Below are 137351 nucleotides of genomic sequence, written 5' to 3' on the forward strand. Positions count from 1 at the left end.
TGGTTCAATTAATTCTCAGAATTTATGATATTATCAGGCACAGTAACATACGTCATGGCCTTTTCCCGAAAGCCAGATCCAGTTATATTATACACTGGGTTACCTTGACCCAGAGCAGGAGGCAGAGAAAAATATCTGTCTGCTCATCCTGCCCTATTCATTTTTTCCTGTTACTACACACACAGTGCAATTTCACACAAAACATTTCCTTGTCCCTTCTCAAAGATTATTTCTATTCATCCACAAAGCCCTCCCCAAAATGCATTACAGTTCCGAGGAGAGCTGCTCCGCACTCAAAATGATTTTTCATGTAATAAATACTTGACATTTAGAAAAATGGCTTCTAAATTTACACAGCACAGTCCTCACAGTTTGAAATTACCCTAAACACCCTGAAGTGCCAGGCTCATAAATAAATATCCCCCCCCAAACAGATTCACATGTATTAGCTTACTAAGTATATTTTCATTTCCTTGAGCAGGATGATTGCTACAGGAACTAAGAAACAGTGCTCTGGTTTAAATTAAATGCTGAGAAGACAGGCTGATCACAATTATAAAACCCTCTCCTTGCCCTTTGCTTTGTGTTTTCTTTGCTTGTGATTCAGACTGCTAAGTCTGAACTGTTGAGCTGTGTTCTATTTCAGAGTCCAACCAACTGTACATCAGGTTGATAAATATCACAGAAGCAGTGAAGAAACTGGAATTTGTATGGAGGGGGCAAAAATTCGGTGTAAGATACTTAAATGGTCCCTATTGCTGTAGCAACTCACTTAGGGCTGGTCTACATTGGGGGGTGGGTGGGGGTGTTCAATGTAAGATATGCAACTTCAGCGTAGCTGAAGTCGACGTATCTTATTTTGACTTACCTCCCGTCCTCACGGCGCGGGATCGTCTAGATGAGATGTGATAAATCGATCCCCGATAGATCGATTGCTACCTGCCGATCCGGCGGGTAGTGTGGACATACCCTTAGTCTTACAACACCCCTGTGTGTAGGGTGGGACATATGTCTCTAATCCTCATTTTAAAAATGGGAACTGAAGCACAGAGAAACTAAGTGGTAGGCCATGAAGGAGTCAAAGAACAGAAACCAAGGAACATGCCATCACTCAGGTTGATGTTCCTACTTCCAGAAGCGCAAAATCTGACCTTTCCCCCATCTCTGGAATAGTGTGTTTGCAGGTGGGGAAAGGAGAGCGAGGCAGGATTACTGAAACCAAAGAGAGGAGGTCTACCCCTTCACACCATGGAGAATAGCTGTGTGGAGGTTCACTGAGCCCAAACTGCCGTGGGGTTGGAGTATTGGAACAGTGTGGGCATGGACAGGGTGGAGTTAATCACTTAATGGCTGCATGGATCCACTGGCCATGCTCTCATGTGACCTGGATTTCTACATTTGTCTGGCTCAAATACTTCCTACACCTTGCAATTTAACTAGCCTGGCTTTTTACTTGCCCTTCCTGCCTCCTCTCTTGTCTGCTTCCTACATTTTTGATTTCAGGCTGTGTTTGACTAGCCTTTATTTTTAATTCCTCTTTCTGAAGGTTACAGTATCTTTCCTCCCTTATAGATGATGGACTTGTTTATATGGTGGTGACTACTAGTTACTGGCTCACCTATAATTACTTCATGACCAAATTCCTATGTTAAGATTAAATCAACAGTAGCAGCTCTTTGTTCGAAAACAAGCTGTTTTAAAAAGCTATTGAGAAAGAGATGAAGCCATTTTGCACGTTTAGATGCAGGTAGCTGAAGCCCGGCATCACTGGTTTTGTTAGGCTATGGGTTCAGCTACATTTGAGCTGGGAGGTGTGATGCCCAGTGTGCGTAGACGTACCCGCGCTAGCTCTGCTTGAGCTAGCATGCATAAAATAGCAGTGCATCTGGGGTAGCCTGGAAGGCAGCTCGGGTTAGTTGTCTGAGTACGTACCCAGGGAGTCTGGGTGAGTGTGTACATGGGCAGCTAACCCGAGCCACCACCCATGTTACACGGCTATGTTTAGCAGGCTAGCTTGAGTATGGCTAGTGCAGGTACATCTATGCAAGCTGGAAATCACACCTCCCAGCTCAACTGGAGCCGCGCACCCTCAGTTGCCTTCTCATTTTCCTTAGTACGGTGTCCTTGGTATGCGTTCCCTGAGCAGGAGGCTGGTAGTGTAACTCTGTCATTGTGCTAAACATTCCAAAGTGATTCCTTTTGGAACAATGCTAACTGAACTGTCAACAGTAAGGGCCAGATGTACAAAAAGTGCCACTTTAGGTGTCTGCATCCCAGAAGCAGACCCCACGGGATTCACAAACCCCCTGCTCCGCTGCCCCCAAAATCTGTCAGTGCCTAAAATCACTCAGCGCCTATGTTTTTGCAGTAAAAGTTCCCTAGGCACCGATGTTTCTGTTGCTGCCTCTGTCCTAATGCTATGCTGCTATGGCTCAGATCCCTGACACCAGTCGCCAACCCTCAAACATAAAGTCTCACCCGGGCTCTCACCAGCCTAGTCACTCCTTGCAGGGGGACCCCAACAGCCCTTCCGGTTCCAAGTTGCCCCAAATCTGTCTCCCCTGAGTTCTTAACTACCAGCTGCTCAGACTTTTTCCCTCTGGTTCATCACCCCCAAAAGTGTGAAAACAGCCCCCAGTTATCAGTTCACTTTGGCACACACACTCCACACACTCTGCACCCCGGAGGCCTGCTTGGGGCGAACCTCAACAAAAAGTTGAATAGGAAAACCACTGATTCCAAGCTGAACGAGTGAGGGGAAACAAACACCAACAGGGTATACAGAAAATAGAAATGAAGATGCAACCCCCAGCTTTGCACTTCTTTATCAGACACATTCCCTTTTCTAATATGAGTGACCTGGTACCTCAGAACAGTTTCCCAGCATGCCTCCTGTCAGAGCGGGGATCCAGCCTTTCATGGACAACTTCCTGCTTAGAGGCTGCCCCTCAGTTTCTGGATAGACACTTCCATTTCAAGCCTCCTTTTTAAGGGCTTTCACCACCACCACACCACTCCCATATTCACTTTACCCCTCTTTTCTCCTGACATGGTGACTCATGATTATTTAGCTTCAAAAGAAGAGACTGAGGGAGCCCCTCAGTAGAATATCCCAATGACCAGTGGTTAGGGCACTCACCTGAAAGGTGGCAGAGCCCAGTTAAAATTCTGTTTCCCCTCAGGTAGGGAACATAAGAACAGCCATACTGGGTCAGACCAAAAGTCCACCTAGCCCGTTATCCTGTCTTCCAACATTGGCCAATGCCAGATACCACTAGAGGGAACGAACAGAACAGGTAATCATCAAGTGATCCATCCCTGTCACCCATTCCCAGCTTCTGGCAAACAGAGGCTAGGGACATCATCCCTGCCCATCCTGGCTAATAGCCATCGATGGACTTATTCTCCATGAATTTATCTAGTTCTTTTTTGAACCCTGTTATAGTCTTGACCTTCACAACATCCTCTGGCAAGGAGTTCCACAGGTTGACTGTGCATTGTGTGAAAAAATACTTCCTTTTGTTTGTTTTTAACCTTCTGACTATTAGTTTCATTTGGTGACCCCTAGTTCTTGTGTTATGAGAAGGAGTAAATAACACTTCCTTATTTACTTTCTCCTCATGATTTTATAGCCCTCTATCATATCCCCCCTTAGTCATCTCTTTTCCAAGATGAAAAGTCCCAGTTTTATTAATCGCTCCTCATATGGAAGCTGTGGGGTGACCACATATGGAAACTGTAGGGGGACCACATCTGCATTCAATACTCAAGAGGGGGAGTTGAAGTGGGGGTCTTCCACAACCCAGGTGAGTACCCTAAAACCTGGGCTAAAAGATATGAGGGGGTGGCAGCTGCTTTTTCTTCTTCTTGCTAAGACAAGAGAGCACCTACCTCCAAGACAGCAGCTGAGACCCCAAGCAGAAGAAGGAGCCTATCTCCAAGAGAGGGGTAGAGTTTAGCATATCCTGCCCCCTTTGGCTTGGCATCTTCCATTGCCTAGTTTAGATGATAAACCGCTGACCCTGCTGGGTTTTGTGAATCCCATTTGCAGGTGCGTATCTCTCTTCATTCATTGTATGGGGAGCCTAGGCACTGAACTCAGGCTTTGTGAATCCCAGTGATTTTCTGGACATCTAAAAGTTAGGTGTGGCAACGCTCAGCATTACCACACCCACATACCTTTGTGAATGTAGCCATGCATGTATTTCAATTGGTACAGAATAACTGCCTATTTTCCAATGCAAAGAGGTGCTCACCAAGCTGTACTGTATGTACAGAAACAGTAACATCTAGTGGTGTACAAGCTTAATTACAGACTGAATTCTTCAGCTATTGGGATTTGAATCTGGGGAAGGAAGTGCTGCATTCTCAGAACTCCCATTGAAATCTACAAGAATTGCAGGTGCTCAGCATCTGACTGATCAGTAGAGCTCCGTGCGGATACAAAATTTGTATATGCATCCAATCCCAATCCACAAACATGGTCCGCAGATATCTGAACCTGCAGATATAAAGCAGATATCCGCATATTTGCAGGGCTCTACAGATCAGTCCTTTACAGAAATCTACATCACCCATTTGAGCCTTTTATATTTCCAGTACATAACAGTACATAATAGATCTTATTATTTTGGTTCTAATATGTGCCACAGGATCAACAAAGACTTAAATGTTGGGAGTTAAATTTAGAAGGTATCTGAGAAGCTTCTTGCTTTATAAAGCCCCAGACAAATATTGAGAAAAGAAAAAATTGTACAGTGGCACTCACTGGAACGCAAAGGTTGGGATTTTCGAAAGCTTTCTGCATTGATCACTCTGCTCCCATCACAATCAATGAGAAAAGCTCCCGGTGTGGCCAACACTTAAGAGCTTTGCAAAATTCCACCCTCAAATTTACACAATGCCACATTTTAAAAAATCTTAATCTTATTCCATTAATTGAAATGTGTTCAGCATTTTAAACAAAGTGTCAGGCAATGTAGTTTTAAAACATTTCATTATTTCCCTCTTTAAGTATGACAGGGCTGTGCTAGGGCTTCAGGACCATAACTACATTCGCTCTCTGTTTGGAGTCAAGCAGACTAGAGAGGCCACTGTTCACACTCAGCACAGTGAAAAAACAACAGCAAAGAAAAGCATCTGATGTTTCAAATGATTTAATCTTTAATAACCTAAGATTTTATATTTAGGAAGGAATTGTTATATGGAGAGCATCTTGAGAGGATCTTTTGATATTGTTTTATCCTCAGTGTAAAACAATTGACTATATTCCTATAGCAAAAGCTATTGGAAAGGATATTACATATAGATATCAGATACACCAAGATCATAATTTGCCAGGGAAATCTTATAACTCAGACTCCAGTCCATTATGCCTTATAATGATGCTTAATTTTAAGCATGTGCGTAGTCCTGTGTGTTTTGAGTTAAGCACAGGCATAAGTTGCTGCAGGAGCCAGGCCTACATGAGCTTTAGCAGAATGTGTGAGCAGGACTGGCCTCATGTGTTTTGCCACCCAGGGCAGGAAATGTTTTTGGTGGTCCCAAGCCAATTGGTCAATCACAGATGCTAATTTGCTCCTGCTGCTAAGACTGGTCCTCCATGTCAACTTCAGTAAGAGAGAAGAAGGATGATCTCATGATGAAGGTTCTGGATTGGGAGCAGGAGCTCTGGGTTCCTATCACTGACATAAGCTTTCTGTGCTAATCACTTAATTTCCCCTTGCCTCAGCTTGGAATGTATTGGAGACCATTTTTTTTTTTCAGAAGGTGGAGACAGCTACCAGGGGAGAGGCTGTTCTAGATTTAATTTTGACAAATAGGGAGGAACTGGTTGAGAATTTGAAAGTGGAAGGCAGCTTAGGTGAAAGTGATCATGAAATAATAGAATTCATGATTCTAAGCAATGGTAGGTGGGAGAACAACAAAATAGACAATGGATTTCTTATCAAAGAGACATTATTAAGGGCACAAGAGCAAACTATCCCACTGCATAGGAAAGATAGAAAGTATGGCAAGAGACCATCCTGGCTTAACCAGGAGCTCTTCAATTATCTAAAAATCAAAAAGAAGTCCTACAAAAAGTGGAAACTAGGTCAAATTACAAAGGATGAATATAAACAACTAACACAAGTATGTAGGGACAAAATTAGAAAGGCCAAAGCACAAAACGAGATCAAACTAGCTAGAGACATAAAGGGTAACAAGAAAACGTTCTGCAAATACATTAGAAACAAGAGGAAGACTAAGGACAGGGTAGGCCCATTGAGGGATGGGGAGGGAATAATAACAGAGAATTTGGACATGGTAGATATGCTTAATGACTTCTTTGTTCCGGTTTTTATCAAGAAGGTTGGTGGTGATTGGATGTCTAACATAGTGAAGGCCAGTGAAAATGAGGTAGGATCAGAAGAGGCAAAATAGGGAAAGATCCAAAATAGGGAAAGAACAAGTTCAAAATTACTTGGACAAATTAGATGTCTTCAAGTCACCAGGGCCGGATGAAATGCATCCTAAAATACTCAAGGAGCTGACTGAGGAGATCTCCGAGCCATTAGCGATTATCTTTGAGACGTCATGGAAGACAGAAGAGAGTCCAGAACACTGGAAAAGGGCACATATAGTGCCCATCTATAAAGATAATGGAGCAAATAATTAAGCAATCAATTTGCAAACATCTAGAAGATAATAAGGTGATAAGTAACAGTCAGCATGGATTTGTCAAAAACAAATTATGCCAAACCAACCTAATAGCTTTCTTTGACAGGGTAACAAGCCTTGTGGATAGGGGGGAAGCGGTAGATGTGGTATATTTTGATTTTAGTAAAGCTTTTGTTACTGTCCAACATGACCTTCTCATAAATAAATTAGGGAAATGCAACCTAGGTGGAGCTACTACAAGGTGGGTGCAAAACTGGTTGGAAAACCATTCCCAGAGAGTAGTTATCAGTGACTCACAGTCATGATGGAAGGGCATAATGAGTGGGGTCCAACAGGGATCAGTTGGGTTGGAGTCTGTTCAATATCTTCATCAATGATTTAGATAAAGGCAGAGTACACTTATACAGTTTGCGGATGATACCAAGCTGGGAGGGGTTGCAAGTGCTTTGGAGGATAGGATTAAAATGATCTAGACAAACTGGAAAAATGGTCTGAAGTAAATAGGATGAACTTCAATAAGGACAAATGCAAAGTACTTCACTTAGGAAGGAACAATCAGTTGCACACATACAAAATGGGAAATGACTGCCTAGGAAGGAGTACTTCGGAAAGGGATCTGGGGGGTCACAGTTAGTGGACCACAGGCTAAATATGAGTCAACAATGTAACGCGGTTGCAAAAAAAGCGAACATCATTCTGGGATGTATTAGAAGGAGTTTTGTAAGCAAGTCATGAGAAGTAATTCTTCCGCTCTACTCTGCGCTGATTAGGCCTCAACTGGAATATTGGGTCCAGTTCTGGGTGCCACATTTCAGGAAGGATGTGGATAAATTGGAGAGAGTTCAGAGAAGAGCGACAAAAATGATTAAAAGTCTAGAAAACATGACCTATGAGGGAAGATTGAAAAAAATTGGGTTTGTTTAGTCTGGAAAAAACAAGACTGAGAGGGGACATGATAACAGTTTTCAAGTATGTAAAAGTTTGTTACAAGACGGAGGAAGAAAAATTGTTTTTATTAACCGCTGAGGATAGAACAGGAAGCAATGGGCTTAAATTGCAGCAAGGGAGTTTTAGGTTAGACATTAGGAAAAACTTCCTGACTGTCAGGGTGGTTAAGCACTGGAATAAATTGCCTAGGAAGGTGGTGGAATCTCCATGATTGGAGATTTTTAAGAGCAGGTTAGACAAACACCTGTCAGGAATGGTCTAGGTCATTAGTCCTGCCACAAGTGCAGGGGACTGGAATAGATGACTTCTCGGGGTCCCTTCCAGTTCTATGATTCTATGATTCCCATTGACATAGCAGCAACAATAGTACTTCTTTAGCCTCCCAGGGTGTTAGAATAATCCCACGGATGTTTGTGGGATTGTGGTATGCTCACATACCATAGTAATAGGGGCCACATGCCTGCTAGCCAGGGTGGGGCTTTGGTGGGCCAGATGCAGTGGAGACATTCTCTGGGGAGTCAGGGGACATCTTGGCTGGTAGTAGCGGAGGCAGTGTTTCTTGTGCGTCCTCTTTCCCCACCAGCAGATGGAGGCTGCTGCTTCACTCCCCCACTTCCTTGTGCTATGTTTTGTAGGGATCAAGGGAACACCTGCTGCTTCAGGATCCACACTCTGGGGTGTTCGCCACCCATTACTACTGCCACTGGGCAATTGGAGTGGTGTGGGGCTGGACTACTGGCTCCCATCTGATGGAGGAAGGGCATGATACAGCTTTTCTTCCAGATGGGGTGGACATTGCAGGCTCCCTATTTCAGCCCCTCCCTTATACTATCCCTTTGGTGATGCTGGCTGTTGGACTGATCACCTGTGTTAGGGCCTGGAAGGGATTTTCTCTGTATGGTGAAACTGGCAAACCGCTGTGTGGGTTCTTTTGCTTTCAACTTGGCTGGTTGCAGGGAGGGGTAACTATGATTGTTGCAACAAGAGCAGGTACCAGTATCGTTGGTGGGTGAGGAATGTCCCAATGATGGTCCTAAAACCTAGCACGCTGCTTGGGCAATGGCACTGGGTACTGAGATGGGGGATGTCTCTGTCTGGTACAGCTTGCAGCTCATCTCATCTTTTCTTCTTCCTGTGAGGAGAGCTCAAGACCCTGGTATCCGGTACAGAGGGGAGCTGGCCCTTCACACTCACCCTCAGATTTATAATACATGCTCATGATCCACTCCAGACATCGGCCAAAATAAGCCCAAAGAAGGGAGCAAAAAGAGAATGTCAAGACAACCTCGGTGGCAGAAAGCCAAGCAGTTCAGGGTATATATGTGCTGATGTAGGTAGTACATACTCATTCTGTCTTGGAGTACATGCTGTCTACCGCATGGGGGCAGCTGATGTACATCTCTGGAACTAGTACAATAGACATTTGAGTGACGGATGCTTTTGTATATACTTTAAGTTCTTTGACAGTGATTCAGTGACTGTGGGCATTAGTATTTCCCAAAGGAAGGTGCCTGATTGCTGAGCTCCATGATTTAAGCCAGGGTTTCTCAAACAGGGGTCACCGCTTGTGTAGGGAAAACCCCTGATGGACCAGGCCGGTGTGTTTACCTGCCCGTCCAGAGGTCCGGCTGATCGCGGCTCCCACTGGCCGCGGATTGCTGTAGCCTCCATTGGCCCGGAGCAGCGATCCACGGCCAGTGGGAGCCGCGATCAGCCGGACCTCCGGACGGGGCAGGTAAACACACTGGCTTTCCCTACACAAGCGGCGACCCCTGTTTGAGAAACCCTGATTTAGGCCATTATTACTGCATTTATACAAGTAGGACCTTGTGTGTGATTGTGAGAGTATGGATAGGCTTTAAAACCACCTTGGGACCTTGTTGGGTTGAGGAGAAATTGCTGATATGAGTCAGGCATTTGGTGTAATCCTGTTTGTTTACAAAGAATGTACACAAAGTCCTCTTTCCCTGCAGACCCTGGGAACAAACAGACAACAGCAGGCAGTTTCCTTGCTCATAACGTCTAAGCCAGCCCTGTGCCTCAAGAAGCCCCGTCTCTATTCCCTCTCAGGGGCACCCTTACAATTGCTCTCTAGCTTTCCCTGCTCTCTGTTTGCTTTCTCTTTCTTACACACACAGCTCTACCAACCAATGTCCCAGCCCCTGCATTTTCAATCAGTCCTGAGGAAACCCCTCTAATCCTCCTGGTCAGGCTTTTAGAAAAGATGCAACACACACTGCAATGCCACCCCTGACATGACCCTGCCCCCCCTCAGGGCCTCCCTGCCCCATATAAAAGCCCCAGCGAAAATTCCAATCTTCATTGCCAATCTTCCTCCCTGGAAGGTCATGGCGGACCCCAGACTCTCCGAGCATGTCTCCAGCCAACTCCCTGCCAAACCTCTGACCCATAACCTATCACCTATGTATTATTTGTACCATTGTGTGCTTGTACTATTGACCATTGACGTTATCGTTATCCCTTATCTAATCCCATCTTCCCATCCCACCATCCTTATCTTAAACTCATCATCTTCCTCTGTCCTGTCCTTTCACTCCCCTGATGGTCCCATGGTTGCACTCTTTGATGGTTAGACTAATTTCAAGCCTTTTTTTTCTGAATTTCTCTGTTATGTCCTTTTCCTTCTGAGCACTCAGCTGAATCGCTGAGCCAATAGCCTAAATCTCCTCCTTCTAAAGAATTCTCTCTCTCCCTATTATAGTGTATATATATATTTAATATCCTTCTCCTCTCTTTCTTAAAGTCTCCTTTCCTCTCTCTCTCCCTCTTCCTCTCATCTCCCTTTCATCCTTCCTTCTTCCATTTCTTTCCTTCATTCATTCTAGTCTTCTCTCCTTGTTCTTAAACATGGGAGACCAAAACAAAAATTGCAACCAAAACCCAAAATGCACACCATACACCTGAATAATACTCACACCTCTTATACCTCCCCTAGAAGCATAATACTCCAAATTACTAAATACGCATGACCCAGCATGGCATTAGCTTTATTACATTTTTGCATTCACATCATCATACTCGATCACATCATCTCCCTCCTCCTCAACCTCCTCTCGTCCCCTCTCCTCCTCGCTTACTTCCAATAGACATCCCCAAATATATAACCTTACACTTCTAGAACCTTACAACATCATTACTATTGATACACCTGTTACTAATCATCCTGTTATTAATACATCATCGTATTACATCATCTAAATCTTCCGAATCTAAATCTCTCTGTTCCCCTTCCCCAACTTCACAACAAACTCTCACTCCCACTCCTACTTCTCCATCCTGGTATCAGGGTCAAATCCAATAATAAAAATAAAATGAAAAAAACCGATTGAATAGGAACTCCACTGGTAACCCCCTAAAACTCCAGTTCGTTCCCCCCCCTTCCCCCTCTCCTCTCTCTCCCCTTCAGCTCCTTCATATCCACCTCTGGATTTTCATTTGATCCATCTTTTCCAATTTATTCTGTAAATTTCTCAGCAAATTACCGTATCAAATCTACTGAAATCAGATATATTGATATTAGATCCAAATCAGATCTGTCTAAAATGTGAGATCACTCAAAAGAGGAGACAAAGTTGGTTTGATCATCCATGCCGTAATCCAATCCATGCTGTAATCCCCTCATGCCCCCTCCTCATGCTCTCACCACTCTCTCTTTTACTTTTTTTTTTTTACCATGCATACTACAGATGTTAGACTAACAGGCCTATAATTCCCGGGTTTTTTTTTTCCTTTCCTATAGGACTACTAACTTCTTGAATCTCCAGTCAGTCAATTATTACAATTTTTAGGATTTATTAAAGATATTAAGCTATATCCCTAACTAATTCCTAATAATACAATTCTTAATATTCTAGGATGATGATTATTATGAAATATCCGGGTTGTCGTTTAAGTCAAGCAGTTCAAGTTTGGCTCTTCTACTTCTGACCCCATATCTTCATTCCCCATTCCGGTCCTCTATCACCTCTATCCCCTTTCATTAGCCTCATTTAGCCCCGAGGCAAAAGTGAATTCAAAGTATTGTGCCATTCCCCAAGATATTCATAATCCTCCCTCCACTTTTTTTTTTTTAAAGTCTTCTCTTCTTCTTTTCTTCCTATTTCTTCCTATTTATATGGCTAAAAAAACGTTTATTATTTTTAATCCCATTCGCTAGTCCCATCTCCACGTCGCTTTGCCTTTTCCCTCTTTTTCCCCCTTCCCTCTCCTCCCTCATCAGGGAGGTTTCCTCCCATTTTCCCTTCCCTTCCTCCATTCTTTCTTTTTTTTGTTTTTTGACCCCTCTCCCTCTGCATCCTTCGCAGCCAGCTAAAAAAACTACCACACCTCGCCGTCCCCCCTTCTCGGGATACATGCCTCTGACAACTCCTGCAACTTCAACCTGAAGTAACCCCAGGTGTCATCTGCCCTTAGATCCCTAAATATGTTAGCCCAGTCCACTTCCCTAACTAGTCGCCTTAATTTAGTAAAATTAGCCCTTTTGAAATCATGCACCCCATCACCTTTGGAGGTGTCTTCTATTATTTCAGTTTAATTCTTCCAGTTAGCCCGGTGGTGAGCACAACGCTCAGCGTCAGTGAGGTCTGTGACTGCCCTCTGTGCAAAGACAAGAAGCCAGCAGCCAGCAGCACATCACTATTCTTATCCCAGACATATCCGGATTTGGGGGTTTTAAATAGCCGTCTGGGAGGACTTTGTAAAATTCTAAAAAGGTCCTGGATTTCCCTCCCAATGCAGAGCGCGGCGTGGCTGACAGAGCAGGAGGGGGCAGTCAGGGACAAGGAGAAGGGAGGCTTAGATAGGGGGTGGGGTCCTGGTGGGCGGTTAGGGACAGTGGTCCCGGAGGGGGCGATCAGGGGACAAAGAGCAGAGGGGGTTGGATGGGTTGGGGGTTCGGGGCGGGGCAGTCAGGGGGTGGGAAGTGGGAGGGAGTGGATGGGGGCAGGGCTACCACCCCCCCAATGTAGTATCCTCTTTTTGAAAGTTCAAATTTGGTAACCCTACTATTCTACTAACTCTCTTAGGCAAGGTGGTTCTCCTTAGCTTCCAGTCGTGAATAGTAAAAGTCTGAGCAGTCATTTCTGAAGGGAGAACTAGTGGCACAGACAAAAATGTTCTGCAGGCTGTTATGGAGCAAAAATCCCCAACGGCCAGAGACAGGACACTAACTGAGTTACTACAGAGAATTCTTTCCCAGGTACCTGCCTGCTGGGTCTTGCCCACATGCCCAGGGTCTCACTGATCACCATATTTGGGTCAGGAAGGAATTTTCTCCTGGATCAGCTTGACAGAGACCCTGGGGCTTTTTACCTTCATCTGCAGCATGGGGCATAGGTCCCTTGCAGATTTAAACTAGGGCTGTCAAACATCACACTGTTAAACAAGAATAGAATAGCCATTTACATTTATTATAAATATTTTGGCTTGTTTTCTACATTTTCAAATACATTGATTTCAATTACAACACAGAATACAAAGTGTACCATGCTCCCTTTTCACTTGTCTTGTTTCTTTTAGATGTGGCGATGTTCTGTAGCTTTAAACCCACTAATTCTGCCTTGTTGAGTGGAAATAGAGCAGCTTGCTGTGATAGAATGTTAGTTGCACTAACAAACATGCCAGGAATGAACTGATCTTGTGCAAACAGAGAAATAGAGTGCAGTAAAATTGTTTTGTGGACATGATGATTAGCAAGTTAGCAGCCTTTCCCCCTTCTTAGCTGATGTATGTATGGTAGGCCTTTACAAATAAGCTGAAATGAAATGTCACCTTCCCTAGCGAGGCATCTAGCTGACAGCAGTGGAAGGGTTAAGCTAACAGTGCAATTTTTTAGCAGTAATGGTTCTATAGAAACACACTAGAAAATGGCCTCCCAACTCTAGGTGGCTGGGGTTGATAGTCCGACTCCTCCCCGTGGTCAGGTGGTGATGGCTATTACTGATGCTCTGTAGAAAGGAATGTGAAAGGTAGATATTGCTTTGAAAGATGGGCCTTGCTCTTAACATGGTAACAGTACACACAGGTAGCTACCATTCCCTCACAATTTATTTCAGATGTGGCTTTTCCACCTCCAAACATGTTGATTGGTTTCCTTTGTCTTTGATTTCTTTGGCAACAAGATGAAAAGAAGTGGTGTCAGCCACTTAGGCCTGGTCTACACTACGCGTTTATACCGAATTTAGCAGAGTTAAACCGATTTAACCCTGCACCCGTCCACACAAGGAAGCCCTTTATATCGATATAAAGGCCTCTTAAAACCGATTTCTGTACTCCTCCCTGATGAGGGGAGTAGTGCTGAAATCGGTATTGCCATGTCGGATTAGGGTTAGTGTGGCCGCAATTCGACGGTATTGGCCTCCGGGCGGTATCCCACAGTGCACCATTGTGACCGCTCTGGAAAGCCATCTGAACTCGGATGCACTGGCCAGGTAGACTGGAAAAGCCCCGCGAACTTTTGAATTTCATTTCCTGTTTGGCCAGCGTGGAGAGCTCACCAGCACAGGTGACCATGCAGAGCTCATCAGCACAGGTAACAATGCAGTCTCCTGAGAATCGAAAAAGAGCTCCAGCATGGACCGCATGAGAGGTACTGGATCTGATCGCTGTATGGGGAGAGGATTCCGTGCTAACAGAACTCCGTTCCAAAAGATTAAATGAAAAAACATTTGAAAAAATTTCCAAGGCCATGATGCAGAAAGGCCACACCAGGGACTCAGTACAGTGCCGTGTGAAAGTTAAGGAGCTCAGACAAGCCTACCAGAAAACCAAAGAAGCAAACAGAAGGTCCGGAGCAGGGCCGCAGACATGCCGCTTCTACGCTGAGCTGCATGCAATTCTAGGGGGGTCCGCCACCACTACCCCACCCCTGTCCGTGGATTCTGAGGTGGGGGTGGTAATTTCAGCCATGGCTGAGGATTCTGCAGACGGGGAAGATGAGGAGGAAGAGGAGGATGAGCTTGTAGAGAGCACACAGCACTCCGTTCTCCCCAACAGCCAGGAGCTTTTTCTCACCCTGACGGAATTACCCTCCCAGCCCTCCCAAGCCACTATCCCAGACAATGAAGCCATGGAAGGGACCTCTGGTGAGTGTACCTTGTAAATATAAAACATGGTTTAAAAGCAAGCATTTTTTAATGATTAATTCTCCCTGAGGACTTGGGATGCATTCGCGGCCAGTACAGTTACTGGAAAAGTCTGTTAACATGTCTGGGGATGGAGCGGAAATCCTCCAGGGACATCTCCATGAAGCTGTCCTGGAGGTACTTCGAAAGCCTTTGCAGAAGGTTTCTGGGCAGGGCAGCCTTATTCCGTCCTCCATGGTAGGACACTTGACCACGCCGTGCATGTAGCAAGTAATCTGGTATCATTGCATGACAAAGCCTAGCTGCATATGGTCCCGGTGTTTGCTGGCACTGAAGCAACATCCGTTCTTTATCTCGCTGTGTTATCCTCAGGAGAGTGATATCGTTCAAGGTAACCTGGTTGAAATTCCGGAATTTAATTAAGGGGACAGAGATGGCCATTCCTACTGAGCTGTTTGCCTGTTGCTTAAAAGAAATCCTTCCTTGCAGGTAGCCAAGCAGGGGGAAGGGGGATGGGTGATTGGCGCTGAGCTTTTTCGCATTTGGCTAGCAGGGATCTTCCCTGCTACCAGCCACGCGGTGGGGGGGGGGAGGGAGGGGGGTGTTTAGCAGGGATCTTCCATGATACCAGCCACGCGATGGGAGGAGGGGTAAAGCGATCATCCCAGAGAATTGGATGGGGAGGGGGTGGTTTCTGCTGCTGCATGTTAACAGGAAAGAAGCAGCACTGAATGGGCTTTGCTTGCTATTTGGTAAAGGAGGGCCTGGATATATGAAGGCTGCAGAAGACAATGGCTTACCATGGCCACATACAAGCTGAATTCTGCTTCCCGGACCTGCGTCTGTGAGATCTCTAACACCAGAGCCACAGGCACTCAATATTAAGATGCAAAATGCGACCTTATAGTCAAATAACATGTGCTATGTAAGGTGAATAGTGTTGTTCACCGTGAAAGAGTATAAGCATTGTTCTGTAAAATGTATCTTTTTAAATACTTCTCTCCCTTTTTTCCCTCCCTCATGCAGCTGCAAATTTTTCAAGCCTCCCTACTGCATTCCGAAGGCTATCTCAGATAAGGCGGCGGAAAAAAAAGACGCAAGACGAAATGTTCTCGGAAATCATGGAAGTGACCCGCAATGAAAGAGCTCATCTGAATGAGTGGAAGGACGTGGTATCAAATTACAGGAAAGATGCCAGTGAACGTGAGGCCAGGAGGGACGCTCGAGATGAGAGGTGGTGGCAGGAAGATCAGCGGTGGCGGGATGCAACTCTGGGGCTGCTGCATGATCAAACTGACATGCTCCGGCGTCTGGAACAGCAGCAGGGTCACAGAGTGCCACTGCAGCCTCTGTATAACCACCCTCACCATATTCCACATCCTCCTCACCCAGACGTGTAAGAACGTGTGGGGGGAGGCTCCGTGCACCCGCCCACTCCACCCCTGTGGACAGCCCAACGAAAAGGCTGTCATTACTTTGAAATTTTTTTAGTGGCCTTTTCCTTCCCTCCTATCCTCCTCCCAAACCCCACCCGGGCTACCTTGTCAGTTCTCGCCCTCTTTTTATAATTAAGTAATAAAAAATACATGATTTTTAAATGATAGTGACTTTATTTCCTTAAGCAAGCTGTAATCGAAGGGGGAGGGTGGGTTGTTTACAGGGAATGAGTCAATCAAGGGGAGGGGGTTCATCAAGGGGAAACAAACACATCAGTCACACCGTACCCTGGCCCGTGATGAAACTCGTTTTCAAAGCTTCTCTGATGTGCACCGCTTCCTGGTGTGCTCTTCTAATCGCCCTGCTGTGCGTAATCAGCAGCCAGGTGATTTGCCTCAGCCTCCCACCCGGTCATAAAGGTCTCCCCCTTACTCTCACAGAGATTGTGGAGCACACAGCAAGCAGCAATAGCAAAGGGGACATTGGTTTGGCTGAGGTCTGAGCGAGTCAGTAATGTGCGCCAGCGTGCCTTTAAACGGCCAAATGCACATTCTACCACCATTCTGCACTTGCTCAGCCTGTAGTTGAACAACTCCTGACTACTGTCCAGACTGCCTGTGTATGGCTTCATGAGCCATGGCATCAAGGGGCATGCTGGGTCCCCCAGGATAACTACAGGCATTTCAACATCCCCAACTGTTATTTTCTGGTCTGGGAAGTAATTCCCTTGCTGCAGCCATTTAAACAGAGTAGTGTTCCTGAAGACGCGAGCGTCATGAACCCTCCCTGGCCATCCCACGTGGATGTTGGTGAAACGTCCCTTGTGATCCACCAGTGCTTGCAGCACCATCGAAAAGTACTCCTTGCGGTTTACGTACTGGGTGCCCTGGTGCTCCAGTGCCAAGATAGCGATATGGGTTCCATCTATCGCCCCACCACAGTTAGGGAATCCCATTGCAGCAAAGCCATCCACTATGACCTGCACATTTCCCAGAGTCACAACCTTTCGCAGCTTAATGATTGCTTTGGCTACTTGCATCACAGCAGCCCCCACAGTAGATTTTCCCACTCCAAATTGATTCCTGACTGACCAGTAGCTGTCTGGCGTTGCAAGCTTCCAGAGGGCTATTGCCACTCGCTTCTCAACTGTGAGGGCTGCTCTCATCTTGGTATTCTGGCATTTCAGGGCAGGGGAAAGCAAGTCACAAAGTTCTATGAAAGTGCCCTTACGCATGCGAAAGTTTCGCAGCCACTGGGAATCGTCCCAAACCTGCAAAACTATGCGATCCCACCAGTCTGTGCTTGTTTCCCGGGCCCAAAATCAGCGTTCAATGGCTAGAACCTGCCCCATTACCAACAGGATCTCCAAAGCGCAGGGGCCTGCAGTTTGAGAGAATTCTGTGTCCATGTCCTCGTCACTCTCGTCGCCGCGCTGCCGTAGCCGCTTCCTCCTTGCCTGGTTTTGCAGGTCCTGCTTCAGCATAGACTGCACGAGAATGCGCGAGGTGTTTACAACATCCATGATTGCTGTCTTGAGCTCAGCAGGGTCCATGTTTCCCGTGCTACGGCGTTTGCACAGTTCACCCAGGAAAAATGGCGCGAAACGGTTGACTGCTGCTTTCACGGAGGGAGGGGTGAGGCTGTACCCAGAACCACCCGCGACAATGTTTTTTGCCCCATCAGGCACTGGGATCTCAACCCAGAATTCCAAGGGCAGGGGAGACTGCAGGAACTATGGGATAGCTACCCACAGTGCAACGCTCCAGAAATCGACACCAGCCTCGGTACATGGATGCACACCGCCGAATTAACGTGCTTAGTGTGGCTGCGTGCACTCGACTTTATACAATCTGTTTTTAAAAAAACAGTTTCTGTAAAATCGGTATAATCCCCTAGTGTAGACATACCCTTAGGGTGAATCATATGATTTATCCCTACTCTTTTATGGTCAATGTTACTCGAAGCTTAAAGGAGGACAATAGGATAGCGCTTTCAATCCTGCTTTAAAAATAAAACAAAACCAGTTGCCCCGGGAAAGAGCAAGAATACTGCAAATTATTCCACAGCAAAAACTAGCTGAATAGTCTCACCATACAAAGAGAGTGGCCGATGGCTGGGTCACCTTCATGCTGTTTGATCTAGACAGATCAGGAGGATGTTAGTATATAACTGCAGTAAGCTACTTACCGCTGATCCAACAAACAGCCTCATAAGAAAACTATATTTCCCACTGTAATGACCTGAGTGGTGGAGATGCTACTGGAGATTGTGGCTTTGTTCTGCCTTCTGGGAAACTCTAATAGTACCCATGAAGTGGTCTCCATTGGCTGGGTAGTGCCACTGGAGGGTGCAATGTCAACTCTTGCCAAGTGGCTGCCACAACGGAAAGTCATCTCTTCACATGGTCCCTGTGTGGTGACTAGTGTTAAATGCTGGTTGTCTTTGCTAAGTAAAGCCCACTCAAAGACTGGGTCCTGATGAGGGGGCGATTACCATCACATTCTGGGTGGTTAATTAAGCAAAATTCTATATAGAATTTATTTCTGGATCATTGTTGACACATCATTTAATGATTTTTTGAATGGTGACTAACACCACAACTTGTGATCCATGCTCACAGTCAATAATATTAATGCTCAAAGTGAAGAAGCCTATGGTTTCCAGCCATTTGTGTACTTTGGGTCATTTCACCATAAGGCCTCTTTTTGTATAGTGTTGGGGGGAAAAAATGTAAAAATAGCTACCAGGGAACAGTGTGTCCCAACGCCCTAGGAATACATTGTTTGTACAAGATCGATACACTATTTGATTTACCCTAACTCTTGCTGCAGTGACCCAAATGTCTAAAGCAAATAAGTTTTAAATGTATTTGCAAATGTTCTGAGGCTTGTATTACTTATAGGGAAGAAATATTATCGTCTGTCTGAAGTGGAGGGGTGGGATGCAGCAAATCTGGATTCTATTCAAGCTGTGCTCCACGCCTGTTGCCTGACCTTGGCTAACTCACATAACTGCTTTCTGCCTCAGTTTCCCCAGCTGTAAAATTGGGATAGTCCATCCTTCATGGGAATTTTGTGAGGTTTAATATTTGTAAAACACGAAGATCCTTGGATAAAAGTTTCTATATATGTGGAAATTATGTAGGGCATAATACATGGGTCACCAAGGGATAACCTTACATCACCTCTAACCACCGCAAACTGTTTCAGCTATGTCCCTGCATTTTCTTGCCCTTGTGTGATGTAATTTGTTAGACAAAAGTAGCAAAATATGGAAGGCTTAAATACAATTCCTGGTTTACTGAGAGTGGCACCTGTTCTACCCTGATCAAAGGATGTCTCTTTTTTCCCTTTCATTGAACTCTTTCCCTGTTTTTAACCACTGTCCAGTGAGATCATCAGTGCACCAACTGCTGGAATACCGTGTTCAGCTTTAGTGTCCTCGCTTTTAAAAATGTGGTGAAGAGTTGGAAAGGCTTTAGGAATGCACTACAAGAATGATTTGATCTCTGGAAAGCATGCTACAAACTGAGCAATTTAAGGAGCTCAATACTTATGTTAATGAAGGAAAGGTCCAGAGGTGAATTGATCATAGGCTATAATTTCCAACACAGGGAGAAAACAATGGACACTACAAGGTTCTTTAATCTATTACATCAAAAAAAATCCTACATTAAAATAATGTTGAAGTTGCAGTCAAGAACTCAAATGTTAGGAAATGCCAGAATTAAGGTTTCCTCTTCAACCTTAATTCAGCCCCCTAATGTGCAGGTGTGACCCAGGGATGTCTTGGTACAAACTGGCAGAGGGCACAGGGGTGCATAAGGGTTATACAGATCCCCTGGGTCTGATATTTAAATATTAGTTCCCCAAAGAGTGCATGCGAAGTGATTTATGAGAGCCTGTGTCACACTGATCCTCATAATCATAGTGAAATGTATTGTATATATGCTGAAAGTTATGTTCTCAAGATCTGTGATTGAGGCTGGTCACCAAAGAGTGGGAAACAGGTTTCTTTCAGGCATGAGATGTTTAATCTATCTGTCTGGCTACATGTACATTGAGTATTGTGTGGTTCACACTGGACACTCATTTACAGTCTGACCGGAATGCTAATGAAGTGACTCTTGAGATCTTCCAGAGAGGAAATTTATAAACAGAAATAAGGCAGCAGGAGGGAGTTCTGCTTACAGGCGAAGACAGTGGATTTTTGGACAATCCAAGTTACATTCTACATAATTTAGCGAGGGGACAAGTGGCTTGTTGTATCAGCCTACCTGGCTAAAAAATGCTGGGGAGCACTACTACATTCTAGAATGTGTGATGGGGATCGCAGGGTGAAACCAAAACTGTCGCACTACCGAGCCCTTTGTCCCACCAAGCTGGGGTATCCCTCACACCCTGTGATGCTTTTGGCAATTTACAAACCTCTGGCAGGTGCTGCACTTACACAGACATCCACAGGCAGGGATACATCCAACTGGGTTACATGAATACTTCTCCTAGACACTCATAACCCAACATTGTAGAGGCTCCAGCCAATTCCCCCCAGACCCAGGGCCTCCAGTCAACCAACCAGAAAACAAGAACCACACTAGTCACCATCTCTGGAAAGTTTGACTTCAGTGACTTGCTTAGCATGACCCAGGCAGAGGTAGGGATAAAATCCACTTCTTCAGGCTAGCATTCAACTGCCTAAATCATGAGACCATCCTTTCTCTTTCTGCAATACCCTGTCTCTAACTATACACTTCCCAAATTCTGCAACAAATGAGGCAGGGACCCTACAGCCAACTTCACCCCCAGCAGACAATCTGCCTGTGCACTACATATCTGGAAGTAAATACTGTGTTAAGCTCACCTCTGTCTTCAGAAACACCCCATTAAGTATTATTGAGCTTGTTGTGATTGCTGGTATGTGGTTGTGTAACTGTGGGTCCACATGGGGAGTACACAGAATCTTATACAACTAAGCTACTCTTAGTTGTAGGGTAAGACATCGTTGTTGACAGGGATGATAAACAGTTTCAAATGTAACTACTGCCAGTCCATCAGTATAAGCTCCCAAGCACTTGTTCATTTAACCTGTACAAAATTTGAACCTTTGAGGTACAGATGCAAAATACTTGGAAAGTTGTGTTACTACTACTTTAGGTAAGGCAATAAAGACACAGCTAAGTCAGGTGACTTACTGAACATCTTAAATCTGGGGCAGAGTCACACACAAACTGTTTCATGCCACCTAAGCCTAGGCTCACCTGCCATTAAAAGCACAGAGCTTCACTTCTCCCCTCCCTCAGGAAGTGGTTTGATTGTGGGACATGGGCTATTTTTACCAATATCTGACCTATTTTAGTATTCTCATTTTCTACCATAGCTTAGTGATTTTATCTAGCATCAATAGGCAATGAGCCCACAATTGTTGGGTTAGGGCAGACAGCTGGCTTGTTCCCTACTTTTGAGAGTAGATTTGTTCCCTACTTCTAGGCTTATAGTGGATGGTGATTACCACTTGTAGGAGGGCATGAGAGTTTCAGTAGTTTTTATAGTTAAGGCCATTGCTCTAGGTGCCACTTTAAGTGTGAAAAAGCAGGAGCCTACATAAGAAATACTCCCAAATTGGGACCATCCCTATAAAATCAGGGCATCTGGTCACCCTACTTACAAGGAGTTATGTACATCTAAACACCCACGCAGAGGCACTGGTGCAACTTTTCACTTTTTAAAAACAGTGAATTTCTATAGAGAGAAGAGTCATCATTGGATATGATTCCACAGTCTGGTTTTGAATCCAAGCACCTGCAGCTCATGAATGTGGATGCTCACCTGTGAAAGCAAGGCTAACACTATGTTCACTAATACCTAGTTAGTAATTTGATATAAATATCAGTTCAACTTGCATCTAGTTTCTTAATCATGGAAGAAATGAATTGGACTCTTTTTTTGGAGTTGGATGCTGGGATTGGAGAAAATTTAAAAATACAGCCATTTTGGGTAGAAAGCTGGCATGTGCTCCACTGTGAGAACACTGGGCCAAATTCTCCCCTCATTTAGGTCCAGATTTTGCAAAACACTTAAGCAAATGTATATCTTGAAACACTTTAGTGGTTTGAGCATTAGCCTGCTAAACCCAGGGTTGTGAGTTCAGTCCTTGAGGGGGCCATTTGGGGATTGGTCCTGCTTTGAGTAGGGGGTTGGACTAGATCTCCTGAGGTCCCTTGCAACCCTCATAATCTATGATTCTACTCATCTGCCAGTTTGTATAGACCAGGGGTTCTCAAACTTGGGCTTGTGACCCCTCAGGGGGTCATGAGGTTATTACAGGGGGGTTGAGCTGTCAACCTCCACCCCAAACCCTACTTTGCCTCCAGCATTTTTAAAATATATATTTAACACCATAAGAGTTTAATGTGAAAGTACACCAGTACAAGAGTTTGAGAACCACTTGTGTAGTCCATTTAATTCAAGATGGAGTGGTCCAGTGCCCATGTATCATAATTTGAAGCCAGCCAAAGTTAAGGAAGTGAGTACAAATGTAAGTTTCTTCCAAGTGTTTTTGCTGATTCTAATGAAGTTCCATGCAACTGTCATTAATGGAGTTGTGCAGGCTGTTAGGTACTTTAAGCACAGAGTTGCTATTCCAGTGCTTTCTGGGGGAAGCAATCAATGTTTAACAAATTACAACACATTAAAAAGCCATTTTCCAAATATTTATTGAAGCAGTGAAATTGCTCATACTGTGCTGGAAAAAGCAGTTTTATTGAATTCAGAAACTTAAACAGTATTGCAGCACAAGATATTGCTATCTGTAAACTAGACTCCATTGTAAACTCTAAACCTTCAGGGGAGAGTCAGTTTGCAAGATCTAATACCTATTCTCTAGCATAATAATCTTGCGCTTTTGGAAAAACTGCAGAAAGGCACTTAAGCTGTTTCTTCCTTTAAGACAGGGACTTTTTAAATTTTGCTGGTAAGAATCTTTTCACTGCACAAGTGAGAAATGTGCAGTTTCTCTAGGGTTTTCACTCCAGATCATCATGATGCTGGGAAGTTTCATTGATAACCTGTTGAAGAATAAGACAGCTTACATTAATTCTGAGCAATTTCAATACTCAAAACATCTGATAGAAAATTAGTTTTACTAGAATAAATCTGTACACTATTAACCCAGCTAATAGAACTTCCACTATGGCATAAGTGGAAGTTGATGACAACCACTCACTTACAGAGTAGTTGCAATTGGTTGATTAAATTCCTAGTTGAAAGTGAGCAAAAAGGCATGGGGGAAATATCTTGTTTACAAGCACCTTATTTGCCTGCCATATTGTAGAACTAAGTCACTTTTAGGAATGTGATTTCAGAACCAGCTAACCCATCTCCTTAGGTCTAATATCTGAGAAAAACAGAAGTAGCAGCCTTGGACAGATGTCTTTACAGCATGGTTATGAATGTTGTGCCATCCCTGCATAGAGAGGTCCCTAGTTTGAAGGTTGAAGTTAGCACATTCTGATCTGTACAAAATATTCAGCCCAAATGCATGTTACTATACTGTGTTAGCACTACTGTAGCTTGGGTAAGGTACTTAAGCATGCACTGTTCGGTAAATGAAGTTAGAATGGTACTAGATAATAGCTTGTTGTGATGTACAGTGTTATATCTATATTTGTCATTTGTTTTACTTCCTCCTCCACTAAAAAGAAACTAAAATTGGCACCAACCTGTCCATCTCTGGTTTCAACAGTCTTAATTAAGAGTGTCCTCTTTGAGTGGGTGTCAACCATAGGGTGAGACTCAATGTTGGTTTCTGCAGATGTAAAATTATTGGTCTGTTATGATTCTTCAGTGATCTAGTTTAAGTTACTCATTTGCTATTGCACATACATGATAGAATAGACAGATTCTTTACAGGAAAGACTGATGCACTTCATAGCATGACAAGTGCCAGGCAACAACAATTAAGATCCTAAAATTGCTAGATGTTTTGTAATTTTAGCCATCACTTAATTCTGATCACCCATTGTTAAAGTAAGATTTCAAACACTGTTTAAGAGGTCTCTATCCAGATCACTTACAGAAATTACTCAATATAGAGGGCTCCAGTCTGACGTTATTTTAATGACAAGTAACTGGCTACAACCAACTCTAATTCCAGAACTCTTGCCTACATCTAAGCAAGATATCTGAAGTGGCTAATGATCCTGGTGTTGATTTTCAGGTGCTCCTTTTGACACCTCAAAAGGGCCTGATTTTCATGGAGCATTGAGTTCCTGCCTTCGGAAAAAACCTTTTAAATTGTCTTCAGTTGCATATCCAAGATCACCAGCCACAAAATACTGGCTGTAGAGTTTTGTTACAAAGTTACTACAAGGAATCTCTTCCTGAACTTAAGTGTCCCAGCCACTCAAAACAAGTAGTTAAAAATACCAACATTTGAATTAGTGGTCTCTGGTGTTAAAATGAACATCTGGGTTTGGCCATCAAAACCTGAATCAATTACACCAGGCTAAAAGGAAGCTGTCTTTAGAGTATTAGTTTACCACAGCAAAAGAATACACATTGTCAAAGAAGCTTCCCAACACTATTCATGAGGAATTACATACTACTTACCCCTCAGATTCAGGGAAGCAAAAGTTGGAATAGGCATGGTAATTCTGCAAAAGAGAATTCGAGTTTAGTGAAGCTAGTCTCTGGAATTTGGTAATTCTTATAGCAGCTACTCTTCAGAGTTGCTGGTCATATTTGCATTAGTTTTATCTACCTGCTCTCCTCTCCCTCCAACAGTTTTCTATATGTAGCAATCTCAATATCAAGAGCCATCTTGACATTCAGCAGTTCTTGGTACTCATGAAGATGGCGAGCCATTTCTTCCTTCATGTTTTGGATTTCCTCCTGCAGACGGGCAATAGTGTCTTGGTAGTTAGCAGCTTCAACAGCAAAGTTGTCCTCCATCTCACGCATCTGGCGCTCCAGGGATTCATTCTGCAAGAGAATTTTCAAGTCAAGTGTTGGCTGCAGTTTAGTAGCTGTCAGCCTTCATCTATTGGGTGTTTAACCCCACATACCCACCGAACATGTTCTATTCTATTAGAAAAGAATAATACACTCACCACTAATTAATGCACTAGTGGAAAGTGCTAAAAAAGGTGATGTGACTAGCATCTGCCATTTGTTAGCTCTTTCATCCTCTCATGGGGAAATTATGGGAGCAATGTAGTGTTTAACTACAAACCAATAGCAACATTTACATATCAGAAGAGGCAAGGTCAGCGCACTTTGCATTTGGAGTGGAAGTTGGTGGTATTGTCCCCAAGTTCTTTGTTTCACAATCCAAGAGCAGCCCCTGAGAAACCTCACCTGCAAGTTTCATCTAGTACAAATCAGATCAGTGGTTTATTTTTAGAGACCTAGATTTGTAGCACTGACAGTGTGCCTAGTTATTGAAGTTTCCACATTAAGTAGAATTTGACTATCTTAAAGATTTACTTAGTTATACAGGGAAAAAACTTGTGTCCATTCTTTAAATCTTGCTTTGTTTCATAGAGGTACTAATATACAAATATTAAAATTAGATATGAAGCCTTTTGTTTTTCAAAAGGGAAATATAATTAATAAGGAGTAAACATGGTGTGAAATGCAAGATTAGTTAACAGTGGATTCATCTTTCAGTTACTCAGCTTGTAAGCTTATATACACTGCTCAATATCTCAGCTTTAAAAACAAGGTGTCAAAGCTGAACAGTCACCTCTTTCATCCCAAGTTTCCAATCCATAATAGCCAGCCAGCACACAGCTGAAAGATGCAAGTTCATCAAAAAGGACCTTTAGCTTATATTTTAGAAGTCTATTTTAGACTGTCTTCTTGTTTGATAGGTCACTTCCATTTACATCCATCTTAGCATTTATTTATATTGTAATGTGACAAGATAACAGCACAAGTAGTAACAGCTTCAGTGGTATCTTTCACTTACAGTTCCTTTAAGTGCATCAACTTCGCAGGTGAGGGACTGTATTTGTCTGCGGTACTCATTAGCTTCCTGTTTGGCCTGACGTAGGGCATCATTGTTCCTAGTAGCAGCTTCAGATAGATCTGCAAACTGTTGAAAAAGCCAGATTTACAGTTAGTATAATACTTCAACAAAAATTTATCCTACTCCAGTGTCCCAGATAAGGGTAAGAGGATTGGTGAGTAAGACTGCACGCACATATTCTCAGAATGGAGAGGGGTAACTAGTGGTGTTCCCCAAGGGTCAGTCCTAGGACCAATCCTATTCAATTTATTCATAAATGATCTGGAGAAAGGGGTAAACAGTGAGGTGGCAAAGTTTGCGGATGATACTAAACTGCTCAAGATAGTTAAGACCAAAGCAGATTGTGAAGAACTTCAAAAAGATCTCACAAAACTAAGTGATTGGGCAACAAAATGGCAAATGAAATTTAATGTGGATAAATGTAAAGTAATGCACATTGGAAAAAATAACCCCAACTATACATACATGATGGGGGCTAATTTTGCTACAACGAGTCAGGAAAAAGATCTTGGAGTTATCGTGGATAGTTCTCTGAAGATGTCCACGCAGTGTGCAGAGGCGGTCAAAAAAGCAAACAGGATGTTAGGAATATTTAAAAAGGGAATAGAGAATAAGACTGAATATATTATTGCCCTTATATAAATCCATGGTACGCCCACATCTCGAATACTGTGTACAGATGTGGTCTCCTCACCTCAAAAGAGATATTCTAGCACTAGAAAAGGTTCAGAAAAGAGCAACTAAAATGATTAGGGGTTTAGAGAGGGTCCCATATGAGGAAAGATTAAAGAGGCTAGGACTCTTCAGTTTGGAAAAGAGAAGACTAAGGGGGGACATGATAGAGGTATATAAAATCATGAGTGATGTTGAGAAAGTGGATAAGGAAAAGTTATTTACTTATTCCCATAATACAAGAACTAGGGGTCACCAAATGAAACTAATAGGCAGCAGGTTTAAAACAAATAAAAGGAAGTTCTTCTTCACGCAGCGCACAGTCAACTTGTGGAACTCCTTACCTGAGGAGGTTGTGAAGGCTAGGACTATAACAATGTTTAAAAGGGGACTGGATAAATTCATGGTGGCTAAGTCCATAAATGGCTATTAGCCAGGATGGGTAAGAATGGTGTCCCTAGCCTCTGTTCGTCAGAGGATGGAGATGGATGGCAGGAGAGAGATCACTTGATCATTGCCTGTTAGGTTCACTCCCTCAGGGGCACCTGGCATTGGCCACTGTCGGCCGACAGATACTGGGCTAGATGGACCTTTGGTCTGACCCAGTACGGCCTTTCTTATGTTCTTATGTTATGTACATAGAAAGATCTTAATATTTGAAAGAATGGCTCCAAACTAGTGTCATGCTGTTACAGCTCTTCATTCTCCAATTTGATGGTTAAAAATGAAATCAACACATTTTCTGAAGTTAGCATTCATCATTCTTTATCTACAATGTATGTTGTGCTATATCTACACCCATCCATTCCTTCCTCTACCAGCTCATCAGTAGAGAAGCCACCCTTTAATACATGGGATGCTTCTAGCTATGCAAAGAATAGGAAAGATGACAAAAATGGACATTGAACTACTGTAGTATCTAGGTTCTTGCCAGTATTATGGATCAAGGCCTAGTGTAGATTTGTGACAGGCTGTACCTGTTTTGGGACAGTTAGATAAAGCCTTGCCTCCTGGATGTAAGTAGTTATGCATTATGGCAAAGCTATCATGGATATCTAAAAAGTAAAGTTAAGCCAAATATTCTTATTGCCACAAGAGCCATTCACTTACCTTGGACTTGTACCATTCTTCAGCTTCCTGAAGATTCTTAGCAGCAACACTTTCATACTGCTGACGGACATCACGCAGGGCAGCAGTGAGATCTGGTTTAGCAACATCCACATCAATTTGGATGTGTTGTTCCTGAATCTGGGCCTGCAGTTCCCGGATTTCCTTAAGAAAACAGTGGATATTCAAGTACTGTTCTATGGTAGAAGGTACAGTTTATTAATCTAATGAAGATGCATCTTACCTCATCATGAAGCTTCTTCAAGAAGACAATCTCTTCTTGCAAGGACTCAACTTTGCGCTCAAGATCAAGACGTGCCAGAGAGGCATTGTCAACATCCTAATTAAAGGGAAAGATCATTTAGCAAGGTCAATATACTAATAGTAAGAGGGAGGGAAAATGAATTAATGTAACAAGCAAGTTTACTGCTCATTTGATCCAAAGTCAAGCAGCACAGAGTGACCTACCTGAAAGTCTACAGCCAGAAATCTGAAATCTATTTGCAAATTGGGCACTTGCATGCCCAGAGTTGCATTGTCAATTGTATAGGTGTATGCATGCATTATATATTATACATAAACATTAAATCAATCAGCACATGTTTCAATCTAACTCAAAACCATTTGGATTTTTCTGAAGTATTTGTTATGCGTCCTTCATCAGAAGATAATAAATGAGAGTCAAGATAAAGTTAAGCAATTTCTTGCCAAATTCTCTGGCAACATTAATCTAACCTCCAGCAAAAATCCTATCCCTAGAAAAAAATTGGTATATTTTATTCATCAGAACACCTCCCTACTTTCTATTTGATGTTACTGCATACTGTCCTCCTTACACAATTAGATAGCACTACTAGTACTCGGCTTGGCACCATGCTTTATCTCAGAGGGGAATAATTCATTGGTGGGTTAATTGTGTACGATCTAAAGCGCTTTTAAAGGTCAAGGCATTCTGGGAGGAGGTTGTTACACAAATCTAATTACCTTGTGCACATTGTCAAAGATTCATAGAATTTAAGGGGATCATTTACATATTAAATCTTAAATTGATGGCACATCTGGCATACCAGAAGTAATGGTTAGTATTCCCCCCCACCCATTTTAACCAGTGGTTCCTGATAAGTCTTGAACTACAAGCATGCCCTAAACTTCAAATTGACCCAACCGGTATATTAGAATTGTAACAGCCTACAGTAGAGGGACTAACTTTATAAAAGTTAGTTGGAGATGTTCCAGCTTACCTACACATGCTTCCATTACATGAGCACAACGCAATATAGTTTAATGAACAGAATGAAGTTAATTTAAGCACAACTTCTAATCAAAATCTTTTCCCCAGTTTTGGAGGGCCATATTAGAGTGGTTAAGAAGCCCTGTAGTCCTTGCATCAGGGCTAAGTTTTCAAAGCAGTGTATTGGAGCCAGATATGCAATTAGATCATGTGCAGATTTGAATATTTACTTGGACTTATGTTTAAGCATATCTATAGTGATGGACAAAATTTTAGAGCACTGGATAAGCCTGTATTTTTCTAGATGCATCTCTGAATTTGAGCCAAGAAGTCAGTCTTGCCATGGGCTCTCAGATATATTCCTAGTAGCAGACTAGCTGGGTGTACATTGCAGTAACTCATTCTTTGTACTGATGCACTCACTACCTGGTTGTGCCTCAAAGCAAGCAACTCATTGAAGCTTTACCAAAGGATGATGGATAAACTCAGATGCATCAAATAGCTTTTCATTCTGAAGCAGTTACCTGTTGAACTATGTAATGCAAGTGAACTTATTTGCTTACTTTAGGAACAGCTCTTACCACATAAGTGTTATTTTGCTGTTCCGATGTGGAATTTTAAGTGCCACAAAAATAGTGTCCTACAGTTCTCTGAAACTATACTTAAAGGCTGAAACAGCATGAAGCTTCTGTGCTCTGGTAGGAAGACTAAGGCTGTTCCTTCTTGAGAAGGAAAGTCCAGAGCAATCTATATATTTAGTTTTGCATGTCAAACTTTTGCAATCCATTTACCAAGGGAAAGATATTGGTCATGCCAATGCTTGATTGTTTAGGCTTTTTTATTCCTCAGATGCATGCATCTTTAAAACTTCTTGCTGTTTTCCTACCTTAAAGTGTGTAAGTCATTTGTAGTCAGACCCAAGACAGTGGCACTCATACTGAATGCGAGTTAAATCTTAACAGGTCTTCAGTGAAATTTATGCTTAGTGCCTGTATTTCTGCTGACCAGTATTAAATACTGAATTCTATGCATCTAGTATTACTGACACCTTACATCTTAAAGGATCAGTACATGTATCCCATTCTCTAATATTAGTGGTGGTACTGGGCATCTAGGTACAGCAAGGATTAAGATCGCAGAGACAAAAAAAATCATTTCTGAGTAACCTGCTTATTAGAATACAAACATTTATGCTATTAGCATATATGGCAACTAAGTATAATCCAGTCTATGGAATATGCTAAAATGTTTAACACCAAGGAATATGACAGAGTGCATGCTGAGAGCACCCCCTTCTTCCCCCCAATTCTAGACAGTTGGATCAGTTTGAAAGAGAACTGTGTCCCTTTGAAGACACAGCTAAGTGCAAGACCCTTTGCACACCTTTAATAAATTACGCCAGACTTAAACCAGTTTAACTAGATTCCTTGCTGAGTTCAGCTCAGCAGAACTAGATCAAGGTTAAGTGCATTTAAGAATGCCTATGCAGGACTTTACACTAATTTAAGTCAATTACATTAGGTAAGCCAGTGCAACAAGTGTTAGACAAGCCTGATGTTGTGAAACATCAATATCAGTATTCTTTAAATACAGAAGAAATTGAAGTTCATTAAGGTGATGCCTGGTATCTTCCACATTTCAGGCAAGCAACTCCATTTTTCAACATGCCTTCATTCTTACATAAAGAGCTCATGCTATTTGTCTTGAGCAAGGCTTGGGACTACATTGGCACAATTCAGCTTGATTGGCAAAATTCTGGTTGTCATTTAGACAGACATCCACTAGGGACTCTAGAATACCAGACTCTATGCAACTTTGTGACCCAAGCCACATCTGAGCCCAGCTGGCTGGAAATAAAAGGAATTCTAGTAATGCCTTTCCACAGTGATAGTCTCTTTTGAAAAAAGTCTTGAGAGGCAAGATCTTTAAAATAATCAAGAAGTCCAAACTCAAGTTAGAAATCTTGGGTTTGTTTTTAACTAATAAAAAGAAAGGCTGAGGTTGCGATACCACCTATAGTTGCTTTTAATATAGTGCTTTTCATCAGTAGATCTCAAAACACTTTACAAAGGAGGTATTCCCTTCCTCCCCCACCTGTAAAATGGGGAAACTGAGGCACATGGGTGATGTGAGTGGTCCAACATTACCAGCAGGCTACTAGCAGAGCTGGTCTTCCAAGTCACAGTCCAACACTGTAAAATGCTCTGACAAGCTCAAAACCTATATACCAACTGAAGCCTAGTTTTTTACTAAAAGTAAGTTATCTAGACAGCTTACAATTCACATTAACATTTAAATGACTCAATGTTCAGTGTTTCTCCTTTAAGAATTTCTTTTAAAGAAATCCAGTACACAATCTTATGACGTGATTGCTGTTAATTTTTGATATCATGACCAGGGATCCTAGAAATCTGTTTGCAATGGGAAAAACACAAGCCTCCTCCTCCTTCTACCCCCCCCCCACCCCCACAAAAGCCCACCACAATTTCTGTTTTTACAGAGAATATTTAGTTTTTCTATTTTGTGAAAAAAAAATTAAGTCATACATTGGAGGACGGGGGAGGGATAGCTCAGTGGTTTGAGCATTGGCCTGCTAAACCCAGGGTTGTGAGTTCAATCCTTGAGGAGGCCACTTAGGGATCTGGGGCAAAAATTGGTCCTGCTAGTGAAGGCAGGGGGCTGGACTCAATGACCTTTCAAGGTCCCTTCCAGTTCTAGGAGATTGTTTATAGGTAATAAAGGTAATAATTGGAGATATGCCAGAGTTTCAATCTAATTGTGACTGAGGCCAGATCAGATAATCAAAAATTCAGATGATCTGGAGAACTGGCAAAGAGCTTTCTACTCCTTATTTTAAGATGGGGGAGCACAGGCAGTGAGCCACAGGTGGCTTGGTTAATACGGAGAGCCCAATAATGGAGGCTTGGATAAATGGGGTTCTACTGTATAAAGCAGACATAAGTGTTTGGTACATGTAAGAAATACAAATGGCAATTCTATTACAATTTTTAAGGAAGTTTGAAGCCTACCAGTGCCATCGATCATGATTAATAAAATTATCAGTAAAAACCTGTGTTCAACTGATACCTAAATGTATTGTGACTAGGGAATTAAAGTTCAGTATTTCATTTTAATCACAGAAAAACAAATTTAAAAAAATCAGAATTCTGATTTTTTTTTTTTTAAGTCACAGAAAACTAGGATCCCTGGTCATAACCCCCCCTAAAATCTGAAGGCGGCCAGAAAGAGAAGCTGTCTGACCTATCAGTAGATAGCCCCAACAGGAAAATCCTCATGTGTTAGAGCAGTTCTTATTTTGCAAGAATTTCAGAGCAGGAGTCCTGTACTAGGACTAAGACGGGCCATATCTAAAATAACTGATGTTATAAAACATTTCTCTAATACACACTTACATCATTACACATTCAGTAAGAATGCAGCCTGCAGCAAGCCGCTCTTCTATACAAAGAGTTCTATTATTTCAATCTGCTGCCACCACGCTTGCCATAATGCCTGTATCTGCATTCCATAGTGAATCCCATAGAAACCATTAATACCCTTCAGCCAAGCGAACAGATGGCTCCCTTTCACCCTTATTGGATCAGAAAGTGATTCCACATTAGAGCAAGTTCATAGAATAGCCTAGTCTTGGATAAAGCAAAACAATAGCTGTTCCCCTCCCCACTTAGACTATATCATCCTAAAGAAAACAAGTAGTTACTGCATGAGGACTGGTGGATTCTTGTTAAAAACAGTCCCCCACAAAAAAATCTAGAGTATTATTTCTACACTTGTCCATTCTCTGCTTTAAGAGTTCACCTCTGGTGTTGGCTTGCATGACTAGGTACAATGTCTAACATTTCTATTTCAATTTACTTATTGCAAATACATTGAGAAGTGTCAGAACTGCTGTTTTAGTAGACTCTCCAGATAATACTTTAAAAGTTAACTGTTTCCAGTTTTATCAGTGTCTAGACTAAAGGAATTGCTGTGCCCTTGATAAGAGTAGCTTCCTGGAGGTACTGAGAGAAGTCTTGCACCTTTACAAGTTGCTTTTTACCACTAGGTGGCTCTACATCCGACTTGCACATTATGCCAACTTTACACATTTGCTCCTTATTACATATTTTAATATGCAGAGATTATTACAAACCTGTCTGAATGATTGCAGGGTGCTCTCAGCTTCTTCTCGCTGAATCATCTCTTCTTGCAACCTGAAAATAGTAGCATATTGATTAAACAAATAAACTAAGGGGGGGGGGGGGAGGAAATCAGTACTAGTGTCTGTTCAAATCCAGCTGGTAGCCACACCCAGCCAACATCCCAGTCAGAGGGGGAAGATGGGGCCTCTGACAAAAGGCATCTCATTCCCACATTTTTCTGGTCTGTGCCCTCTTTATTAAGTTTGCATGACTGGGCTTTGAGGCTTTCTGCTGTTACAGCAGTCTGAAATCCACAGATAGCCTAACACAAGCAGTGCCAAAACCGTTACTGCTTATTCAGCTAATGAGCAACAAGAGGTTGACCTAGATTTGGGCTAGTTTTAAATAATCTTTTGCTACATTCAGATTCTGTTAGGCTGCAATATTTAAGTGGATTAATTTGCCAAACCAAAGTTTTCAAACCCACCAAAAACCTCAAGATCCATGGTACAACACAGTAAGTACTAAGAACCCAGATGAGAGAGTGGCAAAGTTAACTTTTGACTTGGTCTTTTCACTACACTGTCTGAACAGAATACTAGAGATCCAAGTTGGAGATTCCCCTAGAAGATGGTAGGCACCCATGATGGTTTTCCACAACAGCCTGCTTCTTCAACTTTAATCTGGACTAGAAACGCCTTGAATATACAACAGCCTTATTTTGGCTGCAGACCAACTAGTTTATGGATGCACACCAGTTAGTTATGCATGTGGGTTGGATCTGTGCACTCTCTCCACCTCCCTGATGCTGTGCTCAGCTTCAATGGCTATCTAGTTGGGGCTGACCCATCAGAACAACTTTAAGCGGTTTTTTAGGCACAGGAGGGGCGGGGGGGGCTTCTCGCACTTCGGGGCTGTAGATTGTTCCCTTCGCTCCCCACTTTGCCCTTGGGTGGAAGCCTGGGCGCCCCCTCCCCACCCATCCGGCCCCGGAGCACTCACTTCTCCCTGAGCCTCAGGATGTCATCGGCCAGGTTGTCCCTCTCCACCTCCACCCTGGCTTTGTCGTTGGTGAGCTGGTCCACCTGCCGGCGGAGCTCCCGCATCTCCTCCTCGTAGAGGTCCCCCAGGCGGGAGGTGCCCTTGCCCTTGAGCTGCTCCAGCTCGGCCAGCAGGATCTTGTTCTGCTGCTCCAGGAAGCGCACCTTGTCGATGTAGTTGGCGAAGCGGTCGTTCAGCTCCTGCAGCTCCACCTTCTCGTTGGTGCGGTTGGCCTTGAACTCCGTGTTGATGGCATCGGCCAGCGAGAAGTCCACGGTGTCGTGCATGAGCCGCGTGGGGGGCAGGCTGCTCCGCAGCCGCAGGGCCGAGGACTTGGTGGCATAGATGCCGCCGGGCGAGGAGGAGACCAGGCGGGCGCTGCCGGGGCGGATGGCGCTGCCCAGCGAGTAGCGGCTGGAGGAGGTGATGTAGCGGCTGCCCGAGGTGCTGGGGCGGCTGCCGCCACCGAACATCCTGCGGTACGAGCTCTTGCTGCTCATGGTGGTGCTCATGGCGGCGGCCGCGCTTTGTAATCCGGGGGCGCTAGGTCCGGCGACTGCTGCTGGAGCAAGAGAGGCGAAGGAGAGCGACGGCGGCTGCCCGCGGCGGTACTTATACCCCCGCCACGCCCTCGGCTCGGCCCGGCCGCGCGGCCCGCCCCGAGCCAGCCAACCAGGCCCGCCGGGCGGCCCCGCCTCTCGCCCTGAGCTGGGCGGGGCCGGGCCGGGCCGGGGTCTCTCCACTCCCAGCCCGGGCCCGCCCTGCCGTGCGCACAAAGGCTGCGGGCGGGGGGAGGATTCCCGGGCCCAGGGAGGGACGGAGCAGTTTGCGGGGGCTCAGGATGAGGGGACAGGGCGTGGGGATCCAGGGGAGGGGGGTCAGTAGGCGGCAGGGTGGGGAGAGCAGGAGGGGGTCAGTAGGCAGGGTGCAGGATCGTGGGGGTCATTAGGAGTCAGGATGGGGGAGCAGAAGAGGGTCAGTAGGAGGCAGTAGGAGGTGGGGGGAATCGGGGTCAGTAGGAGGCAGGATGGGGGTCGGGGGGTCAGTAGGAGGCAGGGTGGGGGAATCAAGATGGGGTCAGAAGGAGATGGGGAATCGGGGTCAGTAGGAGGCAGGGTGAGGGATCAAGAGGGGGCAGTAGGAGGTGGGGGGAATCAGGGTCAGTAGGAGGCAGGATGGAGGTCGGGGGGTCGGTAGGAGGCAGGGTAGGGGGAGCAGGAGAGGGTCAGGAAGCAGGGAGAATTGGGGTCAGTAGGAGGCAGGGTTGGGGACTGGGAGGGGACAGTAGGAAGTGGGGGAATCAGGGGATCAATAGGAGGCAGGGTGGGGAGAGCAGGAGGAGGGTAAGCAAGAAGCAGGGTGGGAGGATCAAGGAGAGGAGGGGATGAGGAGAGTGGAAGAAGGAGGAATCAGCCATGGAAGGGAGTGACTGAGGAGGGGGCTAGAGAAGGGAGGGGTGGGGTGGGGTGGGGTGGGGAGGGAAAGGGCCAGAGTGCTTTGCAAGCCTTTTCCCTGCCTTATTGGGTAGCAGCTGGGCACTCTACGTGGGTTCTCATGCCGTGGGAAAGGGTGTCCCTGTGCTTTACGGAGCTGGGGGTCAGGACTCTCCATGCTCCCCTGGTGCCCTGGCATGCAGGCTGGGTTCGGGGCGGGTGCAGGATGGGGTGATGGAGCAGGGCTCGGGGTTAAGCAGGGAGGCGGACAAACTCACTTTCTCTAGGAGTCACTGATGCCTGCTCTGCCATGCCAGCACTGTGTGCAGAGGGGGTTGAACTAAGCGCATGCTCAAGGCTGAGTGCTGATGTCTGATACATGCCCCATACCGGTCTCACTCATCCTTGGTACATTCCCAGGTAGCTTGTGGTGTACACAGGCCACTCTGCTCTCACCAAGTCTGTGCATAAGCTGGGCTGCTGCTCGTGGAGGGGCAATTTAGGGGGAGGCAGTGGCTAGTCTGAAGCTTGTTGTCTGGCATGGTGTGCTCAGAGGCTCTGGTGGCCGCCCCTAAGCAAGGAAGGGAATCCCTAAGCTGATTCCTGTGCACTGACTAAATCAAAATAACCCAAACTTCCCCCCACATCACCTTGTTCCCAAACCCGGCTTCTGCTCGGCATATTTTAAACCCTTTATAAAAAGGGCTGTAGCAGAAAAACACACATTGCAACCCTGACACAGCACGGAACAGGCATGTTAGTAACAACATCTGGGGCTAAATAAAAACAGTCACTGACTGTGTGAAACAACTCAAGGCTAGACACTATAGACATCTATTTTAAAGGGACAGTGACAATTCGAGTGTTTTGATATTGATAAGAAAAAAATCCAGGTTCTGATAACCATTAAATAGTATGTGCTGATTATTTTATAAAATAAAAATTGCATACGAGATTTTTCTTCTTCCCTATAGCTGTTCGGGGGAAACTGAATATCAGGAAAACAGTGAAATTAATTATATGCAAAGGGCTGTCAAACATATGAAATAAACACTGACAAATGGAGAAAACCTTTTTTGTTAACTTCTTTCAATTATTGTAATCTCAGGTATTACTTACTAGGTACAAAATTGTCAGGCGCAAACGAGATTTTTGGAATTCCCTTTGGCTGGGTGAGCTAATGGACTAGATTATTTGGGGTCAGTGAAGGTGCAGATTTCTTTCATTGTTCTGTTTTGTTGTTAACGTTTTAACAAGAGACACTTCCATTAGTTAAAATTTGAAAGTAGATAGACTAGAATGTTACCAGAATAGTCGAATGACACCGGATTAAGATCTTGCTTTTGCTTCTTGGCACAGCCCTCTATGATTTGGATGAGAGAGCAGACTCCAGTTTAATAACTGAACCATTTAAGTTAATGGGAGCATTGCCATTGACTTCAACGGGCATAGGATCAGGCCTGAAGAGAGCAATTGGCTAAACGACAACTATAGTGAGACATAATAACTGGCAGCAATTATCTGAAGGGTATAAATATCAAGGATCAGATGCTGCACGTTATACTGCGGCAAAACTCCCATTTGTAGTCAATGGGAATTTTGCCTTAGAAGGATGGGGCTCTCAGCAGGGAAGAGAAATTATGTAGGTGGTACAGGAGTTAAAACTAGGAGTTATGGAATGAAACTAAGAAAAGGAAAAAATAGTGGAACATCAGGGAAAAACTCTCTCTCTCTCTACTGGGGAAAAGACCTGTCACCGACAGGGCAACTAAATTACTTTCTAGGTCTTTTTTATCTTTAATTGCTATGAAAAACTATTTGATCTAGTGTAACTTTTTTGTTTTTATTTTTTAAATCTCTCACCATCTAGCTCACAACCCCCTCAAAACTAATATTTATATTGGATATGCAGATAGACATGAACATACAGATGGACGATGAAGAAGTTGCAAAGTAGAGGGTCTGATTCTCCTATCACGGCACAATCAAGTGAGTGGGAGTTACTCATACCCCATGGGGAAGAATCAGGCCCAGAATATTTTGTGAAGAAATGTTTTATAAAGGAATTTGTACTGTGTTTTTATTCTGGATAGGATCTGGAAGCAAAAGAATGTAGTTTGGATCTAAATGAAGGGATTTATTTTGGACCTCTCTGCCACCCTCCTTCAGGCCTTACTTTGTTGTTTTTATTGCAGCTTAGTCAAGCAAGTGAAGCTGACATGGTTGAGCTACAGAAGTGTTTGCAACACAAGTCCTGCACTATAGCTCACTTCATTCTCTCATTCAATAGGAGGCAGGGGTCACACACACACAGAGCATTCCTGGAGCTAACTCTACTGGCATCCTGGACTGTCCTGAGATGTGCCATCCCTGCTCTGTGAGAGCTCTTTATTTCAGCCGTCTAGTTTCAGCTATAAATATATGTGAGTCTTCTTAAAGTCCTGGCACAAGAATACACCCTCCCTCCATGAGAAAGCAAAAGTATGGCAGCACATAACAAGCAGCCTCATAGATTAAAAATGTTCTACTTGGTAAGTACTGATAGTTTAGCAGTACTTTTAAAAAAAAGATGCACCACACCCAGTCAGCACTGTACTATTACTAATAGAACACTAATTGTTTATGCTTCACATGTTGATAATGAGTGTCATGTTTTCAGCATTTATTTTCCCCAAAATTCAGGGGTTTTTGCTTTAGCAAATAAAATTGAAAACCCTAATATTTAAATATGATTTGCCATATGTTTGTTCCCCTCTGACCTGTGCATTTCTTGACCAGGAGCCTTACTGTTGCTTTTTGCTGTGAAATTTACTAGAAGTGTTAAGAAGTTGGTAGCCAGAATGTGATAATCAGAATGGCATTAAACCTTTAACATCATTTGTTGGGTGGCCCTTACACAGGTCATAAGTGGGAGAAGGTGCAATGAGTCTCTCCCCTATTGCAGAGTCCATAAGGTCTGCCACGCTCAGTCCATGCTGTCAAAGGAGTACATGGACTGACCTCTCCGTGCACCTCCTGGGATGCAAGAAAATCCAGTGGGAGTGGGAAAATATTGTATCCAGTTAAAACTTCACAGGAAATTTTAGGCAGGCCCAGACTTGGAATTTGGACATAATACCATGGGCTAACACCCTTACTTTTGGATAAGTGCTGTGGAGTCCTTAATGGCCATAACTGGTCAGGACCTTCATTTCCTGACTCATCAGAAAGATGGCATTTCTAGGACCACTGTGGCCACTAACTGTCATGAGTAAGGCCCTGCACTTGCACCTGTTCAGTACTCCTGACACCTTAACAAGTCAAGTATCAGGGGGTAGCCGGGTTAGTCTGTATCCACAAAAACAGCAAGGAGTCCGGTGTTTTTCTTGACGAGTCAGGTAGGCTGTCTGATGGTCCACCCTGTCTGATTGTCTGAGGAAACTAGCAGGCTGGTTCTTAAGCTAGAGTGACCAGATGTCCCGATTTTATAGGGACAGTCCCGATTTTTGGGTCTTTTTCTTATATAGGCTCCTATTAGCCCCTCATCCCCATCCTGATTTTTCACACTCGCTGTCTGGTCACTCTATCTTATGCCCAGCAGCAGTAGTAGCTTGCTGACTGCTCAATACACACGCCTATGAACTCTCTGCCTCCCTATGTTTGTCTCTCTCCAATCCCTACTCCTGCTTTGCTTTTCCATGGCTCCAGCCCAGATCCTGCTCTGCACCCAGCCTTGCTCCAGTCCTGTGTCCCAGCCTTGCTCCTGCCTCAGAACCAGCCCTGCTCCATCCTTCCCTGACTCCTGGTAATCCAGTCCTGGCCTTCAGCTCTGATTCCTGACCATTGGCTCTGGTGTTCAGACTGTGACTGCAGTTCTGACCTTTGGCCCTGGTTCCAACACTCTCTTGACCCTTGGCTCTGGCATTTGGACTCTGACCACTTGTATCATGGAACCACAGTTTTGGAGTTCTGGAACAGTCCCTAAGAGGGAGGACCACTTTAGTGTGCCAGAGCTACTTAGGGTCACATTCTTTTACTAGGGTAAGCCACTTGGCTTCACCGTTCCTTAGACTGAAGCTCGGAGCCTTCAGCACTCTTACTTCACACCGTGAGCTCCCTTCAGGGAGTTCACCTGAGTTGGAGACTTAAGAGAGACGTGTACGTGCAAAGTGACCAGTACACCCCCACCCTGAGCTTCTGCAGTGACTCTCAGCTAGCATTGTAAAAACAGTTGGGTGTATTAGGTGTCTGGAACACAGCGTAGAAAGTCCTTACTTAGTGTGGAGAACAGAAAGTTACAGCATAGTCCATCTTGGTCAGCCCAGAGCCTTCTGACCTCTCTTCTTTTCCATTTCACAAGAGGCTCCCCCTTCTAGCCGCCCACACTTAACAACAACCCAAATGGCCCCTCCTCAGTCCTTCGTTCTTGGGCGAACATAAGTCACCTGGCACTCCTCAGCCCTTTGTTCTTGAGCTGGTCAAACATGTCTGGCTTCCTGCAGAGAGGTGGCCCATCCATGATCATTAATTGCTAGGTACCAAATGTCCAGGCAATTGGAGTGGCCAGTGTCTTCTTGGACTCTCCATGGACATGAGGCCCAGACCCCAGGTAGCTAGTGTCAGTTAAACCTGTATCTCTGGTTCTCTGCGGAGAGTAAACAACCTTTTCTTGCCACCTAGTTAACAATGCAGCATATAGGAGAAACTAAGGCACACACACTATTCGTACAAAATATTACAGGAAAATTCCCACTTCGTCACAGTCTGACTGCCTACGACCTGGTCTGCTGACACTAACACCATACTAGGATATATTCAGTAATGCCCAGAAGCAAAATGCCATTAAAGAATTTCCAGCATTGTTTATTACAATCCCCTGGCTTCTCTTCCTAATACTGAGCTGGCCAAGCCTTCCTTAACACATTAGACTCATGGCTCTAGCTTGAGTTTGTACAGAGCAGAGCTAAATTAATGGCATGATTTTTTAAATTGCATTTTTAATGTGAGTCGTTAGCTATGAACTATTAATTACATATAAAATATCAGTGATTCCTGAATTTTCTCCAGGAGTTAGTTGTACATAAACTTATGGCCCCTTTTCTCCAGTGGTGCAGCAAAAAAAGCCCTGAATGGAATGAAGAATCATGCTCTGCAAGTGCAACAAAAAATCCACGTTCTGTTTCCCTTGATATTCTCTCAATTTACATATAATTTTTATTGATATTAGTCAATGTTGGGTGTGCTGTTTTTACCGATATTGTATATTCTATACTTGTATAAGGACTATTTGCACAAGAAAAAAATCGCAGGATCAGGCCCTGTATCTGTATGTCTAAAAACATCTGTATACATAATGAAACTCATGCTTCTTGATTTGCAACTTCATTTCAGTGAGGTAGCGACTAGAGTAGTTCAAGCCAAATATTAAACAAGCTTTCCATTGAGTATCTTAGTTTACTTGTGTATTTTTACTTGTGTATTTTTACTAGGCAGGTTAGCACGACTGGGGCATTTTCTGTTTTCAAATTCAGTACATATTCACTTACCAATATTAAATATCCAGAAAAAAATCCTAACTTATGACGCTGTGGAAATGCAAATGCCAATGTTATAAAAAAAATCAAAGCAATCCAGGACTTTATACTCTCGTTCTACCTTATTGAGATTTTTAATCGATTTTTCCCGTACTCATTTTGTCATGCGAAAATTATCCTCTTAAAGTCATATTCACTGTTATAATTACATGTCCATTGTAAGAACCAAGGCCAAATGGTCTGCTACAAGTAAATTGAGAGTTTTCTCATTGACTTCAAAAGGAATAAGTTTGGGCCCCAAAACCTGAAATTGCACAACTTCCATTGAAGCCAATGGTTCAAATCATGAAGTTCTTATCCAGCTTTTACTCAGCAATTTGGTGTTTAGCCTAAGGAAGGACCACAGAACTGAGCTTCACATTAATAATTTATTCCAACAGTTCTCAAACTGTGGGTTGAGACCACAAAGTGGGTTGTGACCCTGTTTTAATGGGGTCACCAGGGTTGGCTTAGACTTGCTGGGGCCTGGGGCCAAAGCCTAAGCCCCACCGCCTGAGGCCCAAGCCTGAAGGCTTCAGCCCTGGGTGAAGGGCGGGGCTCAGGCTTTGGCTTCAGCACTGGGTGACAGGGCTCAGGTTACAGGCCCTTTGCCTGGGGCTGAAACCCTCGGGCTTCGGCTCTGTGCCCCCTGCCTAGGGTGGTGGGGTTTGGGCTTTGGCCTCTCGACCTGGGGCAGTGATGCTCAGGCAGGCTCAGGCTTCAGTCCCCCCTTCTGGGGTCATGTAGTAATTTTTGTTGTCAGAAGGAGGTCGCAGTGCAATGAAGTTTGAGAACCCCTGGTTTATTCTATAACATGTATCAGAAATATATATATAAGTCTATGCTAGTTGCCATGTTACCAAACCAATATACACAGCTTGGATGAATAGCTAGTTATCTAGTCAAGGAAATGACTAGCAGTTTTTCAAAATCAACCCACTGTGTCTGTAACATTATATTTTACTGTAGTATGAAATATATAAAACTAAGGGTGTTTTATTGCTAAGGAAGTGCTCTGAACATGACTCATACCACCAGACCATATGACTTATATTTCCAAAATTAATGTAGTTGAGAATCTTACATTCTGTTGCTCTATAGTTTTGGCTTTACTAGTTGTCATAGAGTCATAGACTTTAAGAGTCATAGACTTTAAGGTCAGAAGGGACCAATATGATCATCTAGTCTGGCCTCCTGCACAGCGCAGGCCACAGAATATCACCCACCCACTTCTGCAACAAACCCCTGACCTTTCTCTGAGCCCCTGAAGTCCTCAAATCATGATTTAAAGACTTCAAGGTGCAGAGAATCCTCCAGCAAGTGACCTGTGCCCCATACTGCAGAGGAAGGTGAAAAACCCCTAGGGCCTCTGCCAATCTGCCCTGGAGGAAAATTCCTTCCCAGCCCCAAATATGGTGATCAGCTAAACCCTGAGCATGTGGGCAAGACTCACCAGCCGGACACCCAGGAAAGAATTCTCTGTAGTAACTTAGATCCCACCCTATCTAACATCCCATCACAGGCATAGACCCCACCATTTCTGGCTGATTTCCTCTCTCCCTGACCCCAGTTGAGTTAATCATTTTAAAAGCTAAGTGGGATATTGTGTAAGAGGTCTGAGATTGCCTCAAAGAATATGCAGCGGTTCCAGGGTTGGGAAAGAGGGAAGAAAAAGTTCCTCAGCCTGGACTGTAACTATAGTGTGAATAGTATTCAATCCCTTTATAAAAATATTGTATGCTCTTCTATGATTCACTTTATTTATTATTAACATATCACTAGACATTAAGTGCCAACAATATACTCAGTGCTGGACAAGACACAGCTAAAGACACAGACCAAAATTTTCCAGAGTGATTAATGGTTTGGGCGGGGGCTCTATTTTTCGTTGTTCAGCTTGAAGTATCGTAAGAGGGCTTATTTCCACAGAATGCCAAGCACCTATGTCTCAAATTGAGCATATATAGATTGAGGCATTTCAAATCTTGACTATGGACTCTGCTCCATGAAGCTTACATTCTACAAGCATGACAAAGTCAGTTAAAACTCTCATGTGGAAAGTCAGAGAACAGTGAAGATCTAGGACATTTTGAAATGGAGATGGAAGTGGTGATAGTGTTACATTTATGTGGCCTAGCATTTGTAGGGCTTGCGGGAGAAGCAGGAGAGATTTACATGGAAAGTGGGTGAGAGGCTGCACTTTTAGATAGGCAGATTATTCCCGGAAGAGAAGATGGCACAAGAGACAACCAGGAAAAGGGATGGAAAAGTTGGCATTGGTGGTAGACCATAGAGGAGTGAGGAGGAGATGAGCTGAGATGTAGGCCAGGGCAATGTTATGCTGAGTCTTGAGGATGAGAACAAGAACCATAAACTTGATTCAATAGAGGAGGGACAGCTAATGAAGGAATCTGAATAACAGAGTCATATGGTCTGAGTTGAGGATGAGGAGGAGGATTTTAGACCCTGAAATCTAGATGGGTTGGAATGCAATGATATGGGGGAAAGGGAGGACATAGAGGAAGAGCTTGCCAGAGTCTTAGCAGGAGATGACCAAGGCACAAACAAGGGTTTTATCTGTAGGGACATTGAGGAAGGGATGGGTTTTTGATATTCTGTAAAGAAATAAATAGTAGGATTTGATGATAGCTTGGACGCATGGGTAAAAGTTGAGAGCAGAGTCAAAAATGACCCAAGGTAATATAGGTGGCAGAAAAGAAGAAAAAACATTAAAGGTTTAGGGAGGAAAGATGAGCTTGGTTTTACCCATGTGTAACTTGAGGAAACAGCAAGATGTCCAGGAGAAAATATTGGGAAAACAGGAGATGATTGCTACTCTTATTTATTGATTCACCCTTGGAGATTGATGGAACAAGTGAAATTTCAGACCTCTCAGAAGGAAAGTATTGTTCAGCTGATGAACCACTCTATCAATGGCCATGCTCGAGAGAGGGCCCTCTACCCTCAGTTCCACTTCCTCCTTCCTTAGTTGTTTCAGTAGAACTTAAGTCTAATGGACATTTGAACGTGTTGCAAAGTCTGCCTCTTTACTCTGGCTTTTCCTGAGGGGGGAGTTAAGTAAGGAGTGGGAAGTGGGGAGAGAATTTTTTAGAACTGTTTACATTTAATCCATCATAATGATTCTTGAAACAAATTTTCAAACCTGTTTTTGTAAGTGTTCCTAAAGATTTATGATGGATAGGTGACATAATTGGTCTACCTGTTACTTGGTACCCCAATCTTCAGCATATCAGTAACAGCCTTCAGTTGCTATGCCTGTATTATGCTGCTAGGGCAGATAGAAGCCATTCAGTAGTTGGGTGCAAATGCATTTGTCATTTTACATAGCCAGGCTATAAGCCTCATTTCCTGAATTGTGATTGTTTCTCTCCATCTTCCTGATCTGGCCCTTTCCTGTTTTAAAATTTGAGGTTGGCAAGCCCTTACAAAGACAGGTTATGCTATTCATCCCTTATTTTCTGTGGGCAAAATTTTCTGAAAAAGCCAAATACAGTGAGTTTAGTAGGGTATGCACCACTGGTGAGCACTGACATCTGAACTCTTATTAGTTCACATTGGACAAGCTCCTGCAAAAGCAAACTATGTAAAGGGGTCATCTAACCAGCAAACAGATTTGGCGGAGGTGATTTAGACCCCGCCCAGTGCTCCACCAGTTCCATCACCTATGCTGATACACCAGGAAACGCTGATGTTGTGTCTGAGGGTGAGGCAGGACACACCTGTGGAATTAATAATTATCTGCAACAACTGCCTCTTCCTTTGAGATGCCCAGGACAGGCAGAGCAGCATTAACTGAGGGCCAGATGCCAAATCCTTGCTTCCAATGGGATGTGTAAATGAATATACTAGGATCCTGAGGTTTGTTGGCCTGGTGCACACAAGGAGAAGGATACCGACACATGCCCCAGAGCTGAGAAACCTGGAACCACCCAGAGGGTGGGCAGCTCATGTAGTTCAACTTCTTGCCTACCCTCCATATCTGACCAACTCTCCCTCATTGGTGGGACTGAAAGGAGACGATCTAGATGCAGAGTGGTAAATCCCATGCATCTGTAGTTGGGGAATGGGGACAGAGAGGTGTGTGTGGGGGGACTGGAAATGAGGACTAATCTTCCCCTCCTTTTTTTAATGACAAAAATGTCCATTCTCCAGATGGTGTATATCTGCTGGGGAAGTGAGACAGCAGATACATCTCAGCTCAGGAACAGAGAGAAATTCTTTGGCACATGGTCTGGCTCAGCTCAGTGGCAGTCTGTGTTCACCAGCTGGAAAGGAGTCCCTCGTCCATTCACCAGGACAAGCTCACTTGCTAGCTGGCATCTTCTTCAAAGATCAGATTCTTGTATACTGTAACTGAGTGGGAGAGAGTCAATGTCTATAGATAATAAAATTGAAGAGAGGCCAGAAAGGGCAAGGATTTGGTCATGACTGGGATATGGCACCTTTCGCTCAAATTCTGGCATTTCTGAGTGCGGTAGTGATAAAGTTAAGGCTGCAGTAGAGCTCCCCATATGGCAAACAGGGAACACTGTAGCTAGAGGTATTTTCCTGTTAATCCAGTTCTTTTCAGGATATGATGCTACTACCTATAATACCATATTGCACATAATGCCTGGGCTAGTGGCATATGCACTGGGAATGAGATTTATGTACATTTCAGGTTGAAATGAATCAGCTGGGTTTATTTTGCTTTGTTTCCTGAGTTTTGAATTCTTGTGTTTGTCAGTTCTGCCATTTGCCACTTGGAGATCAGTACCTCAATCATCACTGCAATGAAGTAACCCCCACTGACCTTAACAGCTGTCGCACAGGATCCTCAGTTGACAAATCCAGCATTTCACCTTTGTATTTCAGCTAGGGCTTATGCGCCTGGTATTAGAAAACACTTCTTTTGCAAAATATGTAATTCATTACTTGACATCTACAAGACTTCATTCAACCCAGCTCTTGTGCGGATGGGTGTTGGCACTGCCAACACATATTCACTCATTCTCTAATTCTGCAAGAAGATTTCTCCTCTTTAGGCAGAGGTATTTAGTGCACTCCTCTCTCCAATTAAATTATACTAATTGGGGCTGCATGTGAATTCTCTCCTTCCTGTCTATCTCAGAAAACTAGCATTAAAATTGATAGCCTTTAAAAAAAAAAAAACCTCTGGAAAATCCCAAGCTTTTTATTCTCATTGGATGCAAACTTAATATGGAAAAAAATAATGGCAGCAGAAGGGACAGCTTGGACTAATTTTATTTCACCTGGATCTTTCACAAACTATCTTGGAATACTGATATTTACTCCTATGCAATCTCGTCTCACAATTTCACCCGCTCCAGGCTTCTTTAGCAAGTGTTCCCCTAGGCCTTTCCTAGCCCCTGATTTTCTATTGGAAGCTCCATCCCCTGCTCCCCTCATGCCATGTGATGCCTGGTCACCTGATCTAACCAAAGTGGGCAGGGGAGGGGAGGCCCAAGCCCAAACCCATCACCTGGGACTAAATTACAAGGCAAAGGTTGGGGAAAGCCAAAATCCCTTAAAGGGCTAGTCCACACAGTGAAAGAAGTAGACAAATCACCTCTTTGAGCAACACAATGTAGGCATGTTAGCAAAAGACACAGTCAGTACTGAAATATAATTGCAAAGCCTTTCTCAGTCTGTTGCTTGTGTGCTTGTGAACCAAAAGCAACTGGGGCTTGATTGAAAGCCCACTGAAGTCAATGGGAGTCTTTTGATTGACTTGAGTGGGCTCTGGAGCAGGGCCCTAGAACTCAGAGTCCAGATTGTCCTGTGGAAGATTTGTATTTATTTATTTATTTTACTGTTCAGTAGGTTTTTTTTTTTAATCCCTTTCTTTTTGATCTGGAATGTGCAGCTACAACAAAAAAGTCAATAATGTAGTGTAAACACATGATCTGGATCTGGCCTGGGTTTCCACTGCAGGCCGAATGTAACCAATAGGCTGGAATTGCTTAAAGAGCAACAGAAGTTCAAAGACAATTAAAGAAGCAACATCATTTTGACATGAATTCTTATTGTCTAGAGAATACATTCATGGTCCATAATCAGAAGGTGAAATTTAGTACTGTACTGGGAAGTTAAAAACATTTTAAAAGTATGAAACAGGGAATCTCTAAAAAATTGTATTTGGCACTTTCTCCGAACACACTCTATTTTGTCTCATCAATTATTTGTAACTTCAGTCACAAAACTTCCCCTTTGCAGAGTTCTTAGAAAAGGAGTGGGTTAGACTAAAAAACGAAGTCTGATGCTGGTTTCATTTTTGACGTGACAGATTCAAGGTATAGTGTATGAACCACCTTGAGTGCAGTAGCTATAAAGCGGTGGCACGGTTGGTTTCCCAGAAATACCACATTAGTGGCTAGAAAGCTTAACTTACTTTATATTTTTTGTCAGAAGTCAAGTGTGAAACATTCTCTCCTGAAATATTAAACAAAGTTCAATTCTGATAAGCTGCAGAAGGTTTTCATTTTTAAAAATTAAAATATTTGGGCAAGGTTTGTGAAAACATTATTTTATGCTCAATTCTGTCCATAGTGGATGTTAGTATTTTTTTAACTCAAATGATTACATAGCAAGGATATGACATGTAGATACCTAAAATTCTTTCCTAGCTAGAGTGATTTCTGACCCAGAATATAGGATTAATTTCCAACCTGCTGAGCAGTCTGCATGCTTTTGCAGATCTACATTTTGGTATACCGCTACTTTAGAGCAGATCCTTCTTTTCAGTCTCCTATATTAACATTTACTTATCTCCAAGTTTCAGGTGGTCACTGAATCTATCTACCATTTTATACCATTCTACAAGTCTTATGGCCTGATATATAGTATCTGAATCTCTCATTTTCTCTGACTTTCTATATACCAGCCCCAGGCAAGTCATAGTTAAGAGTCTACTAGGGCTTCCATTATAAACCCTAATTTTCTGAGTTTGTGAATAATTCAGTTGTAGGCATTTACTCCAGAATAAAGCCTGGCAATGAAGCCTGAAGTTAGATCTGTCAGCACAGAAGTATGATTCCAGTAAACCTCTGTTACACATTGGAACTTATGTGACCTGGAGAATGTTAACATTCCATGCTCATAAATATGATGGGAATCAGAACAGGTGCAAACAGAGGGGTCTTCTGGCCCAGTGGAGATAGTCTGGATTCATGTGGTAGGAAATGCAGGGATCACATGGAGTGAGGCAAAGTTAATGTAACCCCAGGGGACATGAGGCCCCAGTAAAAATGTAATGTGTGTGTGGTGGTGGTTGTTATATATACATAATAGCTTGCAGTGAAAGGAGGTATTTGGTGCAGTCACAGTCTGTAATCCTTCCTTTCACAGTGAAATGCAGTGTCCTCCTGTCATCATTTTTGCTTATTGCTGTAGTGACAAAATTTTCCTGCCTTGGTATCTGTAACATTTAACAATTTTAAAGTATTCTAAAAAGTGGAAATGGTGTAGTGGTTTTGTTTGCATGTTTCCTTTCAGCACATACATCTGTTTCACTGGATGTGTGTGTTGGTTACCAGGGAAACATCTTTCAGATTCACGGTGTATTATCAGACTGATTATCGAAGTTGTGGGCAAACTTCTGAAACAGTAGCTGAAAGAGGAAATACCCTTACGTTGCTAGGAGGAAGGAGTTTTAAAAGGCTATTTGGATGGAAATGCTGGTCTAATGTGTTTATGCCAACAATTCTTTATTGTGCTATAAATATATATATGTAGAAGGGGATGCAGAAAAATAGCAGACAGTTCATGAATAAATCATAGTATTTTGGAGATGCACTGATTTAGAATACACTAACATTTTTAGAGCAACTCTATCAATTTATATTGAAAGCCTCACGTACTGTTAAGGCATAGCTGATTTACAACCCCTCACCCCAAATGTTACGTGTTCATTCTTGCAAGGTCCTGAGCACCCTCACCTCCTAGTGTCCCAATACTTCTTCCCTTTAAATCAATGGGAGCTCGATCAGCATCTTCACTGGCAGTAGCATAGAACACATCAGGTGCAGTTTGAGCCTAAAATTTACAGTTACACTTCTACCCCGATATAACGCGACCCGATATAACATGAATTTGGATATAACGCGGTAAAGCAGCGCTCCAGGGGGCGGGGCTGCACACTCTGGTGGATCAAAGCAAGTTCAATATAATGCGGTTTCACCTATAACGCAATAAGATTTTTTGGCTCCTGAGGACAGTGTTATATCGGGGTAGAGGTGTATTAGTCTAATCAGTGTTACCCTTTATACAAAACTTTAGTTGTGACTTTTGAAACCGCCAGTCTAGGGATAGAGCGGAGAATGAAAATCGATTGCTATAGATTCTGATAGGGTGGGAGAGTCTCCCTCCTTTGTCAAATGTTAAAGGTTACAGGTGGATGATCACTTTCCCTGAGGGCATTCCCTACGTGGAATGACATATTCTTCTTGGAAGGAGTGGAAGAAATTTGGAAGTGAAGGTAGAAATGACATTTCTTGACCATGGTTCTGGCCTGTTAAATAAACAGTCCACCAGAAATACTGCCACATAGGGCCTGATCTAAAGCCTGTTGAAATCAGAGCAAAGACTTTCATTGACACCAAGGCCATAAATGGCCCATCTGGAAAGACCCATAAAGAAGAATTGTTTCCAGATTCCTCACTTGCATTTGCTCCTTTTTTCTACTATAAGTAGCTAAAACCTCTAAGGCTAGTTCCAGTGCTGTGAACTACAGAACTGATTACTAAGAAGTTACTCAGACATGAGTGCTTGGGGAACTTTTGGTGTTTTCCATTCATTTCCACAGGAGACCAGTAATATCTCTCTTTGGCTCATGAGTTCCTGCTGCTTGTTTTTTATTGCTATAGCATATAAATATTATGGGCCAGATTCTCCAGTCCACTTAGTGTAGAGTGGCCTTGAAGTAGCAAGAAAAGAGCAGTGGAGATTTCTCAACAGGCATAATCTGGCAGTGGTAGAGCTGTCATCTCCTATGCCAGACTCTTACCCTGGTGTGAGGGAAAGGAGAGGATCTTCTGGGGTTAAGGATGATCAGATAGCAAGGATGAAAAATCGGGACGGGGTAGGGGGCAATAGGCACCTATATAAGACAAAGTCCCACGTATCGGGACTGTCCCTATAAAACCGGGACATCTGGTCACCCTATCTGGGGTCGGGGGTGGACAGAAAAGGAGGGGAGGGAGCAGAATGTATCTCTGCTATGTCCATGCAGCCTTAACCTGCTTGATGTCTGAGTGGTTTTGGATGAGTGAGCTCTTGACAGCCTGCACTGTGCGCTATGTCCAGCTCTGTGCAGTATTGCTAGAATATAAACATAAGGGGCTAACCTGAGCTCTAATATAATTTCACCAACGTCAACAGAAATACAACAAAGATGAATTTGCTCCAAGAACTCATGACTGAAATATGGAAATATTAGAGAGATTTGTTTGAAAATAGGATTTATGTATGTATGTATGTATGTATGTGTGTTCCCTGAAACTTTCTTGGGGCCCAGTCTTGCAAACATATATGCCCGTGAGTGACTATACTCACACAAGTTGAGTAGTCCTGTTGAACTATCGTGCATATGTGTTTGCAGGATCAAGAACTTTAGTGTATGCACAGTACAGTTTGAAAGTCTGTGCTGAAAACTTGTTCTTCTGAGTGGTAACTGAATATCTTTGAATCATCTCTTCATTTCGAGTGTTTGGCAAAGTAGTTTAATTGTACTAGAAAAAAATTAGAACAGTTTTATCAGTGACTTCCTTCCTTCCTGCTCTGCCAGTGGTCTATGATCAAAATTGACCTTTTTAGAAACATCACTTCCCAGTAAATTCACTTCTGCAAACATGAAATCCTAAGGATCAATAATGCCACAATGTCACTGGCCTGGATTGCCTCCGTCCCCTCGCCCTCCCAAGATGGACCAGCGTGTCACCTGCTTTGATGGCCCCATCTCTACCTCCCCTCTTCCTGGCTCCACAGAGGCTGTAGCATCTTTTCTCATGTACCTCCCATCAGGGTTTCACAAACCGCTGTGGGTAGGGAGTACTAATTGTACAAACATCACACTATTATATTAATGACCAGCATGTCACCAGTTTTTATGATATCTTACAAGACACTGTTTGGCTAAATATTCTGACAACAGTGTGTTGGGAGCACTCTTTGCCAGTTGGCATAAAGGGGCTCTTAGGGTCACAGGGGTTAAGGGAAAATGCGGGGAGTAAAGTGGAAAAAAGTAGAGAAACATGTGATATGGTTATGGTACATAGCTATGGGTCATTCCACTTTATAGAGAGGTGAGCACTTTATAGAGAGATACTGAGGGATATGCAGTTCTTTCCAGTGGATCTTGTACCAGCTACCTGGGTCCAAGGAAACTGATTTGTGCTTTTGGTCAACTGAGTTAATGGAAACCTTCTGGAAGGCATATGCAAGTATGCAAGGTAAGGGGTACTGGATATTAAGAAGGTTATCATCACGTTCCTCAGTAATCTAGTACCCAATGAGCTGATTGTGGATTGGCTAAGCAGATAGGCGGCTGTGTTGGCTAAGGTGAGAAAATCCTGAGTTGACTTGGGATTTGGATGTGGGAATGCATGCTCATGGTGCTCTTGTCAAGATCCTTGTACAACCATCAGATTTTGCAGTTGCTCAGCTGTTTCATGATAGCGGAAGTTAGTTATGTTGGACAGCCCTATACCTATCATGTGTGGGACTTCTGTGTCCTGCCTTCTGGTACAATGCTGCCCCTGTGGGCAATTTGGTCACTTAGCAGGCCTGTGTCTACAGGAGGCATATGCCAAGAGAGCACATGTAGGTAGGTAGGGTGCTGGTAGAGGGGTAATGGAGAGGTGGGGATGGCAAGATGTGGTATCTGAGAATGAGGGACAGGGGAACAGTGATAGCACAATCCCCTGTTGCTCTTAGAGGAATTGGGAAAGAACATGCGGAAGATGCTCCCTTTCCAGAGATGGGCAATAGTAGCACATGGAGAAAGGTGTTAGAGGTTAGGTGCAGGAAGATGCAGAGAACATCACAACTGCAGTATCCACAACAGCAGAGAGAGGAAGCTACCCTTAGGGCATAAGGGTGACTTTAGAATAGGAGTGGAGAGGTCTCAGGGGATACCACAGTTGGCAAAGGATAAGGGAGAAGGGAAAAAGGTTGGCAGCCTCTGAGGTGGCTGTTGCATTTGAGGGCAAGGTTCTTAAAGACTCATATCCTTTCATAGGAGAGGTGAGGAGCGAGGGGAGAGGAATAGCGCTCTCTCTATGTCTCATGCCTGCTGATAGTAGGCCAGTGTAGGTGAGATGGCTTCTGTCTCACAGGACTTTGACCTGGCTCAGATAGCCCTTCCTTCCCTTGTAGCCTCTGTCCTTCCTTATGCTCCCTCTTCTCATCTAACTTTGAGCAATAGGTTTCTCCATTCAGCTGGGCAAAGGAAATGGAGGCCCAGGAGGTAGCTAAAGTGACTATGGATAACGTAAGATGGTTTGGCCCTGTTCTAAATGACTTAATATGTGTGTTTTGCCTGATGCTGTGATGATGTAAAGAGTATGAAGATGTATGAAGAGTTTTAATAAAAGAACTCAGCATAGAGGCAGCTGATTAGTCACAGCAGGTGCTGGGCCCATCTCCCTTTGAAGGGGCCAGTCAGCCGGAGACAAGAACGTTCCATGTAGTGGACATGTGATAAAGTACACCTAAATGATTTATTAAAATAAATATATACACATTATGGCTGAAAGCACCCCTGTATACACACTATTGTAATAATCTTTGTAGAAAATATGCCTTGTGAGGTATCATCTGAAAACTAGTAAATTGCTGGTCAATAATATGGTGAAATGTACATAGCAGCATTATTTGTAAAGTTATGAAATCCCCTGTATGCAGTCGTTAGCATGTGTTCAAACCCACATAGCCCCTGCTTGAGCCAAATTTGTTTAACAGGCCTATTATAAACAAAGGAATGTGTATTTACCTCAATTTACATATAAATAGTAAACAGCATCCTTGAGACAACAAGAGAAGGAAATGGCAGGAGACAAGGCAAATATGCATTTCAGCATACATAGGGGAGAAGAAAGAGCATGGAGCCACCACCACCACTACGCTCCATGCCACCGTCTTTACTTTTTGCATAAACTTTGCTTTGAGGAGTAATCCTCAGAAGAATCCACTTCAGGGGGTGACTGGACTATAAAAGTGAGGGGCAAAAACACCCCAAAATATTTCTCTACCTCTCCCTTTCACCTAAGAAGACAAAGGAACTAGCCCTTTGACTGTGAGGGGAGATCCTGACCTGAGAATTTGGTCAGCAATGTTGGGAACTTGTGGTAAGGATTTTACCTTAACAAGTCTAGCTTGTTAAATTCTTGGTACTAGGAAGTGTTTTATCTTTACTTCTCTTGTAACTATTTCTGACTTTAATGGCTTCTACTTGTACTCATTTAAAATCTCTTTGTAGTTAAGCAAACTTCTTTTATTTTTTAATCAAAACTAATCCAGTGCTGTGTTTAAACTGAACTGTTTGGTAACTCCAGTTAAAGTAGCAAACTGTTGAATATTGACCCCTTACAGAGGCAACAGACCTCAAATATCTGAACTGTCCAGGAGAAGGCTGGACAGTGCAGAACACACGTTTTGGGGAAAATTTGGGACTGGGAGTGTGTTGGTGTCACCCTGCAAGTAGTAACCAAGGCTGATGGAAGCCAGAGTGTGACTGATGTGTTGCTGACAGGCTGCTGGACCAGGGCTGTAGCTAGACACAGACACTCAGGGTGTGACCTGCATGCTGGTAGGCTGTTTGTGAGTGGCCCAGGTTGGGAGCTACATCAGCAAAACATTGCAAGGCACCCAGGGTTACGAGACAGGCAGTGACCCAAACCCTCCCTGGTCTGAATTGCACACTGGAATGTGAGACACATGGTTTTAAATACTGTCATGCAGTAATAGAAATAGGTTTGTGAGACCAGCTCAAAGAAATAACTAAATATTTTAGGTTAAAAAAGCTTTAGTGATTTTGGCAGAACAAACAGTAAACTTGTCAGAATGAAACCAACATTGAAGTGAATCATATCGTAACTTTCTGGCGCATGACATGATTGTTTTTAATTCTTGGCTTTGTGAATAATTTATATCTATGATCATGAAAATTACAGTAGAAGTTTTGCCTTTGGAGGGATTTCATATAAGATAGTTCAATGCCCTTAGCGAATATTTGGGAAGTAAGTTCTATGCACAAGTGATTACATGAAAAAACATAGGCCAAAATAACAGTTGAGAAAGGCAATCTGCACTGGAGGACAAAGGAATCTTAAAAAAAGAGTAAACTTGTGGTACAAGAGGAAAAAATTAAAACTGTAGAAATAAAAATTATGAATTACAAAAATGAAGTGCTATTACTTCAAAACACTGAGTTGTGATTGCTTAAACTACTAGCCTCAATTAGTATTGTAAATGTTTGCTTGCTAGTAAAAACATAAATTAAATAGCACAATGACATGAATATGCACAATACTAACCAAGATAAATGACAGAGTGCTAAAAACTATGCAAGATAAAAATAACATTTAATAAAATAAAAATAAATAACTGAAAGGAAGGAAGCTACAGTTATAGCGGATCACAGAAACGGAAGTTCAGTTCAGGAAATCGGATGAGAAGACAATTTTGTGCAATGTTATAAAGCTGCATCCAGACAGGTTACAGCTGGGAACACTGGAAAGGGATTCTTTGAAAGGTTACAAACATGGATGAAACAGTCAAATACTAAAAACACGTGTGAACATTTTGCTTTGGGGGTGGGTGGGATGTGTAAGTCACACACACATTACACAGAATCCAGTCTCCTAGAGTCCAGAGCCTCAGAAGTTCGCGAGGATCTGGAGCCCAGGAAGTGGGCAGCACTGGGCCGTGGGGAGAGGGGGCTGGCCTGGACCAGCCAGCCGGGAACACATGCAGCCAGGCTGCCAGCCACCGCCCATATCGCTCCCCCCGAGCCAGCTTGCCCGCCTGGCAGCGCCTCTGCTCCTGTCTCCGCTCGCGCCCTGGCCCCGCTCCCACCCCTGTCACCCCGCGAGCGGAGTGACCCAGCTCCGACTCTGCCCCTCCCCCGCTTCCCGCAGGGAGCAGAGTCTGGGGGGGGGCAAGTGAGGGCAGAGGGAGAGAGGGGCCGGGCACTGGCTTCAGCTGATGTCACTGAGCATGCGCAGAGCAACCGCGCACGCTCAGTGAGAGCCAGGTGCTGCGCGTGGGGCGGGAGGATGGGGCCGGTGCGCGTGCTGGAGCTGTACAGTGGCATCGGGGGGATGCACCAGGCGCTGACAGGTACCAGCACCGCTCGCGGCCTCCCCCCGCCCGCCGGGATTCCGCCCCCCCTCTCGGCGCGGCCTGGCCTGTGCCGCCCCAGGCGGAGCGCTGGCGGGGCCCGCCGTGCGCTGGCGCAGGCACCTGGGCAGGTTGCGCGGTGCGCGGTGCGCAGGAGCCCAGCTCTGGTAGCGTGGGGGGCCGACAGCAGCTGTCAGGAGCATCTGAGCTGCTTGTCTGCAGAGCTGTGCTTGCGGAAAACAGCTCTGTGAACTTGGGGGAACAGGGTGGGGAAATTGCTCTGCAGACTGTCCGGCCGAAGCCCAGATCTGCTCGTCTGCCTGCTGCCACAGTGGGTGGTAGGTTCATTACTGTGAATATGGGGTAGATATTACTTGTCTGGTCAAAAAAAACCATCAGAGCAAAAATTCGTACTCCAGGGCTGCAGACAAGTAGAATTCTGCAAGGATGCCCTAAAACTAATCCCAAATTAAGAGTGTATTTAACATGCATGAGTGAGACCTGTTGGGTTTTTACCTGTGTGCATATTTGCTTTCACTTAATTGAAAAAAACCCACTGGGTTTTGGTTTTGGATGGCCTGTGTTGTGGTGTATAGTTATAAAAGAAGTATTTTTAGTAGAGCTGTCAAACAATTCAATAAATTAATTGTGTGATTTAAAAAAATTAATAGAATAATATTTATTTAAATATTTTTGGATGCTTTCTACATTTTCAAATATATTTATTTCAATTACAACACAGAATACAAAGTATATAGTGCTCACTTTATATTTTTTTATTACAAATGTTTGCACTGTAAAAAAATGAAAGAAGTAATATTTTTCAATTTACCTCATACAAGTAGTATAGTGCAATCTCTTTATCATGAAAATTGAACTTATCAATGTAAAATTATACAAAATTATACAAAAAATAAGTGCATTCAAAAATAAAACAATGTAAAAGTTTAGAGCCTGCAAGTCCACTCAGTCCTACTTCTTGTTCAGCCAGTCGCTCAGACAAACAAGTTTGTTTACATTTACAGGAGATAATGCTGCCTGCTTCTTGTTTACAATGTCACCTGAAAGTGAGAACAGGCGTTCTCATGGCGCTGGTGTTGCAAGTTATTTAGCGCCAGATGCGCTAAAGATTTATATGTCCCTTCATGCTTCAACCACCATTCCAGAGGACATGTGTCCATACTGATGATGGATTCTGCTTGATAACAGTCCAAAGCACTGTGGACCGACATGTGTTCATTTTCATTATCTGAGTCAGCTGCCACCAGCAGAAGGTTGATTTTCTTTTTTGATGGTTCGGGTTATGTAGTTCATGCACTGGAGCGATGCTCTTTTAAGATTTCTGAAAGCATGCTCCACACCTTGTCCCGCTCAGATCTTGGAAGGCACTTCAGACTCTTAAACCTTCGGTGGAGTGCTGTAACTGTCTCTAGAAATCTCACATTGGTACCTTCATTACGTTTTGTCAAATCTGCAGTGAAAGTGTTCTTAAAACGAACATGTTCTGAGTCATCATTTGAGACTGCTAGAATATGAAATACGTGGCAGAATGCGGTTAAAACAGAGCAAGGGACTCCCCAATGGAGTTCAGTCACAAATTCAGTTAACACATTCTTTTTTTAAGGAGCATCATCAACATGGAAACATGTCCTCTGGAATGGTGGCTGAAGCATGAAAGGGCATACGAATGTTTAGCATATCTGACACGTAGATACCTTGCAATGCTGGCTACATAAGTGCCATGAAAATGCCTGGTCTCACTTTCTGGTGACATTGTAAATAAGAAGAGGGCAGCATTATCTCCTGTTAATGTAAACCACCTTGTTTGTCTTAGCACAGGGGTTATCAAACTGGGGGTTGGGGCCCCTCAGTAGGTCACAAGGTTATTACATGGGGGGTCACGAGCTGTCAGCCTTCACCCCAAACCCTGCTTTGCCTCCAGCATTTATAATTGTGTTAATATGTAAAAATATATATATATAGTGTTTTTAATTTATAAGGAGGAGTCGCATGCAGAGGGTTGCTATGTGAAAGGGGTCACCAGTACAAAAGTTTGAGAACCACTGTCTTAGCAATTGGCTGAATAAGAAGTAGGACAGAGTGGACTTGCAGGCTCTAAAATCTTACATTGTTTTGTTTTTGAGTGCAGTTATGTAACAACAACAAAAATCTACATTTGTAAGTTGCACTTTCTTGATCAAGAGATTGCATTATGGTACTTGTATGAGGTGAAATGAAAAATACTGTTTCTTTTATCATTTTTACAGGGCAAATATCAAAAATAATATGTGCTTTGATTTCAATTACAACACAGAATACAATATATGAAAATGTAGAAAGACATCCAAAATATTTAATAAATTTCAGTTGGTCATCTATTTAACAGTGCAATTAAAACTGCGATTAATCACAATTAATTTTTTTGAGTTAATCGTGTGAGTTAACTGTGATCAATTGACAGCCTAATTTTTGGCCTTTATTAGGGCTGAAGTATTTGTAATGATTTTAGTTAATATTGGAACGATTCTTGCCAAATCATAAATTCAGTTGGATTATGCTGAAACCTGAATTTATGAACAAGAATTTCAGGGAGGACACTAGTTGGCTTGAAGGAAAGTATTGTAATTAAATACATTTCCTAGACGCCCCCCTTTTTCTCCCAACCAGCATTTTAATTACTAAAGGTCTAATAAGGGGGAACAACTTAAATACTCTGGCCAGGTATTACCAAGGTCTCTTCAAGTGGTTTATAAAAACATTTAAAACCTGTATTAGGCACACCCAACATAGGTGCTCTGCAGACTAATAAGGTGATATCCTACACTGCTGCTTAAGTCAATGTAATTTACATCGCTCAGGGTGTGAAAAAGACACCCTCCCCGAGCGATGCAATTTAATCAGCTTAAGTGCTGTTCACATTGTGCTATGTCAGTGAGAGACACTCTCCCGTCAACATAGCTTCTGCCTCTTGCAGAGGTGGAGTAATTATGCTGAAGGGAGAGTGCTTTCTGATTGGCATAGCACGTTTTCACCAGATGCACTAAGTGGCACAGCTGCACCGCTGTAGCGTGTTAGTGTAGACTGCCCTTAGACTTGCTGTCACTTCTCTCTCCTATGCCAAACTAAGAGATCTTCCTTTTGACTGAACCCCACCCTTATCTTCAGTTCCATTTTCTTTGGTTATTATGAATAACTGTGCTTATCTTGGGCATAAAGGGATTCATTTTTTTCTATGCCAGTAACATCTGCTTTCTTCATTTCTTTGTTAAGTTATTTGGAAAGTCAGGCAGCTTCATGTCATCTTTTGCCAGGTGCCTGCCTATTAAAGTTCCCAAAACAGTAGGAGGTGGAAAATGAAGGAACATAGTTTTAAACAAGAGCTTTTTGGACGTGGTTTGTGGTTTATAGATACAGTTAACTGTAGTGCAAATTGAAAGCTTTAAATAAGGATTTAGAACACAACTAGAGGAGCTTGCCAGCAGAATAAAATGCAAGAGAAACACAAAGTATTTAAAATATCTTGCCCAACACACACAAAAAGTAGGTTATTGTTTTATTTTAATATTTTTGTGTGTATAAGTGTTACAGTAACTATAAGGCAAGACAATAAAATATGTACACATGCAAAACAAGTAGGAATATTTAAAGAGACAACCAAGCCTTAACTGTCTTAGAGACCAAACACCTCTCTCATTCTTTAAAGGTGTCTTTGAAAGAGAGTATGGGCCACAGGTATTTTTGTTGAGAGTTCTAGAGATTCTGGAATCTTAACTGAAAGAAAAAGAGACAGATACTTTGTTTCTTGTATTCCTGTCTAACATAGTCTTAATTCTAAAAGAAAATCTGAATGTTTTATCTTGCTTTCCATAAGATTCCATGAAAAATAGACTGAATCCACACCATTATCCAGTTGTCACATATTGGTATCTATATGTATGGGAAAAATCATCCCCAGATGCTATCTGGTTCTGTTGTTAACATAATAATAGACACTCTGTGAACACCCAGTAACATCCTCCAGTGATTAACAAATACTGATACCAATGTCTTAAAAGTTGTTGGAGAATCTCAGGGGATCCTACAGATGCCAATGGTCCAATTGAAATGTAATACTACAGCATAAAACAACAAATTAGCTATGAGAGATGAGCCTTTCTGAGATGTAACCTCGGAGAAATATGAGAGTATTGCAAATAGGTGTGCAAAAAGTATGATGATTGTATAACACCATACTGCTTGTGCTTGAGAATGTTGGGAGTGTGACCAAATCATCACCATTGCATCTAGGACATGTGGTGGGTTTTTTTTTTTTAAATTTTATGTTTTTGTGAGTGAGGGAGGGAACTAAATCACTGCTGTTGGTCCCAGAAATGTTCTGTTTATTTCCAAAACTTTCAGTTACAGCTTAGAATTACAGATGGAGTTTCTGAACAATTGCAGCAGTATCATTGTCGATAGTAATTTACATTTCTGTTCTTTTGGGTTTACTTTCAAATGAAGAAATTACAATAAATACAAATAGTATGGCTAGGATTCTTTGTAGAGGTACCATCCAGAGCAGATGAAGCGATTCATGTCTTTAGTGGGAGGTTTGAATTCTTATTTGTTTGAATGACCCTGGATAGTGTTGAAGGGTTAAGTACCAATTGAAATTTGCATATCAAATGGATACAATACCATTTGCATCACAGTTGACATTACTTTTTTCAGATCCGACCATTTTTCTTTATGGGAAGTGTGTGATAAGTACAAACTGCCCCTTGGTGCTCTATTAATATGTCTCTTTAAAATCTGCAAATTTTACACTTTCAGACATGTCTTGTTTTGAGTCCAGTTATGACTAATAACTGCACAGCATGAATAAAAGGGGTTCCATTGCTTTATCCACATTTTTAATGTGTCTTCTAGCCATTTGGGTTTAGTTTATTCATGATGTTTATCCTTATAAAGGCACAAAGTAAAGGCAAAGTGGGACTCAAATGTTTGTTTTCATGTGGAGATTAGATGAAGAAAGTAAAAATTCCTTGCAATTACTTTTTCATGTATAATAGCAAGAATTCATGTGTGCTTCAAACTTGTGCATATGCAGCTATAAACAGAGTGGCACCATGGCATAAATTTCTGTAATGGAATTCTTCTGCAGTCATGTGACAGGAGACAATAGAATTCTCAGCACCATCTGGTAGTGGGGCAGTATGGGAGTTTCCTCTAAATGTTTGGGAAGAAAAGAGATCCTTCATTCATCAGTGCTGTGGTAGTCAGCAGGATTCATGAGAAATCAAGAGTAAGTTGCTCATTGGCATCTTTTAGTAATGATTCCAGTAAATGTGTATGTCCAAGAAAAATGAGAGGAAAAGAAGCTGTTGGTTGTTTTAAAAAGAACAGATTGTATATAAAACCTTAGTGACAGTCTGCCCCAAGAGAGACTAGTTCTGCAAAAGGATTTCTACAATGTTGCCAAGATGAGTATCAGTGTTGGTTCCCTACCCTGTAAAATGATTACTGCTTATAATTGGTGAATAGATATTTTCCATAATTAAGCTAAGGTTACCTTCCCTCACACTCCCTGGCATCTTTTTAGTCTCTGATCTGGCGAACATCTTACACATGTATTAAACTTCAGTATAATTACTCACTCATCTTGAAGTGCATGTGTAAGAGTTTGCAAGATAATGGCAACCACCATACCAAATAAAGCCCTAAAAAATCAACATTTAGCAACAGTGCTTCTATATAGTGGTTTCTGAGATAACCATAGTAGGAGACACATGGTATGGTGGTGAGTTATTTATACAGACTAGGCTTGTTCCTCAATATTTTCACGTCAGTAGTACACAGAGAGCATTAGTATATTGTTGTCAATGGAGACATGAGAGTTGGGTTCAATCCTTTATTACCAAATTTAGGCATCAGTCCTGAAGCTCATGGTGAAAAATCTGCAGCTTTTTGCTTATACTGTACATACAGATACTTCAGTATACACAGTGAAGTTTGTAGTATGTTGTTTTAGAGCTTTTAAAACTTTGTAAGGAGATTTTTAATATTTAGTAACATAAGAAATGCAAACAGCATAATTTTGATAAGTGCTTTAACTAAGGTCACAAAGGGAGTCAGTGACAGAGCAAGGATTAGAATGCAGGAGTCTCTGCTCTCAGACATGTCCAATTAGTCTGTTGAAGCCAATGAAGTAGTCCCTCATTTAGGCCCTGTTCTGCAGACCTTTATGTGTGTGAATAGTTCTGCTAAAGTTAAGGGGATTGCACACATGGTTGAGGCTTTCAGGATTGGGCCCTTACTTTGGGGTATCTGAAAGCAGAATTTAATCCTATTTATTCCCATTAGAAGGTAATGTGATTGCTGCTCCAGGCCACACTCTCCACTGTTAAGAAATAGGAGACTTTGACCGTTAGATGTCAGACACCAAAAACTGCCATATATATTTGTTTAACCACAGAATATCTGCAATGAAAATTATGTTTTGTTTTTAGAAAAGTCATCTTTCCTTCTAGTTCTCTTCCATAGCAACCCTTCTCCAAACAAACAAGCAAAAATCAAAAACCAACCAAACAAAAAACCCCAACAAAATAAAACAAACTTTTCATGGCTTATTAATTTAGGCAGCTTTCCCATATACAATTAACTCTAAGTCTGTTCCATGCAAACTTCTAGTTAGCTGGATCACCCATGTTTAAAATTTGTGTTTGCATGAAATATGAGAGAAGAACTTTAAAAGGTACCACTTCTGGGTTACAAGTTCAGTTGTATTTTTTCTTCCCAGTGATTAAGTTTCATAAAGGAAGGATTTAAATCTATGTGCACTCTGTCATTTCTGTTTTTTTTTATGGGTACCATTTTATCTGACTATCTCAATAATTGTAAAGGGTCTTGGCCAAAAACATTCTAGAAAGTAAACTTCAGCATCAAACATCTGATTGCTGTTCACTCCTGTAAAATATAAATGATCTGTGTTCTATCACTGAGAACAGTTACATTTAAATAAAAGAAAAATTGGCAGGCAGAAATATAGTCCAGTAAAACCCTAAATTAAAACCATATTGTCAATCTGGGCAGAGTCTTCCTCAATTTCTAAAATATTGCTTTTTTTCACAGAAGAATAGTGCTGGTTAAAAATTATAAAAATCAACATTCGGTGGTTCTATTGTGCAGGCATAGGTACTGAGTGTGTGGTGATGGGAAGGAAGAAACTGATTATCTTGCAGGAAGCAAGCATCATGTTGACTGATGGTCCAGGCTAATATCTATACCTAGAAGTCAATAATAGACCAAAAATGAAATCTTTAATGTTTATTCTAAAGGGAAACTGAACTGGCATAAAATGTGACCTTTCTTTGTTACATCTGTTTTCATAATCTTCTACAGTAAATAGTTTGGTTCTGAATTCCCTTTGTTTTCAGATCTGCCAGACTTTGCCCTTGGCAGTATGCTATATATTCCATGTGCTGTGCTGACATTGATGATTCTGGTGCAGGAGTGCAGCAATAAATATAAACAGATCTATGCTAATTTTAAGGTCTGTTAGAAACACATGGCAGGGGAATCGGTTTGTCAAGTGTAAAAGGACATATTTGGTAGCAGCTGAAATTTATTTTTAAGCTTTTACGGAGATCTATAAATGGTGGATTGCCTTTTCCAAATCTAAAACTTCCATCTGTTTGAATTTCTGCATGTTTAGGTCACTACCTCCCCCTCCCACCATAGCAGTAAGTGGACAAGAGTGCTCTATAATTTGGATTTTAAGGCCAGATTTAGGTTCTCTTCTGACCTCCTGCATAACTGGGAGCCAGTATCAAGCAGAATGTCCCAGGGATCGATCCTGGGGCCGGTTTTGTTCAACATCTACATTAATGATCTGGATGATGGGATGGATTGCACCCTCAGCAAGTTCGCCGATGACACTAAACTGGGGGGAGAGGTAAATATGCTGGAAGGTAGGGATAGGGTCCAGAGTGACCTAGACAAATTGGAGGATTGGACCAAATGAAATCTAATGAGGTTCAACAAGGACAAGTGCAGAGTCCTGCACTTAGGATGGAAGAATTCCATGCACTGCAACAGGCTGGGGACTGATTGGCTAAGTGGCAGTTCTGCAGAAAAGGACCTGGGGATTACAGTGGATGAGAAGCTGGATATGAGTCAATAGTGTGCCCTTGTTGCCAAGAATGCTAAAGGCATATTGGGCTGCATTAGTAAGAGCATTGCCAGCAGATTGAGGGAAGTGATTATTACCCTCTATTCGGCACTGGTGAGGCCACATTGGGAATATTGCGTCCAGTTTTGGGCCCCCCACTACAGAAAGGATGTGAACAAATTGGAGAGAGTCCAACGGAGGGCAACGAAAATGATTAGGAGGCTGGGGCATATGACTTACGAGGCGAGACTGAAGGAACTGGGCTTATTTAGTCTACAGAAAAGAAGAGTGAGGGGGGGATTTGATAGCAGCTTTCAACTACCTAAAAGGGCGTTCCCAGAGGATGGAGCTAGGCTGTTCTCAGTGGTGGCAGATGACAGACCAAGGAGCAATGGTCTCAAGTTGCAGTGGGGGAGGTCTAGATTGGATATTAGGAAAAACTTTTTCAGTAGGAGGGTGGTGAAGCACTGGAATGGGTTACCTAGGGAGGTGGTGGAATCTCCATCCTCAGAGGTTTTTAAGGCCCGCCTTGACAAAGCCCTGGCTGGGGTGATTTAGTTGGGGTTGGTCCTGCTTTGAGCAGGGGATTGGACTAGATGACCTCCTGAGGTCTCGTCAAACCCTAGTCTTCTATGATGTTATGATAACACAGACTATATGACCTCACACAGTAATTTCTGCATAAACCCATAACTGCAGTTTGAGGTATAGCATATCTTTTGGAAAGCTATCTAGTCTGAATCTGAAGACTTCAAATGATGGAAAATCCACCATGTTGTTCAGTGGTTAATTACCCTTACTGTTAAAAATGTATGCTTTATTCCTAGCCTTCCTAACATTAAGTTGTTTTCTACAAAGCTTCAGTTTAATTACTTTGCCAGCCCTTGAAAACTGTCTTTTAAGAGACATCTTGAGGGCAATGCTTATTTCTTTATTAGTGCTGTGCTGTGTTTTTTCTTGGGAGTTCAGTTAACTGGTTGTAACCTAGTCAGAAATGCTTAAATATTGCATAAACAGTTAGGAAATATTGCATGTTTCTAGACAGGTAAATAGATTTTGTGGTCATTGCTGGATAATTAAATAAAATGTATAATTAAAAATAAAGCGCAAGTCTGTTCTTTTGGTTTCAGAAAAAAGCCCTGAATGATGGAAAAAGACAGTTATACAGAAATGTGGTGGCCATTGAGTTATTCACATAAAAATTTAGCATCCAGATTAAATATTAAAATGATTTTAATAAAATCTCTCAAAAGGTGATTTTATTTTATTTTTTATTGTGAGATATTGAGTACACAGATTTTCCTTTGGTAGATACAGTGGTCCAGATTAATTTGTCCATTCCAGCTGATTTGTTCAGTTCTGGTGGTATAAAGCTACCCAAAAGCCTCCTTCTGACGAATCCACTTGTGTCAGAGGAATTCCCAAGGAACGCAGATCTGGCATAGTGGCTTTGTGCAACACTCTTCCCTGGTACCCCATTGTGGGACATTCTTGATAGAGAGGGATAGTGGCTGGGGTTATCCTGTGTCCTTGCAATTCTGAGCTGCTAGAACAGTTCCTTGGGGCCATGAACAGCTGGAAGTAAGTCAAAGCAGCCCAGAAGCTCCTCTGATTTACACCAGGGATTGAATGGGGCCCCAGGAAATGTGAATGTAAAGGTGACCCTGCCCTTCCTATTGTTCATGTGCTGACCTCAGTTTGATTGCACCATGAAGTTTCTTGCCCAGTATGTATTGATTAATTACTATTCCTATAACGCAGAGTCTGCAATTCATATAAAGCAGCAGGGCTCTTAGTCTGCCAAGAGGTTTTGTAAACTGAAACTCTTGTATATTCTTTTATTGTGTAACAGAGCCATAGAAGAAAAGCTATTGGTACTTGACGTTGTTCGTAAGGTGTTTAGAACTACGCTGAAGTATCTCTGTAGAAGAACCTAAGACTGATAAGAGATGCTTCCTGTTTCTCCAAACCCAGAGAAAAACCTGACCTTGGTAACAGTGTTTTTGTAAAGACAAAATTCTATACTTGGCTCTATAGATGTAGTGGGAAGTAGGCTAACGTAACTTACTATGCTAACAAATTTGATTCTGCTGGGCAATGGCACCACTCTGCCTATGCTACTCTCTCAGGAGAATTATTGTAGTCATACCGTGTGCATTGTTTTTCCCACTTCTCTTGAAAAAGATAATAGCCATGTTTTCCATTACTCACTTCCGAATGTTGGAATCTGAACACAGAAGAAAAGTCTTATTAGTAAATTTTGTTGAGTTTAATGCTATTTCAGCTCAATAGGAGGAAAGTGAAGTCTGTCCTTTGCACTGAAACGAGATCCTATAAGATCCCAGCATTGTGGAGTTGGAGAAATAGGTATTGGATGAGGAGAATTGGAACAAAGTTTCTATAACTCTCCCTCCAGAATTAGCCTTTATGGTTTGGGTTAAAAGTGTGTCACAAGTGCGTTCCTAAAAATCATTGGTTACTCTCTTCCAGTATGCGTGGTGACCACCATGGGCCAGCCTTTAGGGCCTACAAAGCCCTTGATTGAAGTCCTTGATTTAAAAAAAAAAAAAAATTATTAAGGGGATGGAAATAATGGTGGTGGACATCTGACCTAAGAATGGCTATCAGAGCCTCCAGCTTCTTCCACTTTTATTATTTGTTTGATGGGATAATGATTTGAGATGGTTAATTTTCATTCCTGTCAGGGCACCCACAGGGCAGGCACCTGTTAATTAGAGACAATATATCTTCAAAAGGAATCTACTTTGCTGTATTGGAAATCTCCATCCATTACCTAGGCATTACTGTTGTGCTGTAGGAAGCCATGGTATTGGATTTTTAAATACACTTCTAAATTTAGATAGTTGATCTGCTAAACTAACTTTTTTCACAGTAGATGTCAGTGTTAACATACCTGATCCATAGTCCCAGATGTAGTCATCACAGTGCTCTGCTATGAGCATACCTGTGCGTAATACATCTGTAACAATGTGAGTTCACAATGTCAAGAGCGACAATAAGAGATGCTATAAAATGGGCCTTTAATTGATGGCCACATAGTTCACCTATTCATCTTTTTCCCATGAGGCTTAGATTGTCTTTGTCATTGGTTAAATTAAGTGAGCAAACCAGAAAATGCTAGTGTTTCCTGAATGAAAATTCCTATATATTGTTTCATATTGTGACCTTTCAAATGTTTCTGAACAGTAGAGAAATTTGAGTAAGATGGCAGAGGCGTGAAAGCTCTAGCAATCAGGTATAGTAGATAAGGCTTTACTTTTCAGTGTTCTAGTTGTCACTATTGGAGTTCTGTACTTGGCTTTCCTGCTCCAAAATTGCTGGGCATGGAAAGTATTTTACTCTGTTTTGTAAAGTACCATGAACATTTACAGCACTCAGCAGATAATTAGCAATCGTTCATATGATATACTCAGGTCGACAATTAACATATCATTTTGAAAAGTGATGTTATTACAGGAGTCTATCTTGTCTCTTGTCTTACAAAAACATTAAAATTGTTAATGCTGAAGTTGGAATAACATGGCAAGCAGATCATGGAGTTGCTGCTGTTTGTTAGAATAGATCTAGTTTACAGTAGAAAGTGTTTGCATGGTATGTAAAATGGCTCAGTGTAGAGCAGGGGTTCTCAAACTGGGGGTCGGGACCCCTTAGGGGGGTCACGAGGCTATTACATGGGGGGATCGCAAGCTGTCAGCCTTTACTCCAAAACCCGCTTTGCCTCCAGTATTATAATGGCGTTAAATATATAAAAACATGTTTTTAATGTATAAGGGGGGGTTGCACTCAGAGGCTTGCTATATGAAAGGGGTCACCAGTACAAAAGTCTGAGAACCGCTGGTGTAGAGGATAAGCAATGTGCTATGATCAGTGGTAGATTGAACAGCATCTTTTGTGATGTGAGTTTCTGTCGAATTGGCTTATTCTGTTGCTCTATAAACTAATTGTTTATTCTGTGTCTGTTTTCTGCATTTTTCCTTTAGGATAATTATTATTAGATTTATACTGCAGTCTCCTGCTTTCTCATTAATATATTTAAAGAAGTCAGTCATATCTCTTTTCATCTAAGAAACGATTGTGTTACACTAAGAGCTGCCTAATGCCTTTCTCCTTCCAGCAGCTCCATGCCAGAGGACCCTAGCACTCATACAAAACATTTGCAGGGTCAGGGCCCAAGGTGAAATACAAGCAATAATGTGTTTCAGTGATCTTAAAAATCCTCCTTCTGGATGTTTCAGGGCAGGAACATAGATGACACAAGTTCAAGAACAACTTTACTGACCCGGTTTCCCAAACTGACAAACAATATGCTTCAAGAGTGGCAAGCCTGGTTTCCAGGGTGTAAGATCTGTCATTAGTAGCTAGAGTATTTCTGTGAATTGCTGCATGGTGCAGCATGTTGATCTGCAAATCCTTATGTCTCCTGTGTTTTTACCTAGAAGAAATGTAGCTACAATAATGACCAAGAAGAGAGTGGATGGAGTTTCTGTGTGTGTGTGTGTGTGTGTGACAGTTATTACAAATCACTTTTTGGAGTGCAGTGGGTGGAGAAAAGCAGCTTTGGCTATAAAATGAAGTGATTGCTGTACATTTTGTATAAAGTCTGAGGCAGCACAGTTGTTCTGAGCACATTACTTCTCTTTTCCTTTACCTTTAAAACTGTGTGTGCATTAGCTCTGGTAACATAATGAGAAAATGTCGTGTATTTTAAAGCACAGCTATGGTTTTGAAAATTCCTTTCTTAATTCCAGAAAGCTGTATATCAGCAGAAGTTGTTGCTGCTGTTGATGTGAACACTGTTGCTAATGAAGTGTACAAACACAACTTTCCCAGCACACCATTGTGGGCAAAGACAATTGAGGTGAGTAATGGACACGTGTCTCTTTGTGTTCTAGCCATCTCAGTTGAGTATTCACTGCCCACGTTTAGTAGGGAATGTGGAATCAAAACACTTGAAACTGGGAGGCAGTAATGTAAAAGGATTGCTTTGTTGGATTATGTGTCATGATGACTTTGGTCGATTCCTGGAGGTGTAACTGCTACTTGAGGGAGATGCACACATGCACAGTGTAGACTGATTTCAGATGCCTTCTAGGTTAGCTGAGAGGAATTTTGTTTTTCCTGAAAACCTGCTGTGTAAGGGTGCTTGATTACTGTGTCCATAAAGGCTATGTGGCCAAGCAGGGTGCATCAACCCCCAAAATAAAAAGAAATGTAAAATAATTTTATCAAATTAGTAAGAGACATTCATTTATTCTGCATTTAAAACTGGATTGGAAAAAGCAATTTAAAATACATTGTAGGGAACAATCCTGCATTGTTAGAGGGCTGGATCGACCAGGTGACCTAGTAAGTCTCTTCCCTCTCTAATTTCCTTGAAAAAGAGCTTTGTAAATTAACTTCAGTGTTTATAAAAAGGCTTGATTCTTTTGTTGATTTATGCCACAAATTTTAATTACACATTTTTGTTTCGGTATGTTTAATATGGCAGGAGACTTATAAATTAGCCACATGGATTTGTATAATTTTCTGTCCAGTTCAGAATGGTTCGAAATTAGTGAACACCTTGTAATCTGTCACAGTTTTTAGCTTGATGGCAGAAGTTTCTGAGCTTGTTTTAACGCACCAGTTTAAGTAAAACCAGAGTGGATGGCTATAGATTGCCTGCTTATTCAGCACTTGGTACTTGCTGACTAATGTCAGCTCAGAGTTTCTTAAATGGGGGAAAGAAAGAAGAGGAATTAAATTTTATGTCCTTGATGGATTTTAGGAGCAGATTCAAGTCAGTAGAATCTTCCTTAAGCTTTGTGAGAAAACAGTAAAATCTCTCTTGCGTTGCTGTTTTTATATGGTATTTTAGCAACTTTTCTTTTATAAAGCTAACCCCTGAAATACATAAAAAGCGCCAATTCTTTTTCATGACCATAATCACTCACTTTCTTGCTTCTGTTTCTCTAGGTGTGATGTTACAGCTTGGCTGATTATTAAGCTATTTTAACCCCCCCCACACACATACTATTAGCTAAACCTTCTGGGGGGAGGGATAGCTCAGTGGCTTGAGCATTGACCTGCTAAACCCAGGGTTGTGAGTTCAATCCTTGAGGGGGCCACTTAGTGATCTGGGGCAAAAATCAGTACTTGGTTCTGCGAGTGAAGGCAGGGGGCTGGACTCAATGACCTTTCAAGGTCCTTTCCAGTTCTAGGAGATAGGTACATCTCCAATTATTAATGAACTTGTAGCTCTGGTAGTAATTCTGCAACACAGATCTAATTTTTTCCTTTGAACAAAAATCTTTTTGTATTGTATGATCGGTAAGCCATAAAACTAGCTTTGTGGGATTGTACACAAAAAGGACCAGAATAAACCTTTCACAGTGTACCTGTAAAGAAAAAACATCTTCACCACTAATAAGAACTAAGTTAAAACCCTTCCTATTAGGGTTACCCAGGAGTTAAGCTATAACATATGCCATATTAAACAACAGCGCATGACATGGTATAAAATATTCTGTTTATAATGGTATTTCTGGATGAAATGTGAGTCATGGATTACAGCCTAACGCTTCTGGAACCTTAGGCCTGGTCTACACTAAGCGTTTAAACCGGTTTTAGGAGCGTAAAACCGATTTAACGCCACACCCATCCACACTGAGAGGCCCTTTATATCGATATAAAGGGCTCTTTAAACCGGTTTCTGTACTCCTCCCTAACGAGAGGAATAGCGCTAGTATCGGTATTACCATATCGGATTAGGGTTAGTGTGGCCGCAAATCGACAGTATTGGCCTCCGGGCGGTATCCCACAGTGCACCACTGACCGCTCTGGACAGCAATCTGAACTCGGATGCAGTGGCCAGGTAGACAGGAAAAGCCCCGCGAACTTTTGAATATTTCCTGTTTGCCCAGCGTGGAGCTCTGATCAGCACGGGTGGCGATGCAGTCCGAAATCAAAATAAAAAAGAGCTCCAGCATGGACCATGCGGATGTGATTGCAGTAAGGGCAGGCAAATCTGTTCTATCAGCGCTCCGTTACAGAAGACGAAATTCAAAATAATTTAAAAAAAAATCTCCAGACAGACGCCATAGCAGGGACTCAGCGCACTGCTGCGTGACAAGCGTAACGGAAAGCCAAAGAATCAAATGGACGCTCATGGACTGGAGGACTCAAGCTATCCCACAGTTCCTGCAGTATCCGAAAAGCATTTGCATTCTTGGCTGAGCTCCAGATGCTTCTAGGGTCAAAAACAGTGTCCGCGGTGGGTCAGGGCATAGCTCGGCAGTTTACGCACCCCCCGACCCACCCCCAGAAGTGAAAGGGAAAACAATCCTCTCTTGACTCTTTTACATGTCACCCTATCTTTACTGAATGCTGCAGATAGACGCGATGCTGCAGCACTCAACACCAACATCCTTGCTCCCCCCCCGCCATGGGTGGCTGATGGTGCAGTAAGACTGATACCCATTGTCATCATCAGCCTATTGGCACATGGGGCAGTGCAAAAGGACTGGTAACCATGCCGACTAGCATCCGTGAGGTCGATCAAGGGCGCCTGGCCCTAATTTTTCCTGGTAGATGGTGCAGTATGGCTGGTAACCATCCTCATCATAGCAACGGGGCTGAGCTCCATCAGCCCCCACCCTTCATGTGTAAAGAAAAGATTCAATTGCCCCTGGACTAGCAGCGGGATGCTGGGCTCCTCTCCTCCACACTGCTTAATGTCCTGTCTGGACTATCATAGCAGCTGGAGGCTGCCTTCCACTCATTTCTCACTAACAAGTCACTGTGTCTTATTCCTGCATTCTTTATTACTTCATCACACAAGTGGGGGGACAATGCTACGGTAGCCCAGGAAGGCTGGGGGAAGAATGGAATCAACAGGTGGGGTTGTTGCAGGAGCACCCCCTGTGAATAGCATACAGCTCATAATTTCTGCTGGATCTGACACAGAGCAGCTGTGCTCTCTGGTTCTATGATACAGTGGTTCTCTAGTACACTTGCCCATATTCTAGGCAGGACTGATTCTATTTTTAGATACCAAAAAGGAGGGATTGACTCAGGGAGTCATTCCCAATTTTGGCTTTTGCGCCCCTGGCTGATCTCAGCCAGGGGCACTTATGACAGCAGCAAATGGTGCAGTGCAAAAGGACTGGTAACCATGATCATCTTATTACCGATTTATGGTATGGTAGATGGTACAGTATGGCTGGTAACCATCTCTGCTGTCATGCAAAAGCAAAAGCATGCTGCTGTGTAGCGCTGCTGAATCGCCTCTGTGAGCGGCATCTAGTACACATACGGTGACAGTCACAAAAGGCAAAACAGGCTCCATGATTGCCATGCTATGGCATCTGCCAGGGCAATCCAGGGAAAAAAGGCGCGAAATGCTTGTCTGCCGTTGCTTTCCCAGAGGAAGGAGTGACTGATGACATTTACCCAGAACCACCCGCGACAATGATTTTTGCCCCATCAGGCACTGGGATCTCAACCCGGAAATTCCAAGGGGTGGGGGAGGCTGCGGGAACTATGGGATAGCTACGGAATAGCTACCCACAGTGCAACGCTCCAGAAATCAACGCTAGCCTCGGACCGTGGACGCACACCACCGATTTAATGTGTTTAGTGTGGCCGCGCGCACTCGATTTTATACAATCTGTTTTGCTAAACCGGTTTATGTAAATTCGGAATAATCCCGTAGTGTAGACGTACCCTTAGACATGCCAGTTAAATATACACCTTTCAGTCTATTAGTTTAAAAAAACTCTTTGTCCTAACTAAAGATAAACCTAAGACCCCCACACATTTAATTTGACAATATCAGTCCATGTAAGAATTTGTCCACATTATTTAGCACACTATGATGCAGCAAGTCCTGCCTGACATCCAAAGCTAAAAGTACTAGCAGGCCGGCCGGCCATGGAAAAACAGCACATGGCAACAGTGCACACTTTGCCTGCTGCAAAGCAGTCACCCTTGTCAGTATGGAGAGGAGATTTGATAGGGGGAGACAGGGTTGGGAGTTTCCCAGGAAAAACTAGTTTAGGATGGGGCATTGGTAAATACCGGTTTAAACTGGGAAAAATAATTTTATTATGAGAATAAACTAATGAATGTTACTGAAAAATATTTAGGAATTCGACAATAGTTTTTCAGTAATATGGTTTGTTTAATTTTAAACAAAGCTAATAACATTACACAAAATATAGCCTCAGTGTAGTGCTCTATGTTATTGCCTTGGCTATTTGAAACAGAAACTACTGAATCTGAGAGTTCCCCTTCTTTGTTTAGCAATGAAAATTAGATGTTTGTTTAGCAAAGAAGGGGAATCCCTAGATTCAGAAGTTTCAGTATTTGAGATAAACTTCTGAACTAACCATCCAGGCCAGTACTTCGCCTCTTGCTCTGGAGTGGCTGGCTGGAGAGCAACTGCTGTAGCTGAACTCTTGAGTACAGTGACTTAAGTAAAAATATTTCAAGATGCGCAAAGGTGGAAGACCACTTGACCCGATTCATGGTTATTTTGAGAAAGTTCATTAAGATGGCAAAGAGTCTTTTGAAGCAGAAATTGTGAAGCAGAAGGGAGTGGGAAGGCAGACCCTACGAGGAAACATTTTTCAAAATGCAGTGGAAAGAACAGAGAGACACTGGAATCACTGGCTTTGGCTAAACGTGTGAAGATTTGAATCAGATTCTGAGGTTGAAGGGACTGGTAAAACTGCATTGCCATAGCCAAATACACCTCAACAAAGCCCGATCCAGGTCGGCATTCCAAAGGGACACATTAACAATTGCTGTTGCATGCAAAGTATGGTTGGAGCTAATGATAAAAGAGACAATTACTCCAGTGCACATTTGGCCAACTGCCTTCATCCGAAATATGCAGGAAAGAAATTGTTAGCTGAATAAGAAGAAATTGCTGGGCACTGGATGCTCAGCAAAAATCTCAACTTATTTTCTTGCATTTAAAGTAGAAGAAGCTCTGTATCCAAAAATCAGCATTTTTCATCTGCTTTCAAGGAAAAACTTTCCCCTGAAACATGGTAGAAAAATCTGAAGAATGCTGATATTCCATCTGACTGAATGGAATTGGTGGTGCAATTGCAGTGTCCAGCAAGCACTGAATGAATCTTTTCAAACTTTGGATATGCACATTCAGAACTGAGGAATAGGCTCCGTCTCTCCACTACCTCAGAGTTGGTCTTCTGCTACAAAATGCTGCATGGCCAAATGGATGTGGACCAGTTGTCTGTGTGCTTCTGATTGCGTTGCTTAATGCTTCAAGTCTACAACTCTGCATTATTGTTGTTTTAACGCCATTGAATATTTTCAACTTTTACTTATGTAATATAGAAAACTGAAATAAGTCAACATGTATAACCTTCCCCGAGAAGGTACTTAACCAAAATGTATACAGACATTCTGATGTTCAGCATTAATTACCAATATCAGAATTACACCCACTGCAGTTTTACTTTTTATTTGCACAGCCCTATATTAATCACTGAATTTACTGCCTCATGTAACCACAGTTTGAATATGTAACTAAAACTAAGTGTAATGTGATATGCATTGATGAAACCATTTTTAAAATAGAAAATGCCTAGCTAGTTATTCCCAGGGAGGTAAAAACCAGGATTTTATCTGGTAAAACCCAGCTCTGGTAAGTACCATGCTATCCCCGTCGGGAGAGTACCAGGGCAGCACCTGCTGCTGTAGCCCATGCATTACAATTATTGCTGCAGAACATCTGCACTTTTTGTTCGGCGTTTGTACACCACCTAGCACTGGTGACCCTGGTCCATGATTAGGGCTCCTAAGTGCTATGGTAATACTACCTCTACTAATGCTTTGTGGCCTAGGTGGAAAAATCGATTTCCCCAAGTTTTCATGAACATTCTCTGCAAAGTCTCTGGGCATTTGATTCTGCATGAGGAATTTGCTATCTTTTCAGAAAGATGTAATGTTTTGAGAGGTTGTTATGGAAAAGTGACTGTTGTTTGAGAGATTGTTATGGACAGGTGACTACAGAGAGGAAAATGCTTTTTTAAAATCTAATTCTGTTCTCCTGTTGAGTTTTAATGCTTTTTAAAAATATTTTTTTCTGACCAACAAATGGTTAAATACTTGAATAAAGGTGCTTTGTCGGTTTGGGGGAGAAAAATATAGCTAACATTTTTGATGTGACTCACTGAAAGAAATGTGAGCTATCCCTGCCGCTCTAAAAGCGTGATTGACAAACGCAGGATCAAGCATATGTTCTGACCTCACCAGTTTTGCTAGTGCACTGTCGAAGTAAATACAAATCTGCACTTTACAGTGTTTGCCAAGCATTGGAGGAGGACGCAGTTATTAGGCCAAAGAGCCAGGTTAGAAAGTTTTTACTAGGGGACTGCTAACAGTGGAAGTAACCAGAATGTTTGGTAGCTATAAAGCAGTAATTGGCAGAAAAGAAAAAACTCACAATCCCAAAAGCATGTGTTTATGTTTCTTCCTTATTCAGGGCATAACACTGGCGGAGTTAAATAGATTATCTTTTGATATGATTTTGATGAGTCCTCCATGTCAGCCATTTACAAGGTATGTATAACAAATATTCCACTTCTGGAGAAAAATGTAGTGACTATGAATGTTTATTCAGTTAAAAAAAATTTCAAGATCCATACACTTCGTGGTTCATATCTGTCTATATTTTCCCATGTATCTTCTGCTATACCTATTTCTGTGTGGGTACTGGAGATGACAGCTCTTTACTGGTTAAGAAGTAGGCCTGCTAGGATGTAAGTTTGATTAATTCCAAATAACAGTCAGGTTTCAATAGATGAACCATAATTACTTCAACTCTGTAACAAATGACATTGCCAGGTTCTAATACTTTTACACCTATTGAGTAGTCCCTTACTGCTACAATAAAAGTGGTGATGGGCCAGTCATACTTTCATAGTTCAGTCAAAATCCCTGAAGCTTGATGTGCTACTTATTTTGCATCCTGTACATGACCTGTAAAGTGAAAGTTTGTGATTTTTTTTTTTTGCCTACGGTACCTCCCTTTGCTTGTTAATGGTTAGAATCTGATCTTTCTCAAGCCAGAGTAACTCCAGACAAACTACTGGAATTACTCCAGGGTTATACTGGAGTGGCCAAGAGTACAATCTTCCCTTGTATATGCATTGACTTTGCAGACATACTTTAAATGGTAATGGCTTATTCTGCAATAAATACTATGATTTAACAGGGAATAAGGGGATCAGAATCAGGGTCTAGATAGAGTTTATATAAAGTTACAAGATTTTTGAAACCTATTTCTGTGTGGGTGTTCGAGATGACAGATCTTTACTGGATAAGAAGTAGACCTGCTAGGACATATGTTTATTTGATTAATTCCAAGTAACAGTCAGGTTTCAATAGATGAACAATAATTGCTAGGGCTGTCGATTAATAGCAGTTAACTCATGTGATTAACTCAAAAAATTAATCGTGATTAATCACAGTTTTAATCGCATTGTTAATAAATTTCAATTGGTATTCTATTGTTTAACTATTTTTGGATGTTTTTCTACGTTTTCAAATATATTGATTTTAGTTACAACACAGAATACAAAGTATATAGTGCTCACTTTATATTATATTGCCCTGTAAAAAATTATAAACAAAAGAAATAGTATTTTTCAGTTCACCTCAAGTACCATAATGCTATCTCTTGAACTCTAGAGCCTAGAAGTCCACTCAGTCCTACTTTTTATTTAGTCAATTGCTAAGACAAACAAGTTTGTTTACATTTATAGGAGCTAATGCTACCCGCTTCCTATTTACAATGTCACCTGAAAGTGAGAACAGGCGTTCGCATGGCACTTTTATAGCCAGCATTGCAAGGTATTTACGTGCCAGATATGCTAAACATTTACATGTCCCTTAATGCTTTGGCCACCATTCCAGAGGACATGCTTCCATACTGATGATGCTCATTTAAAAAAAAAAAAGTGTTAATTGAATTTTGACTGAACTTCTTGGGGGAGAATAGTATGACTCCTGTTCTGATTTACCCACATTCTGCCATGTATTTCATGTTATAGCAGCCTCAGATGATGACCCAGTTCATGTTCGTTTTAAGAACACTTTCACTGCAGATTTGCAAAACGCAAAGAAGGTACCAATGTGAGATTTCTAAAGATAGCTACAGCACTCAACCGAAGGTTTAAGAGTCTGAAGTGCCTTCCAAAATCTGTGAGGGATGAGGTATGGAACGTGCTTTCAGACATCTTAAAAGACCAACACTCAGATGCAAAAGTTACAGAACACGAACCCCAAAAAAGAAAATCAACCTTCTGCTGGTGGCTGCTGACTCAGATGATAGAAGTGAACATGCATTGGTCTACACTGCTTTGGATCATTATTGAGCAAAACTCATCATCAGAATGGACTCATGTCCTCTGGAATGGTGGTTGAAGATGAACAGACATATGAATCTTTAGCGCATCTGGCATGTAAATATCTTGCAATGCCGGCTACGACAGTGCCATGCGAACGTCTGTTCTCACTTTTAGGTAACATTATAAACAATAAGCAGGCAGCATTATCTCCTGCAAATGTAAACAAACTCATTTGTTTGAGCGATTGGCTGAACAAGAAGTAGGACTGAGTGGACTTGTAGGCTCTAAAGTTTTACATTGTTTTATTTTTGAATGCAATTATTTTTTTTTGTACATAATTCTACATTTGTAAGTTTGACTTTCATAATAAAGTGATTGCACTACACTACTTGTATGAGGTGAATTGAAATATACTATTCAGAGCCGTCTCCAGGCACCAGCCCAGCAAGCAGCTGCTTGGGGTGGCCAACGGTGAGGGGTGGCACGTTGGGCTCTTCAGTGACAATTCGGCAGCAGATCCCTCACTCCCTCTCGGAGTGAAGGACCAGCCGCTGAATTGCTGCCAAAGACTGAAGTGGCAGCGGTAGAGATGCAGATTGCGATCGCGGCTTATTTTTTTTTTTTTTTTTTTGTTCTTTTTGCTGCTTGGGGTGGCAAAAACCCTGGAGCTGGCCCTGATACTATTTCTTGTTTTTTACAACATAAATATTGTAATAAAAATAACTATAATGTGAACACTGTATACTTTGTATTCTGCATTGTAATTGAAATCAATACATTTGCAAATGTAGAAAAACATCTCAAAATATTTAAATAACTGGTATTCTATTATTGTTTAACAGTGTGATTAATTGCAATTAATTTTTTTAATTGCAATTTTTTTTAATTGCTTGACCACCTTAATAATTACTTTAAGTCTGTAACAAATCACATGGCCAGGTTATAATAATCTTACTCTTGTTGATAGTCCCTTACTCCATGAACAGTCCCATTGATGTTGTTGGAACTACTCGTGAAGTAAGGTGCTACTCAACATGATTAAGGGTATCAGAATTTGGCCCTCTGCTCACACCAATAATTTCAATTTAAAAAAAGATGAGGCTCTTTAAGAATGTGTTTTTGATTCAAAACAATGCATGGAGAGGGTTGGTGGGTTGTTTTTTTTTCTTCAAATCTACTGTTTTGATTACATACTGATAAAACAGTGCTATGTAAAATTAATTTGGAAAAGAAAAATACCAAAATGCTTGCACCTACATGTTGTTGTTTTCCTTTTTAAATAAGTCAATAAAAATACATGCTCTGGGCCCAGAATCACTTAGCCAAGTGAGTAGTCCCATTTTAGTGTATGGATTTACTCACATAAGTAAAATTATGCACGTGGGGCTGGATTCTGGAAATTGCTGAGAATTCTGGGCCCATTCTAGCAGAGCACTTAAGCATGTGATTAACATTAAGCATGCGAGTAGTCCTATTGAGTTCAGCGGGTCTTCTCATGTGCTTAGAGTTAAGCACATTCAGGTGCTTTGATGGATTGAGCCAGAGAGCTTAGCATTTTACAGGATTCAGCCCAAGGTTAGATATTTACAGGATTGGGTCCTCTGTGATTCTTAATCCCTAACCTCTTTGTGATTGAGTCTGGGAGTCAATATTCAGTCCTTAGAGTGCTGAAAAAGGCCCTGATCCTGCAAGTGGATCCATGTGTGGAGACACTGGTGCCTGTGCAGAATCCCTTGTGTGAGCAGGACCTAAGTGAAGAGTTTTAAATGTTCTGTTTTAAAAACAAATATCTAAGATGACAAGCTGATAATTGTGTTCTATTTTTTTATCCTCCTTTAGAATTGGCCTGCAAGGTGATGTATCTGATCCAAGGACAAACAGTTTTCTTTACATCCTTGATATTCTCCCAAGGTATAAACTGATCTTCTAGCTCAGCCATTTAAACTTTTGAAGTTACTAGGTCGATATAATATTGTACCAAGGGAAGCCATCCATACTGATTTCAAAGTATGATAGTATAATGCCACTGTGTTCATCCACTTGTTTTCATATCGTCTTTTGTTGCTTGTAAATTCTAGTTTCTTGCTAACACTAATAACTGACAGCTTTATTGTTTTGATTTCCACGTTTGGTTTTCATGTCTTGCACAGGTCCGTTAAAACTCTAGATGCACCATAAAGAGTAGAAGCAGAATATTCTTTTGAATCCAGTGGCAAAATTGACTTGACTTAGAAGCAGGGTTGGGTCCTATAGTCCTTGTTGGTGGGTGTTGTATAAATATCAAGACCAGTACATCTGAAATGGCCAGGTGAAAAAAATTTCTGGTTCCACCTTTTGAACTGATTATGGTTTAAACACTATTTCTGATATTATTAGCACCACTGTTTGTATATCTTAGGGCAGAGATTGTGCCTTCTTCTCTGTTTGGGATTCAACCAGCTTATTGTGGTTTGTAACATTAATAAATCATCATAATACTATGGAGTTAGCTGAGCCCTGCTTCTTTGTTAGTGTTCCTCTACCATCTCTACACAGTACTTGGTTTAAAACCAATTAATGATAGCAACAATTACGACTACTATTCGTATGTGGCACATACTAACAAAAATGTTTGCTGCTCGCATAAATGCAGATCAATTCAAAATCTTGCTCAGAGTCTGTTTTGGGCAACTGTGACTATTTCTGCAAGAGCCTTCTCATGCAGTGGGAGAAGAGAGCTGGTCTAGGTGTTGCCACTGGAGAAATCCCTGCTCCTGGATTGGGCTCTGGTTGGCATCAATCTGAGCATTTGGGTTTGCTGCTGTGAGAAATTAGCTAATCATCAATCATTCCTTGGAGATTCTATTTACACTGGAGGTTGAGATCAGGCTGCCAGCTTCCTGCTCTTCAATTCTTTCCCTCAGGGGATCAGGCCACCTTTTGCTTTTCTTCCAATTTTTGCTATATGAACAGGGAACTTGGGCCATCAGCAGCCTTCCTCTAAAATACCTTGTTGTCTTTGGAAGATCTTTTCTTCATCTTTCTTCCTGAGCTATTGCTGGCAAGGGGAAGGAGGTGGTGCCAAGAATCCTGGCTCCAGCCAAGCTATCTCTTGTATCCAAGCTGTTATCGCTACGTGTTATCTGCACATGTGACTGGGTGCATAACAGCAGTAGTGTCAGTTTTATTTTTGTTTTTGCACATGATGACACTGTGTCACTTTGCCTAGGGCTGAGATTCACGTGTCCTGTCGTGTATATGCCATGGTGCATCGGCTTTGATGGAATCTAGCACAACGTGCTATCGTCAGTTTAAACCCCAAGCAAGGCTTATGTAAACTGATCTATCTAACTTCTATGGTCTCCAGAATTTTATTTTCTGAGCACCTCACAATCTTTAGTGTATTTCTCCTCACAACACCCTTGTTTGGCGGTGTAGTGCTATTGTCCCCATTTTACAGATGTGGAACGTAGGCTCAGAGACTATGTGACTTTCCCAGGGTCATACAGGAAGTCTGTGGTAGAGCAGGAAATAGAACCTAGGTTGCCCAAGGCCTAGGCTAGAAACTTAACCACTGGATCATCCTTCTTCTCTATAAGAAGGATGATAGAAGATGTATTATCATAATTCTGGGTAACAAGCAACAAGCCTGGACTCCCCACCCTTGCCTTTCAGTGAAGGCATAAATCTAGCATGAAACTCACATCCACTGAATAACTGAGCACTTTGATTCACTAGCTATTTGAATTATAGTGGGAAGAACAGCACCAAGATACTAAATGTTCTTGGAGCCCAATAGTGTAACGTTAATGTAATTCTCAAATAAATTGATGATCTTCTGAGTCTCGCCTTCACAAGTCTCGCATGCTACGTATGCTAAAAATAGATTTATTACCGTTGTACTACAGTAGAAATGAAAGGCCCCACATGAGTGGGGTAAGTACTGTAGAGACATAGTAAAAGAGTTCCTGCCCCAAAGAGCTTATGATCAAAATAGCTAACGCAGACAAATGACAAGTAAAAGGAAGTTTGATTATTTCACCCATTTTATGAATAAGGAACTGAAGAACTGGGAGATTAAGTGACTGGCCCAAAGTCACGAAGAAAACGAGTGGCTGAGCCAGGATCCTAACCCACATCTCTTGAAGCCCAGTCCTGCGCCTTAATTGCAGTTAATTGTATCCTTCCTCTGTGTTGAATTTGTTTTAAAAAACAGGTCTGTGAGTTAATAGTTTATTAGACTCCTTCTAAGCTCATCCCTAGATCGCAACACATTTCAGAAGGGAATGTCAGTACCATTATCCCTATTTTACAGATGGGGAACGAGACACAAGAAGTGGGGGCAGCTCTTCTTCAGAGACAGTTTTTTGCTTTCAAAGTGGAAATGGCGCATTCTGATTGCTGCATGGTTAGACGGAGAAGATAGAAACTTTCTTTTTCTCAGATACAAAACATAAGACTGTTGCACATGTGACCCTTATCATGACAGGGCAAAGAAGTTGGGCGTGGCTGGGAGAATTTATCTCTGTGTCCCAGTAGATGCTGCTAATCTCCCTTGGACGATTGTCAAAGTGAAACTGGAATTACTGCAGACAGATCATAAAAAGGCCGGGTAGCCGTTGCGGCAGAGTTCCCCAGCTCTGGGGGATTGTGTTTTGCTGAGATAGTGTGCATGTGTTTTTTGGAAATGACATCTTTGCCAGAGACCAGACATGAAAAATTCCAGCCCAAATGGGAAAATGTTCAGTAAAGTTTTTAGTGAGTATAGTGTAGGAGTTACTGTTCTGTATCCTCAATTGTAATATCCCGCCCAAATTTCATGCACAGTATTGTAAAGTAATTGCAACTTCCTTTCCCATTTTTACCTTTTTTCCAATTTTGTATAGAGGAATACAGGTGAAGTGGGGCTGGAAGGGACTCGGGGGGTGGCTAACACATGAAGGTATGGAAAGAGAGAACTGGGAGGCCCTGGAGTCTTCAGCTGGTGGATGTGGAGTCTGAACACAGAGGGCACGTCTACACTGCAGTGAAAGACCCATAACCAGTCAGCCTGGGTTAGCTGGCTCAGGCTGAGGGGCTATAAAATTGCAGTGTAGATATTCTGGCTCCTTTTGTATTCATCAAGGGTGGAGCACAGTTATGTTGGCTGGAGACGCTGGGAGATAGTATCTCACCTGAAGCAACTTTAGATGAGGGTTTTAGCCTGTTAAAGTTTAGGCTCTAAGAAAGGGGTTATACTTTTTGCTTTCTTGAGTATTTTTACTATAACTGTATCTCAGTGCCGGGGTTTTTATAAGACCTGATCCTAAGTTATACCAGTCAAGCTGGTGCATTCTGTTCCATTGGGGATCACAAACCTGATCATTTCTATGAGTGACCAGTGATGGGCTGGATACTACAGGGGGATACTTTCAGAGAGGCTTGTGGGCTGGGGCGCACCTTTTGTTAACCTGCAAGGCAAACTAAGAGCTGAGAGAAGATTCTTAGGTGGCTACCAGACTGATGGTTTCAGGGTGCTGACATCCAGTTAAGCACCGGTAAGTTGCTCTCTTGCTGAGGCAGGAGGGTAACAAGGTGACTTGAGTCCTGGGCACCTGAAGAAAATGTCACACCTCCTCTATCATTATTGCATTTGCCATCAGAGTTTAGGAGTATATTATGATACAGTTGTTTTGTGTGTTGGGGCTCCCTTTTTAACCTTCCTGATCATGTTTGGAACAATCCATATTACTGGCAGAAGCTCTGTGGAGCTCATGTGTGTGACTCACGAATCAGCCAAAGAAGAATGCTCCAGAATAAAATGAGGAGCTCCTTCCTCCAGAGACGAAGCCTGCTGCCTATGCAATGAGCTTGGTTCCAGAGTCTGAGCACCTGCATGGCATTGATGCCACTGGACTTCAGACTAGCCCCACTGACACCATATTTAAAGTCAATTTCCACAAAAGCTAATTAGACACAACAGAAAATGTCAGAAAGCGAAACCCTCTGAAAACATAGTGTCTACTAAAACGAAGCACTGGGTCTAATCCTGATTTCACTAAAATTAACAGGAGTTTTGACACTCACTTGATTGAAGCAGTACCAGGCCCATTTTGTTACAAGTTTTCCACACACTGGATGAGTGGTGGGTTTTTTTTGTTTGTTTGTTCTTCTCATCATATACCATACAGACCGCTAACTTATAACCTTATGAATGAGAATGATGCTTTGGCAAATGAATAAAGGTCAGCGTTTTCAATGGTAGGCACCTAAATCCTTAACTAGCACCTAAGCAAAAGTGGCCTGATTTTCAGAAGCACAGAGGCGCTGCAATTTTTATTAACTTGATTGAGAATTACGTGTGCTCAGCACCTCTGAAAGTCAGACCATTTTTGTTTAGCTGGCTAAAGTTAGCCACCTAAATTTGGCAACTTTCATCTAAATCTTTCTTATTGCTAAACAAGTCTGTGCTGTTCTCATAGACCCGAAGACTTTAAGGTCAGAAGGGACCATTATGATCATTTAGTCCAGGGGTAGGCAACCTTTGGCATGCCTGCCGATTTTCAGTGGCACTCACACTGCCTCCGTCCCGGCCACCGGTCCGGGGGCTCTGCATTTTAATTTAGTTTTAAAAGAAGCTTCTTAAACATTTTAAAAACCTTATTTACTTTGCATACAACAATAGTTTAGTTATATATTATAGACTTACAGAAAGAGACCTTCTAAAAATGTTAAAATGTATTACTGGCACCTTAAATAAGAGTGAATAAATGAAGACTCGGCACACCACTTCTGAAAGGTTGCCGACCCCTGATCTAGTCTGACCTCCTGCACAATGCAGGCCACAGAATCTCACCCACCCACTCCTGTAACAAACCCCTAACCTATGTCTGAGTTATTGAAGTCCTCAAATCTTGGTTTAATGTAACATGGTTTTGATGTAATATGGTTTACATCTTACTAAACTACATTGACTTTTCTTGTAGGCTCCAGAGGCTACCAAAATATATACTTTTAGAAAATGTGAAAGGATTTGAAACGTCTTCTGCCAGGTATGGTATGATCATTTTTAATTCGGAACAGTATTAGGTAAAGGGGAGGGGCACGTAATTTATTTTTTTTGGAAGTTAGATTAAAAGAGGAGTGGAGTAAAATGGTGCATTTATCAGTTTCAGGTTAAAAATAGTATTTTAATTTTACAATGAAATTTTTAGGGCTTGGGGGACTTTATTGAAAAGTTATTGATTTCTCCAAACCAACAAAATAATTTAAAATATGTTGCTAGCTGGTAGAAGTTGATGTGAATCTTCATCTATATTTTCAAAGAACAATATTCTCGTACAACACAGGGTGTGAGAGTAGGTCTAACAGCTTTTACTGGGGTTCCTTTCTAGTGGTTATAGTAGAGGGGCAAGGGCTAGCCGAAAGCCTTGTATTCATACCCTGCTTGACTGAGTGCTGGCACTGAGAATTTGGTGTGACCTCATCAGCAAACTGTGCAGGCAATTAGTAGGCTGCTAACCTGGAGAAGTTTTGGAAATCTTCATTCACCTTTCATTTCGAAGTTTAGGCTACGGCTACACTACAGCTTAAGTCAACGTAAGGTATGTCACTTGGGATGTGAATTAGCCACCCTCCTGAGCAACATAACTTAGCCAACTTAAGTGCCAGTGTGGATAGCACTATGTCAGCGGGAGAGGTTCTCCTGCCGACATAGCTACCACCACTCGTGGGGGCTTGAGTAATTAAGCCCATAGGAAAGCTCTCTCTTGTCAACATAGAGCAGTGATTCTCAAACTTTGTACTGGTGACCCCTTTCACACAGCAAGCCTCTGAGTGTGACCCTCCCCCCCTTATCAATTGAAAACACTTTAAAATATATTTAACACTATTATAAATGCTGGAGGTGAAGTGGGGTTTCAGGTGGAGGCTGACAGCTCACGACCCCCCCATGTAAGAACCTTGTGACCCCCTGAGGGGTCCTGACCCCCAGTTTAAGAACCTCTGGCATAGAGTGACTACACAGAGAGCTGACAGCAGCGCAGCTGCACCACTGTATGCTTTCTAGTGTAGCCATAGCCTTAGCAATTGGGAGGTAGAGACTGGGGTTTAACCCAAAAATGGAAAACTAAATCCTACCCACTGCTGTGCCAGGTAGGGGAGAGGCTGTAGGGATCCTCTTTTGCCTAATCCCTCCTCCCCCCATGCAAACAATAGGGCAGGATCTTTCCATAGATAAAAGCAGTAGGAGAGAGAGGAAGCCGCTTTATGTGCCAGCCTGCACATCACCAAACCCCTTTATGAACACTGTTTGCCAATTAGGGGGCATTTCCAGCTCCCTGTTGGCTACTAGATGCACTGCTTCTGCTTGCAAGAGCTGTGAACTGGGCCCATGCATGTCCCTGGCCTACCTTGTGGGATCCTGTCCTGTAAATGCAATGATCTATATGTCAGAAAACACACCAGACAACATTCCTCTTTTCCCTTGTGGCCCCTGCCAGGCCATGATTTAGATCATAGTCCTTACTTTCAGTGCGGATCCAGCCTGCTGTTAGGCTGCAGAATATAGTATACCCTATATCAGACACTATCCTTAGTAAGCAACCTTCCATTTTAATAGTCCCCTCAAAATATATGGAGTACACTTTATTAGAAATCCCCTGCGCTAAGCAACCAATTGTTGTGAATCCTCTACTTCAAACAGTCTTTCCTTTATTGTACTGGGGTAGTACTTAACTAAATAAGCTCAGTCATAAACATAGGCAGATACTGAGATATAAATTTAAGAATAGTTAAGTGGGAGTTTTAATATCCTCCTTCTAATCCAGTGCTTGTAAATAATTGTGTAATCCACATCTAATGAGAATGTGTCTCCTACTGACTGTACAACATGTTGGAAGTACTTTTGAAAGACCAGATACTTTCTTTGGAGGATATTTGCTCCAAAGTAGTTGTGGTGTTTCCGTGAAAGTCTCTTTTGTAATTGCCTCTTGCTCAGCTAGTGCAACGCTCTACTTTGTGTTCTCTCCTGAAACATAAATGTATGACCATAGTTGAATGTCTAAAAAGCTGTGTTTGAGTATTCTAGTGTGTCTGCTGACTGTCCTAGTGACTACAGTACTGCCTTTAATGGATCTTTATTTAAGAAAAGAAGAGGTGAACAGAGAGTATATTGCACTCTGTGTCTAATTGCATGGGAGAAGTTAATTGGCTCTATTTTTTTTCATTATTAGAGACAAACTTGTAGAAACACTAAAGAAGTGTGGATTTAAATACCAAGAATTTCTCTTGTCTCCAACATGTGTGAGTAGTAAGATTATTATAACTCATCCAACTGTACCGAAGAGTAAATGGGATATTTGGAAAGAATTTCACATATTGGAAGAAAGGGTGATGTCCAATTTTGTGGACATTCGTATGGATTGGTGGTGCCATCTTACTTAGCTTTGAGTTAGGTCAGGATATTTACATATTCGTTCTACTTATCACTGCTTGATCGGCCAATGGATACTGTTTAAATCAGTAAGTTTGGCTTGTCCAAGACGTACAGGATCAGGCCATTACTGTGTTACATGTAAATCTCTGTATCTTTGAAATACAGGGTCATCCTTCATTGTGACATGTCTTATCTAATTTCCTTGTTCATGTGATTGAACATCTTCTTTTGCTTCTTCATTGTGACAGATAATGGTCACGATGTTTGCCCTAAAAATTGTAGTTAAAGACATTTCAGTTCGTCTCTGACTTCCCACCTTACATAAAACCTTTGTTTAACTTTTCTATTGATTTGCAGACAACAGTCAGAAACCTGAGAAAAATGATGTATTTTTCTTTCTTGAGAAAAATTAGGTAGGGAAGGTGTGATCAGAGGCACAGTAAATCTGTGGGAAGTAAGGGCACTCACCATACTGCAAATAGATGGAAAGATCTGAGTTGTACAGTGCATGAAAATTGCCTGTACTGCAGATCCTTAACTACAAACTAATGATGTAGAGATTTCTTCATGGGCACATTTTAAAACACTATTTTATGCCCGTTGAAAATAGCCTTAGTCTAGGGTAAGGTTGGTTAATGTTAACCACTTTGAAGTGGTAAACATTTTAAGTGCTAAATATTGTATTAATACAAAAAGTGGTAACTTGATCTTTTTGTGACAGTGCAGATTGCTTTGATTCTCTGTACCATGTGGTCTGATTGTTTTATGGGGTTTTGTTTACAGCTTGGCATTCCCAATTCCAGGCTGCGATATTTTCTGATCGCAAAGCTTCAGTCAGAGTTATTTTCCTTTCAAGCTCTTGGTCAGGTGAGATTCATTGCTATTCCTTGACTGCTCTTTGTTTCAAGGAGACTGAGGGCTAGATCTTCATCTGTGCAAAGCTTATGCTCAGCTGCAGTGTGTGTGTGTAAGTAAAATGGCTGTAAGCCACCTTTCTTTTTTTCCTGATTCTGGTCTCATTGGGGACTGAAATGGCTCCCACTGGGTAAGATAGATTAAAGTAGTTCTTGGGAACAATTTTGCTGACTCAGAAGAGACCAACATGCTAGGCACTCTGGCGCTACCCTCCCTGCCCACCAGAACCTTTTCTTGGAAGGGTGGAGGGTGCAGCAATGCCCACGAGGACCCTTAGAGATAGAAAATGGGGGACCACTCAGTGCCTCTTGAAGATCTCCATAGAGGAGGAAGTGGCCAACAAAGCCCCAGACTTCCCGAAAAGAGTGAAGAAGATGGACTGCTAGCCAGTGCCCAGAAGACATTGGAAGGTAATGGTGAATTCCAAGTCTATTGAGATGGACATAGGCATGTGTGGGAGGAGGTGTGAAACTCCCCAGAGGTTCACAAACATTTCAGCAAATCTGGTCTGAGTCTCAGGTTACTAGCCAAGCCCCTAACCAAGCAACTTTCACCTGGTCCTAGCTTTCTTTATGACAGTTTCACACAACCCTTTCTTCCCCTGTTTATGGAAGTGAAATGGCAAGATCCATATTCCTTACATCTACGAAGCACGTACAAGTTAGCACTTCCTAATGCCAGAATCCTTTAAAAATCTTGATAGACGAAAAGGAAGAATCAAGTCTTATTTTATACTGGACAGCTCTGAATGGCTTCCCAAACATTGCTACATGGACTTCTCTTGGCAGTTGACTATTACAGTACTAAGTACAGTATTTCAATCATTTGCATATTTTGTTCCATGGTAGATATTGGAAAATTTCCCAGACCAGGAGCCAAAAGCTTCAGTGAAGCACAGAGTCGCTGCAGGCTTGGAAAAAGAGAGCTGCTTCATGCCACCCAAAGAGGAGTACATTGATCCAAACTCTGGTTCTGATGGTGGCAGTGGACAGTGTTCGCAGAAGGAAGCGTTTGTTTTTAAACTTGAAACAGCGAAAGAAATGGAAAAAAAGCAGAACCAGGACAGTGATCTCTCTATTCAAATGCTAAAAGACTTCCTTGAAGAGGATGGAGAAGAAATGAGTCAGTACTTCTTGCCGCCAAAGGCCTTACTGCGCTATGCTTTTCTGTTAGACATCGTGACACCCAGCTGCAGGAGATCCACATGCTTCACAAAAGGGTAAGTTTCCAGTCCACTGTGGGACCTTATCCAGACATGTTAAATGCAAACTTTGCAGTCATCTTAAAAACCAAAAGCAGCGTTCCATCAAAAAGCAAGACATTACTGCAACACATTTCTCTTTATTGCATGCTTCCTGATTCAACAGAATATGAGCATGAAAATCGCTCTGGCAGGACATCGTATGCCCTGCACACAAAAGCACTCACAAAGACGATGACATTTCTTTGGTGACCTTCAGAGAAGCTTAATTACCCCTGGCAGAAACATTCTTTCAGTAGACTGGTGGAAAACTAATGCACTAATTAATTTCTTTATATTACTTGCACATAATGCTTTGTAACTTCAGTAACAGCTCCTTTCCTCATTAAAACTGTCACTAATGTACATTTAATTGATGTTGTAAACCGTGGGGCAAAATCCTTAGCTGGTGCAAGTGGCTGCACTGAAGGCAATGGAGTTATGTCTATTCACACCACATAGGGATCTGGCCATACATTCCTTATTTACAACAATTAGTTACATTTTTAATGAAGAAATACACAAATGAAAGCTCATTCAGTTAAATATCTGTTATTCACTGGTCTAGTAGCTTCCTAATTTGTACTCTACATTTCTGAGGCACGATCTTGCAAAGTGCTGAGTGTTCTCAATTCCCATTGACATTAGAACTAGTTGGGAATTTTTTGATGAAAAGTTGTTGGGGTTTTTTGCTCAGAAAACACTGATTCATTGAAACTAAGACTTTTCACAGAAAAGGGGTCAGTTTTAAGTAATTTAGCAACTCAGATATTTTTAAGACTTTTTGAAATTGTCAAAAATATTTTGACTTCTAAAGTAAACATGCCTGGTTCTCTAGTTCAACACAATGTTTCATAAACTAACCATTTTTTATTTTCAAAATGTTTTTACTCTATAAATTAATCAAAATGAAATGTTTTGAAATTATCACAACAAAATGTTTCAGTTCACCCAAACCACTTTTTCCCCCTAGACTTTTAGTTTGTGAACATTTTTTAAGATTGACTCTTTTCCATTCAGGACAGGAAACTTTTTTGAAACCTTGAAATTTTTTACAGAATGGGAAGTTCATTTTTCTTCCAGCTCTGATTGACATCAGCACCAATACAAGTTGAGGGGAATACTGGAGACACTCAGCATCTCACCAGGCTGGGCCCATAACTAGCACACTTAGTTAAAAACCCTGGGCCAAACTGATTCCTGGTGTAACTCCAGATATTTCACTGCAGTAGCAACAAGGATAAATTTGGCTCATTATGTTTTGGTTTTAAAATATACTTTTACGTTACAGGAAGGCCCAAAATAGGAACCGTGTCTGGCTTGCTGAAGTTCTTTAATGTAGTTGTGGAACAGCTGGTTTTGGGAATAACCAGAGCACTCTAACACCCCTCGTTGTTGAACTGGATTGAGGATGGGGGAAGAACATGTTGACTGAGTGTGCAAGTCCACAGCATTTCACAGCAGTGTAGGCTGTGATGCAGGCAATGAGAGGGAGGTATGGGACATTTTGAATGACAGGGCAAGTTAAACCCACTCCTTATAAATCCATATAGTCTTGACAAGGATATGCTATTGCCAATGGAATCAGTGACCTGAAAACTCATGTAAAGCAAGTTACTGAAAGTCCTAAGTGTAGAGGAAACTGACTTTTTAGTAGAGTCACAAGGGAATACACTATACCCAGACAAAGAATAGGTTGCCTGAGTCAAACTAAGACATTTTAAGTAGCTTACGTACATAAAGAGAAGAACAACAAAATAATCAAACTTCAGTAAAGTAAAAAGTTAGAACATGTTTTTCTAATCCAGCGTCTGCTTTCCATATAAGTACTGAAAAGTAACCAACTGCCCAAGTGCTAATGTGCTTTTTTTTTTCCTATGCCAAAACTTCCTAAATTTCATTAGGTACTTAATCTAGGTTAGGGTTGTTGATTTATCTCTACTCAGCAACAATAAAAAGAAATATGAACAGCTAATAAAAAAAGATGTAATTCTGCCCAAATTTATTAAAACTATTATTCAGTTGTAAGAGCAGGTGATCTTTCAGAGTGTTCACTTAGAATTATATTACATTATCTCTCTACAGAAACCAAAATCATGTAATTTTTGGGCAGTTCCACCATACATAGTGTATATCATACTACCATATTGTCCACAATTCCTTCAGCATAAATCATTTAGAATAGTGTCTTTTTATGATAATATGGATGTATGAAAAAGATCACTTGCCAAAATAAGGATTTGAAGTACCAGTTTAGGAGCTACTTGCAATTATTTTAGTTGTTTTGCCTCAGAAGTTTTTTTTATTATTATTTATAAATGCAGGTACTTCATGTATATATAATACATTAGAATTCCTCTCATGTGGATTATCTTGTGAAAACAAATATTTGTCAAAAATGTATTTTAAAAAAATTAATCAAAGGCCATGTATTTAGAAGCTGGTTTAATTACTTATCATAATCCATAACTGGTTTTGGGGCCCGGATCCAGCACAGCATTTACATACAAGCTTAATTTTAATCACACGAGTAGTCCTGTTGGCTTCAGTAAAGCTACTCGTATGCAGAAGTGCTTTGCTGGATCAGTGCAGGAGTGCTCAGCTTCATGCAGGATTGAGCCCTAACAAGACTGTTGCCCCTGTGGGGGGTGGGGGAAGGACTTTTCCCACTGCTTTTTCCCTTTGTGGGGTATGTAAAGCCCAAAACAAAAGGCAGCCACCACAGTGTCTCAGTGCCTCTGGAAGGGGTGAGTTAAGCTCCCAGAAGCTGTGCAGAGGACTCCCCAACAGCAGTCTATCCAGTGGTGAGGAGCGAAGAGGGAGTAGCATAAGATGAGGGCATGGCTCGTGGTTGTGTGGAATAAGTGCATCCAGAGTCGTGATGCAGATGGGGGGCTGTTCCTTAGATGTTCACTGCGCAAAGCCCATTTATCTTGTTTTCTAAATCCCTGTCTGTTCAGGACTTTCTTGCACAGTAGTTATCATGCAAGCAGTGTATGGCTCTGACTGTCTGGCAACCCTATAATTACATTGAAATGATAGTCTGTGAGAGACTGTTGAGTAAACATGTATTTACAGTATAAACCACAAACGCTCCAAAAGAGCCAAAATATAGCTTAGAATCTCAACTCTTACTATTATATGCTGGATATTTTTTGACTGCTGTAAACAAAAAAGCAAGTAAAAATATGTTCAACTAATGCCAAAATCTGACTGAATTTCTCTGTTCTTCATGAGTGAAAATGAAAATTTTAGGCTCTCACTAATGGTCCTGTCCTCCTTTTTTGGTACAAAGAGCCAAATTTTCAAAAGTGGCCATCTTCATTTTGCATGCAAATGGATGCTAAATTGGAGAAGTGCTCGAGTTGTGTACCCAAAAGCCCATTTGCACTTACAAATGCATAATTTGTGCATGAAACTTAGGTGGCCGTTTCTGAAGACATTATGCCTGAAATCCTGGACTGGTTGCTCTATAGATTGTTACTATGGATAAATCTCCTGAGAATAATCCCCAAAGATTATTTTCGGAGGCTGGTTTTGTAGTCCCAGGGTTAGTTATGTTAATAAGAAGGCCTTTGTGTAACCTTTCCAAAAGACTATTTGTTAATGCCAGCAAATTAACCTCCATGCTTTTCTACACTCATCAATATTGTAAAGCCTAATAGAACTTTTCATATATAATTTTTTTTTGTTGTTTTTAAGGTATGGTCACTATGTAGAAGGAACAGGCTCAGTGCTGCAGACTGCAGAGGATGTGCAGGTACAGGATGCATTGTGAATCATATCAGAATGATTTATTGTTAATTTTTTGTCTTACTACTTTGGCTTAACTGTTCTGGATTTATTATAACCAAAAATGTCTTCAGGACTAAATCTTACAGCACAGACCAACTATCTCTCCAGACCAATCTCAGGTATTTCCAGTTAATTTACCATGAGTACCCAGATGGAGTATATTAAAGTCATGGTTATGTGGGAAGAATGTGGGTATGCTACTATTTTATCATTCCTATTGCTATGCAGAATATTCACAATGAAACCTGAAAACCTTGATATGGGCTGGGTCTGTGGATAGTTTACAGTACAACAGATTTTTGCCTCTACGGCCATTTATGGGCCAGTTTTTGCACACAGATGACCCTATTCTACAGTAAAAATGTCAAACAATTAAAACTCAATTTTTTTTTACATTTCAAAAGTATTATATTTTGCATTGAAACACACAACATTTTTGAAATAGTCCACTTTTAATGTGAAGTTCATCAAAAAGTGACATTGTAGGAAAATTTTAAAAATGAAATGGCAGGCTTTTTTGATGAAACATCACAGAAAAAAAATTAGGTTATCTGAAAACAGTTATCATACATATATGGAAAAACTTCACTTTTTAATCCTTGGCCAGGATTTAAATAGCGTTTTTGGGTGTACAAGGAATGCAGTGTTGGAACATAGAGGAATATCAAAGCTGTCATGTTTAACAAAGTATATATAGCATAATTTTAGTACAGGATGTTAGTTCCTGCTTATTGAGTCATCTCTGTTCTCCAGTATTTGACTGCAGGGTATTATCCTGTGGTTGCATATTTGAATATTTGTATCGCCTCTGACTTGAGAAAAAAATGATTACTCGTTCTTGACAGCATGATGGTTTTCCTTGTAAACTGTAATTGGTGACACATTTGAGTACAAAATATAGCACCGACTATACTTTCAAACAGAATGCACAGCCATACTATTGTCTTCAGCAATGCAATCACCTTAAATTATTTCATGAAGATACGTTTTGCTGTAATTTTATGTTGTCATTGTCCATCATCCATATCTGTTATTTTGTACTTTCCCCACAGCTACAATCAGTGTTTAAATCCATTGAGATGCTATCAGAAGAAGAGAAGCTTATGAAATTGTCAACACTAAAACTGCGATATTTTACTCCTAGAGAAATAGCAAATCTCCATGGATTCCCTCCAGAATTTGGTACGTGGCTCTGAATTTCCCCCGTCTCTTGTCTACTCTTCAGAACTACAACCAGAATTGCCAAGCTGGCATTCTGAAGAAGAATGCTTCACTTTTTGTGTGTGTTACTACAATATGACTTTTATGATGGATTATGATTATTTGGTGACCATTTCTCTAAACTTTTATCAGTTTTTCCCAGTTTATAAGAACAAACTTATGTGTTGTATAGCCAAGTAGGCTTGTTAATGTGAGCTGGGAAAAACAATGAGTTTGGAATGAAAAGTTGCTGTATTATTAAAAGGCAGTGAAGAGAGGCACTCGATTGACTTAGTTTTTGTTTCCTCTAATTTAGGGTTTGTTTGTTTTTTGTTTCCAACACGTGAGATGCAGAAAGCTGTCCATTATCATAATTCACATTCTCTTTTGACTTTAAAAATAGATTTCTTGGTGCTTTTAGCGTTCAACTGTTGGAAAAAGTAATTACAATATGGAACAATAAAAGACTAATTGTTTTGTTGCAGTCAATATTATAGGTCCCATAAGGTTAACACAGCAACATTATGAAAACTGCCCCCTTCTTTCTGGCACCTGTGACTTGCTTTCAGGAGGATGACATCATGCTCTTCTCTTTCCTGTTCTCTCCTGTGGTTGATATAGAATGATAGAGAGGTAGGAGAATGACCCAAAACAAGGCAATACTTGGGGCCTAATTCTCATATATGATGTTACAGCTCTGCCAGTGCAACGTAAAGGGGCCGTGGTGTAATGAGAATCGGGCCCTTAATGTTTCGTGGAAAAACAAACTGAAGGAAAGTAGAGTCTGCATTCTCTGCCAGCGTGTGTCACCAGCAGAGCAGCATCCTTAAAAAGCAAACGTGATCTAAATTATGTGAGACAAGGGCCAAAATTGTGCACCGAGCCCTGCAAACTGTATTAGGCACTAACTCACTCCCTCTGGTGATGTTCGCTGTACTTAGGCCAAGGAAGTACAAAGTCTGAGATAATTTCTCCAGGCAGGTGAGGGAGCAGGGTCTTAGAAAACGTGTCTAGTGTGGTCTGTCCAGTCCAAGATAAAGGAAGCCCAAGAGCCATTACTGGTCTAGCTGGCTTATAGGTATCTCTCTCTCTCTCTCTATATATATATATATATAGGGAATGCATATATAGATATATATTTTAAACCTGTGTAAATCCTGAGCCTAAGACAGTGGATTGCATGGGGAATGTGGCTGGGGATCCCGAGGGAGGAATTCAGGCACAAATGAGCCTTTGGAGGGGAGTGACTGCCCAAGTCTAGATGCCAGGGAGCTGGGCAGAACGGCTGGAGCTGGCAGGAGATGCTTTCACTACAATAGTTTGCATTCAGGGACTTAATAACTGGCAGAGAAAGCTGGAACAACTCCTCCTAGCCACCTCCTCCTGGGCATCCTCCCTTGGCTTAGCCTCTCCCCAGCAAGGAAACTTGGAAACTTTCTGAATCAGCACTTTCTGGCTGCTATGACCACACCCCCCTTCCAGCCAGAATTACCATCTCTGGGGGCTCTACTGCTAGACTGCTTCCCGCCCCCACCATCTGTGGCTATGCCAGTGAAGCTGAATTAGCATAGATTGCCGGGAAAGCTGTGCTGCATGGCCGTTTGTAAAATCTTAACAATGTCTGTGTTGCTCCCCGTAGGCTTGATCCAAAATCCATTGAGCTCAGTGGGAATTATTCCAGTGGGGTGTGGCTGAGATACAGTGTGGTGGACACTTGTGTGTATTGCAGCTCTCAGTAACTGCATCAGGAAATGTTTGTGCAAGTTCCAATAGATCAGAAGAGCAGGGACAGACCAGACTAACTTTGTCTTCGTATTGTATGTTGTCTTTGTTTTAGGCTTTCCTGACAAGATAACAATGAAGCAACGCTACCGCCTCCTGGGAAACAGTCTCAATGTACATGTAGTGGCTAAACTGATCTCACTTCTGACTGGATGATTTTGAACCCAAACTTGATGAGTACTGTCTGACATAGATCCTGCTAACTCAGAATATACTTTCCTTCTTTGAGAGACTTAGTAAAAGTTGTAGCAGCTTTACAAAAATCATCACTAACATTTTAAATGTCCATGCAAAGTATCTATCAGGTATAGATTTATTCTGCTGAACAACTGGTATATCTTGAGTACCTTTGTTTATGGAGGATCTGAACTGTTGTAGCAGTTACACTATTAAAATGGAAGTTGCCAATACTTGTCCTATTTAAATTTTATTTATATCTTGTAAAATACGAACTGCAGCACTTGCCAATGAAAACAGGTAAAACTGTCACTTTATCTTAAAACAAGTCTGTCTAGAAGCTGTCGTTTAGAATAAAATATATGTGACAGTTATTTTAATAAAGTTCAGATAATGTGTTCTACATGTAGGATATCTTTAGCTGTAAATATTAGCTTGTTCTATTCTTAAAAAAAAAGCTACTGTGAATATCTTCTGACAATTTATTGTAATTTTGATAAGTTTTTACAACAAATGTAACTTTTGTAAAACGGAGAAGTTCAGTATTTATATATAATATTTTTTAAATAGATATGATGCCAAATCTAACATAATTATCCATCTCATCTTTCTAGGTACTTATGACCCCAGCTCACAATCATGGCTGAGCCTGGTGTGAATTGTTTAATGGTAACCTAAGAAAATTTACAACCCTGACCTCACTGATCATGTGCTACCTTTTCATAGAACATAGAATATCAGGGTTGGAAGGGTTCTCAGGAAGTCATCTAGTCCAACCCCCTGTTCAAAGCAGTACCAATCCCCAACTAAATCATCCCAGCCAGGGCTTTGACAAGCCTGACCTTAAAAATGTCTAAGGAAGGAGATTCCACCACCTCCCTAGGTAACCCATTCCAGGGCTTCCCCACCCTGCTAGTGAAAAAGTTTTTCCTACTATCCAACCTAAACCTTCTCCACTGCAACTTGAGACAATTACTCCTTGTTCTGTCATCTGCTACCACTGAGAACAGTCTAGATCCATCCTCTTTGGAACCCCCTTTCAGGTAGTTGAAAGCAGCTATCAAATCCCCCCTCATTCTTCTCTTCTGCAGACTAAACAATCCCAGTTCCCTCAGCCTCTCCTCATAAGTCATGTGCTCCAGCCCCCTAATCATTTTTGTTGCCCTCTGCTGGACTTTTTCCAATTTTTCCACATCCTTCTTGTAGTGTGGGGCCCAAAACTGGACACAGTACTCCAGATGAAGCCTCACCAATGTTGAATAGAGGGGAATGATCACGTCCCTCGATCTGCTGGCAATGCCCCTACTTATACAGTATGCTGTTAGCCTTTTTGGCAACAAGGGCACACTGTCAACTCATATCCAGCTTCTTGTCCACTATAACCCCTAGCCAGGGCCGGTGCAAACACTAGGCAAACTAGGCAGCCGCCTAGCGCCCCAAGATTTGAGGGCGCCAAAAAGCAGTGCCCAAAATGTCTGGGATGCTCACCCAGCGCCAGCTAAATGTGTAACCCTCTTCCCGTCTCTGTGCGAGGGGGCGCTGCAGCTTTGATCAGTTCCAGCCGGCCGGGAAGTGATGTCATTCCTCCTCTGGCTCCCGGGGGTGCTGCGCTGCTCCGGCTCTGCCCCAGTGCCCCTGCCCCGACTCCCCTGAACTCTGCAGCAGAGCTGGGCCTGCACTCACCGGCGGTAGGGAGTAGAGAGACCCGGCCCCAGCCGCGTTGCTGGTGAGTGCTGGGGGGTATTCCCCCTGCCCCCCAAGCCAGCCCTGCCCCCCCACTCTCCCCCTCCAGAGGCCTGGGCACCACCACTCCTCTGCAGGAGGGCTGCGTAGGGCCCCAGAATATCTAGGGACGGCCCTGGTACCCGCCACCCTGCCCACAGCCAGACCCTGCTGCACTCCCTGCCCTGCCCGCAGCCAGCCCCATACCCACTTGTCTCCAGCCAGCCCCTGCCACACACCCCTGCCCAAAGCCAGCCAGCCCCACACCCCCTGTCTTTAGCCAACCCCTGCTGCACCCCCCTGCCCGAAGCCAGCCAGCCCCAAACCCTGTCAGGTTATTCATTTATTTTCATTAAATATGTAGACTAAATAATGAAATTAATAAATTTTCAAGCCGAATTGTGTATTAATTCTAATGAACAATGCCACATTATGCAGTATTCATTTTTGAAAGTTTATAAAGTGGGGGTGGGGGGTGCAAGGTGGAAGTTTCACCTAGGACACAAAATATCCTTGCACCAGCCCTGCCCCTAGGTCCTTTTCTGCAGAACTGCTGCCTAGCCATTTAATCCCTAGTCTGTAGCAGTGCATGGGATTCTTCCGTTCTAAGTGCAGGACTCTGCACTTGTCCTTGTTGAACCTCATCAGGGTTTTTTTGGCCCAATCCTCTAATTTATCTAGGCCCCTCTGTATCCTATCCCTACCCTCCAGCGTATCTACCACTCCTCCCAGTTCAGTGTCATCTGCAAACTTTCTCAGAGTGCAGTCCACGCCATCTTCCAGATCATTAATGAAGTTATTGAACAAAACCAGCCCGAGGACCGACCACTGGGGCACTTCGCTTGATACCCGCTGTCAACTAGACATGGAGCCATTGATCACTACCTGTTGAGCCCGACAATCTAGCCAGCTTTCTATCCACCTTATAGTCCATTCATCCAGCCCATACTACTTTAACTTGCTGGCAAGAATACTGTGGGAGACCATATCAAAAGCTTTGTTAAAGTCAAGGAATAACACGTCCACTGCTTTCCCCTGAGCTACAGAGCCAGTTATCTCATCATATTTCTCCCTCCTGCCTCTACCACACTGTGGCCTGAGTCTCCTGCAATGTATTCTCAGTGCAGAAACAGCTTGGAAAAATCCATGGCTATGGGGTCCATGAAGTCGGGCCCCATGAGCAGCTGGACAGGGCAGTTTAGCCGCATGCAGTCCTCTGTCTTGACCCTCTCCCTTGTGGATGCATCCTCCCTCACCCCCACCCCCCCGTGCCAACTGCATGGAAAAAGGGGAAAGAAGGGAAAGGGAGTGGGGGGCAGGGGACATGCCATTGCAGGTAGGGAGTTTGTCGTATGCTTGGTTTCGCTGTTTGCACTTGTTCATGCACTTTTTGTTTTGGAAAGGTTCTGTCGTAACTGGTGCTTTGGTGTGGTAATGGAAGCAGGCCTGCCTGGCAGTGAGTGAACGTTGTATTGTTTTAATACAAGCTATAAATAAAGCTTTTTATGTCATCAGGAAAGTTCATTGCTATCACTGCATCTCATCTTACAATCAGTATTTAAAATAATAAAGGTAAACACATGATGAAGACCAATTAGGCATTAGTAATCAAACTCTATTCCTCTATACAGGTCTGTCTCATCTTACGCGGGGGTTCCGTTCCGCGGTTAGCGCGTAAAGCGAAAATCCCGTATAGTCAAAATTACATTGAGTTGAATGGTGGGCAGAATTGCCCGCACTACAGAAACAGTATTTAAATTGTTCTTTTTCTCTTTTTTGTTTTGTTTTTGCCAACTGCGTAAAGCTGAAATCGCGCATGTTAAATGCGCATAAGATGCGACAGACCCGTACACTTAGGTACAGCAATCCACATTTCATCACTTCCTTGACGGACTCCATACAATCATCCCCCAATCCCCTATTGCATAAGTTGCCATGCAACATACTTGGTGAATATGACAGTCAAGCCCCCTTGTGATGGAGTGTTCATACCACACTTGCCCTGAAAGGGTTAATGCAGTCTGAGAAGGGGGCTAATTAACCTGGCAGATCACAGCTGAGGGGAATCAGTTGGCTAAGTAACCCACTGAGTGAGGGAGCCCAGCTGACAAGCAACAAGCTGGGCTGGTCTTACAAAAACAGGAACTTAGCAACAGAGGGGGCTGCTGGGAAGTAGGCTGTAGTCACTCCTACATATAGTCTGCAGTTGCTCCTGGGAGGAGGGAGTGGTGAGGCAGGCAAACCCAGAGGGGTTGGGGGGTGCCACATGGTAAGGAAAGGGCTAAGGGAAAGGCAGTGAAATCCAGGAGGGAACACCTTGACTGCTGACTACATGCTGCCTGAGCCGGAGCCTGGAAGAGAGGGCAGGCCTGGGCTCTCCTGCCAGCCCTGAGGGAGTGGCACTATGTGGTGGCAAATACCCAGGGTTGCCAAAGGAGGACTTTAGTACTCAGGGAGAGGAAAATGCAGATAGTGACCTGGTTGGAGAGTTGAGGCACAGAGACAGCAGCAGCTCGAGGAGCAAGAGAGGGACTGCAGACGGACAGAGAGGTGGAGGGACAGCGGGCAACCGTGGGAAGGGATGTCAACCTGGAAGCTAATCCCCAGAATGACCAGGAGGAGGCACCAGTCGAGCACCCATCTCATTCTCCCCAAACATTGAAGCTCCCCAATTGATTAGCCCCTTCCATCCCACCAGCACATTCATAGATGTACTATTCCCCGTCTTCCTTTGGGCCATGCAAGTCCACAGTGTGAGAACACAAAGCACCCCAGAGTTCTGTTGTCCAGGTGCATCCACCCGTGGTAGCTGCACTTGTTTGGCTGAAGGTACCAGTTCAGTGGCCTCTTGCTGTCATAGGTCTATTCAGAGGGAAATATCTCACCTGTGGTTTCACAAAGATTGTGACAAGCACAGCAACCTACAGTCAGGCTGACAGCATTGATGACACTGGCATCCAAATGGGTCTGTAAAGCTCTCTAACAGGATTTCAATCTGCCAAAAGCACATTCAACAACCATTCTCCACCTGAGTGTAATTAAACCTTTTGCCAAGGCCTCTGCCATCAGGGAATGGTTTCATAAGCCAAGACAAAAGGGAGTATGCAGGGTCCCCTGAATAGTTGTGTTGAAAGTAATTCCATTTGTGACATTGTCATTTGGTGGGAATAGTGTCCCAGCCTGTCAATTAATGTAGACTCCCAATCAGTGAAAATCTGTAGCATCGTGAACTCTCCCCGTGCAGCCCATGTCAACATTCATGAACCACCTCTGGTCTATGAGGGCCTGCATAATAATGGAATAGTACCCTTTGCAGTTTAGGTACTTATGTGCTCCTTGAGGAGGACAAACTGTGGCCACATAAGTCCCATCAATGGCCCCGGCCCAGTAAGGAAACTCCATTCTACAGTAGTTAACTCAGGAATATCTTTTATGTCTGCCACCTCGGGGTAAACACATGCCTCAGAAATATCTGCAACCACTTTACCCACAGTTGACTTTCCTACGGCAAACTGGTGGCAGTGGACCTGTAGAAGTCTAGGGTAGCCAACTTCCAGACGGCTCTAGCAACCCACTTCTGGACTGGCTAAGGTGGCCTCATGCGTGTGTCTTTATGCTGGAGGGTCAGGGCAAGCTGCTCATAAAGCTCCAGAGATGTACCTTTCTTCATGCTTAAGTTCTGGACATACTGCTAGTCATCCCTGGTCTGCATGGCCATGTGAGCCCACCAGTCTGTGCTTATGGCCCTGCACCAGAAGCACCAGTCTGTGTACTGGTGTAAAGATTTCATCAGCCAGCGTGAGTCTGCCATGCCTGGGTGTTGGTGGTGGTACTCCTCTTGCTCCATCCTATGCTCTGTCAGGTGCCTGTGGTAGTCCAGAAAAGGCTGCTGAAATTTCCAACACCCCATGGAAGTTCTGTCCATTTCCTGACCCAGGAGTGAAAGCGCAAGCAAGAGAAATCCTTGAAAAGGGGCCTTCACCATGTTGCTTGGCAGGCTGTGTGGGCCGGCTGTTCAAACTTCCTGTCGTGCAAAGTGGGCAGTAAAGTTTTCTCACAGTGCACCACAGTCAAAGGGCTACAACAGCCACATTTCAGGTGGGTGCTAGGGTGTCCGAGATGTGTTTGGTTTGACTCAGGTCTGCATGCTGTTGTGATGTGGATGACAGAGGTCCAGGTTTGAGTCTGGGTTAGAAAATTCTCGAGGCAGCTGACCCAGGTTCTCCAACATGGGTCAGCTGCCTCGAGTCTCACTAACCTTGGGCTTACATTGCAGTGTATCTGACGGCAGGGGCAGGACATTCTTGTGAAAAGCCATGGGCTGCTGAGCTCTCCTCTTAGGTGAGGATGAAACCTAGATCCATTTCTTTACTTGGTCTCTTGCACTAATAGAGTAGCATAGGAGTCACCAAACTTACTGGACCTCTGAGCCACATACAACAATCTTCAGAAGTTCAAGAGCCAGGGCACACCTGCCAGGAGCCGAAGGTCAGAGGGCTTCAGCCCTGCTTCTGCTGAAGCCCTGAGCCCTGGTAGGTGTGCCCTGCAGGGCTGCAGCCCCAAGATGCCTCTCCCCGCAGGGCAGAAGCCCCAAGACCCCCACTCCCCACTAGGCAGGAGTCTCTAGCACACCACCAAGGCAGAGATCCCTAGCTGCCCCCAGTCTGGTAGGTGGAGAATAAGGAGTGGGGTGGGGGGGGGGGGGCTCCGCGAGCCACACTTTAATGGTAAAAGAGCTGCATGTGGCTTGCGAGAGACAGTTTGGCCACCCCTGGAGTGGCAGAAGGACCCTACAACATTCTCCTGAATAATCTACTATAAACCAAGGATACGGCAAGGAGTTTAAGTCCTATTTTGAACAGAATTTGTTTTGACCCATAGTTTTATCATCAGCCCTACATACTGTGTTGATGGGGTGCGTTAGAAATGTATCTGACAACAGGATCAGTAACTGCCCTGTAATTGTACAGTGAAGACAAAGTTAATCAGCAATAGGTTTTTACTGCTAGTGGACTCAAAGTAAAGGGAATCTTTGTTCCTCTTTGGAGCGAGCTACACGAGTACAAGCAAATACAGATGTATTTATGATTTATTTTTTAAAATGGTGTAATTTAATAATGCAAAGTGAAATGGCTTATGGCAAGCTGCTAAAGTGACCATTCATGTTGCAAAGTTTAGGCTCTGTGAGACTGATATTTAGGAATAAATGGTGCTATCTTAGCTATGAGAGCTATAAGTGTGGATCAGCTGGAGAATGTAAAGCTCAAAAGCAACATGCAGTTAAAGTGAAATTTGAGTAAGCAGTTCAGAAAGAGAATTTCAGTTATTGCAGAGTTTTTAAAAAATGTGTTTTAATGTCTCAGATCAACTGTGCATACACAGCAGCTATTTATACACTTGTACACATAATGAAACTCTATTTTAAGTTATCTTAATGCCATGTTACATGGCCACACAATCTGTGCCTAGTAGAATTCATCTTTAAAATGCAGTTTTACTCTGAAAAGTGATTATGTAAAAATGGTGGCTCTTTACCCAACAGATCTGTTCTTTTACCACATATTACTTTGACTACACAGATTTCAGTGTCAAAAACATATTTTTACTGTTTTACTCCTGTTAGACATGCAGAATCAATGCAACTAGATTGAGTGAACTGGATTTCCTGTTCCATTTAGTACATTATTATTGAGCTCCATTGAGCTGCAGCTGTATAATCCCATGAATGGTAGTGCTAATTCCTTTATTTTTCCCCAGCATTCCCAGTAATAAACGGTGTATAGGCTAGATTAGGCTCACATCTTCTCCACTAATTTGCAGCCCTGTTATCTCCACATGACGTCCTCTGATACCTATACAATTCCATTGCCTCCCAAGGGATGGTATAAGGGTAAGTGATTAGAACTTGCAAGACAACTTTTATGGATGATGCACAAGAAGAATAGATTCCAGTTCTCACTGTCTCAGCATTTTTGCTATGCAGTGATAAAATGAGTAAAACACAGTCTGTGGTGCTGGAACAATTTTTATAATGGGGGTGCTGAGAGCCATTGAACCAACCCTGTATATAATGGAAACCACTTCAACCCAGGGGGTCCTGCAGAACCCCCCCCCTTCCCCCCAGTTCTAGCACCTATGAACACAGTTCACGTTACTTAAGTCAGAAGATATGACTGAATATGCACAGGGAGCAAATAAAGAGGAAGGTGGTGTAATCTTTACTGAGTCACTTTTCAGTGTAGAACCACACTTGAAAAACTTGCCAGTTGTCTTAATTAATATATTAGTTATCTAAACAATTTTATGTAATTTGTAGTAGTCAAGAAATTTTCTATACTGATTATAAAGAAAAGTAGGTAATACTGCAGATAAACTATTTATCTAGCACATATTTAAAAGTGACTAATGAATGTAACCAATGTCTTCTCTAAAGAGAATTTTGAATCCTGATGCGGACTTTTCCAAAACTTGGCGATATTTGGATCTGGGGTTGGTTCAGGATCATATCAAGTCCTGTAGTTTCAGTGACAACAACAAATGACTAAAACAAATAAACACATCATAAATTGTTACAATATCTCAGTAGTGAGCTATTCATCCCCTATTCATCCTCTGATTTCTCTATAGCTCACAATATTGTTAGATGTGCAAACTGCTGTTAACTATTTGGGTAAATTGGCCACCTTTATAAATATTAGATTCCCTTCCATTTCCTTTCTTAATTTGTTTAAAGTCAAAACCCATTACAAGTCTAATATAGCTTGCTTCATGTATACTTGAAACCACTTACGTGCTTTGTGGGTTTTGTGCACAGTTTTGAAAGAATATGCTTAAATCAATAGAGATTCCATTTTCTGCATTTGTGAAGGTGCATCCAGCACTACTGGGCAGTCTCAGACAAACCGTCTCTCAAGTAAAACCGCACAAGAAAGGAATCTAGGGGAAATAGTAGTGGATTACAAACGGGTAGGAATAAAGCTTAAAATGAGCTGCAGTTTCTGCACCAAATTCAGCCATCATTTCCACCCTTGCAAACATGGATTTAGCAGTGTTAACATTTTCACTTTAAAAAAAAAAAGGGGCGAGGGGATAAACTGTGTTTCCCTAGTTAATATCTAGTTTGAATAGGTAACTGATATATCCAGAGTACATGAGTAACTAAATAGCAAATTGTGAAACTTTAGCAGTCTAAAATACTTGAATTCTTTTGATAAATATTATATGTACCCCTGTTTATTTGATTGTCATGGGGAAGGGTCTGTCATGGTGTAATGGACTTATTTGCATGTCTCAGGAAAAGAAATACAGAGACTTCAGATAGCCAGCCATCTATCAACACTTACGAGACAATGCCTGGACTGTTCTCTTTGATAGTCTACCTCCGCCCCCGGCATGCCCACCAGATGAATTTGGCAAAGAGTGGGAGGAGGGGGCAGTATATGGACACCGAGAACCTGCCTGGTTTAAACAAGACTGTCCCTGAAGCTGAAGGGAGGCAGCCACATAGAGATTGGAGAGGTATTGATTGTCTCTCCACCCCACCCCAGACTGAGGACTGGGGTGTCTACTAAGTCTTGGGTAAGATGCATGTAGGTCTTCTGTTGTTTTAACCCTTTTCTCTGTTATGTCCCTGTGGATTAACAAATACTTTGTTGGAAGAAGCTGTTCTGATTCTTTGTATTACCTCGCAGTCATCGCTCCAAAGGGAATCCGGGAAGGTGACAGCAGAGCCTGCTGAGTGATGGCAGTTGAGGTGCTGTAGTAGCCTGGAGACTCAGTATAAAACAGGTGTCAGTGGCAGGGTTCCACTCTGAGAGAAGTGAAAGCACAAGGCCTCACTTGGAAGGGTGCCCACAGAGACTGAGTGAGGGGTCAAAGGGACAGCTAACCTTGAACCATAACAATTATCTTAATGAAATATGTAAATAACAGAAATAATAGGAATGAGCATACTATTCACTGCATCTCGAGCAATGACTCATCTTTCTCCAGTAATATATCAATAACTCCTTGTAATACACACAAAATGTGTAGAGGAAAGTGTGACGGGTTGGATCACAGAACCCCCCTTGGAAGCTGCTACCCGATGTGCCAAGACTACCTCTGCTCCTGCTTTCCCTGCCAGCTTGGGACCCCAGCACCCTGTCTTGCTGAGCCAGACACGCCCATCTGCTCCAACAAAGACCCAGGGTCTGACTTACTTGCCCCAAAGCTGCAGGCTTCACTGAAAGCAGCTCACAGAAGTGTTCCTGTCTTTAACACTCAGATGCCCAACTCCCAATGGGGTCTAAACCCAAATAAATCAATTTTACCCTGTATAAAGCTTAGACAGGGTAAACTCATAAATTGTTTGCCCTCTATAACACTGATAGAGAGATATGCACAGTTGTTTGCTCCCCCAGGTATTAATACATACTCTGAGTTAATAAGTAAAAAGTGATTTTATTAAATACAGAAAGTAGGATTTAAGTGGTTCCAAGTAGTAACAGACAGAACAAAGTAAGTCACCAAGCAAAATAAAATAAAACACGCAAATCTATCTCTAATCAAACTGAATACAGATAAGATCCTTACTAGTTCCAGAATGCTCCTTTTTACAGACTAATCTCCTTTTAGCCTGGGTCAAGCAATCACTCACACCCCTTGCACACTGTCCTTTGTTCCAGTTTTTTTCAAGTATCCTGGGGGTTGAGAGGCTGTCTGTTTAGCCAGCTGAAGATAAAATGGAGGGGTCTCCCAGGGATTTAAATAGACTTTCTCTTGTGGGTGGAGATCCCCTCCTCACTCCTATGCAAAGTCCAGCTTCAAGATGGAGTTTAGGAGTCACCTGGGCAAGTCACATGTCCATGCATGACTCACAGTTTTTACAGGTAGCAGCCATGGTTTACATGCTACCTTGAACTTCCTCAAGTAGACTTCTTATGTGGATTGGAGCATTCCAGGATCCATTGTTCTTTAAGTGTTTCTTGATTAGGTACTTAATTTCAACATTCCTTTCTCCAGGAACTGACCAAATGCTCTATTAAGGTTATTTAGAAATCAAGTCAGTACACAGCCTACATTCATAACTTTGAATACAAAAATGATACATGCACACAAATAGGATTAATACATCCCTAATGTTTTCCCACACTTAGGACTTGATCCATTTTTAAACAGAAAAATGCACCTTCTATCACATTCTTGAGTGAGAGCCTGTTCACCAAAAATGAAGTGAAAATATTTTCTTTGTTTCATATTTTGGTCTATGCATACCTGGCGACGCGACCTTCAGGTTGATAGCAAAAAAATGGGCTATACCTGGAACCAGCTAGAGCGAATGGCCCAGGATAGAAGACTCTGGAGATCTGTGGTTGGCGGCCCATACCCCGGTTGGGGTGACGGGCATGAATGAATGAATGATGATGGAATTGATGCAATTGCAAGATATTCTTAACCTAAGTATGGAGTTTGGAAGTAAAACACAAAAATGATTAGTGTGTAAGAATCTCAAAAAACTGAGTGTGCTCATTATATTTGAGTATTTCAAGTATTTGTACTGTATACATTTAAAAAATATATTAAGTCCTATTTAATTTATAATAAACTTCAGTAAATAAATATGAATATACCTATAGTAAAACATGTGGGGCATTTAAGCTATGTACTTATCATGCTTATACACTTCAGCATACACTACTATTTATTAGTTGTGATAGCACCTAGGAGTCCGAGACATGTGTTAGTCATTTTACAAACACATAATACAAAGATGGCCCCTGTCCCAAAGGTCTTACAGTCTACTGATCAGACTGAATCATTTCAATAAACAAGCTGGGAAATTAAGAAAGAGATGGGAGGATGGATCCATTAGGAACTTCAGGGGTGTTATCCCAGAAGATTGAATATGAAAAATGGAAGTTTGTAAGACCAACTGAGGCCCATGAGAAAATAATGCCAATGTGTTAGAAATAGGGATTAACTATAGCAGGGCAGGTGTGGGAAGGCCTGTGTGACTGTGACTAAAAAGAAGACAAATCATAAACCTGATTTGAAGAAAGGAATTAAAGAGGAAGTGGAAATAGGAATCAACCATAGAGGTTCATAAAGGGTAGTTAGAGGAGTGGAGCCAGCCAGCCACCCTGCAGGCCACAGGGGAATCCTTCCAAAGAGACATCTAAAGGTAAGGAAGGAGACGGTCATGGGTCTCTTCTGGGTGACAGATGGGCAGGGGAACAATTAGAAGGCAAAACTCACCTGTTCCACAAACAAAAAAAATCCATATTTTGCATAGGGTGCATTACAGGTTTGCTGGTAATTCTTGGGTTCCAGACTAACTTCTGAGTAGTGTGTTCTCAATCTTGGGGTCATGACCACCCTCCCTTTCTTTATGGCTATATCAGGAGAGGGGTCTGTAAACCTTTTTCTTTTGTAACATGAGGCCACAGTATGAAAAACCTGAGAGCAACAGGTCTAGGTATTTCAGGGGGTGTATAAACCACTGAAAGATGTGATTTGTATAATTCTATCATATTAATAGTAATACCGCTCCATATGACCTTGGTATGGCCATTTTTGAATATTGGAATATAGTTTCAGCACCATGTTATAAAAAGGAGATTGTTAGAGAGAATCCAGGGCAGAGAAGATAAAAGGATTAGAAGGCATGACCCTTGTTGAGAGGTTAAAGGAAATGAATATGTACTACTTGGAGAAAAGTCAACAGAGTGGAGCTGTAACTGTTTGCAAATATTTGGGAAGCAACATCAAGGAGAGTAAGGGATTTTCCCCCAGATGTTAAACTGCAAAACAACAAATAATGGCTTGAAAAAAGAAAAAATATAGGTGAAACACTAGGGGCATATATAACTTTTCATTAAAAATTAACTGAATGTAGTGTTGAGGAAAGGCCCCAGACTAACAGGTTTGTGAAGAGAAATCCTCCATTTACTCACTGAATGAGTACAGCAGTGCTACTCACTCACCTTCCATGCTTCCATTCTGACCTAGATGGGTTGTCTTTCAAGATGACTGGATAATTCAATCTTAATGTAGATTGAATCCTTGAATCTTTCTGAGTCCAAACAAGTGCTGGCTATGATGGCAGGTTTGTGCTGCGGACGTATCCATGAGTAGATGGAGCCCACCATTTCATTTCATGTAAGCCACTAGTAGAATCATAAGATGGTGGTAACTTTCAGAATTTCAACAGAATCCTAGAGACAAAATGCTCCATGTCCTATTGCCAAGTCCTGGAACAATCTTCTCTTTAGAAATATTTTCTCAACTATGATGTCAGTGAGGTAATTGAATGATCTGCCAATTTGTCTCTATTTATAATGAACTGTCCGTATTCTTTAGCCAGAGATTTACTGTTTTTCCACTCGGTCCCTCCAAAAAGTATCCCCTTGTCCAATGTAATTCAATAAAATTAAGAGGTGTGGGACCTATTTTTCCTTTCCCAAATGTCCCTATTTGTCATTTTCCAAATTTGGCAGGCAAGAGGCACATTCACTAGAGGTACTTGAGGAGTCTAGATAAAATCTTGAAGGTCTAATGAAGAGGAAAATCCTGCTCTATGAAGAGGTTTGGACTAGATGACCAGGAGGCCCTTTCCAGTCTGTAGTCACTATAGAGTCAAATTCACTCTTCCTTCTGTCCAGCCACCTTCTAAGTCATGGGACGTATGCATGAGAGGGTGAGAAAGAAAAGGGGGCTCACTTCTCCCTCTTTGGACAAGCAACACCTTCCCTCACCTTCTCTGCCACCCTCTGGATTTCAGTATGTTAGTGGGAGAGGGCTGGTTCAATGACTTGTATTCTTAAACCAGCAGCAATAGATGATGTGCATCCAGTATTCTAAAGGAATGAGCGGAGGACAGCTAGGATTTTGTGGAAGGTCTGGACTGTAAGTAGTGTGTCAGCATGTGACAGACCTGGTGAAGAAAAGCCCTTGCCGCACACATGCATTCAACCAGCCTGCTCTGAATTTCACTGGCTCAGATGACCAGTACCTCCCAGTCTACAGGGGCTAAAACACCTTCGTTAGTAGAAGTGAGACAGACACCAGGACAGGTATTCAGGGTGGGTGCAAGGATGTTTCGTGCCCTTGGTGAAACTTCCACCTTGCGACCCCCCCCCTCTGAGCCCTGTGGCAGCTCTCCGCCCCCCCTCCGCCCTAAGGTGGGCCCCCATGGCAGTTCCCCACTCCCCCACCCTGAGGGGCCCTACCTGCAGCAGCTCCCCCCCTCCACCCTGTGGCGCCCCCCCCCTCGCGGCAGCTTCCCCTGGCCCGGGGAGCCGTGCGGCAGCTCCCCGCCTCAGCTCAACTCTGCTCTGCCTCCTCCCCAAGCACGCCATCACTGCTCCACTTCTCCCGCCTCCCAGGCTTGCAGCGCCAATCAGCTGTTTGGGGCCGCAATCCTGGGAGGGAGAGAATCAGAGTGGGGCGGCGTGCTCAGGGGAGGAGGCGGAGCAGAGGTGAGCTGGGGCGGGGAGTTCCCCTGTGTGCCGCCCACCCCCAGACTTGCTGCAGGCGGCCCTCCCCACGCTCCCCTGCCCCAGCTCCCTCCGCCTAAATGCTGATGATGACTGGGGCAGCTGAAGATCCAGCCGCCGCGGTCGCCGCCGAAGGACCCGAAATGCCGCCCACCAAATGCTAGTGCCCCAGGTGACTGCCTAGGTTGCCTAATGGGTTGCACCAGCCCTGCAGGTACTCCCCTAGTTTCAGAGACACATGATAACTCCTCCTGCCCTGTTGTCTCCCAAAGAGCTGTGCAGGGCTAACTGAATGAAGAATTTGGCCTGCAGAATCTTTATTACTGGTGAATACTCAGAGGCAGCAGGAACCCATTTTCACTCTTCTATTCCAGGGTGTGGTTTCAGAGCCAAAAGGAAGCAAAAAAAATTTAAAAATATTAATGAGGGCAGATCTTCAGCTGATGTTAGCTATCATAACTCCTTTGAGGTGAATGACAATTGACACCAGCTGGGACACCACCCCTGGCATTTATACTTGTAAACCAGGTCCATTTGTTCTGCAAAAGACAATGACCATGGTGCCTCCTCATGCCATTTTTTACAGAGTCACTTCTGTGAGTAGAACCTCCCTTTGAATTCTGTAGTTGATTTTGATGCAGTATCATCCTTGGATAAAACTACAGACGTACTCCAACTGTTTTTAGATTTGTTGTAGTTTGTGCCCTATGGATTTTATACTATGGGTTTTTAAAAACTATTTTTTAATGTTTGTAGGTACATAAGCAAAATTAATAGTTACACATTCAACCACAAGAAAAGATGGGGGGAAAAACCATAGAATTTTTTTTTGAAAAGTGTTAGGCACTATATAAATTCATTCTAAGGATCTGTTTCTTTAATGTTGCATCATAAATGTTAGTTGGCTGAGCAAAGTGAAGTGCTACACCTAATGTAGCAGCATTTACCTAACTGTCTGTAATGCAATGACATTAGAACACCACATATGATCAGTTCCAAAATTTCAAGGAATGTTCCAGTCATCAGTGAGCAGAACCCTTTTGCTTTTGGTGAAAACTGGAAAACTAGAAGGGAGAAAATGGAGAGCAGAGGGAGCCCCTTGTATCTGATTCTGCAGACGGACAGAAAAGAAATAAGAATTGTGGGGGGAAGGGACTCACACAGAGACCCTGGCATGGGAGTGGGGGGAAATGGGAGTGCCTACAGAACCCCTGGCAGCTGGGAGAATGGGCTTATAGGAGGAATAGAGGGCAATGAGGGGCATATATGACCCCTTGATGGAGGGAAAATGGGGGGAAATAATATGGGGAAAGGGGCAAGGGAACCCAAAGCTCTTGGTGTGTCAGAGAGAGGAGGGGAGGAACACACAGAGCTTCTGGCATCAGGGTGAGAATGTGGGATCCTGATCTGGGGGAAGAGGGAGGAATTGGGGACTCACATTCCCTGGCATGAAGGGGAGGGTTTCTGGGAATCTCTGAAGCAGAGGGGACCAGGAAGGTGGCCAGGTGGCTGGTGAGGGTAGGAAGGAGAGAGATTGGAAGAAAGCAAGGAGCCTCTGGTGTGTGCAAAAACAGCAAGTGCAACCTTCTAGTTAGTATCTGTTCATTCAGTCACATGTCAATTTAAAACAACCATATTTGGTTAAAAGACATATTTTGTTGTTGATGTTCAGTTTGATTCTGTGTATTGCTGTCAGGTCACTCCTGTCATTTGTCCAATTAATTATTTTAAGAAGAGCTGGAAACCTCTCCTTTTATGCAAATAGTCATTTGGTGACCAATATGACTTTTACATTCCATAAAGACAATCACCTGGGATTTTTATTGATGCCCAGAATCCTGAAACTTGCAGTGAAACATGCAGTAGTGCTGTGGTGTTTCTTTTGCCTCGTCAGCTACATATTTCATTAGACTTCAGTAGTGCTTCATTGTTGCAAAGGTCAAAGAGATAATGATTAAATCTAGGGAGATTGTTTTTATCACTTGAGTTTTTCTTTTTTTAAAAAAAAAGAAAAGGAAAATGTCAAAGTTTTTTAAAAGGGAAAAAGTCCATTTCATTTTTAGGTCATTTATATAATTTCAGTACTTAGGTATATTAATTCAGTTATGGCTCACCCACTCTGGGGCAAATAAGCAGAATGGGCACTACTACGAGTGTACTGAGGATCTTGCAAGAGCAAAGTGCACCTGTTAAGCTCTCAAAACTAACATTCAACACTGGAAGTTTCAGTCTAACTTGCCACACATCCCAGGAAGGTTGGCAGCAAGCAATGCTTTGGTCAGCTTCTGTCCCTTGGCTTCTGGCTGCCTTCTTAATACTTTCTGGATTAAGCTGTGAATCCAAATATTATGAAAAAAAGAGGCAGAAAAGGAGCATTTCTGATGAACAGTAAGTACCATCGTTGGTGTCACTTACAGATAGATCTGTTCACATGGTGGGGTTTTAAATACCAGGAATGGGAATAGAATGGCTCAAATAAATTTCTTTGCAAAATCTTTGGCAGATATGTAGCTAAATGCCATCTTCTCTTCTTTGATACAACAGGCCTCGCATGACCTCAGAAAGGGGGAATTTAGTATTTCATACAGGCTCCACCAAAAATATTGAGTTTAGAACCGGATCACAGGGAAAAATAAAAATTAATGAAGATGACCTCGCAGAGCTTTTTAGTCAGGTGGTATACTTACTTATTCTTATTAAATGTTCACCTTTTTGCTTGCACAATTATAGTTTAATTTAAATTTATATGCTCGCAAACTTTACCACAGGAACTGTTTCAGGTATGACAATGGTTTTATTACTATTATCATTGCTGTCATCATTATGAGATGATCATGAATTATTACAGACCCATAAAGAAATTATGTAGCTATATAAAAAAATTAAGAGTCAATTATGTATACTATGTAACTTTGTTATCTCACTGAACTTTATCATAAAATACTGTGACGATCAAACTTTCTTCAGCAATTGAGAAGACAACGATTGTTTCACATAGGTTTCTAATACATTAGAACTAACATTTTTTTAAAAATTTAGATCAGGAAAAATAAAGATGAGATTCTAGAAGTGAAAAGAAGCATTGGTGTCCTTCAGAATCTTTCAAACCAAATCACTCTGATTAATTCCAAGGTAAGTCTCACCTCATGTCACATTTTATTCCTGATTTTCAGTGCCTCGCGTCAGCATGATTTATCTGATTGTTACCAGTTATAGGCACCAATCCTTCACTGAGAATTGGATGTGTTTAGGAAAAAAATTAGAATAATTTGTATTGGCCTGATCCAGTACCCGTGAATCAAGAACTCCCACTGATTTCAGTGAGTTGTGAATAAAAACCTGACTCTATGGCTCTTCTTTTTGTCTCATCAGCATCTATGCGTACCTAATCCTGAAGGTCCTACTCAGGCAGAGACCCCAGTGAACTCAAAGACTGTAGGAATGGGCCATATATATCTAATACAGCAAGTGTTGCACAGAGACAGTGTTCCATATGTAGAATCATGTGACTAGCGAAACTAGAGATGGAAAAGGCCTCATAGGTCATTTTTCCCATTTCCTGCTAATGCAGATGTTTTCCCTACAGTGCATTCTGGAATCCTTTATTCAGTTCAGTTGTAAATCACTCCAGTTATGGAGTTTCCACAATTTACCTTGGGGAAAATATTCTGGAGTCTAAAAGACCTCATTTTAGGGAAATTATCCTGATATGTATCCTTCACTTGACTGTGTTCAGTTTCAGTCTGTTGCGTCTAGTCATATCCCCTTGGCTGATAGCCAACAATTCCTTTTCCTCCTTTGTGTTCATACACTTCAAATAGCTGTAGACAGTTGCATCCTCTCTGAGGCCCCTAATCCTGCAAAGATTTCTGAACAGCAAAATCCTATTGAACTACTCACATGCTTAAAGTTAAACACATGCATAAATCTTTGCAGGACTGCAAAGTTTAATCAAATTTATACATATTTAGGTTGTGATTTTCAAAAGAATATAAATAGTTTATATAATGAAATCCCATGAATGAGTGTTGGGTACCTTATGCCTCTCTGAAAATTCCCTTTCTGTTTTTCCATATATGAAAATCCCTCCATGTTTCCTTAGTCTACCAGTGTGTACTTGACTGAAAGATGCAACCAGTCAGTACCAGGACTCACACATATCAGCGCCACTTTAATCCCAGACACATTTGTCTTTGTATATCTGTTGCAGATTGTGAGTCTTGAGGGCAGACTTCAAAACGTTGAGCAGGTGAGTAATTATGGAACAAACCTAGCAGGTTTTATTAAAAGCAGAAAATGAAGGATGACTGCAAGAATAAAAATAACTAGATGGATTCTGTCCTCCCATGCATCACTCAGGGCTGCTTTTTTCATTAAGAGCACACAGACATGAAGTCACGATTTATAGATGAGATGAAATACCTTCTTTTCAAAATAAACTCTGTCAGATTCCCCATTCTTTAACAAAAATATCTTTGAAGAGTTAGAAAAATGGCAACTAGATACTAGGGGGGGGGAAATCTCCTCCTTTTATGATCTGCCAAGACTAAGCCATGATATGGGGACTCAATCTGGATGCTTGGTTGTATTAAAAAAAATCAATTTTAGTTATTAATTGCAGCACAAGTAATGCAGTTGCCATATAAACCATACACGAGGCATCAAGAATGAAAGTGAGGCCTTTAGTTCCTGAAACGTGGATCCTCTGCTAGTAGGATTAATAAAGACTCTCTATTAACTGTCACTTGTTGTCGAGCTGTTACCCTCTCAGTGAGCAGCAGCCAGCTTCTACAGGGAAACAATCACAGACATGCAATTCCATTATTAGTTGTTATATTTTTGTAGTGCCAATTGTGTGCTAAGCCTTTCACAGACAAGTCTGACAAAAAATCAGACTCTTTTTAAAGACCATGCTAGCAAGTAAACTGATTTTTCATTCATTGTTTCAGACTGTCCTGAGGAAAGCTTGTAGTAGCAACCCCTGTCAGAATTCTGGAACCTGCCTAAGCCTGCTGGATGCCTTCTTTTGTCTCTGTCCCAGTAACTGGCAGGTGAGTCTATTTGAACACATCCAATACAAATGATTGTCATTATTGTCATCATATGTTAGGGTCGAATTATGCCTCTTTCACTCTCACTGAGTAGCACCCATGAAAATAACGTGACTATTCATGGAGATAAGGTAACTCTTTATGCAGAAGGATGGGAGAATCTGGATCTTACATAACTCTGCTGTAACTCCACAGGCACTCTAAGGTCCCTCTACCAACCTAGCTACTGTATATTCCTGTGTCAATGTTAGTCTGTAGTAAAGCACATCTTTTTAAGACAGAGGGTGATATATCAGTTGCCCAAAGCAATGCAGCTCCTTTAATAGCCAACTCATCATTTGGTATGTTTATATAAGGCTCTCACACATCTGCCTCTCACACAACAATGCCAATAAAAAAAACACAGGACAAATTCTTTGCTAGTATAAATTGGTGTAAAGGGAGCTGTGGAAATTTGCACTCGAGAGAAGGAGGGTCCACCCTGGACCTGAGAAACCATCCTGTCGATATTTTTGTCAAAACTGATCCTTTATTTCGCAAGATGTTTCAGAAAACAGTATTTTTTCAATGAAAAAATATGTTGTTGAAAAGTTTCCAACCAGCTCCATTAGTAACCTAAAGGACGATGATGAACTCCAGTTTATGTTATCCATATGCTTTCTATACATTTCTAAAAAGGTTTTATACCCTGGTGTCGCTGGTAAGTAGGGTAATGGAAACAAGACAGAACAATAGCAGTTTGTTACAGTGTTTTATAAGGGAAGTTGTGGTGATAGCAACCTATGCTTTGTATATCCTCTGAAACACTTCTATTAAATATTGGCTGCATGAACCACTTTGATTCTCTGTTATTTGGAAAATAACATGGATTTCTATGTCATCTCAGGGCCCGTTCTGTTCAGTTGATGTTAATGAATGCCAGATTTATGCTGGAACAGCATTCGGCTGCCAGAATGGAGCAACATGTGTGAACACACCTGGAAGTTACAGGTAACTTTTCATGCTCTTACACAGAAGTTCACTATTAGGATCCTCTAACATTTTTATGTCACTGATTGCCACTACTTATTACCACTCCTGGAAATAACAGTGCAGCACTTTTCACTCAGAGCATAAAACACTTCATAAATTATGTATCCAATCCTAATGCATGCAAAACTCACTGGAGTCACTGGGACCTTTGCCTGTTTTGAGTCAAGAGGATAAGGCCTATATAAAGATTGTGTGAGACTGTCTTTCATACTGGTCCCGGCTACCTAGTCCAGGTGAGGAGGCATAACTTGGTGGTGCATGCTACAATAATGGGTGGAGGCTGGGCTCCACTCACCAGACTTCCCTGTCCTAGGCCTGGTCTACAGTACATAGTTAAGTCAAGGTAAGGCAGCTTATGTCAACCTAATTATGTCAGTGTACACATATACATTGCAGCCTTGCTTCTGCCAATGTCCTAGGGCACTTACACCAACAAAATAATTCCACCTCCACAAGAGGCATAGGGCTTATGTTGGTGTAGTTAGGGTGACACAGTTTCTGTATAGACACTATGTTTTACTTACATCGGCTGTTGGCTATCTTGTCAATGTCACGGTTTCATGCTGGAGCTGGCTTTCAGTTCCCCCACACTGCCCCTCTTCAGTCGGTGGAAGTGCTCCCAGTGAGGACATGTACCACCGACAGGAGGGTAGTGTGGACATCAACCACCACAGTAATTACTGAGGTGGCTGTAAGTTGACCTAACATAGATCATCTTAAGTCTGTAGTGTAGCCATGCTCCTAGTGTGCCAGCTGAACCAGCATGGGTTCAGCTAGATAGAAAACATGCACAGTACAGACTACCCACACCAAATTCAATTATTTGGAAGCTCCTGAATTATTAAATAACATTTCTCCATTCCCCAGATTTATCTTCCCCATTAGGCCCATATCGCAGATGGAAGCAAGTTTTTCAATTAAACTAAGTGGGGAAAAATTCAATGACCCCTTCCCTGCCATTACGCATACTGAAATATCTTTGCACTAAAATGAAAATTAAACACTTATCCCAAAGCTAATAAAGTTGTAGAACTTCTCAAATATTTTAGATATCCATTTAAAGTAAGCTATTGACATTCTGCTTGTTCAGTGGCAATCATTGTTATGTAGATTAATGAAAAATACTATGTAATACGAGGGGACTTTTTTTGCTTTACACACTTGTTATAATTACACAATTGCAGAATCTTTACAGGAATGGCTGGGATGCATTTGATTTGGCTCGGTGGTGCTCACTGATGAACTATTAACAGCCCTGGATAAATGTCACATGTTCAATTGGCAAGTTTGCTCGAAAAGCTCATTGCAGGTTACTGAACACTGTCTTTAATGAACTGACACTGATTAACTTAGGGTTGACAGGATGAAATAATTTAATGCTTGACTATGTTTCATCAGTTAAGGATCTTCAGATATACCAACAACGTGTTCCATCTTCCACCCATCCACCCCTAACTAAATATGGGCACATCAAATGACAGATAAAAAGATTCACAAGACTCTAATCAGCTAATGAGGTGCATTTCAGAACTTCAGGTCCTGCCCCAAAGGACTGATCAAAATCAAGGCAGTCAGCTATGCAGAGGACATTCCAAAGAGGAAGAGATCACCACTCAATTCCTGCTATTTTAGTAAGAGATTAAAGTTATTACCCATTTGAAGCTGCTCTGAGCAGGACTTCATAAAGCTAGTGGCCATGCTCTGGCAGCTTCTGCTGAGTAATAAAACATGGTTGTGTTTTACTGCCTTTAAAAACTGCGCTGATCTTTCCCCTTCCTTGAAGGTACTTCTCACTGAATTCCTGCTTGTTTTGAATATGAAACAAGACTCTGATAGGCATATGGACTCCTTCACCATTTCACCAAAATCATCAGTATGCAGCTTCGAGCATTAAGGCCCTGATTCGGGAAAGCATTCCTATTATCTTTCAGCCCATGCTTTCCTGAACTGGTGCTTAAAAAAGACACGTAAGTCAAGCATTTGAACAGGAAAAGTACTGTATAAACTTCCAGTGTAGTCAGCTCTTTGAGGGCGGGGCTGTGTGCCTCATTCACTCTTGTCCCACACAGTGTGTAGTCAGTGACATCTGCAAAATACCATCATTCTGATTTACAGACACGTCACTGGTGTGTGTAAAAGTGGCCTTACTGTGAGTAGGGGAGAGGACTGGCAACCTTGTTGGGGAAGGGAGCAAGAATGGATAGAAAGCCTCAAGGCACGGAGTGGAAGAGCTTTGTTTGACAAGAACATTGAGATACAAGTCTTCTCATCAGGTGGGAAACAGGCACATTTCATTATGTCCAGTACTGACTTAACACATGTAAGAGGACAGAGAAGCAATGAAGTGCTCTCCTGGAAGCTGACTGCCAGGAAATACCTACTTTAAAACAGCCACTGTAAGTGAGAGATGGGAAGCAGAGTTCTCTCTTTCAGATGGGTAGTAGTGGACATCTTAATTTTGTAGTGCACCAACATGCTGTGCTGCTGAGCACAGGAGGAAGGTAGCAACTATAAGCCACTTTGTGCATAGCCTATTTTACAGACTGCCTGACGTGGCAGAGAGACCTGCAGGAATGAAATTTGTCATTAAAATCAAATTAATGCTGCTGAGGAATAGCATGCCCAGAGAAAAGTACCATCAGACCATATTATAACCACTTCACATAGATATTCCTTCTAAAATCTTCTTGCAAGCAATGGCAAAGTATTACAAAGCTTTTGGCATACCAAGTAAATATTTGAGGGGGCTAAGATTTTTATGCTGATGCTGAGAACAAACTGCTTTGCAGGGAGCTCTAGCATGCCATTCAGCCTGCTTGTTCCCTTCTAACAGGGACAGCTTTGTATTGTGTCTGGAAGTTGTGTATTTAGCAGCTTCTTTTACCGTTACCGAAAATAAAAAACAGAACCTTCAGACAGGTAGCCCCCTGTAAACATGGTGTTCTCGAAGGAATCAAACAAGTGCTGTCTGAATGCCAGTTAAAAAAAGAGGGTAGCTGACAAACCCAAGCGTGTGACGCAATCTGCTACAAAATGGGAGAGTCACTGAACTTTAGTGCCCATACATTGGCACCACAGGCATCCCCAATATGCTGTCATTTTGAGACAGTATTTCTCTTCACTTCCTGTCTTGTATTGTTTGTTCTGTCACGTTCCACCTCAGCAGGGGCTGCATTTCAGCGGCCTAGATTGTACCTTTAGGCATAGTGCTGAGCAAGGGCTAGTGCATAAATTGTACCACCTCCAGGATAGCCCTGAGACTCACTGTGACTCAGAGAATCTCCTTTCAGGCAAATTCTTCCTATCCCTACCCCCTTGTCTCCTCTTACTTCAGGAAGTAATAACTTGCTGCAATAGATATAATAACCACATTCAGTTCATCATTCCAGCTTGAGAGGACTGGAAGGCAGGATTCCTGGGTTCTGTTACCACCTCTTCCACTAAAACTTGCTGTTTGAACATGCATAAACTGCTTAATTTATCCATGCCTCAGTTTCCTCATCTCCAAAATGAGTGCAGGGCTGTGTAAGTTGTTGAAGTGAGTCAGCTGGTCCAGCAACAACAAAAGAGCCAGCCAGCCAGCCAGCATTATTATTTCTCTTCAAGGCTTTATTCCTGCCAGCTAAAAAATGCCCTACATACCAAACTAAACAAACTGGCTTTTACATAACTGGGAAAGCAAATAGACGGGCTACAATTTAAGCTTATGCCTTTCCTCTGACTACCAGGAAGCTCCAGCAACACATCCTCTGTTTCAGCAAAGCACTTGAGCAGGTGTTTAAAGTTAAGCACACGCTCAAGTCACTCCCTAGTTGGCAAAGCGGTAAATGTAGGTGTTTTGCTGAATTTGGGCCTCAATGACTGGCCCTGAGGGCCAGATTCTTAATAGTATTTAGGTGCCTAAATATGGAGCTAGTTATCAAGTGTGATTTTCAGATATGCCTGAGGTTTGGTACCTAAATCAGTGGGAGTTAAGCACCTAACTGTGAAAAATCACACTAGCTGACTAAATACTTTTAAAAATCTGGCCCTCAGTCCCCAGTCTAACTGTATTGCTCTATTCAGTACACCTGTGGGCTCTAAGGTAGATGTTAATGCTCCACCATCTGTCACAGTATAATTACTACCTGTCTCACAGGAGGGTTTTGAAGGCTTAGTTTAATGTATGTTTGTAAAGTGCTTGGAGAGCCTTGGCTGGAAGGCACCATTTAAAGTGCAAAGTACCATTACTGTAATAAAATAGTCACATATGACTTTTGTTGAAAAACAGAATAAGGCCATTGCCATTTCATCTTCTGTCACCATCACGTTTGCTGAGAGCTGTATATCTCTGGGTAGAGAAAGTTTTCACCTATTGAAAAGGAAATCCTTTCTGAAAGGCTAGTGGGGACTTTCAGGCCAGAAAACTGCTATATTAATACAGTTAGTTGCAACCTTCACAAGGTGGTAAACAACTACATTGAAGGGAGAGTCCCAACATCTACACTAGGGAGGAAGGATTTTCCAGTGGTTAGTACCCTGACATAGGTGTTGGGAGATCTGTGGCAGAGCAGGGCTTGAACCCAGACTTCATGTGTGACCTTGGGCAGGTAACTTACTGTCTCTGTGCTCCAGTTCCCCCATCTGTAATATGGGGGTATCCTGCTCTATCTCACAGGGGGGTTGTATGGCTAAATACATTCAAGACTGTGAGGTGTTCAGATACTGTGGTAATAAAACAGACAACATTATGGCATTTCTCTGTGTTTTCATCATTAGCTGTACCTGTACTCCAGAAACCTATGGGCCCCATTGTACCTCGACATTTGATGATTGCCAAGGAGGCTCTCAGGCTCTCTGTGAGCACGGCGTCTGCATAGATTCAGACAGGGAGCAGCCCAATGAGGTAAGAAATGATGTATAACTCTCTTTAGGCAACTCAGTTTCAGTCAGTGTTTAAAAACTCTGAAGTAACAGTACTTCATTGTACCAAAAAGTACCAATTGTACCAATAAGCACCAACCAACTGTGCTCTAGAGGTGAGATAACAGCACTAATCCTGTACACAATGACCAAATGTTGGCTGCTGCATAGTGCTGAGCATCCCAGTGACCACAGAGGGAACTGAGGGTAATTAGCAACTCCCAAGAGGCACCTGTATCGGGTCCATTGTTATCCTCCTTTAAGCAGCTGGAGAAGAAACATTTTTGAATATTTAAAAACATTACTTGAATCTCCTGTTCTCCAGTTTTAGTGTTGGGTATTATTTCAATCCTAACATTATTTGAAACATCCTATTTTTCAAATAGTTGAGAATAACAAACATTGTCATCACTGCAAGACTCCCATGGAAGGGAAAGCAAGGACTTGGCAATATTATCCCTAGTGGTTTCTGGGGTTGGCAATGCCACATGCACTGTTTATCTGCTGTCTTTCATGTAAATTATCCAGTTTAGTAACTGCATAATTATTGCCTGTCTTTCATGTAAATAATCCAGTTTAGTAACTGTAGGTCTGCACTGAAGATTTGGTTAAGGTTCACCATTCAGTTGCTTCTAGGCTATTTTCCCTTTATTTTGTAGATTATTGGTGGGATTTTCAAAAGTTTCAGGGTTGGTTTGACTCTTCTCCCATTAAAGTCAATGATAAAACTCCCCTTGGCTTCAGCGAGATCACGGTTAATGCTGAGCACTTGTGAAAATACCACCCTCATGTTATTTACTGTTAACTTCAATCTCTTCATACTCCAATTCTCTCACATCGCTGGGACCAAATAAAGATTGTTCTTAAACATAAATAAATAAATAAAAATCACACTTTAACAAGAGGTCCTGGAACATAACTTCAATCCAAATAAATCACGCTGATTCCACTGAACATTGCAATTCGTTACAGCTGTTAAAATCTGAGTGTTAGTAAAGTTTACAGTTAATATAATCATTGCCCTTAAAGAAAGTATGGATTTGTGAATTAATTAGTTATTTACACTGTGCACATCACACAGATTATTGCACAGTTTGCCGAGCTGATTTCAGGTTGTTATATTTATATTGGTCTCTTTACCCTAAATGCAAAGCAAGCTGAGTTGATTGCTTTTAATTATGTTTAGGTACAGTTCATGATTGCTGTTCATTCTCTCTCGGGTAGTTTCATTAAAAAGCAGGTTCCTTTTACTTAGTGAAATAATGATGCATCCTGTTATTGGCATGTGCTAAATGTTCAACTTCAGAGGAAGAAAGATTGGAAAATCTACCCAAGACCACGCAAAAGCAAATCATGTGATGATTTGAAACCTCTCTTGTAATTGCCTATAGTTTAAAAGATTTTTTTAAAGTTGTTCCTTGTATCTGCTTCTCAGTAGTTTTCACAATTGCCCTAATTCATAACATGCTGTTTAATGTGGCAGCCAAAGTACAGCTGCATCTGTGATGCTGGTTGGATGTCCCCGCCTAGCAGCCCCGCCTGCAGTGCTGACATAGATGAGTGCAGCCTCTCTAGTCCGCCGTGTTCTCAGAATCCTCCCGTACGGTGCTACAACACCCCAGGCTCTTACTACTGCGGTCCTTGTCCCACAGGTACTTCATAGCTCTGTATTCTCATTCAGCAACGAGAGGCAGTGATGTGTGCTGACTGCTAATACTTCACAAGCACAGAACTGGGGTCACTACAGGAGTAACTGGATGAAATTCTTTGGACTGTTTTATATGGGAGATCCAATTAGCTAATCTAATGGTCCCTTCTGGCCTGAAAATCGATGAATTCTCTTTTTGGGGTGCACTTATTTGAGTTATTTAGGCATTTTGTAGAGAACATGATTACAGGGATTCTAAATAATAAAGATCAGGATTAGAACAAGCCTTTGTAGCAAAAAATTTTATGCTAAGGTCTGACTGGCCTAATCCTTATATAAAAGTGTGATCCATTACTGAAAATGCACAGAACATAGAATCATAGAATGTCAGGGTTGGAAGGGACCTCAGGAGGTCATCTAGTCCAACCCCCTGCTCAAAGCAGGACCAATTCCCAACTAAATCATCCCAGCCAGGGCTTTGTCAAGCCTGACCTTAAAAACCTCCAAGGAAGGAGATTCCACCACCTCCCTAGGTAACCCATTCCAGGGCTTCCCCACCCTCTTAGTGAAAAAGTTTTTCCTAATATCCAACCTAAACCTCCCCCACTGCAACTTTAGACCATTACTCCTTGTTCTGTCATCAGGTACCACTGAGAACAGTCTAGATCCATCCTCTTTGGAACCCCCTTTCATAATCAAATAAAAGGTTGCCACTCACATTTAGCAGACTACATTATTTTAAATTCTACAGCAGCAAAGAGTCCTTGCTGCTTTTACAGATCCAGACTAACACGGCTACCCCTCTGATACTTAAATTCTACAGTACATTTCAGTTTAGTTCTAATATATCAAAGGAAGAAGATTTCCCATTCAATGGCATGCAAAAGGAATATTTTCCTGTGCTTGGGATAGGCAGGAAAGTTCTGGTAAAAGGAAGAAAAGTAAAAGGTCATTGTAAGGATTTGCCAGGTTTTGCCTTTCTGCTGTGTCTCTTCATAGGCTGGCAAGGAAATGGCTACAGTTGCCAAGATATTAATGAATGTGAGAGGCACAATGGAGGCTGTTCAATAGCACCAATGGTTCAGTGCATCAACACTATGGGATCCTTCCACTGTGGTCTTTGTCCGCCAGGTAAAACAATGAATTGACTTTATGTTGATATAATGACAAGCAGGATATACTCTTAAAACATGAAGATACTACACCTTCTACCACGGTTAGTTTGGTTTAAACAAACAGGTGTTATACTAACCAATGTGATTTTAATGTGGTTTAATATAGTGTCTGGAGCCAAAGCACATTCAAACTCCCTTAGGAAGACTTAGGGTATGTCTACAGTATGGGCTTATTCCGATTTTACAGAAACTGGTATTTGGAAACAGATTGTATAAAGTCGAGTGCACGTGGCCACACTAAGCACATTAATTTAGCAGTGTGTGTCCATGTACCAAGGCTAGCGTAGATTTCTGGAGCGTTGCACTGTGGGTAGCTATCCATAGCTATCCCATAGTTCCCACAGTTTCTCCCGCCCATTGGAATTCTGGGTTGAGATCGCAATGCATGATGGGGCAAAAACAGTGTCGCAGTTGATTCTGGGTAAATGTCGTCATTCAATCCTCCCTCCGTGAAAGCAACGGCAGACAATCATTTCGCGCCCTTTTCTCTGGATTGCCCTGGCAGACGCCATAGCATGGCATCCATGGAACCCATTTAGCCTTTTGTCACTGTCACCGTGTGTGTACTGGATGCTGCTGACAGACGCGGTACTGCAGTGCTACACAGCAGTATCTCCTTGCCTTTGCAAGTTAGCAGAGACGGTTACCAGTCATATTGTACCATCTTCTGCTGTCATGGGTGCTCCTGGCTGGCCTCAGTGAGGTCGGCCAGGGGCACATGGACAAAAATGGGAATGACTCCCCAGGTCATTCTCTTCTTTAAGTTTTGTCTAAAGGTAGAGTCAGTCCTGCTTAGAATATCAGGCAAGTCAACTAAAGTACCAGAGAGGCAAACAGCGGTTAGAGCCCCAGACATCCCACAGAAATGATGAGCTGCATGCCATTCTAGGGGGTGCCCCTGCAACAACCCCACCCATTGCTTTCCTCCTCCCCCACCCCTCCTGGGCTACCGTGGCAGTTATCCCCCCATTTGTGTGATGAAGTAATACAGAATGCATGAACAAGAAACAACAATGACTTTATTGCGTCTGCAGTCAGAGATAAAACAGGGGGGAGGCAGCCTCCAGTTGCTATGATATTCCAGGCAGGACTGAATCTCCATTAGACATTAAAGGGTGCGGGGGAGGGGAGCACAGCATCCAGCTACTATGATATTCCAGGCAGGACTAAATCTCCAGGAGACAAAGCTTAAAGAAGGGAATGACAGGGAGTCATTCCAATTTTTGCCCAGGCGCCCCCGGCCGACCTCACCGAGGCCAGCCAGGAGCACTCATGGGATGATGATGATGGATACCAGTCATATTGTACCATCTGCCATCAGGAAGGGAAGGCAATGGGATGCTGCTGTGTAGTGCTGCAGCACCATGTCTACCAGCAGCATCCAGTAGACATACGGTCATATTGAAAAAAGGTGAGAAACAATTTTTTTCCCTTTTCTTTCACGGTGGGGTGGGGGCTGATGACATATAACCTGAACCACCCGCAACAATGTTTTTGACCCTTCAGGCACTGGGAGATTAGGCAGGAATGCAAATGGTTTTTGGAGAGTGAGGGAACTGTGGGATAGCTAGAGTCCTCAGTCCCCCCTCCCTCCCTCCATGAGCATCCATTTGATTCTTTGGCTTTCCGTTACGCTTGTCTCAGCTCCTTAAGTTTCACGCAGCACTGTGTTGAGTCCCTGTTGTGGCCTCTGTCTATCATAGCCTTGGAGATTTTTTCAAATGCTTTGGCATTTCATCTTTTGGAATGGATTCATCTCCCCATACAGAGATCAGATTCAGTATCTCCCGTACAGTCCATGCTGGAGCTCTTTTTTGATTCTGGGACTGCATGGTCACCTGTGCTGATCAGCACTCCACGCTGGACAAACAGGAAATGAAATTAAAAAGTTCGCGGGGCTTTTCCTGTCTACTTGGCCAGTGCATCCGAGTTCAGATTGCTGTCCAGAGTGGTCACAATGGTGCACTGTGGGATAGCGCCCGGAGGCCAATACTGTCGAATTGCGGCCACACTATCCCTAATCCGAAATGGCAATACCGATTTCAGTGCTACTCTCCTTGTCGGGGAGGAGTACAGATATCGGTAGTAAGAGCCCTTTATATTGATATAAAGGGCTTCGTTGTGTGGACGGGTGCAGGGTTAATGCGATTTAATGCTGCTAAATTCGATATAAACTCATAGTGTAGACCAGGCCTTAGTGATGAGCAGTTCATAGTGTACATATCTAATTACGTCAGCTCTAAATTGATTCCTGTCATACTAACAAGACATTTTAAATGACTTATTAGTGTGCTTCCTTTGGCAGACAATATTTGAATAACTAAGATAGCTATTATGTTGTCCACATTAATTAAAATATATGCTATATGTCAAAAACCACCTGAATTGTCCTTCTTAAAAGATTTACTAATTACTCATTGCTTTAAAAGTGCTTCCAAAATCTATGTTTCCACAATGTTTCCAGCCACAAAATAAACAGAGCAGTAGGAGTGGTGATAAAAGTCAATGTTTTGTGGTTTAAAGTCCTTTATGAGAAGTACAGCATCATTAACAGAAATACTAACTAACAGAAAAAATGTTTTTAACTGCCTGGAATAAATGTAATGGAAACAAATTCCTGTTAGGGACTGTTCAGCACCACTGTTTGCAACACATATGTTACTATATACTGGGAAGGCATTTTCAGTACATGTTTGATCTAATTCACTGGATCATAAGTAATTCATAGGCTTTGATGAATGATACTCCAGGCAGCCCTTTCTTCTTATCTTAATGAACCTCATAGCAGCACCAGCAGCGATTTCCCACTCTCTATTCAGTTGTTTGTGTTCTAAACCTCAGTGCATCATGGGCCTATTCCAAACTTCAGTCTCGCAATCATGAGACTAAAGTTATAGAAACCCATGCACCACTGTGGTTTCCTGTGTGCAGAAATGAATGGAAGGCAGAATGCAATGACTACTACAGCCCAGGTCTTAAGGTTGTGATCACACACATACTAGGTTTATGTGGATGTAACCCTGTTTTCTCCATTGAATTTACTTATGATTAACAACAGAATCAGTAAGATCAGAATCAGGGCCCTGAAGTGTGGTAACCTGAGGTAGTCAACTAAGTTTGAAAACCTCTGGTCCAATATCAACTTTGGCTTTTTCTGTTTAAGTGCTGGAAAAGTATCTTACTTTGGTCCCCATTCAAGTCTTTCACCTGGGTGGCAGTACGAGCAAGCACAGTTCCCATTTGATTCTCACAGATTTTCACCAGCCCGGTTTGTTTGTTTAATAACAATGATCTTATTCTGACCAGGATATGAGGGGGATGGAAGAGTATGCACCCAAGTTGATATCTGCTCAATAAATAATGGAGGTTGCCATCCATTGGCCTCATGTGTACCCTCTCCAGGTAATATGCCATTTTAGATACTGTTAGATAGTTCAATATCAGTCTTCAAAATAGTGGGCAGTTTTGTGACAACACATTAAAATGAAGTCCTCTGACCTTAGAACGTTAGGCTTCAGGCCACAAGCTAACAGATATGTACACCTTAGTGAACTGGCCTGTCTCTAGCACTGGGAGACCTAGGATGCACAATGGTGCAAAAGGCAGTGACCTGGCATTTGCAGAGAATGTAGGTAAAGCCTACTGGCTGCGCCACAGTATCATCAGAATGGATCCAGATTCCACCACCAGACAATTGCAGGTTTCATTGTGTGGATGTGGCCAGTACTCTGCCTCATTCCAGCTATAGATCCCATTCTGCACCTCTCTGCAAAGACATGTGGGCCTCCACAGCTCTCTTGGGACTTTCCAATAACCAGTAGTCTTAATGACTGCAGTGGACACAGAGCAGGGAAGAAAAGCATTTTACAAAGCCCTGTTTCAAATTGAGACTCTGTTTCACGTACTGTTAATGACAAGGCTGATATTGTTACTGTAATCAGGACCAGGGTAGTTACTATGTATGTTTTGTCTCGTCTTCCACAGGTCCTACACCTACCTGTGTCTGCCCAGCTGAGTACACTGGAAGTGGTTATGGGCCAAATGGGTGTGCCCCAGTCAGTGATACCTGTCAGCATCAAAACCCTTGTAGAAATGGACAGTGCTTAGTAAGTACATGACTTCTCATAGTTAAAGAGACAATTTTGTTTAGATGTGACTATTCAGACACAGTATACCAGTGAGCATAAAAATCAGCATGGGTTTACCCCTGTGCAACCCCATTGGTGGTGATTTCTACATGTGTTTCTTAAGTGTTCCTCACCATACCTTACCTACTGTCCTAGAGTATAGTAGGTTTGCGCAGGAGGAGGTGTAAGTCAACGCAGGATTTGACCCTAGTTTGATATACCCAGACATGACAATAATGATAAAATGAAATCACAGTGTTCATTTTTACATGGCATTTTTCCTTAAATGCACAAAGCCACCATGGCTGTGGCGATATGAATCCTATATCAATTTTTGCTGCTTGTGAATGGATTCATAGGCCAGAAGGGACCACTGTGATCACCTGCTGTGACCCCCTGTATAACACGGGCCATAGAGCTTCCCCAAAATAATTCCTAGAGCAGATCTTTTAGGAAAACATCCAATCTTGATTTAAAAATTGACAATGATGGAGAATTCACCATGACCCTCGGTAAACTGTTCCCAGGGTTAATTACTCTCACCGTTAAAATTTTATGTTTCATTTCCAGTCTGAATTTATCTAGATTCAACTTCCAGCCAGTGGATTGTGTTATACCTTTCTTTGCTACACCGAAGAGCCCATTATTAAATATTTGTTCTCCTTGTAGATACTTAAACACGATAATCACCCCTTAACCTTCACTTTAAGCTAAAAGGCTCAGAATAAGAGATAGTAGGCCTATTTAAAACATAGTTGAACGGAGAGTAAAACATAGTACACAGCAGATACCATCAATAGAAAACATTTGGGGGTGTTTCATTCAGGGCAACACCCAGAATTCACTGATGGGCCAGAAATTGGCTAACAGACAGAAAACAAAGACTACAAACAAATGGTCAATTTTCAATATGGAAATAGTTAATAGGGAAATTTCCCCATGAATCTGTATTAAGATCCTTGTTTAATATGTTTATTAATGATCTAGTAAAGAAGTGAAGAATGAGGTGGAAATGTTTGCAGCTAATAAACTGTAGGTTAGTCAAGACTATAGAAGACTGGTTCAGGGCACTAGGCATCAGCGATCCAGGTTCAACCCCCTGCTCTGTCACAGACTTCCTTTGTGACCCACTTAGCCTCTCTGTGCTTCAGTTCCTGATCTGTAAAATGGTCTGATAGTACTTCCCTACCTCCCACAGGTGTTGTGGAGATAAATAGATTAAAAACTGTGAGGTGCTCAGATAATGTATTAATGGGAGACATGTAAAACCTAAGACTGATAGATAGATGAACTTCAGAGGAATCCAAGAGAGCTATCACTGGGCGGCATAAAGGCAGATGAAATTCATTGTTAATAAGCATGAGGTAATACATTCCAGAAGGAGTAATTGCAACTACTAATGAACATTACTAAGCCCTCAATTAAAAGTAAACACTCAGTGAAAAGACTTTAGCATCACTGTGAACACCTCAATAAAAGCCTCTGCTCAATGTGTGCTGCTGGACCAAAAAAAAAAAATATGAAAGTTACACTGTGCAGAGAAAGGGATAGAAAATATTAGTGAAAATATTATAGAGCCATTATATAAACTGATGGTGAGATTGCCCCCACCTGGAATATTGTATTATTCAAGAAAGTCATAGAAGAAGTATGAGGGGCTCAAATGATAGGCAACAGAAACAATGAGAGATATGGAAAGACTCTCATGGGAGGAGAAATAGGAAAGATTAGGACTGTTTAGAGAGGAGATGAAAAGAAGGGGCAAAAGAGAGAAACACAAAATAAAGAATGGTACAGAGAAAGTAAGTGCTTCTATTATCCTTTATTACCCTTCTTCATAGTAAAAGAATAAGGGACATCCCCTGAAACTGAAATCCAGCAAATTTAAAACAAGTCAAATGAAATAGTATCCTGCACAGTGCATCATTAATTTTCAGAATTCATTTGCTGATAAATAGCATTGAAGTAAGAGCCTAGAAGGTGTAAAAAAATTGACATTTATACAGGTGAAGGGTGAAGTTAACACATGGAGTGGCAGTCCAGCTCAAGACCCTCTATGACACTTAAACCCCACAAAGGTGCCACAGGATTCTTTGCTGCTTTTACAAACCCCACAAAGGGGCTGGATAGGCATCCCACTAATGGGCTGGCTGCATAATGGTGCCTGTGCACACATTTATTAGTGCAGAAGACCACAATGGGAGCAGACCAGAGATGGGGCAGCAGATCTATATTTATCCCAAACTACTGACCCCTGTACTCCATGCAACTGGTACAGAGTCTGTGGGTGCTATTCTAATGAGACACCACAGGCCTCAGCAGGGAGGTGAGTTTCCCCAGCACTCTGCATTCTACCCACATAAACCCCAAATACTTGGACTTTGTGTGTGAAGTGAATTTTGCACTCTGAGAAAATGCAGTTACTTTGGATAGGATTAAGAGTTTGTAACTGTATATACTCCCATGTTCCATGGCATAACCATTGACTGGAGTTAGGAAGAAATTTCCCCTATGGTCAGGTAGGTTATTCCATAATTTTCCATTACAGGTTTCTTACACCTTTCTCTGAAGCAGTTGATACAGTCTGCTACCTGATTTAGCGCACCGACTTGGATGTGTCAGGATCCTGGCAAAGGCAGTCAGGAATAAGGGTCAAAGCAGGGTCAAACCTGAGGCTGAGAATAGCAGAGGAGTTCATAGTCAAGTTCCAAGCTGTGGTCAATACCAAAGGTCAGGGTCCAGGTCAGGAGGCTGCAGGTCAAGCTGAGGTTGAAGCCAGGAGTTCAAGACCAGGGATCAGGAATGGTCATGGTAGCTACAGGAGAGCCACACTGTTGCCTGGACATTTCCCAGAACACCCCTTGGGTTTATATAGGGCAGGGAGCCAATCAGGAGGCATGGGGCTGCTGCCTGTCAGACCTCTTGAGGCAGGACTTCCTGTGGTCTGGGTCCACAACGGGTCATGGATAATGGAGCACGAGCTGATTATAGCTTCTGTTGGGTGGCAGCATGGAGATGTTTTCCACCTGCAGCTTTTCAGGGCCTTTCATTACCCCTCCCAAGGGGCACCTCCACTGGCCTGAGTTTGTCTGGACGGGCCTCATGGAAGGCTGTCACAAGGTCATGGATTTGGGATTCTAGCTCCCAGGATCATTCTCCTGAACCAGCTCTCCCAGAGGGAACCATATTTGATTTTTGAAGTCCAGTATCTCATGGACCTTGTATTTGTCATGTCTCAGGATCTGCACTAGAAGGGGTTGTGGTTGAGCCTGGTAAGTGAAGGGGTTGCTGATATTTTTAGCATGGATACAGGGAACACTGGGTGTGTATGGTCACTGGGTTGATTACCTGGCTGATGAAATATGGCCCAAGGTATTGGTAATACATTTTACAACATGGCCAGTCGGAGTGGAGGTTTTGGGTGAAGGGTCACACTTTTTACCCAACAACTGTGAATTCTGGGTGTTCCCGGCACTGGTGGTCAACATACTGCTCATAATCTTCCTTGGCCTTGTCCAGATGTGCCTTGAGTTTTTCTTGGACATCACGGATCTGGCATACTTAGTTGGCAGCTCTGGGATTGGTGGAGTTGCAAGGAGAAGGGGGGTGGAAGTCACAGATTGCATAGAATGGACTCTGCCCAGTGAAGACAAGATCAGCGTTGTTGCAGGCAAACTCTGCTTTGGGTAGGAGGCTCAACCAGTTGTCCTGATGGAAATTTGTGAAGCAGCAAAAATATTGTTCTAACACCTGAGCTGTTCGTTCAGACTGACCATCAGTTTGTGGGTGATAGGCAGTGGATGTTTAAGCGCAGACCCTGAGCAACCAAGGTTTCATGCCAAATCCACAACAGAAACTGGAGACCACAATCAGTTGGTACTCATTCCCGGAATCCTTGGAGATGGATGACTTGAGCCTTCAGGAGCTGGGCTATTTCTTCTGCAGCCAGCATATGTGCAATGGGGACAAAGTGGGACATTTTTGTCAGTGGTTGACTGCAGTGTGACTGTTAGACACAGGTAGTTTGACCAAGAAGTCCAGGGTGATGGCTACCTGGGATCTGAATGGGGTCTTGGAAGGCATTAGGGTGCCAAGGGGTTTTGAGTGCAGCGTCTTGGTGCAGGTACATGTCTCACAGGAATTGACATATGAGTGGATTGTCATGCACATTCAGGGCCATCAGAAGGAGCAGCTGGCCAAATGGAAGGTCTTGGGGAATCAATGCATTCAGGAAGTTCTGGGGCTTATGACTCAGCATAGAAGGCTCTTGGCTGGTGAGATCTTCTCCTTTCAGGACAAGGCATCAGCAGTCTTGTTCTGGGCCCCTGGGTGGTACATGATGGTGAAATTGAAGTGTGTGAAGAGCAGGGCCCAGCAAAGCTGCCTCTGTTTCATGCTTTGGCTCAGCAGAGCTACTAAGTTTCTGTGGTCCAAGTATACCTGTACTGAGTACTGAGCACCCTCCAGATAGTGGTGCCACTGTTAGAAGGCCGCTTTGGAATCTAGAATCTCCTTATCTAGAATTTAATAACTCTTTTCAGCTGGAGTGAGCTTCTGTGAATAGTAGATGCAAGGGTGGAGGTGCTACTGGGGACCATGTCTTTGAGAAAATATGGCCCCCAATTATCACACTGAAGACATTGGTCTTGATGACAAATGGTCATGGCATGTTGGGATGGGCCAGCACTGGGACGCTGGTAAAGGCCATCTTGAGCCATCTTGTTGGGCCTCTGGAGACCAGGTGAAGTTGGTGTTTTTCTGGAGAAGCACTGTCAGTGGGGCAATTTGGCCTGAAAACCTGGAAATGAAGTGCCTACAAAAGTTAGTGAATCCCAGGGAGGGTTGTAGCTCCTTGATGTTTTGGGGGAGGTGTCCAGGTCCATATCACCTCCACCTTCTTGGAATCCATCTGGGGGCTGTGGGGGGATGCAGTGTAGTCCAGGAGCTCTATGGAGTGGTGGTCATAGCTGCACTTTTCCAGCTTCACACACAGGCTCCATTGACATAGCCATTCCAGGACAGACCAGACATGCTGGGTGTTTTGCTTGGGAGTCTCAGAAAAGATGATGAGATCATCTAGATAGACGATGATGTACTGGTCTAAGATGTCATGGAAGACCCCATTCACGAAGTGATGGAATGTTTCAGGGGCTTTTGTGAGGCGAAACAGCATTACCAGGTATTTGTATTGGCCATACTGGGTTTGAAAAGCTGTCTTCCACTCATCTCTGGCTCAGATTCGAAACAGGTTGTAGGCCTCCCGCAGGTCAAGTTTTGTGACTACTTGGGCCAGTCATACGTTGTCCGGTAGTTCTGGGATAAGTGGAAGAGGGTATCAATTCCTGATGGTAACCTGACTGGGGGCCCAATAATCCATGCATAGGCTCCGGATTCCATCTTTGTTTTTAATTAAAAGATTGGGGGCCTAGATGGGAGAGGTAAATGGCTGTCTGAAACTGTTGGCCAGAGTCTCCTGGAGAGAAGAATGCAGGGCAGCCAGCTCAAGTTCTGGCATCACAGAGACATGGCCACACTGAACCTTGACCCCTGGCTGCAAGTCAGTCAGGCAGCCATACTCTCAGTGTGGTGTTAGGATGTCAGCATTCTTCTTGAAGATGTCACTGTAGTTGCTATACTTGGGGTGTAGTTCCTAAGTCAACTCTCATGGTGGTCCCTCTCACTCATGACCAAGACTCGGGATGGGGAGATGCCCTGGTTCTGGGGGTCAGCAGGCTGTGTGCATAGGCAGACTTCCTGGCAGAACTTGGAGCAGAAGCTACCCTGGTGCTCATGCCAAAGGATGTGGAATCATGAGCTGCCACGCCAGCCATGAAATGCAGAGGATTATGGGGAAATGTGATGAGCAGATTGTTCCAAATGGAAGCATTTCCAGATGGTCACAAATGGCAACTTCCAGAGGCACCATCTCCTGTGTCATTGGCGCTGACACGAGGAGTGAGCCATCTAAAGTTTCCAGTAGGTTGGGGACAGTCTTTGGTTGTGCCTGAATACCCAAGGCTTGGGCAGTACTGGCATATGGGAAGTTTTCCGCTGCCCCAGAATCCACCAGTGCCCAGTGTGGGGGAATTTGGTAAGGCTCTCCTGGAACACAGAGGCAGACCCAGACTTTAAGGTCCAGGGAGCACTCACTGTGCCTGGGGCATGCCTCGGTGAGGAGGAGGGGGCATTATCTTGGGGCTCACCTGGGCCAATTCCTTCTCCTGGGCCTGCATGTGGTTGTTTCCCAAATTGATCATGCTAAAGCTAGGGATGAGTAATTGGTGAGAATGTGGCTGGATCCTGCATTTTAGAAACACAGCCCATGACAGCAGCAGTGCTCTTTTTCCTCAGATGTCACATGGCAGCAGGCGTTATCCAGCTGCATGAGTTTGGGGTCTGGATTGGAGAGGGGTACCAGGAGGTAACAGTCAAGTGGTGACCAGGATCCCTTCCTTTCCTTATGTTGTTTGTGGCGCCTATTGTTGATGTCTATGATGAGATTGATCAATGTATCTAGGTTGGTTGGGGCCTCCACACAAGTTAGATCATCCTTACTTTCCTGTCATAGTACCCATAAGATCTGGTAGAGCTGGGCTGCTTTGTTCCACTCAGTGTCAGAGACTAGTTGCCGAAAGTGGGCAGTGTATGAAAAGTCTGGTCCCTACCCCTGCTGGAGTTTGCACAGGGCCACCTCCACTGAGTGGGCATGGTGGGGATCATCAAATATAGTAGAAAACACCTGTAGGAAGGCATCCCAGTCAGATAGCGTCGGTCTCACTCATTCAGGTGGGAGTGAGGCCCAGTCCAATGCATCTCCCAACAGGCGGCTAATAATGAGTCGTACTTTTGCTAGGTTCATGGGGCAGGACAGGGTTGGAGCAGAAACAGCAGGCAACATTAGTTAATAAACCACCTGAATTATGGGGGTCCCCATTAAAATGTTCTGGGTGGGGCACTGGGTCTGGTATGCAGCTGGAATGCATGACTGTACTGCAACATTTTCATCCTGTAGCCAAGCTGTCTGTTTTCATAGAAGTTGGTTATGTGCACTGTTCTGTGCCAGTTGGGCCCTCAGTATCACATTATCACATGGAGCAGGGTGGGTTGCCTGTGTAGAGCTTGGTTCTGTGTTGCAAGCTGGGATAATTGGGCTTGAAGCTTGGGGAGTTCATCCTGGGAGGGTCAACCCATTGAAGCATCTCCACTACCCTGTAGGGCGTGCTAGACAGGGAGGGGCCCTCTGCCTCCACAGTCCTCCAGGGTAGGCCTTGACCAAAGTGAGAGTGGTGCAGGCAAACTGTCAGGATTCTGGCCAGGGCAGTTGGGACCAAAGTTCAGAGCAGGGTCAAACCTGAGACTAAGAGTAGCAGAGGAATTTGTGGTTGAGTTCCAGGCTGGGGTTAATATCAAGAATCAGGGTCTGGGTCAGGAGGTGAGGTCCAAATCAAGCTGAGATCAAAGTCAGAAGTTCAAAAACAGGGATCAGGAATGGTCATGGCAGCTACAGGAGATCTATACCATTGCCTGGACTCTTCCCAGAACATCTCTTGGGTTTATATAAGGTGGGGAGCCATTCAGGAGCCATGTGGCTGCTATCTGTCAGACCCCTTGAGGCAGGACTTCCCATGGTCTGTGTCCACAGTAGGTCATGGGTAGTGGAGCATGAACTGGTAATAGCTTCTGGGTTTGAGACCCCCTGAGTCTTACAAGATGGACCACTGGCCTGATCCTGTGGTTCTTTGGTTTAGCTCCATTCTTCATTAACTCTGTCTGGAGTAGTTAAATCCCACTCATGGCCCCTTTAGAATATTCAGACTTCAGAGACCAGGCCTGAGACAAATGATTTATAAACAGCTGTTATCCTGGCTTGTCTTACAGGTCTGAGGTAATTTGATTTACTTGTTTCTAGGGTAATAATTTCAGTGCCAAGCAAACAGTTTTCTGGATGGCTAAAGTAAGACAGATTTAACTTTTTCAGGTTATTTGAAAGGCCTCTGCAAAGCAATAATAGACAAAACAAGGAGCTAATCCGATTAGGCCTTGGCCTTTTTTTAGTATCCGACAGTTAATGTCAAGACAGTTGACTTCTGAGTGCTTCCTCTGTTTCTGTGCACCAGCACTGCCAACTAAAAACAATAATAAATATCAATGATTTTATTAACTATATTAATGACTTCCGTTGACTCACATTTGCCGCATCTTTTTATTTGGTTTTTTCCTGTAGGCTACGCTCTCTGGATACTTCTGTGTGTGTGATCCGGGCTGGACAGGCATCAATTGTACAGAAAACATCAATGAGTGTTCTAGCAACCCTTGTCAGAATGGTGGAAGCTGTACTGATGGAATTAATGGCTACTCCTGTGAATGTACAAATACCTGGACTGGACCTCAGTGTCAGACTCCCCAGCAAGGTAACATGAAAAGCATAGTGACTGAGAACTGAAGCACCACCCTATCAATCTAATTTCCATAAAATGCATTTGGATTAGAGGTGAGATTTATAAGGGAAAAGTCTTACCCCTTTGGGTTTAAAATATGAGAGGCAGTGGAAAATAGATCCTGATCCAAAGTCCATGTGAGTCTTTCCCACTCCTTCGGTGAACTCTTGTATTAAGCCCATAATGCTTAAAGTCTCTAACTCCACGTGTTTACCAACGTAGCATAACAGACAGGTTGAATTTTAAGCCTACTAGCCTTGACTAGTCCCTTTAAATCCTAAAATTAGATTTCTGTAGTTAAATAGAGATCTCTGGAATCCTGACCATGTGTGTACTAATCCAGATGGGAAGGAGGATTAGCGGTAGGGATAATAGAATCACAATTTAACAGAATAAAGTTTGCTTTTGATTTATACAGTATAATGTATTTCAAACTCGGTTTGCCTCAAAGGGCTTTACAAAAAAGAGTTAGATTCTGTTAATGCAATGACTATCTGATTCAAGCAAATGCAGCAACATTAGGCCTTCTACAGTAGTCGCTACGTAGTCTGGGACATTAGAACTTATGTGACAAAGAGAATGTTGTCCATGAAATCAGGATGATCACTATTTCTTTTCAAGCAGTGTCACAGAATCTTTAATTTTTACCCAGTACAGCAGCCGGTGACAAGAAATAGTCTTCAGTGTAAATATTTTATCTGAAATACAGTATCTCTATGTCATGGTATACCTTAGGGGGAAGGGATAGCTCAGTGGTTTGAGCATTGGCCTGCTAAACCAAGGGTGATGAGCTCAATCTTTGAGGGAACCGCTTAGGGATCTGGGGCAAAAATCAGTACTTAGTCCTACTAGTGAAGGCAGGGGGCTGGACTCAATGACCTTTCAAGGTCCCTTCCAGTATAGGTATATCTCCAGTTATTATTTATTATCACCCTCAGTGTGAATACTACATTGCAGAACCAACATAGAATAGGAGCCTACGCCGGGACTTAACTTTATGGCTTTCTGACAGTGAACCAGCCTGAATCTACAATCA

General features: G+C 42.5%; 2 protein-coding genes and 1 long non-coding RNA gene across 6 annotated transcripts; 2 read left to right on the forward strand and 1 right to left on the reverse strand.

Moving 5' to 3' along the window:
* Positions 1-22843: 22843 nt before the first annotated feature.
* VIM (vimentin) lies at positions 22844-34966 on the reverse strand. Its single transcript, XM_039526070.1, has 9 exons — positions 34329-34966; positions 33338-33398; positions 28198-28293; positions 27957-28118; positions 26115-26240; positions 24906-25126; positions 24755-24798; positions 23866-23951; positions 22844-23211 (listed from the first exon to the last, which is right to left on the reverse strand). The coding sequence occupies exons 1-9, from the start codon at positions 34877-34879 to the stop codon at positions 23170-23172; spliced, it is 1389 nt and encodes a 462-aa protein (XP_039382004.1). The 5' UTR covers positions 34880-34966; the 3' UTR covers positions 22844-23169.
* On the forward strand, positions 34943-45650 carry LOC120398573. Its single transcript, XR_005594547.1, has 3 exons — positions 34943-34975; positions 37713-37789; positions 45526-45650. It is a non-coding gene; the product is annotated as an uncharacterized LOC120398573 (long non-coding RNA).
* Positions 45651-48272: 2622 nt separating this feature from the next.
* Positions 48273-95977, forward strand: TRDMT1 (tRNA aspartic acid methyltransferase 1). Of its 4 annotated transcripts, none has more exons than XM_039527152.1 (11): positions 48273-48547; positions 68629-68738; positions 75375-75451; positions 79081-79152; positions 84186-84251; positions 86433-86502; positions 87419-87502; positions 88399-88769; positions 92493-92550; positions 93638-93767; positions 95623-95977. In XM_039527152.1, exons 1-11 carry the CDS (start codon positions 48466-48468, stop codon positions 95721-95723), a joined length of 1221 nt encoding a protein of 406 aa, XP_039383086.1. In that variant the 5' UTR covers positions 48273-48465; the 3' UTR covers positions 95724-95977. The 4 variants fall into 4 exon arrangements, with proteins under 4 accessions (XP_039383086.1, XP_039383087.1, XP_039383089.1 ...); XM_039527153.1 differs by lacking the exon at positions 48273-48547 and adding an exon at positions 55587-55710; XM_039527155.1 differs by lacking the exon at positions 48273-48547 and adding an exon at positions 55876-56048.
* Positions 95978-137351: the final 41374 nt, after the last annotated feature.

Source organism: Mauremys reevesii, linkage group 2 (genome assembly GCF_016161935.1).
Source record: "Mauremys reevesii isolate NIE-2019 linkage group 2, ASM1616193v1, whole genome shotgun sequence".
Lineage (NCBI taxonomy): Eukaryota > Metazoa > Chordata > Testudines > Geoemydidae > Mauremys > Mauremys reevesii.

Bases quoted from the DNA above. Each gene is read 5' to 3' on its own strand.
- VIM (XM_039526070.1), bottom strand. From the start codon at position 34,879: ATGAGCACCACCATGAGCAGCAAGAGCTCGTACCGCAGGATGTTCGGT. The intron at 33,399-34,328 runs GTGAGTGCTCCG...TACTATTTTCAG, and splicing joins ATCCTGAGGCTCAGGGAGAA to GTTGCAAGAAGAGATGATTC. The intron at 28,294-33,337 runs GTTTGTAATAAT...CCCTTTAATTAG, and splicing joins CCCTGCAATCATTCAGACAG to GATGTTGACAATGCCTCTCT.
- TRDMT1 (XM_039527152.1), top strand. From the start codon at position 48,466: ATGCTCATAAATATGATGGGAATCAGAACAGGTGCAAACAGAGGGGTC. The intron at 84,252-86,432 runs GTATGGTATGAT...TTTCATTATTAG, and splicing joins TTTGAAACGTCTTCTGCCAG to AGACAAACTTGTAGAAACAC. The intron at 88,770-92,492 runs GTAAGTTTCCAG...GTTGTTTTTAAG, and splicing joins TCCACATGCTTCACAAAAGG to GTATGGTCACTATGTAGAAG.